Genomic DNA, 144179 nt, shown 5'->3' with positions numbered 1-144179 from the left:
AAGAAGACTAGAAAAAATTGCGCGCAAAAATATTTGCAAGTACTTTAAGTTGCTGTCGTAGTTAAAATACAACGATTACGAACAGAATAAATAGTAAATAAATAATGGAACAATTTACATTTATATTTTTGTGTGTTTCGCTTCTACTTGTTCTCTATTACGAAAGTAGAACTAAAAAAATAATGGCATTTGTTTAAACCACAATTAAAACAACAACGTGTCACCCCGTGTAAACAAATGGAAATGGACGAAATAAACTCAGAACCATTCACAGCTATGCATTGCAAGTAAATCTATTGACGCAGGGGATATTGTTTGGATACTGCTGCCCCCTTAAGGGTTTCATAACAACAATCGACGAAACCCTTTGGGTGTTTTTCGTTTTGGAAAGAAATTTAATTTCGTTACTATACGAAGTGATAAAAATGCAGCAAATTTAGTTTCATAGAAATTTAATATGAATACTTAATTTTGGGATTTCAATGGAACCACCCATAATTTTTCTGATAAATATCCTGCATTGAAAAAAATATTGTCGGGAGGCCAAAGATTTCATGTCCTTCAAATACGAATGCGAATTTTGCTTAGAACTGAAGACCCATTTTTCTGAAGTTTTGTCCTTGAAAATTTCTTTTGAAAATTTTTATGGGGAAAAAATTTTTGACATGCGAAGTTTTCATACGACTCTCTCGGGTGTATTTTCCAAGTAGCTCCACGCTTGATATCGTGGTTTCTAAGTACACCCAGAGAAGGAATATGATCACCTCAAACATGTTTTAAGAACAAAATGTTATTTTTGGGTGGTGACCATGTAGCATGGTTTTCGCAACCATGTTATTTTCTCGGAAATCATGTATCTGATTTCGGCAAGCAGGTTATATTTGACGAGAAAATAACATTTTATTGACAAACATGTTACATGGTCACCATACCAAAATAACATTTTGCTCTTGAAACGTGTTTGAGGTGTTCATATTCCTTCTCTGCGTGTAGAGATTTGTTTCCACAATTCTACATTTATTGTCACTAGCTATTCTTATTCACTAAATTTTCTCAAAAAATAAAATTAAAAAAAAAAATACAATTTAGAGAAAATTTTTTATAGACATAAAATCTTAAAAATTTTCTATAGAAATAAAATTTTGAGAAACTTTGCTATAGAAATTAAATGTTGAAAACATTTTCTATAGAAAAATAAAATTTTGAGAAAATTTTATATAGAAATAAAATTTTGACAAAAATTTCTATAGAAATAGAATTTGAAGAAAACTTTCTAGAGAAATAAAATTTTAACAAAATTTTCTATAGAAATAAAATTTTGAAAAAAAATTCTATAGAAATACATTTTTGACAAAATTTACTATAGAAATATAATTTTGAGAAAATTTGCTATAGAAATAAAATCATGAGAAAATTTTCTATAGAAATAAAAATTTTAACAAAATTCTCTATAGAAAAAAATTTTGACAAAACTTGCTATAGAAATAAAATGTTGACAAAATTTTTTATGGAAATGAAATTTTGAGAAAATTTGCTATAGAAATAAAATCTTGAGAAAATTTTCAATGGATATAAAATTATGACAAAATTTTCTATAGAAATAAAATTTTGAGAAAATTTGCTATAAAAATAAAATCTTGAGAAAATTTTCAATGGATATAAAATCTTGAGAAAATTTTCAATGGATATAAAATGATGACAAAATTTTCTATAAAAATAAAATTTTGAAAAAAATTTCTATAGAAATAAAATTTTGACAAAACTTCCTATAGAAATAAAATTTTAAAAATTTTAACAATTCTTATGCCGAATTTACTTCGGCATAAGCCGGCTATCGTGTAAACCCTTTTTTTCGGAAGGTTCAAGTGTGGTTCACTTTTGGGTTTAGTGAACTGCCTGAATTTATTCTGATAACTGGTTGATAGTTTTGCTGCAAGTAGAGGATGCTGATGAGGAATGTGGTAATTCCGAAACGTGCGTCCATCCAACCATCTTGCAGCCTATAGGGCTTTGCCCAAATAAATTTGACAAACATTATTTTCCTCTGTTGGTTAAGCTACACTTGTAGTTTAGTCAATGCATGGTTTTAAGCTGAAATCAAAAACAACAACAGAAATAAAAATTTTTGAAAATTTTATATAGAATTAAAATTTTAAGAAAATTCTCTATAGAAATAAAATTATGACAAAATTTTCTATAAAAATAAAATTTTGACAAAATTCTCTAAAGAAATAAAATTTTGAAAAAATTTTCTATAGAAATAAAATTTTAAGAAAATTCTCTATAGAAATAAAATTTTGACAAAACTTTCTATAGAAATAAAATTTTGACAAAATTTTTTATAGGAATGAAATTTTGAGAAAATTTGCTGCAGAAATAAAATCTTGAGAAAATTTTCTATGCAAATAAAAAATTTTTAAAAATTTTATATAGAATTAAAATTTTAAGAAAATTCTCTATAGAAATAAAATTTTGACAAAATTTTCTATAGAAATAAAATTTTGACAAAATTTTCTATAGAAATAAAATTTTGACAAAATTTTCTATAGATATAAAATTATGACAAAATTGTTTATAGAAATAAAATTTTGAAAAAATGTTATATAGATATAAAATGTTGGCAAATTTTTCTATAGAAATATAATTTTGAGAAAATTTGCTTAAAAATAAAATCTTATGAAAATTTTCTATAGAAATAAAAATTTGTGAAAATGTTATACAGAATTACAATTTTAAGAAAATTCTCTATAGAAATAAAATTTTGACAAAAATTTCTATAGAAATAAAATTTTGACAAAATTTTCTATAGAAATAAAATTTTGACAAAATTTTCTATAGAAATAAAATTTTGACAAAATTTTCTGTAGAAATAAAATTTTGACAAAATTTTCTTTAGAAATAAAATTTTGACAAAATTTTCTTTAGAAATAAAATTTTGACAAAATTTTCTATAGAAATAAAATTTTGACAAAATTTTCTATAGAAATAAAATTTGGACAAAATTTTCTATAGAAATAAAATTTTGAGAAAATTTTTCATGGGAATAAAATTTTGAGAATTTTTTTCATAATTGAATATCATTAAAATTTCTAATTTTCATGTTATTGCATTCTATAAAAGTCCATTGTAAGTTCTCCCTTTTTTAAAAGAAGCAATGTTCCCTTGTTGTTTCAAAGTAAAATCGTTAAAACATATCAAATTCGACACATTTACAATTCAAGGGTATTTGTCACCCAAAAAATTGTCGATAATAGGAGGGATCATTCATTCACTCGAAGAAAAAAACATATTTTTGTCATACTAACCACAATGATTTGATGAAAAAATTCAAAATAAGATTTTTTTAGTTTGCTAGATTGTGGTAAAATGTTCTTTAAATTTTGGTAGATTGCAGTAAATCTCGTTCGGATTTACCCCAACCTAATGCAACTAGAGGAACATAGTTCCGTGGTCCTGATGTCGTTCGGAGGATTTCACCGTTTTACCATTATGCCATTTTTGTTAAAATTTTACTTTTATAGATAATTTTTTTCAAAATTTCATTTCTATAGAAAATTTTGTCCAAATTTTATTTCTATAGATTTTTTTGTAATTTTATTTATATAGAAAATTTTATAAAAACTTTATTTCTATAGAAAAATTTATAAAAATTTTATTTCTATCGAAAATTTCGTCAAAATTTTATTTCTATAGAAACTTTTATCAAAATTGTGTTTCTATAGAAAATTTTGTCAAAATTTTATTGCTATAGAAAATTTTGTCAAAATTTTATTTCTATAGCAAATTTATTTACATGGTTCTGATGCCATTCAGGTTAACCTGATTTACCATTATTCTATTCTGCATAGAAGAACGTAGTCTCACGGTCCTGATTTTGTTAGGATTTCTCCATCAAATAAATCATTGTGCCACATTCGTCATTCAATGGAATGTTGTTGCCACCTTTTTTGGTGCGCTTCTTTTACATTTTTGTACCACATTTTTATCATAGTATGCTACTTTTTCCTTAATTATTTTTATGCTGTAATATTTTTTCGTAAATTCAAATCCCAATTTCCCTTATGATTACAGATGTGTTCGATACTTTAAAATTCTTTCAAAATGTCGGGCCAGAGGGAGACCCTTTCGCGGCGTGATATCATAACCCTAGTTTCACCAATTTGCGGGAAACGTAAGTATAAACTCTAAATATAATCGCTCATTGTGGCATGGCAATATAAAACTCTTTGCGGTAAAGAACAGTTTTATTAATCTTTATATTTCCCATACGTATATATACGTACGTATGCTTAAATATTTCATAAACATTTGGAAAATAAATGTGTGTAAATATTTTAAAACTTTTGTTTTGCATTTTTTTTTAGAAAGAAAGACGAATTATTTCGGTCACCTGTGGTAATAGGAAATGAAACGACAGCATTGCCCGCGTAAATACTCATCGAAAAAGTAGAAAAAAAAAAACAAATTCAAAATCAATTATTTAAACAATTGCATTATTCAGACAATAAAACTATGGCGGTGTATTTTATATGTATATATAAAATATCATAGTTTTGCTTGGGTTAACCGAGTACAAAGGGGTTGGGGGCCTGTGGTCTATACTTTGTTTAAACAATTGGCCAACTTTGGTAAATTTTCATTGAGTTTAGTTAGCTTTGGTGGTATAGGGGCGATTGCTTTGCGATATTTATGAGGAGTGAAACCAATGCGGCATTTATTGAAATATAGAAGGGTATTGATATTCAAAAATTTAGACTAACAAAAATCATAAATTTCAAATAAAAAATTTTAAGAAATTTTACAAAGAAAATAAAATTTTGCATAAAAAAACTATCCTGCTGTATTAATGGTATCCGGCACTAATAGTAAAGATTTTGTCCCTAATGAGCGTAGTATTGATTTGCCATAGAGGCTGATAAATGCGTGGGTGTTTCGATAAGTAAAAAGTCGAAAGAAGAGTACGGACGGCCGGTTATCGCTAGATTGACTCAGAATTTCACCACGATGTGTTTTAAAGTTATTATGTGTTTTAAAGTTATTGTAGAAAGTTTTGTCAAAATATTATTTCTATACACCCTCACAAAAAATCGCTTCTGTAACATATACTCCCAAACATATTTTGCTTCAAGCATATACATTTTTGGGTATTGCCCAAACATTTATATGTTTGATCTCTACCAATATATAATATGTTTGAAAGCATATTGGTCTAAACAATATATGTTTGGGTAGTCTAAGTTCCAAACATTTTGTACTTTTGCATCCAAATTCAATAATGTTGTCTTCCAAAAAACAATATGTTATTATGTGACCATATAATATTTTTGGAAGCATTTTGCACCCAAAAATATTATATGCTTAAAAAAATTCTCCCAAACAATATTGTGCTCAAAATTTTATTTATTTATTTATATATTTACAATCATAATGAATTATGAAAATAAACAGGTAATATAGGTGCTAACAACATAGGTTTTCGACCTGAATGCTCAAAATTTGGTTTCTGTCCAATTGTATATTCCCCGACATCTTTCTCACTTCCACGAGATTTTTTAGTTCTTAGCACCTTTTTCTGTAATACAAACATTGTAGAAGAAATTATTCAATTTTATGATTTTTTTTATTTTAATTTTACCTTTTGCCGGACGGGGATTCGAACAGCGGACCACACAGTTTGTAAGGATCAAAGAAGTAGCTGATCAATTGCCCAAGGAAAAATAAAATGTTAATTTTGTAATAACAAGCAACAACCACCAACTTAACTCAATATCGCTCCCTGTTAAATAGCGCTCCAAGCTACTAAACACATATATGTTTATAGGCTATTTCTAAATTAATATATGTTTGCATCCAAGCATATTATATTTACAAACATTTTATGTCCCAAACATAATATGTTCTAACATATTAACATATATGTCCCAAACATGTTATGCTAGTTTATGAACATTATATGCTTGCACTCAAAAATATTGTGTTTAAAAATTTGTGTTCCAAACATATAATGTTTATAGCCAAACATATGAAAAACAGTCTTTTTCATCCGTGTAGGATATTTTGTCACAATTTTTTTTTCTATAGAATATTTTATCACCATTTTTTTTTTCTATAGAAAATTTTGTCAAAATTTTATTTCTATAGAAAATTTTCTCTAAATTTTATTTCTATAGAAAACTTTATCACAATTTCTTTTCTACGAAAAATTTCTCAACATTTTATTTCTATAGAAAATTTTGTCAACATTTTTTTTCTATAGAAACATTTTGTCAACATTTTATTTCTATAGAAAATTTTGTCAAAATTTTATTTCTAGAGAAAATTTTGTCAAAATTTTATTTCTATAGAATTTTTTTTTTTTTAATTTTATTGCTGTAGGAAATTTGGTCAAAATTGTTATTTCTATAGAAAATTTTGCCAAAATGTTATTTCTATAGAAATTTGCCAACATTTTATTTCTATGGAAAATTTTGTCAACATTTTATTTCTATAGAATATTTGGTCAAAATGTTATTTCTATAGAAAATTTTTTTAAAATTTTATTTCTATAGAAAATTTTGTCAACATTTTATTTCTATAGAATATTTGGTCAAAATGTTATTTCTATATAAATTTTTTTCAAAATTTTATTTCTATAGAAAATTTTTTCAAAATTTTATTTCTATAGAAAATTTTGTCAACATTTTATTTCTATAGAATATTTGGTCAAAATTTTATTTCTATAGAAAATTTTTTCAAAATTTTATTTCTATAGAAAATTTTGTCAACATTTTATTTTTATAGAAAATTTTGTCAAAATTTTATTTCTATAGAAAATTTTGTCGAAATGTTATTTCTATAGAAAATTTTGTCGAAATGTTATTTCTATAGAACATTTTGTCAAAATGTTATTTCTATAGAAAATTTTGTCACAATTTTATGGCTATCGAAAATTTTGTCAAAATTTTTATTTCTATAGAAAATTTTGTCAAAATGTTATTTCTATAGCAAATTTTGTCAACATTTTATTTTTATAGAAAATTTTGTCAAAATTTTATTTCTATAGAAAATTTTGTCAAAATGTTATTTCTATAGAAAATTTTATCGAAATGTTATTTCTATAGAACATTTTTTCAAAATGTTATTTCTATAGAAATTTTTGTCAAAATTTTATGGCTATCGAAAATTTTGTCAACATTTTTATTTCTATAGAAAATTTTGTCACAATATTTTTTCTATAGAATATTTTGCCAAAATTTTTTTTCTATAGAAAATTTTGGCAACATTTTATTTCTATAGAAAGTTTTGTCAAAATATTATTTCTATAAAATATTTTTGTCAAAATGTTATTTCTATAGAACTTTTTGTCAAAATTTTATTTCTATGGAAAATTTTGTCAACATTTTAATTGTATCGAAAATTTTGTCAAAATTTTATTTCTATAGAAAATTTTGTCAAAATTTTATTTCTATAGACAAGTTTATCAAAATTTTGTTTCTATAGAAAATTTTGCTAAAATATTATTTCTATAGAAAATTTTGTCAAAATATTATTTCTATAGAAAATTTTGTCAAAATTTTATTTCTATAGAACGTTTTGTCAACAATTTATTTCTATAGAAAATTTTGTCAAAATTTTATTGCTATAGAATATTTTATCAAAATTTTATTTCTATAGAAAATTCTTTTAAAATTTTATTTCTAAAGAAAATTTTTTAAAAATTGTATTTCAAAGAAAATTTTGTCAACATTTTATGTCTAAAGAAATTTTTTTTTTTAAATTTTATTTGTACAGAAAATTTTGTCCAAATTTTATTTCTATAGAAAATTTTGTCCAAATTTTATTTCTATAGAAAATTTTGTCAAAATTTTATTTCTATATCAAAATTTGTCAAAATTTTATTTTTATAGAAAATTTTGTCAAAATTTTATTTTTATAGAAAATTTTGTCAAGATAGTATTTCTATAGAAAATTTTGTCAAAATTTTATTTCTATAGAACGTTTTGTCAACATTTTAATTTTTTTTTATGTACTTTATTAATGTGATCTATCTTACATTGATAGTTGACATTATTCGTGGTTTTTGCAAATTGTACTTCAATGGTGTCGACCCAGTGGTCAACCCATAATAAACATTATGTATGTATAAATACATATATACATGTATGTATATGCACACATATATTATATAATGACTTAAACTAGTAAATCCTGCGGGGCTTTCCTTTTAAGTCTTTTAAACGTTTCTTGACTTGACATTAATTCTATAGAACATTTTGCCAAAATTTTGTCAAAATTTTATTCCTATAGAAATTTTAATTGAAAAATTAAATAATTAGAAATATAGTAATTTTTTACGAATATTCTATATATACTTCAAGACTATCTATATATCCACCCTACTATTGAACATTATTTGGTTTTTCCATTTGAATAAATTCAGGTTAGACATGAACATTAGCCTTTTCAATTAATTATCACATATCAATAAATGGATCATACATTTAAAATGCGGAATCGATACAAGTGGTTTTGTTTACATGGTGCAAAGTGGATTGTAAATTTTACATACAAATAGTAAAAATGCGCACAGACACACAAACACACACACACACAAACAAAAGTGCACATATACTAGCAAATGCGCACCAATTGAAAATTAGTCCAAAAAATTTAATTCTTAGAAATTATGATTTGTTACTTTTTTTCCACCAAAGTCACATTTTCAAAGAAAATATATAAAAATAGTATTTAAATTTGAATGCCAACAAAATAAATTTAACAAAATAGTTTGTTATTTATTTCTTATTAAAAACTATAATAAACCTTGAAGTACTAGCTATAAAGGCTTATAATAAACTAGGCTAGACAGAAACATCTAAAATTTTAAACATCTAAAATTATCACTTTACTATTTGTGGAAAATTTAATGTAAATTAAATTTAAAGCAAATAAGTTCTATAACCAAGTATGATAGATTTGGTGGAAATCGGGTGGAATCGGGGAATCAAGCAAAGAAAAAATCATGTAAATTGGTTCATAATTGCGAATTTGCACCATTGGTTTTTTGGCTTCACTTTTCTCATTGCTGGGAATTAATTTTAATGGAATTTCCTTAAAATGTTCCTCAAACTTTATAATAAATATTAAACAATTAATTATATATAACAACACTATTCAAAAACAAAAATAGTAAACACAAATTATTTTTATTATTGTTTAAAAATGTCAAAAAACGTCGGCTCTTCCCCTCCTCCTCCACCAAAAGAAAAATATCACCCATCATCTCCTTTAACACAGACAAGGCGCACATCATTAGCCCCAATCTAAGCAAATCTACCCACAACTACCCCAAAAATTAATTATCTCTGTGTTATGATTCAAAAACTATATTTAATATTGAATTTCTAGGAAGACTTTTTATTGTTTCGCCGACTACATAGACGAGAAATATTGCCAATATAGAAAATTCACATGATTCACATTTTAGCCATTTTAACCCAACGTTCGATTTTTCGAACACTATTTTAATACCTTTTCCTCGAATTTTTTCGTATTGTTTTTGATAATATAACAAACATTAATTCACTGAAGGTTGAATTTTGATACCTCCGCTATACGAATCAATTTTTTTTTCAAGTCCAGTTGGATATTTTAACCCTTTTGGGACCGTTTTAAAAATCTTATTTTTTGTTCTTATATTGCTCGGCGGTTAATTCAATCAAAATCCACAAAATTTCAAAAATTAATGATGCAGTTTTCTTTAAAATTGTTTAAATTATTTTTAATAATCGTTAAACTGTGAAAAATATTTGATATTTACGAACAATCTATTGATATATGCGAGTGTTCGATTAATCGAACACTGAGCACTGTTTAGCATTTTGTGCTCTATGTTTTCTTTATGATTTTCGTTAGCTTTATTCCTTTTTGACGGTTGCTTCTAGATTATATTAATCAGTTTGTTTTGCTATTCTTCTATGTTAAGAATGTCAAATGTCAAATATTAACGTTTATGACAGAAAGAGATGAAATTCGTAACGGTATTATAGAAAAAGAAGTAAGTGAACAAGTGTTTTGGTTTCTATTGTGATCGTAAGAATCAACTAGCAGAAAAAGTGAAATTTAATTTAAATAAAAGTGTAATTTGTAGTGGGAAAAATGTCGAATCGAGTAATAACTGGCGATGAATTAGCAGCAATTATTTATGATTGGAGTGATGATGAAAGTGAAATTTCTACTATTTGTATTTTGCCTCCAGAAAATGTTGGCGAAGTTACGGATGAGGAAGATTTAGATGACGATATTATTATAAAACAAAAGGTTAGCACATGTAGCATATTATTTTATAGATTTAAGAAACTAATAAAATGTTTTATAAAAGACCGGTGTCGAAGTGAATTGTGATGGGTTTTACGAAGTAGAAGAATTGAACTTAGCCACCGGAGAATACGTTACAGTGGACATACCAAAGGAAGAGGAACAACAAACCATTAGCGTAGGTGCTTCCACATCTGCCGGTATCACCCATTCGTCCAAACGCAGACGTGTTGAAGTTCCTCCGAGGGCTGAAAAAGTATATAAAAAGTTGTCATCATTTGGTATGCCTAAATGGACAAGAAAAGCTAACAAAGATTGCTGCTTTGAATATGACCTTGAACCAAAATCCGAGTCTCTGAAATGTGTTCAAAAAGATTTAGTGGATAAATTGAAAAATAAATCATCATTAGAACTATTTGAACTATTTTTTGATGTTGAAATTCTGAATTTCATTGTGGAAGAAACCAATAGATACGCCCAGCAGAAAAATTCTAACTTTCGTTTAAACGAAGCTGAATTAAAACGATTTTTGGGCATATTGGTACTTTCAGGATACCATACTTTGCCATCTATACGAGACTATTGGTCAAAACATCCAACCCTTGGCGTTGATATTGTCAAACAATGTATGTCCAGAAATAGATTTATTGACATAAAACGTTACATTCATTTTAGTAATAACTACATGCTGGACAAAAATGATAAAATGGCAAAAGTATGCACAATCATTTAAAATTATACAATAACTGACAACTTCGTCTTTTCAGGTTCGCCCATTGCTTGAACGTATGAATGAAAAATTTATTCAATTTGGAGTGTTCGAGGAAAAGCTTTCTATAGACGAGCAAATGGTTAGATATTATGGGCACCATACCTGTAAAATGTATATACGTGGAAAGCCAATTCGATTTGGATACAAATTATGGTGCCTTTGCTCCTCTTCGGGATATCTTTTTAGTTGCTTTCCTTACGCAGGATCAGCAGATAAATACAACAGGCAAATTGGTCTGGGTCCGACGTTGTTCTTAGATTTGCAGAATTTTTGATGGTCCCAAATCAACTACTTTATTTTGATAACTTTTTTACATCATACTACCTCATGTGCTTGCTAACTGACAAAAATATATGCGCAACAGGCACTATACGTGCTAATAGAATTGGTGGTGCAAATTTAAAAAGTGGAAAGCATCTCCCACGTGGAAATTATGATTTCCAATTTGATGCTACAAATAAAATTTTACTCTGTCGTTGGCAAGACAATAAGGAAGTAACCATTGCGACTAATTTTGATCAAGTAGTTCCAACGACATCAGTAAAAAGGTGGAAGAAACAAACACGCGACAAAAATGGGGCGACTATAGAGCCAGGTTGATTTGTGAACTACAATCAACCCCACCTATTAAAAGAATATAATTTTGGAATGGGTGGCGTTGACCTTCACGACAACGCAGTTCAAAACTACAGCGTATCCATTATGCACAAAAAATGGTATTGGCCATTATGGATTTCGATGCTAAATTCAGCTTTAGTCAATACTTGGAAACTTTCATGTTTTATAAACCGGTATGAAAACAAACCAATTACACCACAAAAGGATGTTGAGTAGATATTGCCTACGCCCTTATGATGACGGGTGAAGTTGAAGAACAATCTGAATTTCAATACAATCTGGATGATTCTGTTAGTGGACAGCCGGAAAATCTTCCCCTAATAAAAGGGAAACATCTCATTGCGAAAATCGCAGAAAATAAAAAACGTCGGTGCAAGCACTGTCATAAACCAGCTTCTTTTTTATGTAAGCGATGTAATGTTCCACTTCATACACATTGTTTTGAAATATATCACAAATAAGATAAATAATTAGCTTATATTACATTATCTTTTTTAAATTGAGCTAAAATATAATAAAATGCAGCTAAAAATCATAATAATGTTTTTATTACATACTTGGTAAAAAAAATGCTAAATACTGCCCAGTGTTCGATTATTCGAACACCCTATATCTCAAAAACTAAAATTCTAAGAAAAAATCTGATGCCAGATTTGAAGTTTTTGGAACAAATTACCCTAGTATACGAAATTTGGTGAAAAAAATCGGAAAAAAATTCGCTTGGGCGTTAATGGGTTAAATGTTTAAAATTATCGTTTTTCCCAAAAATGATTTTCTAACAAAATTTTTAGTCTACCCATTGTTATTTTAGTTGATGTGAGAATTGTGATTTATTAATGAATATCGGGCCATTCAATATTATTTTATTGGTGTATAAAGATTATTATGATTTTTTTTTAATAGAGTCAATTAAAAAAGGAGGATAAAGGCTGGTATTATGTTCGCTTTTCCAGTGGAAATTTTCGCGGTTAATTTGTTAAATAGTTTAATTTAAAGCAGATAATTTAACTCAATTCATGCGAACTTTCTTTTTCGTCTAGATTTGATAGGTATATGTTTATTTTAATGTATAATTTTGATTATTGCTGAAAAAGTAATCGTGAAAATAAACTGATCCAACTTGAAAACCGAACATAGTATCGGCCGTTAAAAAAGCTGAACCCGTATACTGAAAAAATTTAATTTTTCAGTTAATACAGAAACCTCATGGACGCACGTTTCGGAATTACCACATTCCTCATCAGCATCCTCTACTTGCAGCAAAACTATCAACCAATTATCAGAATAAATTCAGGCAGTTCATTAAACCCAACAATGAACCACACTTGAACCTTCCGGCTTGATAGTTTTGCTGCAAGTAGACGATGCTGATGAGGAATGTGGTAATTCCGAAACGTGCGTCCATCCAACCATCTTGCAGTCTATAGGTATTTGCCCAAATAAATTTGACAAATATTCTTTTCCTCTGTTGGTTAAGCTACACTTGTAGTTTAGTCAATGCATGGTTTTAAGCTGAAATCAAAAAACAACAACATAGAAATAAAATTTTGACAAAAATTCTTTTGTATTTTGTCAAAATTTTATTTCTATAGAAAATCCTGTCAAAATTTTATTTCTATAAAAAATGTTGACAAAACTGTATTTCTATAGAAAATTTTGGTAAAATTTTATTTTTATAGAAAATTTTGCCAAAATTTTATTTCTATAGAAAATTTTGTCAAAATTTTATTTCTATAAAAAATTTTGTCAAAATTTTATTAATATATAAAAGTTTCTCACAATTTTATTTCTATAGAAAATGTTCTTAAAATTTTATTTCTATAGAAAATTGTGTCAAGATTTTATTTCTATACAAAATTTTCTCAAAATTTTAGTCCTATAGTAATGTTTGCCAAAATTTTATATATATATATATATAAAATTTTGTCAAAATTTTATTACTATAAAAAATTTTCTCAAAATTTTATTTCTATTGAAAATTTTGTCAAAATTTTATTTCTATAAAAAATTTTTGAAATTAAAAAACAACAACAATGCTTAAAGAACAAAACCAACAAAACAAAACGAATGGAAAATTTCATTTCTATAGAAAATTTTGTCAAAATTTTATTTCTATAGAAATGTTTGCCAAAATTTTATATCTAGAGAAAGTTTTGTCAAAATTTTATTTCTATAGAAAATTTTGTCAAAATTTTATTTCTATAAAAAATCTTGTCAAAATTTTATTTCTATAGAAAATTTTGTCAAAATTTTATTTCTATAAACAATTTTGTACATATTTTGAAAAATTTTTCTATAGAAATAAAGTTTGATAATTTTCTATAGATATACAATTTTGGCAAACATTTCAATAGAAATAAAATTTTGACAACATTTTCTATAGAAATAAAATTTCGACAAACTTTTCTATAGAAATAAAATTTTGATAAAAATTTCTGTAAAAAATAAAATTTTGACAAAATTTTCTATACAAATAATAATTTGACAAAATTTTCTATAGAAATAAAATATTGACAAAATTTTCTATAGAAATAAAATTTTGACAAAATTTTCTATAGAAATAAAATTTTGACAAAATTTTCTATGGAAATAAATTTTTTTCTATAGAAATAAAATTTGGACAAAATTTTTTATAAAAATAAAATTTTAACAAAATTTTCTATATAAATAAAGTTTTGACACAATTTTCTATAGAAATGAAATTTTGACTAAATTTTCGTTAGAAATAAAATTTTGACAAAATTGTCTATAGAAATAAAATTTTGACAAAATTGTCTATAGAAATACAATTTTGACAACATTTCCTATAGAAATAAAATTTTGACAAACTTTTCTATAGAAAATAACAAACAAAACGAGTGAAGATAGAGGAACCACGCTCAAAAACAAACGCAGCCAACTACATTCAAATCGATGATTTGAGTTTGGCAAAGGAAAAGAGATATGCTTGCTAATTTGTTCAGGCAGTGGCCGACTTTGATAGTCGGAAGGTTCAAGTGTAGTTCACTTTGGGTTGAGTGAATTACCCGAATTTATTCTGATAATTGGTTGATAGTTTTGCTGCAAGTAGAGGATGCTGATGAGGAATGTGATAATTCCGAAACAGCTGTACATCCAACCATCTTGCAGTCTATAGGGCTTTGCCCAAATAAATTTGACAAGCATACTTTTCCTCTGTTGCTTAAGCTACACTTGTAGTTTAGTCAATGCATGGTTTTAAGCTGAGATCAAAAACAGCAATAATGATTAAAGAGAAACCAATAATAACAAACAAAACGAATAAAATTTTGATAAAATTTTCTATAAAAATAAAATTTTGACAAAATTTTCTATAGAAATAAAATCTTGACAAAATTTTCTATAGAATTAATATTTTGACAAAATTTTCTATAGAAATAAATTAAACAAAATATAGAAATAAAATTCTGACTAAATTTTCTATAAAAATAACATTTTGACTAAATTTTCTATAGAAATAAAATGTTGACTAAATTTTCTATATAAATAAAATTTAGACTAAATTTTCTATAGAAATAAAATTTTGAAAATTAAGTGATTTCATCTTAAAATGTTTTGGTAGGTTTTGCGAAACATTCCTCGCCAATTCAATTTTCTAGAGAAATAAAATTTTGTCAAAAATTCTTTTGTATTTTGTCAAAATTTTATTTCTATAGAAAATTTTGTCAAAATTTTATTTCTATAAACAATTTTGTACATACTTTGACAAAATTTTCTATAGAAATAAATTTTGATAATTTTTATAGATATAAAATAAAAATAAAATAAAATTTTGGCAAACATTTCTATAGAAATAAAATCTTGACAACATTTTCTATAAATAAAATTTGGACAAAATTTTTGATAGAAATAAAATTTGGACAAAATTTTCTATAAATAAAATTTGGACAAAATTTTCTATAGAAATAAAATTTCGGCAAAATTTTATATAGAAATAAAATTTGGACAAAATTTTTTATGGAAATAAAATTTGAACAAAATTTTATATAGAAATAAAATGTTGACAAAATTTTCTATAAATAAAATTTGGACAAAATTTTCTATGGAAATAAAATTTCGTCAAAATTTCCTAAAGAAATAAAATTTGGACAACATTTTTTATGGAAATAAAATTTGAACAAAATTTTATATAGAAATAAAATTTTAACTAAATTTTCTATAGAAATAAAATTTGGCAAACATTTCTCTAGAAATAAAATTTTGACAACATTTTCTATAGAGATAAAATTTCGACAAAATTTTCAATAGAAATAAAATTTTGACTAAATTTTCTATCGAAATAAAATTTTTACAAAATTTTCTATAAATAAAATTTTTACAAAATTTTCTTTAAATAAAATTCGGACAAAATTTTCTATAGAAAAAAAATTTGGACAAAATTTTTTATAGAAATAAGATTTGAACAAAATTTTCTATAGAAACAAAATTTTGACACAATTTTCCATAGAAATAAAATTTTGACTAAATTTTCTATAGAAATAAAATTTTGAAAATTATTGTAGTGATTTCATCCTAAACCAAACGTTGAGTAAACTACAATAAAATAAAATTTAGACCAACAGAGGAAAAATATATCAAATTTTTCAGGGATTTTTAATGTTTGATTTGTGATAAAATTTGTGGTAGGTTAGGTTAGGTTAGGTGGCAGCCCGATATATCAGGCTCGCTTAGACTATTCAGTCCATTGTGATACCACATTGGTGAACTTCTCTCTTATCACTGAGTGCAGCCCGATTCCATGTAACGCTCAATGACAAGGGACCTCCTTCTTCAAATTCATAACAAAAATTATATTTCATCAAAGTCTCAATGTTAGAGTAGTGTTGCTCCTACAACCACCATAAAATTCCTTAAGGGTCTTTGGATCCAAGTAAACTTTTTTTTAGTGTGTGTTCGAAGCAAGCTTTCGGAAGCTTTTTTTGCCATTCTGATTGAAGTATCTCCAAAAGATACATTCTGAACGCATCAACCGCTTCTTCAGGTGACGAACAGTGGACTGCTGTTTCCGGCTCGTTCACGTAAATCCAAGATTCATGACTTGTCATAGATGTGTTATGAAGCACCGCGATCGTATTTTTAGAGTATTTTTGACCAATCGACACGAGCCTTATTTGAGAGATTGACAAATTATGTGGGATCCAAAGTGAAAACAACAATTTTGACGGTGAAATTTTCATGCAATATTGAATCTATGCCGGTAGCACTAATGTCTAAAATGTATCTCAATCTGACGATAGGTTACATGATGTTCACGATTTAATGCAACACAAATAGTGCTCGTATCTCAAAACGTTCTGAGTACGTGTAACCTCAAAAATGTTAAGCTTTACAATAGAACCGCCAATAGGCAGATTGCAACACTACACGCTCACAAAAAATCGCTTCTGTAACATATACTCCCAAACATATTTTGCTTCAAGCATATACATTTTTGGGTATTGCCCAAACATTTATATGTTTGATCTCTTCCAATATATAATATGTTTGAAAGCATATTGGTCTAAACAATATATGTTTGGGTAGTCTAAGTTCCAAACATTTTGTATTTTTGCATCCAAATTCAATAATGTTGTCTTCCAAAAAACAATATGTTATTATGTGAACATATAATATGTTTGGAAGCATTTTGCACCCAAAAATATTATATGCTTAAAAAAAATTCTCCCAAACAATATTGTGCTCAAAATTTTATTTATTTATTTATATATTTACAATCATAATGAATTATGAAAATAAACAGGTAATATAGGTGCTAACAACATAGGTTTTCGACCTGAATGCTCCAAATTTTGTTTCTGCCCAATTGTATATTCCCCCACATCTTTCTCACTTCCACGAGATTTTTTAGTTCTTAGCACCTTTTTCTGTAATACAAACAGTGTAGAAGAAATTATTCAATTGTATGATTTTTTTATTTTAATTTTACCTTTTGCCGGACGGGGATTCGAACAGCGGACCACACAGTTTGTAAGGATCAAAGAAGTAGCTGATCAATTGCCCAAGGAAAAATAAAATGTTAATTTTGTAATAACAAGCAACAACCACCAACTTAATTCAATATCGCTCCCTGTTAAATAGCGCTCCAAGCTACTAAACACATATATATTTATAGGCTATTTCTAAATTAATATATGTTTGCATCCAAGCATATTATATTTACAAACATTTTATGTCCCAAACATAATATGTTCTAACATATTAACATATATGTCCCAAACATGTTATGCTAGTTTATGAACATTATATGCTTGCACTCAAAAATATTGTGTTTAAAAATTTGTGTTCCAAACATATAATGTTTATAGCCAAACATATGAAAAGCAGTCTTTTTCATCCGTGTAGGATTGCCCAATTCCGCCAAATAAAATCCAACCTTTGTATAGATGTCTTTAGTAGAAATTTGGAATGAAATTCTAGACAAACGAAGTTAATTTTTGGCTTAGAAAAAAATCTTCAAAATTAAATAAAAAAGATTAGAGACAATCATTGAATCGGTTGTCATAAATTCGGGTTTATTTGCTCTCAAAGAAAATGCCTCATAACAAGAGGTAATATTATTGATCTAGAATTACGATCCGGTGGAAAATATTTATTCATGTGTATAATATCTTTCTTTCAAATGCAAAAATGTTTAAATAATATTCGAAAGAGAATAATAATAATAGATAAGCTAATAGGCTTTTTTTTGTTTGCCTACCGATCCCCATCCCAATGCGTATAAACATATGAGAACTCATATACACATACGCAAATACCTATAGTTGGTCTATTGTTACCTCGGTCGACACTTGAATTGCTTGATTTAAATTTAAACAGACCTAAACGAAATTGCTAGCAGGCATTTGGCGCAAATTTCTAAATGAAATAACGCATCAACAAGCAGCATAGCATTTATTTTCGAAACTCGAAATCTATTTTAATTTCGTGAAAATCTAAAATGAAATTGAAATCCTTTGTGGGGATAGATGAAGCACATCCAGTAGGGTAACAAAGAAGGTCGTAATATTTGAAGGGCCCTATGGAAATATAATAGATGCACGGAGGACAAAGTGACACTATTGCACTGTGGTCGATTAACGATTTAATTTATATAATAGGTGAGATAGTAGGCATTTCGCGAAAAATCCTGTGTGTTATTATTCTGCACGACATTGTGACCACTAGACTGCTCGATTCATTCAGGCTGTGATTCTAAGCTGATCACTATACAGGATCAATATATGTCATACACCTTTCCCATTGATCGCTTTTAATTGAACATCAGATATGAAGGCCCTTAGCAATGCTCCAGTTTCCCTTAATAACTACACCTGGCTGACTAGACACCAGGCAGACCAACATATAATCACAAAAGACATATCTTGTCGCACAGATGTGCGAGGCAAACACGTCTAAATTCCCCTCTACATTCATGTGGCCCATATGTGGAAAAGGCTAACAAAAATGTGATGGTGGAAAACGCGCGCGACTCCATGCGGGGTTATTGCGCGTGTTCTTGTTTAAAAACCAATGACTTTTGGCGGTGGCTAAATTGCTAATGTTTTTACCCAATTTTCCTGTGAATGACAATTTTTATGTACTCATGTACCTTGTTTTGCTTTTTTTTTTGTAAAGATTTATTTACCACGTGTAATAAAATGCCGCAAAATTAAATAAAACAAAAAACAAATAAATAATTGTGCAATATTATTTTGCGTATATCAGAGTGATGCAAAAACTGACCATTGCAGACACAATATTCAGTTATGATGACAGAGAAAATTCTTTAAGAAATATGGCAGGGAATGCGGAAATGCTTTAGATCATCATTATCTGTATTTTGGTAATCAAAAACGTCTCTCGCGCCATTTGTTGAATGCATTTACATTCATTTTAGCCAAATTGTACCCTTACAATTATAATGAGTCATCGGTGATCATATGTAATTGAAAATATAAAAATACAGCATAATTTTTTTTTTAATTTACCCAACCATGGTATTTAAGAGGAAATTTAAATGTTTGATTTTTAATGGTCTTAAGCCCTCAACACAAAAAAAATATTTTTTTCATTTGAAATGAAATTTTTGACCAAAATTTAATTGAAGAATTTTTCAAATTCAATTTTTAAATTTTTCTGCTTTTCAAAATTTTCGATAGAAATAAAATGTTGGCAAAATTTTCTATACAAAAAAGATTTTTGTCAAAATTTTCTATAGAAATAAAAAAATGAAAAATTTTCTATGCAAATAAAATTTTGACGAAATTTCCTATAGAAATAAAATTTTGACAAAATATTCTATAGAAATAAAATTTTGACAAAATTTTCTATGGAAATAAAATGTTGACAAAATTTTCTATAGAAATAAAATTTCGACAAAGTTTTCTAAAGAAAATAATTGGCAATATTTTCTACAAATGCAATATTTTTAAAAAGTTTATTGCTCATGTTAGGTCAAATTAACCAAAGATGTAGTAGTGTTGTAAATTTTGATTACTTTTGACTACTCGTTACTACTCGTTACTTTTGAATTGAGTACTCGTTACTACTCGTTACTTTTATAAAAAAATTAAAAAATACATTGTGGGCACTTTTTAATAATATCTTCATCTTTTTTAAATTTAAAAACAGTATAGAAAAGCAAATTACATTATCCAGTTTTATTCTAGTGTTATAAAATGTGGTGTTGTAGATATATGGGTCTCGTTAGAAAAAGATTTTCACCAATCATTAAAATTTTTAGAGCCAATTTCGTATTCACTATTTGGTATTTTTTCGTCAGGGTATATTGTGTATTACTGATGCTTGCAATTTGCAAACTTTTTAAATCCACCATTTTCCACCATTGACAGTGGATGAAAATATTAAGCGATCATTTTTATCGTGAGACCCAATGTTGAAATTTTCCAAGGGTTTTTGAATAAGCTTGGGTACCTTCTCTGAAAACAATTGGATTGAACCAGCTGAAGTCAACGACATTATTATTCATACTATTCGCATGAAACGTGATCCATGTGATGCTTTAAATTATAGCTCCCTCCTACACCCAATGCAAATTTTTTCAAATGCAAACGTTTTTAAGAAATCAGATAAATTTTTCACTTTCTTCAAAGGAAGAAGCCATATATCATTTTCGTGTTATTTTCACTGATAAAACGATTTTCGAAAACTTCAATTAATATTTTCCAAGTAGTCAAGAATTTTACTTCCAAACCGCCAACTTACTTACCGCCAGAAGAAAAAAACTGGCATTGAAGATATTGAGTACTCATTTACTAGTAACGAGTACTAAAAAAATTAGTCAGTAACGAGTACTTGTAATCAAATACTCGTTACTTTCCCAACACTAAGATGTAGGGTGATTACAATAGACAGACATGGTTATATCGTCTTAGAATTTCTCCCTGATCAAGACTATATATATATATATATATATATATATGTATATATATATATATATATATATATATATATATATATATATATATATATATATATATATATATATATATATATATATATATATATATATATATATATATATATATATATATATATATATATATATATATATATATATATATATATCTGACACATAGATGGCGTCGCTAGTATTAAATGCATATTATTTTTTATATAGTACCAACCTTCAAATGATCATATCATTCATCAATATTTGGATATGCGGAAGCTCTGTGCAAAATGGGTGCCGCGCGAGCTCACATTTGACCAAAAACAACAACGTGTTGATGATTCTGAACGGTGTTTGCAGCTGTTAACTCGTACTGCACCCGAGTTTTTCCGTCGATATGTGGCAATGGATGAAACATGGCTCCATCACTACACTCCTGAGTCCAAGCGACAGTCGGCTGAGTGGACAGCGAACGGTGAACCGTCTCCGAAGTGTGAACAGACTCAAACGTCCGCTGGCAAAGTAATGGCCTCTGTTTTTTGGGATGCGATTATCTTGAGAAGGAAAAAACCATCAACAGTGACTATTATATGGCGTTATTGGAGTGTTTGAAGGTCGACATCGCGGCAAAACGGACCCCTATGAAGAAGAAAAAAGTGTTGTTCCACCAAGACAACGCACCATGCCACAAGTCATTGAGAACGATGGCAAAAATTCATGAATTGGGCTTCGAATTGCTTCCCCACCCACCGTATTCTCCAGATCTGGCCCCCAGCGACTTTTTCTTGTTCTCAGACCTCAAAAGGATGCTCGCAGGGAAAAATTGTCTGTAATGAAGAGTTGATCGCCGAAACTGAGGCCTATTTTGAGGCAAAACCGAAGGAGTACTACCAAAATGGTATCAAAAAATTGGAAGGTCGTTATAATCGTTGTATCGCTGTTGAAGGGAATTATGTTGAAAAATAAAAACGAATTTTGACAAAAAAAAATGTGTTTTTCTTTGTTAGACAGGGGACTTATCAGCCAACCTGTTATTTCAATTTTCTATAGAAATAAATTTTTGACAAAATTTTCTATAGAAATAAAATTTGGACAATAATTTTCGGGTTTTCCTTCCTGACGCTTTAACTCCAGAATAGAGGTGTGCACGTGACACGAAATTGTAGTGACTCACGAAAATTGTCGTGACTCACAAAAATTCTCGTGACTCACGTGTGGGTGTGCATGAGTAACAAATTCCGGAAAAACACGCTCACGAAAATAATCCGGCTTACGAACATTAAATACTTACGAGTTTAATTTATTAATAATTTTAGTGACATCCTAAGTGTTAAGAGTATTATAACGGTCTCGATTTTAATCATACTCATATTTTCAGTCAGGTTCTGTAGGTAAATTACTCATAAAATTGTTCGTGAGTCAAGTGGTTTCTTGTGAGTCACGACATTTTTCGTGAGTCAAGATATTTTTCGTGAGTCACGACATTTCAAAGATTTTCGTGCGTGAGTACAATTTTTTTTTCGTGAGAGTGAGTCCTACCAAAAAATATCGTGCGTGAGTGTTCGTGAATAAGATTTCTCCGTCGTGAGTGTGCGTGAGTAAAACATTACTCACGTGCACACCTCTACTCCAGAACGCACGAACCGATTTCCACGGTTTTGCATTCGTCTTTTTCAAAATTAGGCCAAAGTTCTCCGATTTGGGTGAAATTTCCAAGGAAGGTTAGGGGTGATGTCTAGACAAAGACCCGCTACTTTATATGTCGATATGTGGTCGCGGAGGTGGACCACCCCTTTATACGATTTTTGTTTAAAGTACAGTAAAAAAAAATTCTCTGATTTACTTCAGATTTACCGAGAACACGCCGTGAGATTATGAATTTATTATGGGCTACATGATTTTTCAATATTTGTTCGGGAAGAGGGACCTCCACCTTGCCCGTCTTTTTGAAAATTGGAACAAAATTATCCGATTTGCTTGAAATTTTCAGGGAAGGTTGTAGGGGGCGTCTAAGCACAGAACAGCTACTTTTTTTTCGATATTTGGTCGAGGAGGGGTGTCTTCCCTTTGTTCGACTTTTTTTAAAGTACAGTGAAAAAAACTAAAATTTGTCGACTTACTGAAATTTTACGGAAAACTGGGGGGAGATTATGAAATTTATATGAGGTAGAGGTGTGCTCGTGAGTGAAATTTCACTCACACTCACGCATATTCACGAAGTCAAATATTTATTCACGCACGCTCACGCACGATAAGTGTGGTAGCCACTCACAGTCACGCACATTCACAAAATGAAAAGCAGTAATCATGCACAAAGTACTTTTACAGACTCACGCTCACGCACGATTCACGACAATTCACGTGACTCACGACAAATGACATTTTCCAATCGGGAATGAGCAAGGGTAACAAAATTCATATATAAAATATAGTTCGACAGCTAAATCAATTTCCGTTAACATACGAGTAAGAATTAAATCTTGATTTTTTTCGTGAGCGTGATTTTGCAGAAATTTTATTCACGCACATTCACGAACCGATTTTATTACTCACGCACGACACATTTGTTTTAGTCACATTCACGTACATTCACGAGAGTATCTTCAGATTTTATTCACGACTCACGTGATTCACGCGTGTCACGATAATTTCGTGTCACGCGCACACATCTAATATGAGGTATATGATTTTTTAATATTTGGTCGGGTAAAAATAAAAGGGCACAGGGAGACATCATTTCTTCTCAAGTACATAGGTTAGGTTAGGTTATGTGGCAGCCCGATGTATCAGGCTCACTTAGACTATTCAGTCCATTGTGATACATAGCGTGAAACAATTATTTACTTGAAATTTACAGAGGATGTGCGGTAGGTTATATTATGATAATGGATATCTGATTTTGTGATATTCGGAAGGGAAGCCTCCCCTTGCCCTGCTGTTTAAAAATTGGGCTTATAATTTGCTTGAGATTTTCTGGGACGTCTACACAATATACGCTATATCATTTTTCGATATGTTATTTGGACGGAGAGGGAGACCTCCTCTAAAACTGAAAAAAGTAGAATTCTCAAGTTTACTTGAAATTTACAAAAGCCGTAGGGGAAGGTTATGAAATCAATATGGTGTACTTGATTTTTGGGTATGTGGACGGGAACCTTCTCCTTGCCCCACACTATGAAACTTTTAGGAAAGTTTACAGATTTTCTTGGAACTTGCTGGGAAAGTGTCGTCCCTTTACAAAAAATAGAGCAAAATCTAACCTTCTCCGATTTACTTGAAATTGGGAGAAGATGATTAAATTCTACAGGATACATGATTTTTCGATGTCTGGTTGAGGAAAGGAAATAGTGAAGTTGGGTAGTTTGTGAAATGAATAAAGGATACATGAATTTACGATATCTGGTCGGGGAGGAGCGAAGAAGAGGGGCTCCCTTTTGCCCGATATTTTGAAAATAGAAAGTACAGGATTGTCGATAAATGGGAACTCGGTACAAAATTTTTTGATTTTTCCACAGGCTTCTGTCAGACTTTTTTAAGTAAAAAACTTAAATTTGATAGGCAACGCAGAGGTGCTTCATTTTCCGGAATATGTTTGGGAAAGGCGAACATGTCTAACACTTCAAAAAATGTTAATACGGTCAATTTTTAAGTACTTTTACTTTTTCCGATTTATTGGACGGTATGTTGAGGAGAAGTATACCTCCCCTTGACAAACCACGCTTCAAATTCACAGGAAATGTAGAAGATTGTCCAACGATTTGAATACCGAACAATTAAAAAACAAAAAATTGGTTGAAAGGGAACACGACGTTTGTTAAGCCGGGAACACCCCCTACCCGACGTTTGTTAAGCCAGTCCGTTTTACATCTGCATAACCACCCTATTTCTGTCCATTAAAGAAAAAGCAAGTAGTCCGATTTTTTTGAAATGTACGGGACACGTGCGTGGAAACCATGGAGTGATTAATCAGTACTTCAGTTTTTGTGCCAGATTTCCCCTGATCCAACTCTTGAAAAGTGTTGAAATATTTTCGAATTTGTTTTCAGATCGAATGATATGGTTGACTAAGTTAACGTAAATATACTTCGGGCGGCGCAGCGAAGCGGGCCGGGTTACGCTAGTTTTCTATAGAAATAAAATTTTGACAAAATTTTCTATAGAAATAAAATTTTGACAAAATTTTCTATAGAAATAAAATTCTGATCAAATTTTCTGTAGAAATAAAAATTTGATAAACTTTTCCATAGAAATAAAATTTTGACAAAATTTTCTATAGAAATAAAATTTTGACAAAATTTTCTATAGAAATAAAATTTTGACAAAACTTTCTATAGAAATAAAATTTTGACAAAATTTTCTATAGAAATAAAATTTTGACAAAATTTTCTACAGAAATAAAATTTTGATCAAATTTTCTGTAGAAATAAAATTTTGACAAAATTGTCTATAGAAATAAAATTTTGACAACATTTTCTATAGAAATAAAATTTTGATCAAATTTTCTATAGAAATGACATTTTGACAAAATTTTCTATAGAAATAAAATTTTGAACAAATTTTCTGTAGAAATAAAAATTTGATAAAATTTTCCATAGAAATAAAATGTTGACAAAATTTTCTATAGAAATAAAATTTTGACAATATTATCTATAGAAATAAAATTTTGACAAATTTTCTATAGAAATAAAATGTTGACAAAATTTTCTATAGAAATAAAATTTTGATCAAATTTTCCATAGAAATAAAAAAGAAATGACAAAATTTTCTATAGAAATAAAATTTTGACAATATTGTCTATAGAAATACAATTTTGACAAAATTTTCTATAGAAATAAAATTTTGACAAAATTTTCTATAGAGATAAAATTTTGACAAAATTTTCTATAGAGATAAAATTTTGAAAAAATTTTCTATAGAAATAAAATTTTGACAAAATTGTCTATAGAAATAAAATTTTGACAAAATTTTCTATAGAAATAAAATTTTGACAAAATTTTCTATAGAAATAAAATTCTGATCAAATTTTCTGTAGAAATAAAAATTTGATAAACTTTTCCATAGAAATAAAATTTTGACAAAATTTTCTATAGAAATAAAATTTTGACAAAACTTTCTATAGAAATAAATTTTGACAAAATTTTCTATAGAAATAAAATTTTGACAAAATTTTCTACAGAAATAAAATTTTGAAAAAATTTTCTATAGAAATAAAATTTTGATCAAATTTTCTATAGAAATAACATTTTGACAAAAATTTCTATAGAAATAAAATTTTGATCAAATTTTCTATAGAAATAAAATTTTGACAAAACTTTCTATAGAAATAAAATTTTGACAAAATTTTCGATAGAAATAAAATTTTGATCAAATTTTCTGTAGAAATAAAATTTTGACAAAATTGTCTATAGAAATAAAATTTTGACAACATTTTCTATAGAAATAAAATTTTGATCAAATTTTCTATAGAAATGACATTTTGACAAAATTTTCTATAGAAATAAAATTTTGAACAAATTTTCTGTAGAAATAAAATTTTGAAAAAATTTTCTAGAGAAATAAAATTTTGACAAAATTGTCTATAGAAATAAAATTTTGACAAAATTTTCTATAGAAATAACATTTTGATCAAATTTTCTGTAGAAATACAATTTTGATAAAATTTTGACAAAATTTTCTATAGAAATAAAATTTTGACAAAATTTTCTATAGAAATAAAATTTTGAAAAAATTGTCTATAGAAATAAAATTTTGACAAAATTGTCTATAGAAATAAAATTTTGACAAAATTTTCTATAGAAATAAAATTTTGAAAAAATGTTCTAGAGAAATAAAATTTTGACAAAATTTTTTATAGAAATAAAATTTTGACAAAATTGTCTATAGAAATAAAATTTTTACAAAATTTTCTATAGAAATAAAATTTTGAAAAAATTTTCTAGAGAAATAAAATTTTGACAAAATTTTTTATAGAAATAAAATTTTGATCAAATTTTCCATAGAAATAAAATTTTAACAAAATTTTCTATAGAAATAAAATTTTGATCAAATTTTCTGTAGAAATAAAAATTTGATAAAATTTTCCATAGAAATAAAATTTTGACAAAATTTCCTATAGCAATAAAATTTTGATCAAATATTTTTTTTGTACAAGTGGCAACCGTGATACATAGTAGCCTGTATAGAGCGTATGTTACATATAAAGCCTTGATACCTTTCAAAAAACAGCATATTTGACTCGTAACCAATACCAAAATTCTTAAAGGAAGGTTAAACAATTTCGAACCAAATAAACTTTTCTTTGAGTGTAGATAATGTGGCATCAAAACTTCTTAATGACACCTCTCCGATTCCACACCCAGAGAAGGAATATGATCACCTCAAACATGTTTTAAGAGCAAAATGTTATTTTTGAGTGGTGACCATGTAACATGGTTTTCGCAACCATGTTATTTTCTCGAAAATCATGTATCTGATTTCGGCAAGCAGGTTATATTTGACGAGAAAATAACATTTTAGTGACAAACATGTTACATGGTCACCATACAAAAATAACATTTTGCTCTTGAAACATGTTTGAGGTGATCATATTCCTTCTCTGCGTGCATGTTTATTTATCTTAATGATTAAGGATATAAAATTAATGCACTAACTATACGAAGATGGCAACTTGTTTTGAAGATGGCAACTCGATGACGAAACCCCCACTTATTCCATTTCTGATATCTCAACCTCGATAATCGTAAACTTTTCATCTTTAGTTCATTACTCTCCGTCCGTGAGACGTTTTTCCGTCATTGAATGCTCCCTTCTGAACATTTTAAATTCTCTAATGTACAGTTCTTAATTAAATTACAAATATAGCTTTGCCATATCGCTGTCTGACCTCCTCATACCAAACGAAAGTGTTAATTGATTTCATGTTGAGGTAGGTCTCATTCGTGCTACGGAAATCCTACCCCAAGTACCAATAAAAGAGAAATTTTAAATCAATACTTGTCCACAACAAGTTACCCAACACGACACGACACAACAAAACAAAGCAAAACATATCGTCATCATGGTATGTAGAAATGAAGCCACTACTATTATCCTTCTCATGGTCGTCATCATCATCGTCATCGCCACAAATATCCTGGTGTTTTTTTTCGGCATTACCCTGTCTCTATGGGCTTTGCGTATGTGTGACGTACACACACACAAACTCACGTGCACATATGATTGTCACAAAGTTTATTTTACTTACCGTACACTGAAAAAAATATTGTCGTGAGGTCAAAGATTTCATGTCTTTAAAATACGAATACAAATTTTGCTTAGCATAGAAGACGCATTTCTCTAAAATAAAGTTATTTTCCTGGTCCAAAAGTCGATAAACTTTTCAATGAAGTCGTATTGTCCTTATAATTAAGTGATTTGTCTTAAAGATGGGTATCTTAACATGAAAGAAAAAATTTATAGGCTAAGGTCAACTTGACTTTAATAATTCAGAAAAACTCTTTAAATTTAATGAAATTGTCTTTAAATTTGTTGTCTTTTTGCATCTTGACTACAAAGCAAAACATCGTTCAAATATAGGACATGTTTTTCAAAACTTTATTTTAAAGAAGTTTTTTACTTCAAACATAGCATAATTTCTACTGGAAGTCGAGTCCTAATTTGGAAAATAAAGTTGCCGTTAACTCGTTTTTAAAGGACTTTGAAAGCATATGAAGAAAAAAAGCTGAGAAAGCGAAAAATTAAAATTTGCTTCCTAGAAGCAAGTACACAAAACCTAAATTTAAAAGAGAATTGTGTCTTAAAAGTATCCTTACTTGTATTCTCTGCTTCTTTGGCTCGGAATCAATACCACATTTTTTATAGTAAATACAAAATCTTTGGAACCGAGTATGCTTTTTTTTCAGTGTAGGAAGGGTGCAGCAGCAACGCAATGTTGTTGTGGTCAGATGTCGGATGTCGTCTGGTTCTGGTTTATTTTACTGTGGGTGGTCAATGACCTCAGTATTTGCAAGAGAACCCTTTTTATAATTTGGACAACCAAAAGAGACACACACAAACAATGGCATGGGCAAAACTCCGACCCACATAGTCACACACACGCACATACATACTCACATATTTATACGCATTGTTACTAAAGAGAAGGTTTGTTCACTCACTCTCCTCTCTCCATGATGATGACTTGTTAAAGTAATCACAACAGCAAAGCAATTTTTTGGTTACGTTTATGGTATATGGAAGAGGACATTTTTGGTATGTGGTAGACAACCCCATATACATCCTAATACATCCAAGGACGAAGGACAAAGTGGTGGCTATGACTATGCCAAGCTTTTTAGATTTCAATTTAATAATTTCTTCGTAGAGAACAAAGGCATTGTGCGGGTAGCTTTTGATTTTGGATTGAGACTGTTGCTGATGTTAGTTGCCCATCGTTTTACTCTATAAAGGGAAGTCTCTTCGTGTATCTGTTATCTCGTTTTATAAGCAACCAAAAAAAGTGGATACATACATTTTGTGGGATTTGTTTTAAATGTTCTCTGTGTTTGCTTCTGAGCTCTTGTTCTTAATTTATGCAAATGTTTGGATATTTTGTATAGATTCTCCAGTAATGATGCTAAAAAAACATTACTCAAATCAGGATAGAAGCAATCAATTTATTTGCCTACGAAAAAACGTATTTTTTTTTTTGGGTTCGACCACACAAATATATATGGGAATTTGGGGAATTTTGAGGAGCTGCAACTCTATGACGGTTTAACGATGTCAGTCTGTCTGGCTGTTGTAGCTTTCAATAGTGATGCTCTCGTATTGTAATTTGGCACAAACTCGTGTTTTGTCTGCAAACAGGTCAAGATCGAAGATGACTTATATGAATTCAGGGTTTGATATAGTCGCAAATCCTTTCTGACTTTTTAAGGATGTTTTATTAGATTAACCCTTTGACTACCGATGTCCACTTAGGAGGACATTTGAAAACGACACCAAACTCTATTTCCCCAGTTGGTTTCGATTTATTGCTCGATGTTATTTTAAAGTAGGGGCTTTAATCTAAATAACCTATAAATATTTTCTATATCGGTGAGCACTAAAATGCATTTTTATGAAAAAGACGAAATTTTGAGACCATTTGTCTACTGTACATCTTTAGTAAATGGACATTCATACAAAAACTATAGCTGATACTTTTTCGGGTTAAATTTTGTATTTTTTCTCACACTTCGAAAGATATTATAGATCAAATACCGTAATTTTCGTAGGGCCATTTGGTCACAATGAAATTATCAAGTTTTCAGAACAAACTCATATAGTTAGTATAGAGGTAGGTCCCCAAAATTATAATTTTTGTTCTACATGCGGTTAGCGTAGTGAAAGGGTTAACTTGAATATAAAAATCTACAAAAAATTGCCTTTTCTTGATTTTTATCCCCTATACTACACTTTGAAACAAGGTATACATATTAGGTAGTAGAGGTGTGCACGTGAGTAGTATTTTACTCACGTTCACGCACACTCACGACGGAAAAATCTTACTCACGCACGATATTGTTTGGTAGGACTCACGCTCACGCACACTCACGAAAAGAAAGTGTGTACTCACGCACACTCACGCACGAAAATGTCGTGACTCACGAAAAATACCGTGACTCACGACAAATATCGTGACTCACGAAAAATGTCGTGACTCACGAACAATTTTTTGAGTAATTTACCCTAGCGACGTGTCTGAAAACATGAGCATTATTAAAATCGAGAGTAGAGGTGTGCGCGTTACACGAAATTCTCGTGACACGCGTGATTCACACGTGAATCACGTGAGTCGTGAACAAAATCGAAAGCAAGTCTCGTGAATGTGCGTGAATGGGACTAAAATAAATATGTCGTGCGTGAGCGTGCGTGAGAAATAAAATCGGTTCGTGAATGTGCGTGAATAAAATTTCTGCGTAGTCACGCTCACAAAAAAATCAAGATTTAATTCATACTCGTATGTTAAATTAAATTAATTTAGCTCTCGAACTATATTCTATTTTTGAAGTTTGTTACCTTTGCTGATTTCCGTTTGGAAAATGTCGTGAGGCTCGTGAATTTGTCGTGAATCACGAGAATTGTCGTGAATCGTGCGTGAACGTGAGTCCTTAAAAGTAGTTCGTGCGCGAGCGTGCGTGAGTACTGGTTTTCATTTCGTGAATGTGCGTGAGTGGGATTGGCTACATCAAGTATCGTGCGTGGGCGTGCGTGGGCGTGCGTGAATAAACATTTTGCTTCGTGAATGTGCGTGAGTGTGAGTGAAATTTCAGTCCCGCGCACACCTCTAATCGAGAGCGTTATAACACTCTTAATATCCCAGGTGTCACTAAAATTGTAAATGAATTTAAGTCTTAAGCGTTTTATGTTGGTGAGCGGGATTAATTTCGTGAGCGTAAATCTTTACTCACGAAGATAATATTTTCGTGACTCACGCTCACGCACGACATTTGGGTATGTTAATCACGCTCACGCACACTCACGCCGTTGCCACGATTCACGAAAATATTCGTGAGTCACGACAATTTCGTGTCACGTGCACACCTCTATTAGGTAGTGCAAATGTTTGCAATTCCCAGAAGGTGACGAGATAAACACATCGTGTCTTTGCCAATAACTCTCAGGGCCTAACTATGTCCGACTGTCTGAAAAAATATTGTCCAAAGATTTCATGTCCTTAAAATACGAATCTGAATTTTGTTTAGCATAGAAGACGCATTTCTCCGATATCAGGGCTGAGGAGTCGAGCCTATTTTGCTCGACTCCGGGTAATAAAGGGTGATACGGTCAAAATTTGGTCAATATAAACTTGACGTATTTCTTTCAATTTTGCATTTAAAAAAACCTGAACACCCCTCATTTTGAAGGTGTGTGTGTGTAGAATGTTGCTCCTATTTTGATTTTGGAATTCACTCTTCAGTTGTCAAAATGCCGTCCAAGCAAGAAGAGCAGCGTATCAAAATTTTGCTCGCGCATCGCGAAAATCCGAGCTACTCGCACGCAAAGCTGGCAAAATCGCTAAAAGTTGCCAAATCAACCGTTACAAATGTAATTAAAGCGTTTGGGGAACGTTTGTCGACAGCCAGGAAGTCTGGATCGGGGGGAAATCGAAAACCGGAAGCCGCTGAGACGACAAAGAAAGTTGCCGGTAGTTTCAAGCGAAACCCTAACCTCTCTCTCCGAGATGCCGCAAATAAGCTGGGTGTATCGTCTAAAACCGTGCATCGAGCCAAAAAACGAGCCGGACTATCGACTTACAAGAAGGTAGTGACTCCAAATCGCGATGATAAACAAAACACGACGGCCAAAGCGCGATCCCGGAGGCTGTACACGACGATGCTGCCGAAGTTTGACTGCGTGGTAATGGACGACGAAACTTACGTCAAAGCCGACTACAAGCTGCTTCCGGGACATGAGTTTTATACGGCAAAAGGAAGGGGAGAGGTAGCAGATATTTTCAAGCACACAAAACTGTCAAAGTTCGCAAAGAAATATCTGGTTTGGCAAGCTATCTGTACCTGAGGCTTGAAAAGCAGCACTTTCATAGCTTCCGGGACTGTCAACCAAGAAATTTACGTGAAAGAGTGTCTGAATAAACGTCTGCTGCCTTTCCTGAAGAAACACGGTTGTTCCTACTGTTTTGGCCGGATTTGGCATCTTGCCATTACGGTAAAAAGGCCATGGAGTGGTACGCCGCCAACAACGTGCAGGTGGTTCACAAGAACAAGAACCCTCCCTACACGCCAGAGCTCCGCCCAATTGAGAAATACTGGGCTATTGTCAAGCGGAACCTAAAGAAGACCAAAAAACTGCTAAGGACGAGCAGCAGTTCAAGGCAAACTGTCTTTCTGCGGCGATGAAGGTGTACAAAATCTGATGGCAGGTGTCAAGCGTGAGGCCCGGCAATTCGGATTTGGAAAAGCGAAAGCCTAACTGAATAGTTTTCCTGAATTTTATACTAATTGAACTTGAAAAAGAAATTTAATTTGATTTTTTAAATAAACGATTTCACCGATTTACACGCGTTTTCCCTTGACCAAATTTTGACCGTATCACCCTTTATAACTAAATCTCATATTAATACCACTAATTTGTAGTTCCACCGTAAATGGATTGATATAAATTATCGTATTTATTTATGTGTGCAAAAAAGATCTTAATTTCACTTTTGATGCCAATTGAACTCTATATTTCAAATTTAAAGCAATGTCGGTCCTATAAATAAATAAAATAATGATATAAATACACATCATAATAAAGGGTGATTTGTTAAGAGCTTGATAACTTTTTTTAAAAAAAAACGCATAAAATTTGCAAAATCTCATCGGTTCTTTATTTGAAACGTTAGATTGGTCCATGACATTTACTTTTTGAAGATAATTTCATTTAAATGTTGACCGCGGCTGCGTCTTAGGTGGTCCATTCGGAAAGTCCAATTTTGGGCAACTTTTTCGAGCATTTCGGCCGGAATAGCCCGAATTTCTTCGGAAATGTTGTCTTCCAAAGCTGGAATAGTTGCTGGCTTATTTCTGTAGACTTTAGACTTGACGTAGCCCCACAAAAAATAGTCTAAAGGCGTCAAATCGCATGATCTTGGTGGCCAACTTACCGGTCCATTTCTTGAGATGAATTGTTCTCCGAAGTTTTCCCTCAAAATGGCCATAGAATCGCGAGCTGTGTGGCATGTAGCGCCATCTTGTTGAAACCACATGTCAACCAAGTTCAGTTCTTCCATTTTTGGCAACAAAAAGTTTGTTAGCATCGAACGATAGCGATCGCCATTCACCGTAACGTTGCGTCCAACAGCATCTTTGAAAAAATACGGTCCAATGATTCCACCAGCGTACAAACCACACCAAACTGTGCATTTTTCGGGATGCATGGGCAGTTCTTGAACGGCTTCTGGTTGCTCTTCACTCCAAATGCGGCAATTTTGCTTATTTACGTAGCCATTCAACCAGAAATGAGCCTCATTGCTGAACAAAATTTGTCGATAAAAAAGCGGATTTTCTGCCAACTTTTCTAGGGCCCATTCACTGAAAATTCGACGTTGTGGCAGATCGTTCGGCTTCAGTTCTTGCACGAGCTGTATTTTATACGGTTTTACACCAAGATCTTTGCGTAAAATCTTCCATGTGGTCGAATAACACAAACCCAATTGCTGCGAACGGCGACGAATCGACATTTCACGGTCTTCAGCAACACTCTCAGAAACAGACGCAATATTCTCTTCTGTACGCACTGTACGCATTCGTGTGGTTGGTTTAATGTCCAATAAAGTAAACTGAGTGCGAAACTTGGTCACAATCGCATTAATTGTTTGCTCACTTGGTCGATTATGTAGACCATAAATCGGACGTAAAGCGCGAAACACATTTCGAACCGAACACTGATTTTGGTAATAAAATTCAATGATTTGCAAGCGTTGCTCGTTAGTAAGTCTATTCATGATGAAATGTCAAAGCATACTGAGCATCTTTCTCTTTGACACCATGTCTGAAATCCCACGTGATCTGTCAAATACTAATGCATGAAAATCCTAACCTCAAAAGAATCACCCTTTATGAGCAGATACCAACAGTCTTCATTATATGTATTTATATACAAGTAAAGAAAGTTAAAAGTCCGTCGGGGTTCATTGTATTATACCCTTCAACACATTGTGGACCAAAATTATTCCAAATCCTTTAAATTTGTTTCGAGCTTTATAAAGGTTTATATTTCCATAAAATCTCAAATTCTTCAAATTTTGAGAAATTTTGCTATAGAAATAAAATTTTGAGAAAATATTTTATAGAAATAAAATTTTGGGATAATTTTGGGATATTTGTTTATAGAAATAAAATTTTGACCAGAATATCTATAGAAATAAAATTTGGACAAACTTTTTTATAGAAATAAAATTTTGACAAATTTTTCTATAGCAATAAAATTTTGGCAAAATTTTCTACAGAAAGAAATTTTTGACAAACTTTTATATAGAAATAAAATTTTGACCAAAATATCTATATAAATAAAATTTGGACAAAATTTTTTATATAAATAAAATTTTGACAAAATTTCTATAGCAATAAAAATGTTGCCAACATTTTCTATGGAAATAAATTTTTGAAAAAATTATCAATAGAAAAAAACAACTTGTTTAGTTACAAAAATATGAAGTGTTCTAAAAATTTTAGTTTATCCGGGGTCGGAGTCGAGCAAAATTTTTACGACTCCGACTCCACAACCCTGTCCGATATAATGTTTTTTCCTTGTCCAAAAGTCGAAAATCTTTTCAATAACGCTTCTTTGGTTCTACTGTACAAGAAAACAAATAACTTTCCATTACTATAAACTCTTATGTGGTAAATAAAAGAACGCATTATTTTCTTTTTTGGTCAATACAATATAGGTGGTGGCAGGTAGGCAAGTTTAATAACTTGGCATTAATAACAAATTTCTGCATTGTTTACATATTTTTTTGTTTGTTTTTATTTATAATTTGAATATTATATTTCACGCAAGACAACAAAATATTTATTAAAAATCTAAGGCAGTCAAAAACCATAATGATTAAGTCACACTTTCCAAATCTTAAAAACGATTAAATCAACACTCGTACAAAATTTACCAGAACTAAACCGTTGAATTATAAATTTCAATCATTTTTTAATGTTCAGTATTTATATTTATTTACAGATATGAGATTACCAAGTTGGTAATGACCACTGTGTTAACCTCTCTACTCCTGGTACGTAAATATAATTTTCACGAATAATTCTAAAAATAAGTATATATGAAAATTGGACTGAAAGAAATAAAATATTGACAACATTTTCTATAGACATAATATATTAACAACATTTTCTATAGAAATAAAATTTTGACAAAATTGTCTATAGAAATAAAATATTGACAAAATTTTCTATAGAAATACAATTTTGACAAAATTTTCTACGGAAATAAAATTTTGACACAATTCTCTATAGTAATAAGATTTTGACAAAATTTTCTACCGAAATAAGATTTTGACAAAATTTTCTACAGAGATAAAATTTTGAACACAATTTTCTTTAGAAATAAAATGTTGAACAAAATTTTCTTTAGAAATAAAATTTTCTATAGAAATAAGATTTTGACAAAATTTGTTAATGAAAATTTTCTATAGAAATAAAATTTTTACGAAATTTTCTATAGAAATAAAATTTTAACAAAATTTTCTATAGAAATAAAATGTTGACAAAATTTTCTATAGATATACAATTTTGACAAAATTTTCTATAGAAATAAATTTTTACAAAATTTTCTATAGGAATACAATTTTGACAAAATTTACTATAGAAATAAAATTTTAACAAAATTTTCTATAGTAATAAAATTTTAACAAAATTTTCTATTTAAATAAAATGTTGACAAAATTTTCTATAGATATACAATTTTGACAAAATTTTCTATAGAAATAAAATGTTTACACAATTTTCAATAGAAATAAAATTTTGACAAAATTTTCTATGGAAATAAAATTTTGACACAATTATCTATAGAAATAAGATTTTGCACAAAATTTTCTTTAGAAATAAAGTTATCTATAGAAATAAAATTTTGACAAAATTTGTTAATGAAAATTTTCTATAGAAATAAAATGTTGACAAAATTTTCTATAGAAATAAAATTTTGACAAAATTTTCTATGGAAATAAAATTTTTACACAATTTTCTATAGAGATAAGATTTTGTACAAAATTTTCATTAGATATAAAGTTATCTATAGAAATAAAATTTTGACAAAATTTGTTAATGAAAATGTTCTATAGAAATAAAATGTTGACAAAATTTTCTATAGAAATAAAATGTTGACAAAGTTTTCTATAGATATAAATTTTTGACAAAATTTTCTATAGAAATAAAATTTTGACAAAATTATCTATAGAAATAAAATTTTGACAACATTTTCTATAGAAATAAGATTTTGACAAAATTTTCTATAGAAATAACATTTTGATAAAATTTTCTATAGGAATAAAATTTAACAAAATTTTCTATAGATATAAAATTTTGACAAAATTTTCTATAGATATAAAATTTTGACAAAATTTTCTATAAAAATAGCATTTTGATAAAATTTTCTATAGAAATAAAATGTTGACACAATTTTCTATAGAAATAAAATTTTAGAGACTTTTTTATAGAAATAAAATTTTAACAAAATTTTCTATAGAAATAAAATGTTGACAAAATTTTTTATAGATATAAAATTTTGACAAAATTTTCTATACATATAAAATTTTGACAAAATTTTCTATAGATATAAAATTTTGAAAAAATTTTCTATAGAAATAAAATTTTGACAAAATTTTCTAAAGAAATAATTTTTTATAGAAATAAGATTTTGACAAAATTTTCTACAGAAATAAAATTTTGCACAAAATTTTCTTTAGAAATAAAGTTATCTATAGAAATAAAATTTTGACAAAATTTGTTAATGAAAATTTCCTATAGAAATAAAATTTTGACAAAATTTCCTATAGAAATAAAATGTTGACAAAATTTCCTATAGAAATGAAATTTTAACAAAATGTTCTATAGAAATAAAATATTGACAAAATTATCTATAGATATAAAAATTTGACAAAATTTTCTATAGAAATAAAATTTTGACAAAATTATCTATAGAAATAAAATTTTGACAAAATTTTCTATAGAAATAAGATTTTGACAAAATTATCTATAGAAATAAAATTTTGACAAAATTTTCTATAGAAATAAGATTTTGACAAAATTTTCTACAGAAATAACATTTTGATAAAATTTTCTATAGATATAAAATTTTGACAAAATTTTCTATAGATATAAAACTTTGACAAAATTTTCTATAGAAATAAAATTTTGACAAAATTTTCTATAAAAATAACATTTTGACAAAATTTTCTATAGAAATAAAATGTTGACACAATTTTCTATAGAAATAAAATTTTAACAAAATTTTCTATAGAAATAAAAATTTAACAAAATTTTCTATAAAAATAAAATTTTGACAAAATTTTCTATAAAAATAAAATTTTTGCAAAAATTTTCTACAGAAATAAAATTTTGAACAAAATTTCTTTAGAATTAAAATTTTCTATAGAAATAAAATTTTTGACAAAATTTGTTAATAAAAAGTTTCTATAGAAATAAAATTTTTATAAAAGCTTTCTATAGAAATACAATTTTGACAAAATTTTCTTTGGAAATAAAATTAAAAAAAATCTACAGGAATAATATTTTGACAAAATTTTCTATAGAAATAACATTTTGACAAAATTTTCTATAGAAATATACATTTTGACAAAATTTTCTATAGAAATAAAATGTTGAAAAAATTTTCTATAGAAATAAAATTTTGGCAAAATTTTCTATAGAAATACAATTTTAACAAAATTTTCTATAGAAATAAAATTTTGACATAATTTTCTATAGAAATAAAATTTGGACAAAATGTTCCCGTTTTTATACCCACCACCATAGAATGGTGACGGGGTATAATAAGTTTGTCATTCCGTTTGTAACGCATCGAAATATCGATTTCCGACTATATAAAGTATATATATTCTTGATCAGGGAGAAATTCTAAGACGATATAAGCATGTCCGTCTGTCCGTCTGTCTGTCTGTCTGTCTGTCTGTCTGGCTGTCTGTTGTAATCACGCTACAGCATTCAATAATGGAGCTATCGTCCTGAAATTTGGCACAGAATCGTCGTTTGTCTGCGCGCAGGTCAAGTTCGAAGATGGGCTATATCGGGCCATGTTTTGGTATAACCCCCATATAAACCGACCTCCCGATTTGGGGTCTTTCGCTTATAGAAACCGTAGTTTTCATCCAATTTGCGCGAAATTGAAAATCTAGAGGTATTTTGGGACCTTGAAGAGGTGTGCCAAAAATGGCGAGTGTCGGTCCATGGTTTGGTATAGCCCCCATATAAACCGACCTCCCGATTTGGGGTCTTTCGCTTATAGAAACCGTAGTTTTCATCCAATTTGCGCGAAATTGAAAATCTAGAGGTATTTTATGACCATAAAGAGGTGTGCCAAAAATGGTGAGTGTCGGTCCATGTTTTGGTATAGCCCCCATATAGACCGATCTCCCGATTTTACTTCTTGGGCTTATAGAAACCGCAGTTTTTATTCAATTTACCTGAAATTGGAAATCTAGAGGTATTGTAGGACCACAAATACGTGTGCCAAAAATTGTGAGTATCCGTCCATATTTTGGTATAGCCCCCATATAGAGCGATCTCCCGATTTGGGGTCTTGGGCTTATAGAAACCGTAGTTTTTATCCAATTTGTCTGAAATTGGAAATCTAGAGGTATTTTAGGACCATAAAGAGGTGTGCCGAGAATGGTGAGTATCGGTCCATATTTTGGTGTAGCCCCCAAATAGTATCAATTACTATTTTTTAAATTAAATTGACTAAACCAGACTAAACAAAATAATAAAGGAGCTTTAGTTATTCAACTAAATCAAAAGTTCAACCACAGATTTATTTTATAAATACCAGATTAAAAACATTGCCATCGGCAACTGCTACCACAACCAAAGTAATTCGATTGTGCATGAAAATCTTTAGCGGAACTTTCTGCTGTGTATATACTTGTTTAATTTTTAGAAAAATGTAAAATCGTAAATAGGTTTTAAAATTCTGGGGGGGGCTAAAATTTTTCTGGGGGGGTCTAAGCCCCCTCCCCAGAGGCCTTCCTACGCTTATGGTCCCTATATAAAACGACCTCCCGATTTGGGGTCTTGGGTTTATAGAAACCGTAGTTTTTATCCAATTTGTCTGAAATTGGAAATCTAGAGGTATTTTGGGACCATAAAGAGGTGTGCCGAAAATGGTGAGTATCGGTCCATATTTTTGTATAGCCCCCATATAGACCGATTTCCCGATTTTACTTCTTGGGCTTCTAGAATCCGAAGTTTTTATCCTATTTGCCTGAAATTGGAAATCTATAGGTATTTTCGGGTCATAAAGAGGTGTGCCGAAAGCGGTGAGTATCGGTCCATATTTTAGTATAGCCCCCATCAGAACGATCTCCCGATTAAACTCCTTGGGTTTCTAGAAACCGTAGGTTTTATCTGATTTGCCAGAAATTGTAAATACTGATCATGAAAATTGTTTGAAACTCAATGTAAAATTTCCAGATTTTACTTCTACAGATTTAAGATTTCAAATCAAGACGTTATTTTATATTTTTCTTGCACACTTACAAGAGATGTTAATGATTCCTCTAAAACTCAAGCAAAAATGGTTCTTATAAATCCAGAATCTGATATAGTCCTCATAGGTGAAATCTTTAAATTTATCTTCGGGAAGTGTCCTCAAGTCCTCTAGCCCTCCTGAAATTTCAAAGGAAACCCTAATATCTGGTTCATGGTGGTGGGTATTTAAGATTCGGCCCGGCCGAACTTACTGCTGTATATACTTGTTTTTCTTCATTTAACTAACGTACACAGTAAAGTGGAGTCAAATTGGCTTTAGTGCCCTGGATGATTCACCCTTTTCTTGTGTGTACTTATGTCCATTCTTTATTCTAATCTATTAGTTCGCTAATTTAGCAGGATTTAAAAAATTCTGTTTTTTTCTAAACGAGTTATTTATCTCTCTATTGTTATAAAAATGTTTTAAATTTTCCACTTAGTCAAAAATCCATCCATAGGGCTCATCCAATGAAAATGCATTGTTGCCATTTGATATGGTGATAGTTACACATGAATGTCATTGTGCCGACACTACCTTTGTTGCAGTTTTTTTTTTTTGTATTTCCCCCTCCTCTGCATTAATGCATTTTGGCCTAGTAAACAGAATTTCGAAAAAAACTGCAATTCGAGCAAAATACCATCAAAGAATTGTCAACTCCCAAAAAAAAACCGCCCCCAGTACTACCATCTCCCGCACCATCACAACACTTTAGCAATTGAGGTAACAAATAAAAAAACGTTTAAATGCCAAAAATACAAATTTGCATGTCACAGTGATTTTTGCTTTTTTGTTTTGATTTGCATTTTTGTGAAATTTTAACAAAAAGCCCGCGTGAATTTCACAACTCACAATATTTAGCTGTTGGTGTTGTTTGTTTTTTTTTTTTTTTTCTTTCGAGCTTTTTTATCTTGGGGCTCATGTGGTGCAATTGCTGTAGCAGCTTTGCTGCATTGCATTTCAAAGTTCTGAGTTTTTACGTTGTTTCTCTGTCATGCCCTTGCTTTGAGTTGGATAGTTGTTGCTCTGTTGTTGTTGCCGTTGTGTTTTTGCGTTGTTTGTTTACTATCTCTTTCTAAACATCAACAAATTTGATAAACACAAAAGTAATAACAAAACACATTATTCAACCAGATTGCCTGTCAAACATGTCCATCAACAGAGTTGGATGTCAATGAAGCTGTTCATGGGGATTTTTTTTGGGAGGAGCGAATTTCTGTTAAGTTTTTATACCCTATGGACCAGCGTATTTTAAGTTGGTGTTTAGGGTTGCAAAACCCAGAAGGAGACACATGGGGTTTTTTGGCAGCAATGCCTAAGGACGGCCCCAGAGCATTGATGCCACTCGTGGTCAGTGTTGTCAGTATTTTCCGGGCTCTTGTCCCCAAAATGGAACGCTTTCATCCCCAAAAATACCCAATTTAATTTAAAATTCCCCACAAAGATCCCCAATAAATGTTTATCAAGTTTTTTGAAAAAAGTAAAGAAAGAGAAAATCCATAAAAAATTGGAAAAATATGCAATTTTTGTTATGCCAGTTTTCGAGTTACAAAAAGATGAAGATTTCAAAACACAAAACCAGGAAGCGGTGCTCACAATATCATCCGATACAAGCCCTCATCAGAGTTAAGTATTGGTATAAAGTCATCGATTTTTTTCTTACGCAAATAATCTTCTAAATTTTCGAGAAATTAAAATGGGAGTTCGGTTAACATGTATATTTATGAATCAAAACGTAGTTCTATAGTCAAGAAATCGATCAAAAGGCGTTGTTGTCCCGATAATAACTATTCTACACGTATGGGATATATTTTCCAAATCAGTGATGTGCGGAGATGAGTCCTTTCGAAATAATTTCACTGTAGTAAAAAAAGGAGGATAGTTTTTTTATATATATTTGGAAATTCTCTGTACTTCTTTAAACCTGTTTTAAGCATGTGGATGTACAGAGTTTCATATAAAGCATAATTCGTAATCTTATTTATTATACTGAACCGACTCCCCTAGTCCCCAACTCAAAAATTTTGTCCCCATCCATGAAAAAATATCCCCGATTTGGGGAAAAATCCCCAATACTGGCAACACTGCTCGTGCCAAAAAGTTTACCATATAAAATTTTATTTCTATAGAAAAAATTTTGAACATTTTTTCTATGAAAAATTTTGTCAAAATTTAATTTCTATAGAAAATTTTGTCAAAATTTAATTTCTATAGAAAATTTTGTCAAAATTTTATTTCTGGGTAATTATGGATATTAATTTATGGGTATAAAGATTCATCGAATTTTTATCTTATGTATCATGTATATGCTCGAGAAATAAAAATGGAAGTATTTAGAAACCAAAAAAAAAATACTTCAACATTTTATTTCTATAGAATATTTTGTCAAAATTTTATTTCTATAAAATTTTTTTCAAAATTTTATTTCTATACAAAATTTTGTCAACATTTCATTTCTATAGAAATTTTGTGAATATTTTATTTCTATAGAAAATTTCTATGAAAATCTTATTTCCATGGAAAATGTTATTTCTATATAAAATTTCTATGAAAATTTTATTTCCACAGAAATATTTGATCTAAATTTTATTTCTGTAGAAAATTTTGTCAAAATTGTATTTCTATAGAAAATTTTTCAAAATTTTATTTCTATACAATATTTTGTCACAATTTTATTTCTATAGAAAATCAAATCAAATCAAAATGTTATTTTTATATAAAATTTCTATGAAATTTTTATTTCCATGGAAAATGTTATTTCTATATAAAATTTCTATGAATTTTTTTTCCATAGAAAAATTTGGTCTAAATTTTATTTCTGTAGAAAATTTTGTCAAATTTTTGTGTCTATAGAAAATTTGTCATAATTTTATTTCTATAGAAAATTTTGTCAAAACTTTATTTCTATAGAAAATTTTCTCAAAATTTTATTTCTATAGAAAATGTTATCAAAATTTTATTTCTAAAGAAAATGTTATCAAAATTTCATTTCTATAGAAATTTTTTTCAAAATTTTATTTCTATAGACATTTTTTTTTAAATTTTATTTCTATAGAAAATTTTGTCAAAATTTAATTTCTATAGATTTTTTTTTTTAATTTTACTTCTATAGAAAATTTTACCAAAATTTTGTGTCTATAGAAAATTTGGTCTAAATTTTATTTCTGTAGAAAATTTAGTCAAAATTTTGTATCTATAGAAAAATTTGTCATAATTTTATTTCTATAGACAATTTTGTCAAAATTTTATTTCTATAGAAAATTTTCTCAAAGTTTTATTTCTATAGAAAATTTTATCAAAATTTTATTTCTAAAGAAAATGTTATCAAAATTTCATTTCTATAGTTTTTTTTCTCAAAATTTTATTTCTATAGCAATTTTTTTCAAAATTTTATTTCTATAGAAAATTTTGTCAAAATTTTATTTCCAAGGAAAATGTTGTCAACATTTTATTTCTATAGAAAATTTTGTCCAAATTTTATTTCTATAAAAAATTTTCTCAAAATTTTATTTATTTTTACAGAAAATTTTACTTCTATAGAAAATTTTGCCAACATTCCAAAGATTATATAATCTACCATTATCGGACTATTTTTAAAAATGCCTTCATATTAATAGATCGCATAATTTTATTTCTTGAATAAATAAATAAATTAAATTTTTTGGTTTCTAAATACTTCCATTTTTATTTATTTTGTATCCATAAATTAATATCCATAATTACCAGGCAAAAAAAAATCCAAAAAAAAAACATCGAAATTTATAGTAATAACATTTTGACAAAATTTTCTATAGAAATAACATTTTCATAGAAATTTTCTATAGAAATAAAATTTTCATAGAAATTTTCTATAGAAATAAAATTTGACAAAATTTTCTATAGAAATATAATTTTGACAAAATTCTCTATAGAAATATAATTTTGAGAAAATTTTCTATAGAAATAAAATTTTCTATAGATTTTTTTTTTTAATTTTCTATAGAAATAAAATTTTGAGAATATTTTCCATAGAAATAAAATTTTGATCAATTTTGGTAAAATTGTCTTTAAATGTTGGTAGATTATTTTTGGCACGAGTGGTAACCGTGATTGGGAAACCCTGCTGTATATGTACAAAGGTAAATACTAATTTCTTGAACGTAACAAAACAATGACATTACAAGAAAACAGATTGTAATATTCATGGGATTTTTTCTTATATAAAAAAACCAAAGCTACAAAATTCAAATAATACCGGAAAAAATGCAAAAAAACAAAAACAAATTGTAAACAAATCATTAAGCAATTTGCACATTTCCCCCCACTTAATACTCAGTGGTCACAATTACAAACGGCGCCAGCATTTGTCTTTAGAAGAGTACTACTAAACCACCACTCATTTATGGCAAAGCCTCCGCAATTGACCTAGGGTAAGTCGTAATTCACATGCACTCAATACTATTTACGTAGGCGCAAGAGGTAGGTTTGTATATTTGTGTGCTGTCTATGTTTATTCCTCTTCCCTATCTGGGGGCAGATAACGCAAATAATCAAAACATTGAAACAAAAATCATGTTTGCAAAATTTCTGTCCGCAGTAGTAGTAGTTGCGATTACTATAGAAAAGCTTTTTCCTTTAATATTTCCAACAATACTAAAAAATTTCATTAAATATTGCAATTTTTTCAAAAGAATTTCGTTAGATGGTTTTTTTCAATCAAACTTATATTAGGCCTACGTTTTAATTTCATCAGAGCACAGAAAAAGCTTTTTACCATAATACTGTAGTATATGGATTTGCTAGCTACTAATTCCAATTAGAATTGTTGGCTGCTATTGCCGGTTAGGTTACTCATTTAATATTGTGGTTTACACTCAATGTCTACTTCATGCTCTGTATTTATTCTCTTTGGAAGAGAGAGATTCTACAACATATCGTCGCACACTGTACGTTTGTTAGCAAAGCAAAGAATTTGCTTACTCTGTGAGATATACGAGCTATTAACGGTACGGGTGGTGTATATGAGTGTGTTTGTGTGAGTTGAAAAATGTAAATAAACAGAGAATATTGAGTGAGTGCATTTCTTATCGTTCTCAAATCACTTTAGTATTTGGCAGTGATGGTAAATTTTGGTACTTTTTTGTACGCAAATTACCAACAGAAACTATTACAGACGATGTGTGTAGGATTTTTATTGGTGTTAGGATAACAAACCAGCTACAGTATGTGATGGATATGAGAAGTTCTCATAAAAAAAGCAAAAAAACAAACGCATATAACAATGTTTACTTTTTACGTGTAAACATTAATTGCCATACGTAGGCAGTGTTGCCTGGATGGGGGTTTCCCCCCAAATTTAGGGGTTTTTATCACGTTTAGGGGGATTTTTAGGGGTAACATTTATTTGGGGGTAAAAAATATCGTAGACCTTATAAAGAGGAGCAATTCTTAACCAAATTCGGAACAATTCTGGCATGAATTTTGAGAAAAAAGTCAACCAAAGTTCCCAAATACAAGCAAGTATGCAGTAGCATTTTTAATATATGACACAATTTAAAACAAAATTGAGAAATCATATTTTAACTTAGCAGCTGAAAGCATTTTAAATTTTCATTAAATTATTGGTCTCATAATTCCAAGCCTAGAAATTTGGCGAATAATGTATATATTTACTGAACTTTAATTTTTGTTTCCTTTTTTATTTCTATTATTTCTACTTTATAAACAGTTTTTTTTTAATTATTTTGATTTAATAGTTTTATACATTAAACTATTTACTTTTGCCTGCTTTTTAATTTGATAGACATATTGTATTATTACACCCAAAGAAAAAAATACTTTCCTCAGGGACAAAATTTTAGACAAACGAAATTCCCTCTTATATTTTCTAAAAGAGTAAATTTTATCTTTTCTTTACTTCAAAAAAAATTTGTTTTTGGAATAATACTAATCAATATTTTTAAAAATATGTTCAACGTTATATATTTTTTTACATTTTAGAGTTCTGGTCGAAATATCAAACATAGTACCCACTTTAAGAAAAAAATGTCGAAAAGAGAAAAGTTTACTTTTATAAACTTGAATGTGTTTCTATGATGAAACTCGACTTTTTTAAATTATCAAGTCGATTTTTCAAGTTTAATAAAAGTCAAAAATTTTGCCTCTTTGATTATAATCCCTACTCCTTATTATAGCAAGCGACTTTATTTATATGGCATTTATATGGAAAATGCACGGCGCCATATTAACCCTCTAATGCCCAATCCCGCCTTTAGGCGTGCTTCATTAAATAAGGAAGCTTTTAGTACAACACACCTTAAGACAACAAAAATGAGTAAAATAAACTAAGTGTTGAATTTGTTCAAGAGACTTTGCAGCATATACTGAATTTTACCGTATAAATTTTTCTTTATTAGTTTTCTTGCTTTTGTGTCGTTAACATTGAATATTTAATCAAATGACAAAAAAAAATTGGGGCATTAGATGGTTAGGACAATACGTGGATAAGCAGTTCCAATTCTACATAGAAAAAAATATTTTCAATTTTTTCTAATTAAAAATTTAATTGATTTTTACAAAAATATTCAATTAGTCGTTTCAACAAAATTTTGAATTGAAACAAAAATCAGTCACAAAAATTACCTGTATCAAATAATTTGTTAATTGACTTTGGTGATTGAGAACATTTCAATTAAAAATTTCTAATTTAATTACTTTTTTAATTTAGACAATCAGTTATTTAATTGGACCTCACCTCCACTCTTAATTTTTTTGATTTATTCAATTAAAAACTGCATATAATTTAGTAAGTTCTGATGTTAGGTTAGGGTATAATGACTATTGTATGAGCTGTCATGATGCGGAGGAAAAGTAATCAATAAAACACCTCTTGTGTGAGGTGTTTTATTGATTATGAAAATCTTATTTCCATGGAAAATGTTATTTCTATATAAAATTTCTATGAAAATTTTATTTCCACAGAAATATTTGATCTAAATTTTATTTCTGTAGAAAATTTTGTCAAAATTGTATTTCAATAGAAAATTTTTCAAAATTTTATTTCTATACAATATTTTGTCACAATTTTATTTCTATAGAAAATCAAATCAAATCAAAATGTTATTTTTATATAAAATTTCTACGAAATTTTTATTTCCATGGAAAATGTTATTTCTATATAAAATTTCTATGAATTTTTTTTCCATAGAAAAATTTGGTCTAAATTTTATTTCTGTAGAAAATTTTGTCAAATTTTTGTGTCTATAGAAAATTTGTCATAATTTTATTTCTATAGAAAATTTTGTCAAAACTTTATTTCTATAGAAAATTTTCTCAAAATTTTATTTCTATAGAAAATGTTATCAAAATTTTATTTCTAAAGAAAATGTTATCAAAATTTCATTTCTATAGAAATTTTTTTCAAAATTTTATTTCTATAGACATTTTTTTTTAAATTTTATTTCTATAGAAAATTTTGTCAAAATTTAATTTCTATAGATTTTTTTTTTAATTTTACTTCTATAGAAAATTTTACCAAAATTTTGTGTCTATAGAAAATTTGGTCTAAATTTTATTTCTGTAGAAAATTTAGTCAAAATTTTGTATCTATAGAAAAATTTGTCATAATTTTATTTCTATAGACAATTTTGTCAAAATTTTATTTCTATAGAAAATTTTCTCAAAGTTTTATTTCTATAGAAAATTTTATCAAAATTTTATTTCTAAAGAAAATGTTATCAAAATTTCATTTCTATAGTTTTTTTTCTCAAAATTTTATTTCTATAGCAATTTTTTTCAAAATTTTATTTCTATAGAAAATTTTGTCAAAATTTTATTTCCAAGGAAAATGTTGTCAACATTTTATTTCTATAGAAAATTTTGTCCAAATTTTATTTCTATAAAAAATTTTCTCAAAATTTTATTTATTTTTACAGAAAATTTTACTTCTATAGAAAATTTTGCCAACATTCCAAAGATTATATAATCTACCATTATCGGACTATTTTTAAAAATGCCTTCATATTAATAGATCGCATAATTTTATTTCTTGAATAAATAAATAAATTAAATTTTTTGGTTTCTAAATACTTCCATTTTTATTTATTTTGTATCCATAAATTAATATCCATAATTACCAGGCAAAAAAAAATCCAAAAAAAAAACATCGAAATTTATAGTAATAACATTTTGACAAAATTTTCTATAGAAATAACATTTTCATAGAAATTTTCTATAGAAATAAAATTTTCATAGAAATTTTCTATAGAAATAAAATTTGACAAAATTTTCTATAGAAATATAATTTTGACAAAATTCTCTATAGAAATATAATTTTGAGAAAATTTTCTATAGAAATAAAATTTTCTATAGATTTTTTTTTTTAATTTTCTATAGAAATAAAATTTTGAGAATATTTTCCATAGAAATAAAATTTTGATCAATTTTGGTAAAATTGTCTTTAAATGTTGGTAGATTATTTTTGGCACGAGTGGTAACCGTGATTGGGAAACCCTGCTGTATATGTACAAAGGTAAATACTAATTTCTTGAACGTAACAAAACAATGACATTACAAGAAAACAGATTGTAATATTCATGGGATTTTTTCTTATATAAAAAAACCAAAGCTACAAAATTCAAATAATACCGGAAAAAATGCAAAAAAACAAAAACAAATTGTAAACAAATCATTAAGCAATTTGCACATTTCCCCCCACTTAATACTCAGTGGTCACAATTACAAACGGCGCCAGCATTTGTCTTTAGAAGAGTACTACTAAACCACCACTCATTTATGGCAAAGCCTCCGCAATTGACCTAGGGTAAGTCGTAATTCACATGCACTCAATACTATTTACGTAGGCGCAAGAGGTAGGTTTGTATATTTGTGTGCTGTCTATGTTTATTCCTCTTCCCTATCTGGGGGCAGATAACGCAAATAATCAAAACATTGAAACAAAAATCATGTTTGCAAAATTTCTGTCCGCAGTAGTAGTAGTTGCGATTACTATAGAAAAGCTTTTTCCTTTAATATTTCCAACAATACTAAAAAATTTCATTAAATATTGCAATTTTTTCAAAAGAATTTCGTTAGATGGTTTTTTTCAATCAAACTTATATTAGGCCTACGTTTTAATTTCATCAGAGCACAGAAAAAGCTTTTTACCATAATACTGTAGTATATGGATTTGCTAGCTACTAATTCCAATTAGAATTGTTGGCTGCTATTGCCGGTTAGGTTACTCATTTAATATTGTGGTTTACACTCAATGTCTACTTCATGCTCTGTATTTATTCTCTTTGGAAGAGAGAGATTCTACAACATATCGTCGCACACTGTACGTTTGTTAGCAAAGCAAAGAATTTGCTTACTCTGTGAGATATACGAGCTATTAACGGTACGGGTGGTGTATATGAGTGTGTTTGTGTGAGTTGAAAAATGTAAATAAACAGAGAATATTGAGTGAGTGCATTTCTTATCGTTCTCAAATCACTTTAGTATTTGGCAGTGATGGTAAATTTTGGTACTTTTTTGTACGCAAATTACCAACAGAAACTATTACAGACGATGTGTGTAGGATTTTTATTGGTGTTAGGATAACAAACCAGCTACAGTATGTGATGGATATGAGAAGTTCTCATAAAAAAAGCAAAAAAACAAACGCATATAACAATGTTTACTTTTTACGTGTAAACATTAATTGCCATACGTAGGCAGTGTTGCCTGGATGGGGGTTTCCCCCCAAATTTAGGGGTTTTTATCACGTTTAGGGGGATTTTTAGGGGTAACATTTATTTGGGGGTAAAAAATATCGTAGACCTTATAAAGAGGAGCAATTCTTAACCAAATTCGGAACAATTCTGGCATGAATTTTGAGAAAAAAGTCAACCAAAGTTCCCAAATACAAGCAAGTATGCAGTAGCATTTTTAATATATGACACAATTTAAAACAAAATTGAGAAATCATATTTTAACTTAGCAGCTGAAAGCATTTTAAATTTTCATTAAATTATTGGTCTCATAATTCCAAGCCTAGAAATTTGGCGAATAATGTATATATTTACTGAACTTTAATTTTTGTTTCCTTTTTTATTTCTATTATTTCTACTTTATAAACAGTTTTTTTTTAATTATTTTGATTTAATAGTTTTATACATTGAACTATTTACTTTTGCCTGCTTTTTAATTTGATAGACATATTGTATTATTACACCCAAAGAAAAAAATACTTTCCTCAGGGACAAAATTTTAGACAAACGAAATTCCCTCTTATATTTTCTAAAAGAGTAAATTTTATCTTTTCTTTACTTCAAAAAAAATTTGTTTTTGGAATAATACTAATCAATATTTTTAAAAATATGTTCAACGTTATATATTTTTTTACATTTTAGAGTTCTGGTCGAAATATCAAACATAGTACCCACTTTAAGAAAAAAATGTCGAAAAGAGAAAAGTTTACTTTTATAAACTTGAATGTGTTTCTATGATGAAACTCGACTTTTTTAAATTATCAAGTCGATTTTTCAAGTTTAATAAAAGTCAAAAATTTTGCCTCTTTGATTATAATCCCTACTCCTTATTATAGCAAGCGACTTTATTTATATGGCATTTATATGGAAAATGCACGGCGCCATATTAACCCTCTAATGCCCAATCCCGCCTTTAGGCGTGCTTCATTAAATAAGGAAGCTTTTAGTACAACACACCTTAAGACAACAAAAATGAGTAAAATAAACTAAGTGTTGAATTTGTTCAAGAGACTTTGCAGCATATACTGAATTTTACCGTATAAATTTTTCTTTATTAGTTTTCTTGCTTTTGTGTCGTTAACATTGAATATTTAATCAAATGACAAAAAAAAATTGGGGCATTAGATGGTTAGGACAATACGTGGATAAGCAGTTCCAATTCTACATAGAAAAAAATATTTTCAATTTTTTCTAATTAAAAATTTAATTGATTTTTACAAAAATATTCAATTAGTCGTTTCAACAAAATTTTGAATTGAAACAAAAATCAGTCACAAAAATTACCTGTATCAAATAATTTGTTAATTGACTTTGGTGATTGAGAACATTTCAATTAAAAATTTCTAATTTAATTACTTTTTTAATTTAGACAATCAGTTATTTAATTGGACCTCACCTCCACTCTTAATTTTTTTGATTTATTCAATTAAAAACTGCATATAATTTAGTAAGTTCTGATGTTAGGTTAGGGTATAATGACTATTGTATGAGCTGTCATGATGCGGAGGAAAAGTAATCAATAAAACACCTCTTGTGTGAGGTGTTTTATTGATTATGAAAATCTTATTTCCATGGAAAATGTTATTTCTATATAAAATTTCTATGAAAATTTTATTTCCACAGAAATATTTGATCTAAATTTTATTTCTGTAGAAAATTTTGTCAAAATTGTATTTCTATAGAAAATTTTTCAAAATTTTATTTCTATACAATATTTTGTCACAATTTTATTTCTATAGAAAATCAAATCAAATCAAAATGTTATTTTTATATAAAATTTCTATGAAATTTTTATTTCCATGGAAAATGTTATTTCTATATAAAATTTCTATGAATTTTTTTTCCATAGAAAAATTTGGTCTAAATTTTATTTCTGTAGAAAATTTTGTCAAATTTTTGTGTCTATAGAAAATTTGTCATAATTTTATTTCTATAGAAAATTTTGTCAAAACTTTATTTCTATAGAAAATTTTCTCAAAATTTTATTTCTATAGAAAATGTTATCAAAATTTTATTTCTAAAGAAAATGTTATCAAAATTTCATTTCTATAGAAATTTTTTTCAAAATTTTATTTCTATAGACATTTTTTTTTAAATTTTATTTCTATAGAAAATTTTGTCAAAATTTAATTTCTATAGATTTTTTTTTTAATTTTACTTCTATAGAAAATTTTACCAAAATTTTGTGTCTATAGAAAATTTGGTCTAAATTTTATTTCTGTAGAAAATTTAGTCAAAATTTTGTATCTATAGAAAAATTTGTCATAATTTTATTTCTATAGACAATTTTGTCAAAATTTTATTTCTATAGAAAATTTTCTCAAAGTTTTATTTCTATAGAAAATTTTATCAAAATTTTATTTCTAAAGAAAATGTTATCAAAATTTCATTTCTATAGTTTTTTTTCTCAAAATTTTATTTCTATAGCAATTTTTTTCAAAATTTTATTTCTATAGAAAATTTTGTCAAAATTTTATTTCCAAGGAAAATGTTGTCAACATTTTATTTCTATAGAAAATTTTGTCCAAATTTTATTTCTATAAAAAATTTTCTCAAAATTTTATTTATTTTTACAGAAAATTTTACTTCTATAGAAAATTTTGCCAACATTCCAAAGATTATATAATCTACCATTATCGGACTATTTTTAAAAATGCCTTCATATTAATAGATCGCATAATTTTATTTCTTGAATAAATAAATAAATTAAATTTTTTGGTTTCTAAATACTTCCATTTTTATTTATTTTGTATCCATAAATTAATATCCATAATTACCAGGCAAAAAAAAATCCAAAAAAAAAACATCGAAATTTATAGTAATAACATTTTGACAAAATTTTCTATAGAAATAACATTTTCATAGAAATTTTCTATAGAAATAAAATTTTCATAGAAATTTTCTATAGAAATAAAATTTGACAAAATTTTCTATAGAAATATAATTTTGACAAAATTCTCTATAGAAATATAATTTTGAGAAAATTTTCTATAGAAATAAAATTTTCTATAGATTTTTTTTTTTAATTTTCTATAGAAATAAAATTTTGAGAATATTTTCCATAGAAATAAAATTTTGATCAATTTTGGTAAAATTGTCTTTAAATGTTGGTAGATTATTTTTGGCACGAGTGGTAACCGTGATTGGGAAACCCTGCTGTATATGTACAAAGGTAAATACTAATTTCTTGAACGTAACAAAACAATGACATTACAAGAAAACAGATTGTAATATTCATGGGATTTTTTCTTATATAAAAAAACCAAAGCTACAAAATTCAAATAATACCGGAAAAAATGCAAAAAAACAAAAACAAATTGTAAACAAATCATTAAGCAATTTGCACATTTCCCCCCACTTAATACTCAGTGGTCACAATTACAAACGGCGCCAGCATTTGTCTTTAGAAGAGTACTACTAAACCACCACTCATTTATGGCAAAGCCTCCGCAATTGACCTAGGGTAAGTCGTAATTCACATGCACTCAATACTATTTACGTAGGCGCAAGAGGTAGGTTTGTATATTTGTGTGCTGTCTATGTTTATTCCTCTTCCCTATCTGGGGGCAGATAACGCAAATAATCAAAACATTGAAACAAAAATCATGTTTGCAAAATTTCTGTCCGCAGTAGTAGTAGTTGCGATTACTATAGAAAAGCTTTTTCCTTTAATATTTCCAACAATACTAAAAAATTTCATTAAATATTGCAATTTTTTCAAAAGAATTTCGTTAGATGGTTTTTTTCAATCAAACTTATATTAGGCCTACGTTTTAATTTCATCAGAGCACAGAAAAAGCTTTTTACCATAATACTGTAGTATATGGATTTGCTAGCTACTAATTCCAATTAGAATTGTTGGCTGCTATTGCCGGTTAGGTTACTCATTTAATATTGTGGTTTACACTCAATGTCTACTTCATGCTCTGTATTTATTCTCTTTGGAAGAGAGAGATTCTACAACATATCGTCGCACACTGTACGTTTGTTAGCAAAGCAAAGAATTTGCTTACTCTGTGAGATATACGAGCTATTAACCAGTGTTGCCAATTTGGTGCTTTTAGCACCAAATTTAGTGCTTTTTGATTTCTAAAAAGCACCAAATTGCCTTTTTGGTGCCTTTTCAAAAAAAGCACCAACTTGGTGCTTTCTGGCATTTTCATTTAGTGCTTTTGGTGCTTTTTTTATTTTGAACAGTATTAAGTTTAATTGATACAAAAATTTTGATTAGACTTTCAAGAGCCGAAGAAACTCAAATTTATTGCCAAATATAGAATTTGATTGTTATGAAGTTGGTATTGATTATTTTTTAATTAATATTGTTATTTAGGGTATTCTGTAGGAAAGTCCAGCGATGAGTATCGAATTTTTGAATTTGGTAAAGATGTCATTAAACAAGTTTGTATTAAATTCACAAAAGCACGCACAACTGAAATAAGCAATAGACTCCTTCCATATATTAATATTTTGAAAGTTGAAAAACATCACTGATCAAAATGAATTGGACGAAAGCATTAAAACCAATCAAAGTGTATACTTGAATAGCGGTTCATAATGGTGAGTACTAAGTTCGAGTTTTGCCGCTAAAGTGAAAACTATATCAGTAAAAAAGGCATAAAATTATGCATATTTGCTGCAAATTTTATTATAACTTGATGGGGAATAGCCAAAAGCAAATTTTCACAAAGTTTGTATTCCTTAAAATGAATTATTAAAGAAGTTGTAATTGTGAAAAAATGACTATTTTAGCAGCTAAACTCGATCTCAATACCCACCTTAACTTCTTAAAATTCAATTCACAAAAGTTCTATAAAACATCTTTGGAAGTTTTTTTTTTTTTTTTTTAGTAGAGCATTTAATTTTCGATTTTGTGGTGGAAGGTGGTATGTTAGAATTCATAATATATTTTTGGTGCTTTTTGGCCTTGGGGAGTTGGCAACACTGCTATTAACGGTACGGGTGGTGTATATGAGTGTGTTTGTGTGAGTTGAAAAATGTAAATAAACAGAGAATATTGAGTGAGTGCATTTCTTATCGTTCTCAAATCACTTTAGTATTTGGCAGTGATGGTAAATTTTGGTACTTTTTTGTACGCAAATTACCAACAGAAACTATTACAGACGATGTGTGTAGGATTTTTATTGGTGTTAGGATAACAAACCAGCTACAGTATGTGATGGATATGAGAAGTTCTCATAAAAAAAGCAAAAAAACAAACGCATATAACAATGTTTACTTTTTACGTGTAAACATTAATTGCCATACGTAGGCAGTGTTGCCTGGATGGGGGTTTCCCCCCAAATTTAGGGGTTTTTATCACGTTTAGGGGGATTTTTAGGGGTAACATTTATTTGGGGGTAAAAAATATCGTAGACCTTATAAAGAGGAGCAATTCTTAACCAAATTCGGAACAATTCTGGCATGAATTTTGAGAAAAAAGTCAACCAAAGTTCCCAAATACAAGCAAGTATGCAGTAGCATTTTTAATATATGACACAATTTAAAACAAAATTGAGAAATCATATTTTAACTTAGCAGCTGAAAGCATTTTAAATTTTCATTAAATTATTGGTCTCATAATTCCAAGCCTAGAAATTTGGCGAATAATGTATATATTTACTGAACTTTAATTTTTGTTTCCTTTTTTATTTCTATTATTTCTACTTTATAAACAGTTTTTTTTTAATTATTTTGATTTAATAGTTTTATACATTGAACTATTTACTTTTGCCTGCTTTTTAATTTGATAGACATATTGTATTATTACACCCAAAGAAAAAAATACTTTCCTCAGGGACAAAATTTTAGACAAACGAAATTCCCTCTTATATTTTCTAAAAGAGTAAATTTTATCTTTTCTTTACTTCAAAAAAAATTTGTTTTTGGAATAATACTAATCAATATTTTTAAAAATATGTTCAACGTTATATATTTTTTTACATTTTAGAGTTCTGGTCGAAATATCAAACATAGTACCCACTTTAAGAAAAAAATGTCGAAAAGAGAAAAGTTTACTTTTATAAACTTGAATGTGTTTCTATGATGAAACTCGACTTTTTTAAATTATCAAGTCGATTTTTCAAGTTTAATAAAAGTCAAAAATTTTGCCTCTTTGATTATAATCCCTACTCCTTATTATAGCAAGCGACTTTATTTATATGGCATTTATATGGAAAATGCACGGCGCCATATTAACCCTCTAATGCCCAATCCCGCCTTTAGGCGTGCTTCATTAAATAAGGAAGCTTTTAGTACAACACACCTTAAGACAACAAAAATGAGTAAAATAAACTAAGTGTTGAATTTGTTCAAGAGACTTTGCAGCATATACTGAATTTTACCGTATAAATTTTTCTTTATTAGTTTTCTTGCTTTTGTGTCGTTAACATTGAATATTTAATCAAATGACAAAAAAAAATTGGGGCATTAGATGGTTAGGACAATACGTGGATAAGCAGTTCCAATTCTACATAGAATAAAATATTTTCAATTTTTTCTAATTAAAAATTTAATTGATTTTTACAAAAATATTCAATTAGTCGTTTCAACAAAATTTTGAATTGAAACAAAAATCAGTCACAAAAATTACCTGTATCAAATAATTTGTTAATTGACTTTGGTGATTGAGAACATTTCAATTAAAAATTTCTAATTTAATTACTTTTTTAATTTAGACAATCAGTTATTTAATTGGACCTCACCTCCACTCTTAATTTTTTTGATTTATTCAATTAAAAACTGCATATAATTTAGTAAGTTCTGATGTTAGGTTAGGGTATAATGACTATTGTATGAGCTGTCATGATGCGGAGGAAAAGTAATCAATAAAACACCTCTTGTGTGAGTGTCCTGCATTTTGTGTAAGGCGTAAGCAAATTTTAGGGGCATATAGCTTCAGATTACTGGCGGACCTGGAAAACGTTAACTTAAGCAGTCTGCTAATTTTTTTGGAACAATCTGGTTGGTTCAACAGAAGAAAATAATCGAGAAGGTTCAGCGGTTAAAACAAGAAGTGCCCATGTGTAATAGGTACTTTTAGTTAATGTGGTATCACAATGGACTGAATAGTCTAAGTGAGCCTGAATCTTAATCGGGCTGCCACTTTAACCTAATCTAACCTAGGTTAGGTTAGGTGGCAGCCCGATGTATCAGGCTCACTGAGACTATTCAGTCCATTGTGGTACCACATTGGTGAACTTCTCTCTTATCACTGAGTGCTGCCCGATCCCATGTTAAGCTCAATAGCCGAGTCCGAACGGCGGTCCAAATTGCAGTTAAACCAGTTAGAGAAGCTTTTAAACCCTCAGAAATGTCACCAGCATTACTGAGGTGGGATAATCCACCGCTGAAAAACTTTTTGGTGTTCGGTCGAAGCAGGAATCGAACCCACGACCTTGTGTATGCAAGACGGGCATGCTAACAATTGCACCACGGTGGCTACAAGTTCTGATGTATTTTTCCTTGGATTTGAATAAAAATGTACTATGGACCAATGAATGTAAAACTATAAATATATAGACTAATTATTACGGAAACAAAATTTTTCAATTATATATTTTCTTAGAAAAATATTTTGTTGTTGTTTAATGTTAATTTCGATAATTTTTTTAACTGATATGATTAAATTAAAATTTATGCAGTTAATTTTTTAATTGACAAAATTTTCAGTTTCAATCAACTTTTAAATCGAAATATTTTGGTTATTTTTTGTTATGTACATTTATTAAATATTTACTAGAAATATTCAGCACAAAATGATTGATATTATGTCATGAGCAATATGCTCTACACATTAAACTCAAAATCCACCTTTTTTTCGAGATTTGAAATCGCCTTGTTCTAAGGCAAATGGCATTTGAAATCTAGTTAAAATGAAATGAAACGAGTACTGAAAAAAGTACTATGGAAAAAAACATTTCTTCACTGGTTTTGAGTGAAAATTGGAGAGCATATCAGAGTTGTAAAATTTCGTACCTTTTAAAATTTGAAAATGCTACCTTTTTAAATTTGAATTTGTTTGCAACAAAATCATCAAATAAGTTCATTGTTATAAACATTTTAATTCTATAAATTTATAAGATATTTACACTGACAACATTATGAGCATGACAATTGTTGTTTGAAATAAAGGCCCTTAGTATCTTCGTATTACCGTGTATCATTATTTTTAAGCCTAATTTTCTTAATAATTCATTAGAAAATAAAACTATCGATAATGATGTATGCACACATTTATAGGACTAAATGTAAAAACCAGAAAGACCTGATAATTTCCTTCAACAATAATCGTTTTGAAGAAAATGTTTGTTTTTTGTTTGCGTACTAGGTATGTAAAAACCACATAAACTTGTTGTTGTACAAATGCTAGGGGATTTCACGTTAATCGCCGGCAACTCTTAATATCAATATACAGGTAGCAATATTTTTCATCTGGTTTATTCAAATGTAATCAAAAAATGTTTAGGTATGTAAATTTTTTGTTACGTTAAGAAAAAAATTATAACAGATGTCTCTTCTATGAAAAAATCACAGTTGGATAATTATTTGCCGTGTATATTAATTTATAAGAAAAAAGTTGGTTATAATTCAATAACATTATCATTCAAATTTGGTCAGTAGTCAAAGTTCATACCGGTTATGTATCGGTAGCATTGAGTGTTGCAGTTGACTTTTTGTAATCTTCAAATTCTACTAATAGGTTTTTGTTATTTTAGAAAATCCTGTCAAATCGATTAATCGAATTTTTATGTTAGACAAAATTCGACTTTTGAAATAAAATCGACTATTAATGAAAAAATCGATTTGTCGACTTGGACTTTCAAATAAAGGTGGGTGGGAGCCACCATGGTGCAATGGTTAGCATGTCCGCCTTGCATATACAAGGTCGTGGGTTCGATTCCTACTTCGACCGAACACCAAAAAGTTTTTCAGCGGTGGATTATACCACCTCAGTAATGCTGGTGACATTTCTGAGGCTTTCAAAGCTTCTCTAAGTGGTTTCACTGCAATGTGGAACGCCGTTCGGACTCGGCTATAAAAAGGAGGTCCCTTGTCATTGAGCTTAACATGGAATGGGGCAGCACTCAGTGATAAGAGAGAAGTTCACCAATGTGGTATCACAATGGACTGAATAGTCTAAGTGAGCCTGATACGTCGAGCTGCCACCTAACCTAACCTAAATAAATGTGGGTATTATGTTCGAATTTAGCTGCTAAAATCTCCATTTTCTCACGATTATTTTTCTCTAATAATTCATTAAAAAGAATATAAACTTGGTGAAAAGTTGCTTTGGGATATTCCCATCAAGTTTTAATAAAATTCGCATCAAAGAAGTATAATTTTGTACTTTTTTTTACTGATTTAGTTATGATTTTAGCGGCTAAACTCGAACTTAATACCCACCTTAACGGCAATAGTTGAAAAATTACCTTTTTCCCACACTGAAAATAAAGTAAACTACATTACCGGAAAAATGAACTATCCCGTGCGAAAATTGAACAAAATTATATTCCAAATTTTGAGATTCATTAAACTAACGAAAATTTTTCGATATTTTTGGATTTTTAATTACCATTTACGAAGTGCATCTTTCTCGAAAAGAAAAAAAAAATGAACTAAAAATAAAGAAAACATCTTAAGTGATCATTCCCATTTTAACCACGCTGTAAGTTCATTCTTACTATTTTTGAGAAGTGTACGAAAGACTTCTTCTGTTTTTAGTTAGAATTGAACTAGGTTAGGTTAGGTCAGGTGGCAGCCAGATGTATCAGGCTCACTTAGACTATTCAGTCCATTGTGATACCACATTGGTGAACTTCTCTCTTGTGGTATCACAATGGACTGAATAGTCTAATTGAGCCTAATACATCGGGCTGCCAGCTGACCTAACCTAGAATTGAACTAATTTGTATGCGATTAAAATTTTACTGCCATTTAGTTCATAAAATTTTTGAGACATACTTGGAATAAAGAAAAAATCGTTGGACTGGGGAAAATTTCTTACAAACTTTAAAAAATGAACTAAAACAAAATAAAATGTTTGAAATAAATATTAGTTCATTTTAGAATCAGTTTTACAACAGACTTTTTATCTGGGCAATTGGAAGAAGTCGAAAAGTCACTTTTGTAAAACTTTTCTGTGCAATTGGAAAAAGTCGAAAGGTCACTTTTGTAAAACTTGAGTTTTTTCAAATTTTTTGATAAGTCGAAACGTTGTAATTACAGCTTATTCACATTTCAGAAAAATAGGGAAAGTGGACATTATGTTACCCATTACTTTCGAAGAAAAAATACATTTATCTAACGAAATTCCACATTGGTTTTTTTAGGGCAAAAACATACGAAATTATGACAGACAATGTAACATATTTTATTTGCTTAAAAAAATAGTTAATGTGAAAAATAAAATTGTTTGTCTAAAATTCTTTTCTCAGTGTGTAATCGCTACCCAAACATGAAAATTAACTAAACAATTGTAGTGAAATTATTAATTAATGTCATAGAAATAATGAAATTGAAGAAAAAAATTTGATGTTTGTGAAAATTCAAGATGCAAGATGGAAACTTCCCCCTAAGACCTAATAAGATCCTGTGGGGAACGACCACACTAACTTACTCTATGTATACAGCACAATTATCAAATAGAAAATATATGTTTGTATTAGGTTATTAAGCTTAATAATCTTCTACATTCATATAACTTTTCAACAATATTTGAAAAAAAATTTTAATTCATATAAAGGTTTTTATCTATTTTTGCCTTTAAAACTAGTATATATAACTAATATAATGTAGATTTTCAATAAGAGCCTCATTTGTTATAATATCTCCTGTGATAAAATCTCATTAAATTGATTATTAACTAAAATAAATAAAGAGCAGTATGAAAACTGAACTGAACTTAATTTCAATAAATAAGTAAAAACAAATTAAATCGTCTATTAAAAATAAATTGTATTGACTACCGAAAATTCATTGTTATTAAGAAGCAAATTCTCTTAAAATATTTATTCAAGGCTATTGAATAGCCATTACTAATTCTAACGATTTTTAATGTAAATTCATTCCCAAATTTTTATATTGTGCCATTATTTTTACATAGTTTATGAGTGCTGTACAAGCTCAAGGTGGATGATGTCTGGACGGCCGGCCTACTACTTAAAGCTACCAAGATCCTCAAAAACAAAATCAAAATCTTTTGAAACAAAACATAAAACAAAACACTCTAATTGAAATTCCGTTACAGTAAAGACCACACGAATAACACTCAAAACATGAGTGCTGCCACCATGAGTACTCTCTTTCTCGCTCTCTTTGACTAGTTTGCAATAGCCGGCATTAACAAACACTAATGAATTCATATACATTTCACATTTTTGTGGCACCGGGTTGAAAAGTATTACGCTATTGTTGTATGCTTAATTCAATTTGCTTCTCTCTCGCTCTCTTTCTTCTGTCGATGGTTTTTTGAGCGAGAGATGTTTTAGATTTTGTGTGTATGAGATTTGTTGTTCATCTATCTCTTTTGCGAATGGTGAATGATGACAAAACCCAGAGACTAGTCGATACTCTGGTCGCTGCGAGTGTGAGCTGTTTGTTGCTGCCCTCGTACCGTGAACCGATGTCGTATGTCTGTTGTCTACGAGGAGTTCAAGACATTTTTGGCGCGTTGATTGGAACATTTCACTTTGGGACTTTGATGCGAACGGTCGTGTGTGTTGCGTGTATTTTTCTCACACCTACCCGCCTCCCCCCAAATTGAAATAGTTGTGTACGTTTTGTGTTGTGCTCACAACCTTTAGGCACACTGAACTCAACGGGAGTAATAAGAAATTTTGCTTTCTTTTAGCATAACAAGAACAACAACATTTCTCATACGCGCGCTCAGAGCTTAAGAACTTTTAGTCTACGAAATAAGGAGACGTGGTCATCACCAACGGAATAAAAAGAAAGAACGAAGTGTGATAGTAAACTTACACCTATTGCCTATGTCTCGTCGTGAGTGTCTCAAAAACAAATTTTTTAAGAAAATATAAAAACATTTCGCCCCAAAAAAAAAAAAAGCAAAGCACCAGTGAGAACTTTTCTCGGTGTAAAATTGTAGAATCACGAGAGTGTGCCAAGAAGGAAAATATAATAAAGATATAAAAAAAAGCTGTGTGTGAAAATAACACTACACAGCATATATTTCGAAGTGAGCGTCGATATGTGACCAGGCATTTAGTGAAGAAAAAAAAAAGAGAATTGCTTGTGGAACAGCAACAAGACTACCAAAACTTAACAACAAACCGAATAAGAAATCATTTCCTTTTCAAACCCAAAAGTCACAACAACACAGTAAAAGAACGGCGGACATAACTCGAATAGCAAAACAAAACCTATTTGTAAATTAACGCAATTTTTTTAAACGGCCGCGAAAAATATTTGTAACTTTTTTTTGAAATTCAAGTGATGTGAAGAAACTTTAACAAAACAAAAGAACTTTCGTTTGAAGAAAACGTCTTTTTTTAAAGTGGAAAAAATCAGAAATTTTGCACAGCATTAAAGTAAAGGTGGTCATGACTTATTTGACACCAGCTGTAGCAACCTCATCGTTATTTGGATTTCGTATAATAAAAACAAATAATTTACAAATTTATTTGTTAACAACAACTAATTGTTTACAAACAAAAATTAACAACAACTACGGACGCCGTAGTAATTTCGTGAAAATAAAAAATTCCCCACCAAGCATTGAAACACCCATCGGGAAAAAAGGAATATTTCTTTATTAAAATAAATCCAAATTATTAAGGGAATTTAATTAAAAAAAAGGAAAACTTTTTTTTTGCCAAGCCTTAACAAGAAACGAACACACTTATGTGTTTGAGTGTTAAACAAAAGAAGAATAAACCAGAGCAAAAAGAGGCCGCTTCTTAGAGAGGTGCATGCATCACCATCAAAAGTTAGTTTGGTGAATTACAGACAAATATAACAGCAATAAGAAAAAAAAAAAATAACAAAAGCCTGAACACATATATAAAGTGTTTACAGTTAATTGAAAATCAACAACTACAACAACAAAGTGTAAACACAAACCAAAATAAATAAATCCATCAAGCAGTGCAAAAATAAAATCTCTGTTATGCACAAAAAGCAAACAAAAATTTAATAAAAGAAGAGTAGCAAACAAAAAAAAAAAGGATTGAGCGCGCCTGTAAAAGAGAAATAAATGGACAGTGTTTACGTATAGAAAACAACCACAAGCATTCAGAGAAAAAGTGTTTGAAACTAATTAAAATAATAAACAAAAAAGTGACAACTCCCAACAAAAATATATTAAATGAAAAGTTTTGACCTTTATTTATTCGTATAAAATTAAGTAAAACAAAAAAGTTACCATTACTAAAAAATCTGCTTTAACCAAATAAAAACGAAGGATTATTTTTTGTATTTCCTCGCCAATAAGCAAATCAACCCAATTAAATATAGCATCATCCCAATTAAAGCTCGACATTTGGAAAAATCAATAACAAAAATTTGGATTACATATAAAAATATTAGATACCTATTTATTTTGAATTAAACAATAAGACAACAAAAGGTAATTATTTTTTTTTATATATTTTTTTAAAACCTTTATTGTATATAAAAATTTAGTGAGTTTTGAATTATGTTTGAAGAAGTACTTTGGGAAAATTAAAGGAAACGAAAACAATAAACAAATTAGCTATTGTCTATTTTCTAAATTATATTTTTTAAAATAAAATGACACCATATTTTATAAGCAAGTATAAAGGGGAATAAAAAAGCGTTTAATTCTTAGTGAACTACTATTTAATACGAAAACAAAATTTATAAAAAAAAAATAGTTTTTGTATATTTTTTTTAAAAATAAAAAGAAAAACATATTACAAAGTAAGTTTTATAAATTTTTTAAACTCGTTTTTGTAGTTATTGATTAATTAGCAATATTTTTTTTAATTAATTTTTTTTAATAAAACGAGAACAAAATTTATAAAACAAATATATTGGGAAAATTAAAAAAACATTTTGTTCTTAGTAAATTACTATTTAAAATGAAAACAACATTTATAAATAAATTAGCTTTGATATATGTTTTTTTAATTGTATTATATTATATAAAACGAAAAAAAATTGCTTACTTTTTTTAAAATTCAAATTGCGTTAGGTGTACATTTTTTCCATTCGTTTTTTAGTTATTGATGTATTGGATATATTTTTTATTTTATTTTATTTTATTTTATTTAATAAAACGAAGACAAATTTTATAAAAAACTATATTGGGAAAATTAAAAAAAGGCGTTTATATGTTGTGAATTACTATATAAAACGAAAACAAAATTTACAAACAATTTAGGGTTTGTATATTGTTTTTGAAATTATATATTTTTTTTAATAAAGTGAAACAATTAAAAAAGGCGTTTAGATTTAGTGAATTACTATATAAAAAAAAAACAAATTATAAACAATTTAGGGTTTGTATATTGTTTTTGAAATTAGATTTTTTAAATAAAGTGAAACAATTCAAAAAAAAATTATCCTTTTTTTTAATTTAAATTGCATTTGGTGTACATTTTTTCTTTCGTTTTTTTAGTTATTGATTAATTGGAAATTAAAAAAAATATATATATTGAGAAAATATAAAAGCGTTTATAATCTAATAAAATAAATGAGCTAAATTAACGTACCAAGTGTTTTTTACTATATTGTTTTAATAAAACGGAAACAAAATTTTTTTAAATTAAAATTGTGTTAGGTTTAAATTTTTTCTTTCAATTTTTCTTCTTCTTGATTAAATGGAAATATTTTTTTAAATTAAAGTTCGGAGCTGAATTACTAAAATGTAGTGTGAAAAAATACATCTTCTTAAAAAATAAAGCTAAATATAATGTCAGTGAAGTGTTAGCTGGTCTTATAGTGCACAGTAGAAAAAATCATAGTGAACTTTTTTTCTAAAAAAATATATTTCAAAAGGATAAATTGCACTGAAAAAACAGTGAAGCCACCAGGAAGAAAACTTTCGGTTGATTTTTAGAAAATTTTGAATATTTGTAGAAAATTTTAACTAAGCAGTATTACAAACGTTGGCATCACGCCGATGTCATAAAAATAAGTAAATATTTTTCGACAAATTCAAGAAAATTTATTAGACATAACTAAGTTTTTTCACTCGTTAAAGAAAATTTTGTAGTTTGAAGGAAAAACTTGGAGTTCAAAATTGCAAGAATGTTTTTAGTGACATACGAAGTTCATGATGGACGCATTTTTGGTAAAATTTACAAATTTAAAGAAATTCTGAAATATTTTGTGGAAGACACGAATTTTGTTCATCTTTATGCTTCATTTGAGTATATTTTTTTCCTCGGTTTTAGTTAATTTAACTAACGTAAACAAAAAATTGTTAGAGTAAAGGAAACTTTCTCCAAACATAATAATTTCATGAACTAAAATAAAGTTAAATTGACTTTAGTAAAATAGAGAGTTCACTTTTATTTAATAATAAATATATTATTTAATAATAAAATACCTACACTTTTTCATAATTTTTACACAAGAAACGAAAAATATTATTGAGAATTTTTAAGCCAATCGAAATTATAAATGCGCCCTATTTCGTATGTATCCATTACAATAGGAAATTACAAAGAATTATACCATAATTTTATTCCATAATAAATATATAGTTCTATTGCATTATCAGACGATATATTTTTTAAAAGTAATTTTTGTAACATTTCCAACTGAAAACACAGTGCATTCCATAATAACAAAAATTCCTAAGCCACAAACAAATAGAAATGTAAAAATAGCAAAATTCTAACGGTTCTAAAATTCTTTTACAACGACAAATCTGCAATGTCGTGCCATGATCGATGCATCTCCTTTTCTCTCTGTTCGTTCCCCACGCACATCCAAATAACAAAAAAAGTAGCCAACATCAAACAAAACCAACACATATATTTGTAGGCCGGTAAAATAATGTTCGAACGAACCTCATTCCCCAAACCCACCAACAACAAAAGGAAAACAAAAAAGTCACCACACAACATTACATTCGGTCATACTTGGAAGGAACCTGCTGCTACGGATCGTCGTTATGACGCTACAACAATGCATACTTGCATTGACTATCACATCGTGTTTGCCGACTGAGCACACTTGCAAAAAAATGTTTGTTGTTGTTTGATTTTCTCAGCGTGGCTGGCATGCTTAGGGGGTAGAATTTTTTGTTTATTTGCTACAATTTGTTTTGATTGATATAAACATTTTGAATAGGCGGTGTGTTGTTTTTTTGTTGGTGTAAACTGCATTGATCGAATGTATTTGTTTTTTTTTATAGAATATTCTTAGTATTGAATATGTATTATTGTATAAAAGAGGTCTTGCTATAATTGCGACAAAATAAAAAAAACATTTTCGATAAAAGAAAAATAGAATACAAACACAATGGTATTTTTAAATATTAAAAATTTTTTTTACAATTGATTTTCATCACTTTAATTATTTTCTAAAAAACATTCGTACACACAAACCTCCTTCCTCATCGGAATTTTTGACGAAAAAGATAAAATTTACTCGCCTTAAGGACAAACGATTGTATTGTTCGTCTCTAATCTGTCTTATTTGCATTTAAAGAAAACTGTCTGAAATTTCTAAAAGACCAAATTTTCCTTCAGTGTGCAAAATTTTTATAAAATTTAATATATATTTTTAAATCTAACGACTTTGTTAATTACTTAACAAAAACAAATCTTAGATTACAACAAATAAAAACCATTAGTTTTTCCACCAAATAACATTTTTTTCCTATCTTAAATAAACATATCACGTTTATTTACAATTAATAACATTTTCAATTCCAAGTATATATTAAAAAATTTTCTCGAAAACATTGTATCATTCTAACTGCAAATATTTTCGCCTAATCTGAGCTAAGAAAATATTGGTTTTATTGAAAAATATTTACAAAATTATCAATATTGATTTTATTTTATAGTTTTCCTGCTAATTGCAACAAAAAAAAAAAAAAAACACACAAAATCCCTTGCAATGTTTTTCTCCTACTAGTCGCCATAGTTGCCGTCATTATTATCACATTTGTTCTTGTAATTAGGCGTCATGATGTGTTTCCTACCCATTTTCCCCCTTACTATATAGAGGTAAACTAATATTGTTCCGTGTATATATACGATCGTCTATTTAGCTAGGCGCCAAATACTCTTTGTAGAGAGAAAACATTCGTGTTAAAACGGAACGTAAATCGTTTGAGAAAAACAAAATGAAATTACAGTTATTTTAAGCAAAATACCACTAAACTCCCACAAAATATCGCACTTATACTATTGGGTGGGTAGGGACACAGAATGGGTGACAGATATGTCTGTTAAAGAAGGCTGCGGGTAGTACAGTGGTTCTCAACTGTATGCATTTTGAATGCAAAAAGTACTTAAATTTTTTTGGCATTATAATTTCTAGAAAGGCTAATAAAGCCTTAGGCATATTTCTGAAATTTATAAATTAAATTATGAATTAAAAAATTAACCAAAAAATAAATAAGCATGAAAAATAGTTGTACAAAATTACAAATTCCAAACGAATATATTTATTTGCTTCATATTTTTAAATATAGTAAACCAATTGATTTTATGTATTATTAATAAAGTTTTTATTTCGATCTAATACAGTTTAATTTTAGTATATTAATATATGCTAAATTATATTTCAAGTTATTTATTTTATTTTAATTTATAACGATTTAATCTAATTTATTGAAGTAAGCTTAATACAGTACCCTTAATAAAATCAAACCTAAAAAAATTAAAATAAATCGAAAAAATATTTTTAATTAACTTAAATTTAATTTAAAGGTTTACCCTTTTCATTTCTATAAAATTTAAATTGGACAAAACATTTTATGAATTTGTACAGTTACCAAGTGGTTTTATCTATCAATAATATTTTTGTTTTATTTTTCTTGCCTTATACAATGTGAAATAATGACAACAATTATATACACATAAACAATCGACTTCATCGGTATTTGCTTTTCGATATGCACAACCACTGTGCCGGTATTATGAAAAACAAAATCGAAGAAAAACAATCGCCAAGACTATATACATATGTATGCATATATATTTATAGGAAGCCATGAGAGTGATTGTATGGTATCATAAAGCATCGCAACAACAACTTGATTTACAGGCATAGCAATCAACGTAATATACTCATATTCCATTCCTCTTCCGTGGGGAATACGTCTCGCCAAAATCTCCGCCAACTGCGTTAGCAACATTTCTAACATATGGCATTTTGTCTTCTATTTGCTTTTTTTTGCCAATGATACACATTTTTAGAATAGAATGTGTGTATGCTTTGCTACTAATGCTGTGCACCCACACAATATTTATTTTTTACACCGTTTTTTTAAGCTTTCTCTTGGCATTCTTTCATGGCCTGCCTCACTACTACTTAGATTTTTTGTAAATACTTTTGACGCCACCATGAAATATATTGGAAATGCATCAATGCAAAAAATAATTCACAATAATAAGACTTTTGCGTTTCTTAGTAACCCATCTCTCTTCGCAGGCCATCATCTCTCCTCTCTGTTGTTCATTATTTTCAAAGAATATGTGAAAATACACTTGTTCTTTTGCATACTTCAATCACCTCAATTTAATTCACCTTTCCCCACCAAAGCAAATGTTATCCATATGATATTTAGTAGTGTTCTTTATATGAGAAGCCCTTGTTCCTAGCTTCATTACAACAATTGCTTGATATAATGACGAATGAAAGTTGTCTCGTCATAATGCAACAACAACTAACGACGACAATTGATACCTCCTTTTTTATAGCTGACAACAGCTATCTGTGTGTGTATGCATCTCATATAGATGGCTTTTACATTTACATGTTATCTCACATTTTAGTTTAGAAATTGTCATATGATAAAGAAATGAAAGAGAGAGAGAGGGAATATTGTGAGGGAACTCATCTTAAAGGAAGAGAATTTATATTTTCTTTAATAATGCATTTGTTGTTAGTGGATCATTTATCGTGTAAAATTGGTAATAATGTGCAGCATAGGACTTTTATGTAGAAAAAATCAAGCGATTTTTTTTTAATAAATACATATCAGGATGATTTGAGAATAAATTTACATATATTGGTATTTAAGTATAGATACTGAAAAAGTTTAATGTAACTTCAAAGACTTATTTTTAAATCTTGTCATAGAGAGATTTGTTAAATCACAAATATAAATTTTATATTTCAATAATATAAGTTTTCTACCTCTGAGAAAGCGACCCACCTTATACTACAAAGCTATGTAGATACCTATTGTACTGGTTTATGTTGTTTAATTATGGTTTAAGTGCTGTAGACTATGCTAATTTTTTTATTTAACGCTTTAATACAGCTACGCAAACTCAAGCATACGAGTTTTTTCGTGTGTGGACTATTGCAAAAATTAATTAGAATTAGAACAATTAAATAAAAAAATAATAAGGCATACTTAATTCGGAAAAAGTGTTGCCATATGGGAATGCAGGAATAAAGCAAAATAATTATACAAATAAAACAAATGCTAATTGAAACTTTCAAAATTTAGAAATGGCAAAAACATTAAAAATAAAATATTTGATTAAGAAAAATGTAAAAAACTCCCCATTAGCTTAATTTTTAAGACAGTAACTTGGAGTCATTGCTATGTCTTAAATTAAAGGGAAATATTATATAAAGTATATTTAAAAAAAAATGTTTTATAAATTTTACCACATTGCCGAAATTCAAAATATCCTTTAGAATTAGTATAGGAACCCGTCCTTAGTAATCTGGTTATTCCTTACTTGACCTATACGACCTAGAAATTACTTTTCAATACTAATACTGTTTATTGATATTGTCTTACTACCCTACAACAAATATTAATTTTTTATCTTCACCATATTAACCCGTTATTTTTGTATATTCTTTTTATTTTCAGTTTATTGATTAAACTACAGAGGATCTGGTATCTTCTTATGAAATAAAACAAAACAAAAGAAAAACATAAAACAATTACAACGAAATATAATTTATTTACAAAACAAACCATTACATACCCCCCTCAAAAGGCATAGTTATAAAAACGAAAACAAAACCTCACAACAATTGAACCTCTTCCCAAGAACGCAAACATTTTATTTAATTGTGATACATCATCATTGGATCTAAAAATTGAAACAATGGCGAAAATATGTGCTCCCTATGGGTGTTCACCCCCCGATACATCATCCCTAATTAGCGATTGCTTTGCCGATGAGTTCTATATTAGCCCGGACTCCTTTGAATTACTTGGGGACATGCCCACCATATGTGGTGATATACAAAAAATGGAATCAGATATGGACAATGATTGCTATTCATATGGCGATTGTGGACTTATGCAATTTGATGATATTGACATTAAACCCGAACTACGTAACACAGATTTGATGTGGTGGTCAAAGCCAGTTGCATTAAGTACATCTGCTTCTTCAATAAGCAGTGATATCACAACGGCAGCCCCATTATCGGCGGTCATGGGAAATCAACCGATAAAAATCGAAAAGACTTTGTCACAACTGCAGCAACAACAAGAACAGCAAAAGCCACAGCCCACTGTGGTTACAGCTCGTAAATTCAATCAAATAGGTGATGTTATTATCAAAAAGGAACATGATTTAGAAGAGCAATTGAATCAACATAGTATACCCAACTTGAAAATGGTACAACAACAACAACAGCAGCAGACATCGTCCTCGATACAACCAACAATGCAGAATTTACCAGCTGGTACTTCTTTGTTGCGTAAATCCGCAAATCAACAACAAAAGAAACTACAACAGAGCCGTTGCAGCAATTCTATTCCCAAACGCATGGATCAATTATTACCTAGCCCCACTTATCTTATTTCTGCCCCATTCAATGATACATCGTCATCGTCCCTTAATACCAGCAATTGCAGTAGTAATATTTCAGCATACATGCGGCCGGATACCCCACATAGTTTAGATGATGACAGCTCTACACCGGAATTCAGACACAATGTCGATTTGAGAGCATGTGTTATGGGCAGCAATAACATCTCGCTGACAGCCGATCCCACAAATTTCATTAATCATGTGAGTCAAGAACTACAGGATACCTCCAAGAAAGAAATCGGCACACGGCTAAATAGTGGTTGCACCCTAAATGATGTCTTGGATGTTATCAATTCTGGTGTCTCAGAGTCTACAACGACGTCACAAATGTCGGTAACAACGAGTACGACGCCGGGTGGTGGTAACTACAGCCATTGCCTAAAAGTCAATACATCCGGTTCCTTACGTTCCTCCGACTTTGATTCCGACGATGAATCAACAGCAGGCTCAAGTACCTCATCGTTTATGGATCATGAGCACACCTATGGGGCGGGTGGTGTATCACCGGTATCGAGTCAATCGTCAAATATCAGCAGCAGTACCCATAATTATATGCAACACAGTGATCATAGTTACACACGATGCAAGGATGGCATGGATGATATTAGCACAAATTTTGATACACCCTCGGATTCCGGTGAGTTGGTCAAGTCAATTTTTATATGTATACGTTTATTATTACTATATACAAAGGAACATTTTTTGTGGGTTAATGAATTTCTTTATGGAAAATAATTAAAAATATCATTATAAATATAATGAAACTTTTCATTTGTTTGCTTTAATAATTGAGAAATTTTCAAGAACGAAAGGATTAGGTTCCTTTCAATGGGTTTTCTGTTTTGTAAATATTTTTCCCTTATAATATTCCGTATAACTGGAAAAATTATGTGGCAACCATCTCCTTTTTGCTTGTTATATCTATTGTAATTATCTTCTCTCCCATGCAAACCTTCAACGATTTCAAAATATTGTGAAATTATCAAAGTCATTTTAGCGCCAACGTAATTTTAGCACATTTGCTTTTTTTTCTAGAATAGCATTTCTCACATTAATGCCAAAGACCACAGACCCGTGTACATATATAAGGGTGGGCATACAGAAACACCCAATAAGTTCCTCTAATACGTATAGTGTGTATAGTATGAGGAAAATGACAAAAGTTCAAAAGTCCATATTATCCACTAACAAAGATCTAAACTCAATAGCATTGTAGTAGTTGTCGGACAACGTCATTTAAAACTAGAAAAAAAAAAATAATGCAAAATGAAAATACATTGTCGGTCTCTTTGATGAGAATATATGGTATATTGCAATCAAAAAGTTTAAAGAAAATTGAAAAATCGTGAGTACAAAACAGATGACTACTTGAAGATTATATTCAATATTTCCCTGGTTGTGTAAAATGTCTTTGTATACATTTGATCGATTTTGGCGCCTTTTTCTTGACGCCACACTCATAATGGCTTCATCATGCATGATGATATTAGGCGTTCAAAGAAATGTATAGCATATTTTTAGGCGTTTTCGCTTAAGCCTTCGTATCTAACTACAACAACAGTAATGTATTACGTTGCATGCACTGGATTTCTGGCAATTTCGCAAGTATTCTCAGTAGTTGTGCGCAAGTCCATAAAAAAACTACAATGTTGGTTTACAACGCCTTAAAGTATGCTATTGTTTAATGAAATGTCAAGTCAAGAGAGACGGAGAGAGAGAGTGTGTGATACAGAGAGAATGCTTATAACAATGCACCTTCTTTGATGACAGATGCCGGCTACACCCAATCCTTTGTGTATCTTAGATTTTTTATTGCCAAAAAAACTATGTGTTTTTCATGTTTGAAAGAAATTTAAAATATATCCCAATGGCATTTTCATTGCCTTGGGAAAATAAAGTCTACTTTAAGGAGTTTAAAAAGTTAAGAACAGGGTGTGTGCTGTGTGGGTGTTTTCAATTTAATTTCCAAAAAAGTATATCTACGTATATATTCGAAATCATTGTTTTAGTAAGTCATTTAGTAAATTTTTTAGGGATAAAATTTAATACAAATTAAGGAATTAATTTGAAAAGTTTTTATATGGTGTTTGCAATATTCCATCTTTTTTTTTCTTATATTACTCAAACCATTTTTTTTAAATCTGGTGGAAACGATACAAATTTGACTCTTCTTTCTTAAAAAAAAGTTTTGGGGAATATTACAAATTTTTAACCAATTAAAGTAATTATTGATTTTTTTTTGTGGTAATTTTATTTTTTTTTTTTAATTTTATGGTCATTTAATTTTTTTTATCATTTTATATCATTTAAAAACAAGAGTTTTTATTTTTTGTTTTCAATACTTTTTTTTAATTTCATATTTTACGTTTATTATTTTTATTCATAGTAAGTAGCATACTTTTGATGGAAATTTTTATAATTTTACAACACAACATTTCCCCAAAGTATCAAATGCTTGGGATTACACGTGTCACTTGCCGGTCGAATCAAATCTCTCTTCAGATTCTTCTCTCATCCTCACTAGGTGGTAAAGAAGCTTTACTCATCACATCTAACTAACGGTTTATAGTAGTTTTTTAATAACTACGTCGTTTTATCGTCGTAATCGTTGGTTTTGCTTCTGCTGCTGCTGCCTACGTCTGGGGATGCACTCACACACAAAATAGTCTTTATCATCATCTTCGTCTAGCCAGACATGCGCTTTTTTGCTATTCACTAAGGCGTGGGTTATAACTCAGTCAAGCCCCTCACCACCCCCACTGGCCCTCTTCTCTTCAATATACTTTTCCATGTGGGGGAGTATGCAATAGGAAGAATATGAAGAGCATTGTTTATAGTGTAGACTCTATTTTCTTTGCCATAGTACACCCACTGTCTGTACATTGTATGTACAACAGCAACAACACCTAATACTACTACTACGATTTGCAATCGCATAGCATAGCCAGTGGCAAAAAAAATCGTAACATTTCCCCACCATGAATTGAGTATGTCATGATGACGATGATGATGAGTATTGTGAGAGAGTGCTATTCTGAAGTTTTTGGCGCGAAAAGTACAATTGCACTATATCCATCGAATTGTATAAATATCATTGCAAATTCTGATATACCAACGTACTCACATCTCTCAGTCTACGATAACACTATTGCTCAAGCGTGTGTGTGTGCATGTTAACATATGAGGTACAAGATACAAAGCTCTGAGATACAATACCGGCTACATCGTATTGCACTCACACCACAGTGCAACGTCATTCATTGTTTTGATTTTTTTTGCGCATTCTTCTTGATTACTATGTCGTGCTACGATATACGGCGTGTGCCTGTGTATGTCTTCTAGTATCTACCGATCATACAGTTTTTGGCGAGGGGGTTTTTCGGGTACACATAGCCCCATCCACTTTAGCTTTGGCCGTAGTAGTTGTTACCGTAGTATTTGTCTATTTTTTGTTGTTGCTGCAGCTGCTAGATGGTGGAGGCCGTTCAAATCTCTTATCTATGAATATTTTGTATCGTTTTTTTTTTGAAGCCACGTTGTATTTTCTTATTCTAAGTTGATTTTATTTTGCTAATTTTTTTTAACGTTTCTTTTTGTGAATTGAAACTATGCATATTGTGTTGGACTTGGGTGCATAACAGGGGTCTGAGTAATGCCGAGAGAAGTGGTTTTATTTTTATTTAATTTTAAATTGATTATTTTTTGCGTTCCTCTGGTTTGTTTTTTTTTGGTTTCTTTAGAATTGCTGTGGTTTTTAATTTAGCTTTTGTATTTTGGGTGTTGGTTTTACAAAGATTTTATTCTAAACACTTTTGATCTAATTGGTTTGTGCCGGCCGGTCATTTATTCAAGTTGTTTTTGTTGCTAGGCGCTCTCAATTCTATGCAAATGTGTTGTTTTTTTTTGTGGGGGAAAAAGTTATGATTTTTATTAGAGCTTGTTTTAATAATATTCTCTTAAATTTCAAGGAAAGAAATAATCGTTATTTTTTGTATATAACAATTTCATGATATAAAATTTGAAAAAAAACGACTTATAATAAAACGTCTATTTATAAAGCATAGTTCGCAAATTTCATTAATTTTTTTTTAAATATCAGGAAAAAATATTTCAAGGCATAAAGATTAAAAATTTTAACAAAATTTGTGTTAAATCTCATGAATTTTTCAAAATTTAGGAAAATTTTAGGTTAAAACAAAACTTACATTTTAATAATTAAATTTATAATTTTTAAATTTCAAGAAAAAATATTTCAAGGCATTAAAAATAATAAAAAAATTTGTGTAAATAGTTAAAATCTCATGAATTTTTCAAAATTTAGGAAAATTTTAGGTTAAAACAAAACTTACATTTTTCACACAACTTAATATTCACAAAACTTAATATTTCAAAGGGGAAAAGATATAAAAATACAAAAATTAAAAAACTATATAACAAAATGTTTGCTTACATAATAGTTAAATTGGATTTTTCAAATTTCATAAATCTTTCGAAATTTCAGGAAAATTTTAAGAAATTTTTCATTTAAATAATAATGTTTTTTATTATTATTGATATAAAAATGTATTATAAAAATGAAAATACAGTTGTTTGTAAATTATATTGAATATTTTTTCCTATTTTTCTTGAATTATTCTTTTAAGGTGAGTACTTTGTTCGGGTTTTTCACCAAAACACTAAACTAAAAGTACAAAAATATGTATGAAGACGATTATATTTTGATCAAGTCTTACCAAAAAATGGAAGGAAAAAAACCCAAGGAATTGATTTCACATAGTTTTATATTTATATATTAATTAATTAAAAAAAGTAACCGTGAAAACAAGCTGGTTTTCAGCTAGAAAACTGAACATAGTACTCAGCTTTAAAGAAAATTTTTTTTGAGAATCTCTTCCATAAATATTTCCCACGATTTTTTTGGGTAAGTGGTCACTGCAAATTTAAACGATTTTAAATAAACAAATAATTTTCTTCATTAAGTTTTAAACTTTGATGAATATTACATTTTCGTCTTGGCTACCTAGATATTCTTTAGATTATGTCATAAATTCACAAGTTTCTTATAGACATCATGGCATATATGTAGTTGTTTTGTATAAACAAATAAAAGCGTTAATTTTTTTACGGCATTTTTTTGCGTTTTAATGTGCGAAAATATGTAGTTTAAGTTGTTTAGTTTTTTTTTCAACACTTATCATAGTCATACCTTCTCACTTCACTCGCAAGCGCTCTCATCGTAAAATGTGTGGAAAAAATGAACTTGTTCTTTAAAAAAATATGGCTATAATAATTGCCTTTATTTTTTTGCTACGCAAAAAACTGAATATATTCAAATCGTATATTTCTTAATGGTATTTACTATTTGTGGCTACAGAAAAAACCAAAACGCAAATTACTTCAAGAAGTAATGTGGAATATACAGTAAATTGATAAATACATTTTGGGAATTAGTTTAATGATCGATTTTTTTTTTAATTATTTTTTTTTTACAAAGCAAAATATTTGGAGTAGTTAACAAGTATATAAAATTGTATACTCCCATCTTCCGATATTCGATATTGCAAATCGCAAGAATTTAGTTTACTTTTAACCAAAAAATTGACTTAAATTTATGCTTAATTTTAATTTCTAATTAAAGAATACGATTCTCTTTAATTAGAAATTAAAATTTTAAGTTTATATATTTTATGATTGAGAAAATATCGCCAATATCTACACAAAGAAACTTTCATTCAAATTCGGCCAACGAAAAATTTTCATTGAAAATATTCGTTAATAGTATGAAACGGTACGTTGATTAACAGAAAATTCGTTTTAATAATGAAAGAAAATGGGGGGATTGTCATTTACAAAATGCACATATAAAAAAAAAACAATTTTTTTTGTTTGAGTTTTTTCAATAATCAATGGATTTTTATTATTAGTTTGATCATTATGATATATTTTAATTTAATATTTTTTTAACTCATTTACGACACCATATTAAATATATTGCCTACATTTAGGAGCTCATGTATCGAAATTATTTCAATCACCTCTAGTCTCCATTAATCGAGAATAGTCTTTATGGCTACCTTTACTCAAACTCCCAATTGGCGCCAAAAATTTATGTGTCTACATATCTGCGTTGGAACACAACACACACACACGCATACACACATATTTTGCTCTTAGTTCTTGGTACTCCAATTTCTGTTCTCCCTCAATAATATATACATGGAAATAGCCAGCATCTCACAACCTTCCCCAAATTGGATATTTTTATTGAGCTCTTCGAGTACGAAATACAAACATACTTACAAGTACCCGAAAAAGACCATTCCACAACAGAATATCCCACTTATATTCCTGCATTCCTTTCGCATCACCCCCCCCCCCCCCCCCCCCCCTTGCCTATCACGTTAAATTTTATATTAGCGTCTATGGTTTTAAAACTTGGCAGCAGCGACCGGCATTCTCTTTACGCTCTTCCCAAACCATCAATGTCTGAAGGATTTCAGGGCATTGTTCCCTTCTTTGTTGGTGTTATTGACTCTAGCGCTCTAGTCTCCAACCATATGTCTAGCTTGCAATACATAGTACATCGATATAAAATCTACGCTTAATCTATGTTACCATTTGCACGTGTAAGCTATAAAGCTTAATGAAAAATACTCAAGGTCGTAGCGTGCAAAGCTTTGGACATTTAAAAAGAGGATGTCAAGCCGGGTCAGAAGGGATTTCAGAGCATTGAGCGCGTGTCCTGTTTAGTTTACTACATAGGCAGTGATGAATTGTATACTCTGAGATGAGAAGAGTAACTACTTGTTTTGAGAGAGCTTTTCTTAATGTTAAAGAGAAAGCTTTTCTCTCTCTTTGTCATTATTAATTCTCTTTTTGTTATTTGTATGAATTCACTCTTTGGCAAATTTGTTGGTTTTAATGAAATTAATTAAAATTTCCTGTAATTTTTCTTTTATACATTGCTATGCGAATGTCTGCCTTACATTACATACATTTGTTTTTTTTTTTTTTTGTAAAATATTTGGGTCCATACCACTTTAGCGTCTTTTAGAAGAGTCATGAGAAGAGAAAGGACGGCCATATGAATTCTTCCGAGACACACCCAAACAATTGCATAGAGTAGATTTGTTACTGCGGTCTTTGCCATTGCTATTATTATTATTATTTGCAATTGTATGCAACAGTAAAAAAACACACACACACAGATTTTATTATTATTTTCTTTCTTCAGTTGCTGCGTCAGTCAGTAGTCATTCATTCTACGGCCTGCCTTTTGTTGTACCCAACGTTCTGTGATATTTCCGCTCAAATTTCCGTTAAATGTTCTACAATAATAGTACGAAGGCGCTGGTGGTTGGTAGAGTGACGGCGTCGCCGCTGCCAATGCTTGGATGCCACAAAACATCTCTGCTGCGCTCTACTGATTGTCATCATGGTGTGTATGATGGTCTCTTGAATCAAATCTACACTTCCGCCTTTCATTTCCATTACCATAATTCCGTTTTACATTGTCTGTACATATTGCATTTTGCAATGTATGCTTATTCGTTTGTGTTTTTTTTTTCAACTATACATACTTTACTCTTTACTACAAGCCAGCCCGTATGTGGGTATAGGATAGTTCCCTTGGAGTTTGTTTTTGTCGTTGTAATTTCTTGTGGGGGGAGGAGAAATTTCGATGTCGGCTGGTGGGTGTATTCTCAAGGGATTCAAACAATTTTAGCCTTCTCTAGGGTGATGGGAAATAAACAAAGTAGAAAATTGTTGCATATTTGTAGGCGTCATAGGGAAAAATGTAAACCAAACTGAAAATTACTTGTAGGAAGATTTTTTTTAATGTATTGTGTAAATTGTAAATAAAATTTTATAGAAAATATTTTATTACAAAGAAAAGAAAAAAATCAAATAAAAATCCATTGCATACTTTTAGGTTAAATAACATTAAAAAATCATTGCCTAATTTTGCGGAGTTTTGAATTACAAAAAATTGCCTATTTTCAGGCTAATATTTTAATATTATTTTTTTCATATATAATTAAATTTTATATGCATTTCAGACCACGTTTCTTCACTGTTTGCCCATGTTCTTCATTGAAACATTGACATACCTTAAGGATGTGAGATATTTACACTACAAAAACATGATGTTGACATTAGCTTGTTCATTTTGCTTTATGGTTGCCAAAAACAAACACTCCAGTTTGTTTTTTTCATTTCTTTGTAATAAAATATTTTCTTGCAGAACATTTAAAAGAAGACAATGGCAAATGTTCATTGTATGCGTAAAGGCTTGATGTGTTTTTTTGGTTGTAGTAGGGCTTTGTTATTTACTAAAGTCTCCTCCTAAAAAAAAAACCAGAAACTGGAGGTATTATACATTTTAATATACTCATCATTGTTGTCCTTATCACATTCAATCATATATCCTTGCCCTAGCCAAAGCAACAGTTTCATACTTTTTTTTTTAATGCGGTTTCTATTGTATGCTTCTGTTAAGGCTGCAAGACAACGCCTATTCTCTGGTACAACTGCTTAACGATTTAACTGCCGTTTTATCCACTCACTCCAAAGATGACACTTGAATTTTGTTTGTTCTGGCTCCGGTCGGCTTAAGGCCTTAAGCTGTAATGGTATTTTTTTCCTTCCTTTTTGCTTTATATATTTGCTTATACTCTGCATTCATATTGCGATTTTTTTCTTTATTTCTTATGCAGACATTAGTCTTGTTTCCCTTAAATTTGAAAGAAAATATGTAGACAATATTGTTGCTCATTTTATTATAGTCCTTTTGTGGGGGGAGTGTTATGCCGCCAAACTCATTCAGAAGTTTCGAAACTCGATTATGACAAAGATGCTAGGGCAGGAGTTTATTTTTTTTCTTTAAAATTCTTACTCAGCTTCCTTCTCTCAAACCTCTTTAGATTCCCGGTGCACACGTATAACTGACATTTATCATTATTATTGTTTATTTGCCTTTTGGTTTCTTTAGGGTCTCCAGGCAAAATGATATTTTGAGGACGACACATCCATATAATTACTGCGTCAACAACGTATGTTTTACGACAGTTATACCACCAGTAATATAATGTCAATTTCCATTTCTTTTGACCATATACAACACAAAGTTATTCGTAGGGCTGCAATCGTCAGGAGCCTTTTCTTCTTCATTGCTAATGGCTTTATGCCTCATAAAAAATGTAAATTTGCTGTAAGTTTTTCTTTTCCCCCCCTACATAAAAATCGTAGAAGTAAGCGCAACATTGTTGCAGAGAGACATTAGATGATGCGCCAATGTTCACGGTATATTTGCTCTAGGATTTATTGACTGTTTTTCAATTGGAAGTATGAGGGCAATAGTACATCGTGCCTGTGTGTGTTGATTTCTTACGTTTCTACTGATAATGGTCCTTGGGTTGTTCCTTTTTGTTGCTTTTTTTTTGGGTTGCCAAGCCATTAAATATTAATTCGCTTTGATGCTGGTGGGTCCTCGTTTACCCCATTTTAAGTAGGATAGTGATTGCTTTTTGAAGATTCTAACATAAATTGTTTAAACCCCTACTCCTTTGGCTGGTCATCGCAAAGGCATTGAAAGGACCTTTCTTTCTTCTCTTACAAGAAAATAATGTGAAAACATTCGTGTGCGTGCGTGTATTTTTGATATAAATTTACATTGTTTAGATTTGACTTTTGTGATATTGCCTTTGGGTACTATATCTATTAAATATTAATTTTTATATTAGTCCTTTGGGATGTGAGTAAATTTTTTTTAAGTTTTATGATTTGTTAAGTATTTTCTTATATTTTTATAATTTTAAATTATGGATTATTGGATTAAAATATAACTCAAATTTTTGGTCCTTCGAGCTAGGCTTCCATACCGAAAGATATTTATAAATAAGGAGTAATTTAATTTATGAATATACAATTAAAATTTAATTTAAAATTATTTAGTAATATTTGTTCTATGAAGAATTGCAAATACATATTAAAATTTTAAATTATTATATGGAACTATTCGATTTTATTGGTCCTTCGATACCATGTGACATGAAAGACTACGAATATTATTTATGAACCAAACTATCTAATCATTTTTAGTTTGTTATAAAATAGCCCTTCGAACTGAATTTACAAGGTTTTTTATAAGAAAAAAAAGTTTTCAAATATTGGATATATTATCTGGACATGGGCATGCTATATAAAAAAATAGTCCTTAGACTTACATTAGAAGTACTACACACAAAAAAAATTTTCTGATTCAATCACGAAATTAATTGATCCAATTAATTTTTAATTGAAATGTCTTCAATCACAGAAATGATAGTATCAATTAAAAAATTAATTGAAGGTCAATTAAAAAGTTAATTGATCCAATTAAAAAATTAATTGATACTATTATTTTTATGATTGATTTTTGTTTCAATTAAAAAATTTGTTGAATCAATTAAAATTTTAATTGAATATTTTTTAAAACTCTATTAAAATTGGAAAAATTTTCGTGAATTTTTTTTTTTGTGTGTATATAAATTATGGAAAAAAACAAAAATGGAGTGATCTAAAAGTTTAAGCAAACTTCTTTGTTTACGTGCTTATTAAAAATTTGATCCTATATTATTATAATTTTAAATTATGTCCACCAGTATCATAGATTATTGAATTAAAATATAACTCAAATTTTTGGTCCTTCGATGTGGGCTTTCATACCCAAATATATTTATAAATAAAGAAATATTTCATATTTCAATTGAATATACAATTAGATTATTGGATTAAAATATAACTAAAAATGTTGGTCTTTCGATGTGGGCTTTCATACCCAAATATATTTATAAATAAAGAAATATTTCATATTTCAATTGAATATACAATTAAAATTTCATTTGAAATTGTTTAGTAATATTTGTTCTGTGTTATTGCAAATGCAAATTAAAATTATGTGTGTGAAGATAAATTTTAAAATTTAACTTTAACAGAGCAATTTTAACAGGTTAACAGAGCTATGTTAACGGTTAACAGAGCTCTTTTATGTAAAAAAATTGGAAATTTGAATTTAATTTTAGATTAAAACTTAAAAAATGGCGTTGTATGTGCATTAAAATTAAAAAAACAACTCAATAATAATAGAAAACACAATGAGTACTAACTAACTTAAAGGAATATTAGGAGTATATATCTCAGAACTGTTAAAGAATGGCTGGTTGCAAAAATAAGTGGTAATAAATTGATTTGTTTAAAGTATGAAATTGGAGATAGATAGGTTGATAAAACTGGTACCACATATAGCTCTCGTCGAGTGCTATCAGAAAGTACAAGAGTTATATTCCAAATTCATTTCAGATGCGAGAAATTTTGAAATTTTAGAAATCTGGAATGACCCACTGTGCTGGAATGGAAAAAGATAGGTTAATGAAACTGGTACCACATATAGCCCTCGTCGAGAGCTATCAGAATATATACGTGTTGTATTCCGAATCCATTTCAGATTCGAGCAATTTTGAATGTAAAGTTAAATGATAAAAATCTAAAGTGGCCCACTGTGCTGGATTACAAATAGATAGGTAAATGAAACTGGTACCACATATAGGCCTTTTTGGGCGCTATTAGAATCTACAAGAGTTATATTCCGAATCCATTTCAGATTCGAGAAATTTTGACTCTAAAATTAAATTTTAAAAATCTAAAATGGCCCACTGTACTGGAATGGAAAAAGATAGGTCAATGAAACTGGTACCACATATAGCCCTCGTCGAGAGCTATCAGAATATATAAGCATTATAATTCAAGTCCATTTCAGATTCGAGAAATTTTGATTCAAAAGAAAAATTTTATAAATATGAATTGGCCCACTGTGCTGGAATGGAGAATGATAGGCCACTGAAACTGGTTTCACATATAGCCCTCGTCGAGAGCTATTAGAATGTATAATCACTACATTCCAAATTCATTTCAAATTCAAGAAATTTTGAAATTAAAGTTAAATTTAAATTTGAAAAATATAAACTGGCCCACTGTGCTGGACACGAAAAAGATAGGTCAACCAAACTTCTACCACAAATAGCCCTTGTCGAGTGCTATAAGAATCTATAGGCATTATATTCCGAATCCATTTCAGATTCGAGAAATTTTGAAATTAAAGTTAAATTTTAAAAGTCTGAAATGACCCACTGTGCTGTGGAATGGGGGAAAGATAGGTCAATGAAACTGGTACCACATATAGCCTTCGTCGAGAGGTATCAGAATATATAATTGCTATATTCTAAATTTATTTCGAAATATTGTCAAAATTAGAAATAAATTACGACATATTTTCCTTTTGAAATTTACCTCTGTACCTGTGTAGCAAAATGTGTTAAACCTCGCTGTTATTAATATGACATAACATACTTTACTCTGAGAGTCGCTCTCTTCATTCGACTCTCAACAGATGTTGTGAAAATAACATAGCAGTGTCTCACCATTACCTCATGTATTTTTGAAGTTAAATTTTAAAATAGAAAAATTCAATTTTTTCAAAATCGTTAAAAGATAAGCAAATGAAATTAACGTCAATAATAGCTCTTATCTAGATCTATCAGAATATGTGAGCAGTATATTCCGAATCCATTTCAGATTCGAGAAATTTTGAATGTAAAGTAAAATTGTAAAAATCTCAAATGACCCACTGTGGTGGACACGAAAAAGATAGGTTAATGAAACTAGTACCATATATAACCCTCGTCGAGAGCTATTAAAATATATAAGCATTATATTCCAAATCCATTTCAGATTCGAGAAATTTTGAAATTAAAGTTAAATTTTAAAAATCTCAAATGGCCCACTGTGCTGGAATGGGGAAATATAGGTTAATGAAACTGGTACCACATATACCCCTCGTCAAGAGCTATTGGAATATATAAGCATTATATTCCAAATCCATTTCAGATTCGAGAAAATTTGACTCTAAAATTAAATTTTAAAAAACTCAAATGGCCCACTGTGCTGGAATGGGGAAAGATAGGTTAATGGAACTGGTAGTACATATAGCCCTCGCCGAGAGCTATCAGAATTTATAAGCACTATATTCCAAATCAATTTCAGATTCGAGAAATTTTGAAATTAAAGTTAAATTTTAAAAATCAAAAATGGCACACTGTGCTGGAATGGGGAAAGATAGGTCAATGAAACTGGTACCACATATAGTCCTCATCGAGAGCTATTAGAGTATATAAGCGTTATATTCCAAATCCATTTCAGATTCGAGAAAATTTGAAATTAAAGTTAAATTTTAAAAGTCTCAAAGGGCCCACTGTGCTGGAATGGGGAAAGATAGGTTACTGAAACTGGTAGTACATATAGCCCTCGTCGAGAGCTATCAGAATTTATAAGAATTATATTCCAAATCCATTTGAGATTCGAAAAATTTTGAAACTAAAGTTAAATTTTAAAAATATGGTATGGCCCATTGTGCTGAAATGGAGAAAGATAGGACAATAAAACTGCTTCCACATATAGCCCTCGTCGAGAGCTATCAGAATATATAAGCGTTATATTCCGAATCCATTTCGGATTCGAGAAATTGTGACTCTAAAATTAAATTTTAAAAATAAAAAATGGCCCACTGTGCTGGAATGGGAAAAGATAGGTTAATGAAACTGGTAGTACATATAGCCCTCGCCGAGAGCTATCAGAATTTATAAGCACTATATTCCAAATCAATTTCAGATTCGAGAAATTTTGAAATTAAAGTTAAATTTTAAAAATCAAAAATGGCCCACTGTGCTGGAATGGGGAAAGATAGGTTAATGAAACTGGTAGTACATATAGCCCTCGTCGAGAGCTATTAGAGTATATAGGCGTTATATTCCAAATCAATTTCAGATTCGAGAAAATTTGAAATTAAAGTTAAATTTTAAAAATATGAAATGGCCCACTGTGCTGGAATGGAGAAAGATAGGTCAATGAAACTGGTACCACATATAGCCCTCGTCGAGAGCTATCAGAATATATAATTGCTATATTCTAAATTTATTTCGAAATATTGTCAAAATTAGAAATAAATTACGAAATATTTTCCTTTTGAAATTTAACTCTGTAACTGTGTAGCAAAATGTGTTAAACCTCGCTGTTATTAATATAACATAACATACTTTACTCTGAGAGTCGCTCTCTTGATTCGACTCTCAACAGATGTTGTGAAAATAACATAGCAGTGTCTCACCATTACCTCATGTATTTTTGAAGTTAAATTTTAAAATAGAAAAATTCAATTTTTTCAAAATCGTAAAAAGATAGGCGAATGAAATTAACGTCAATAATAGCTCTTATCTAGATCTATCAGAATATGTGAGCAGTATATTCCGAATCCATTTCAGATTCGAGAAATTTTGAATGTAAAGTAAAATTGTAAAAATCTCAAATGACCCACTGTGGTGGACACGAAAAAGATAGGTTAATGAAACTAGTACCATATATAACTCTCGTCGAGAGCTATTAAAATATATAAGCATTATATTCCAAATCCATTTCAGATTCGAGAAATTTTGAAATTAAAGTTAAATTTTAAAAATCTCAAATGGCCCACTGTGCTGGAATGGGGAAAGATAGGTTAATGAAACTGGTACCACATATACCCCTCGTCAAGAGCTATTGGAATATATAAGCATTATATTCCAAATCCATTTCAGATTCGAGAAAATTTGACTCTAAAATTAAATTTTAAAAAACTCAAATGGCCCACTGTGCTGGAATGGGGAAAGATAGGTTAATGGAACTGGTACCACATATAGCCCTCGTCGAGAGCTATTAGAGTATATAAGCGTTATATTCCAAATCCATTTCAGATTCGAGAAAATTTGAAATTAAAGTTAAATTTTAAAAGTCTCAAAGGGCCCACTGTGCTGGAATGGGGAAAGATAGGTTAATGGAACTGGTACCACATATAGCCCTCGTCGAGAGCTATTAGAGTATATAAGCGTTATATTCCAAATCCATTTCAGATTCGAGAAAATTTGAAATTAAAGTTAAATTTTAAAAGTCTCAAAGGGCCCACTGTGCTGGAATGGGGAAAGATAGATTAATGAAACTGGTACCACATATAGCCCTCGTCGAGAGCTATTAGAGTATATAGGCGTTATATTCCAAATCAATTTCAGATTCGAGAAATTTTGAAATTAAAGTTAAATTTTAAAAATATGAAATGGCCCACTGTGCTGGAATGGAGAAAGATAGGTCAATGAAACTGGTACCACATATAGCCCTCGTTGAGAGCTATCAGAATATATATTTGCTATATTCTAAATTTATTTCGAAATATTGTCAAAATTAGAAATAAAGTACGACATATTTTCCTTTTGAAATTTACCTCTGTAACTGTGTAGCAAAATGTGTTAAACCTCGCTGTTATTAATATAACATAACATACTTTACTCTGAGAGTCGCTCTCTTGATTCGACTCTCAACAGATGTTGTGAAAATAACATAGCAGTGTCTCACCATTACCTCATGTATTTTTGAAGTTAAATTTTAAAATAGAAAAATTCAATTTTTTCAAAATCGTAAAAAGATAGGCGAATGAAATTAACGTCAATAATAGTTCTTATCTAGATCTATCAGAATATGTAAGCAGTATATTCCGAATCCATTTCAGATTTGAGAAATTTTGACTCTAAAATTAAATTTTAAAAATCTAAAATGGCCCACCGTGCTGGAATGGGAAAAGATAGGTTAATGAAACTGGTAGTACAAATAGCCCTTGTCGAGAGCTATCAGAATTTATAAGCATTATATTCCAAATCCATTTCAGATTCGAGAAATTTTGAAATTAAATTTAAATTTTAAAAATCTCAAATGGCCCACTGTGCTGGAATGGAGAAAGATAGGTCAATTAAACTGGTAGTACATATAGCCCTCGCCGAGAGCTATCTTAATTTATAAGCATTATATTCCAAATCAATTTCAGATTCGAGAAATTTTGAAATTAAAGTTAAATTTTAAAAATAAAAAATGGCCCACGGTGCTGGAATGGGGAAAGATAGGTTAATGAAACTAGTACCACATATAACCCTCGTCGAGAGCTATCGGAATATGTAAGCATTATATTCCGAATCCATTTGAGATTGGAGAAATTGTGAATATAAAGTTAAATTTTAAAAATCTAAAATGGCCCACTGTGCTGGAATGGGAAACGATAGGTTAATGAAACTGGTAGTACAAATAGCCCTCGTCGAGAGCTATCAGAATTTATAAGAATTATATTCCAAATCCATTTGAGATTCGAGAAATTTTGAAATTAAAGTTAAATTTTAAAAATCCAAAATGGCCCACTGTGCTGGAATGGGGAAAGATAGGTTAATGAAACTTGTAGCACATATAGCCCTCATCGAGAGCTATCAGAATCTATAAGCATTATATTCCAAATCAATTTCAGATTCAACAAATTTTGAAATTAAAGTTATATTAATACTTTAAGTACTTACTTTGTATTTATGCTAATTTAATTAAACTGACTTATATATAAAAATTGGCATTGCATAGTATTGTTTATTAAGTATTCAATTTTTGATGTTATATATAGACAATATCATTGGCAATAAGTTTTTTAATGTAAAAAAATATCATATAAAAAATTAATGAGATTGAGATATATTGTATATGAATATATTATATATATATAATATATTATATATATATATAATGCTTACATATTCAGATAGCTCTCGACGAGGGTTATATATGGTACTAGTTTCATTAACCTATCTTTTTCGTGTCCACCACAGTGGGCCATTTGAGATTTTTAAAATTTAATTTTAGAGTCAAAATTTCTCGAATCTGAAATGGATTCGGAATATAATGCTTATAAATTCTGATAGCACTCAACGAGTGCTATATGTGGTACCAGTTTCATTAACCTATCTTTCCCCATTCCAGCACAGTGGGCCATTTTGGATTTTTAAAATTTAACTTTAATTTCAAAATTTCTCGAATCTGAAATGGATTTGGAATATAATGCTTATATATTCTAATAGCTCTCGACGAGGGTTATATATGGTACTAGTTTCATTAACCTATCTTTTTCGTGTCCACCACAGTGGGTCATTTGAGATTTTTAAAATTTAACTTTATATTCAAAATTTCTCCAATCTGAAATGGATTCGGAATATACTGCTTACATATTCTGATAGATCTAGATAAGAACTATTATTGACGTTAATTTCATTCGCCTATCTTTTTACGATTTTGAAAAAATTGAATTTTTCTATTTTAAAATTTAACTTCAAAAATACATGAGGTAATGGTGAGACACTGCTATGTTATTTTCACAACATCTGTTGAGAGTCGAATCTGTAAACAAAACAAGAGAGCGAGTCTCATAGTAAAGTATGTTATGTTATTTTAATAATAGCGACGGTTAACATATTTTGCTAAACAGTCACAGAGGTTTATTTTAAAAGGAAAATATGTCTATTTTTTTTTTATTAATTTTCGCAATATTTCGAAATAAATTTAGAATATTACAATTATACATTTTGATAGTACTCAACGAGGACTATATGTGGTACCAGTTTCATTGACCTATCTATTTGCAGTCCGGCCAGTGGGCCACTTTAAATTGTTATCATATAATTTTACATTCAAAATTTCTCAAATCTGAAATGGATTCGGAATATAATGCTTACATATTATGATAGCTCCCGACGAGGGCTATAAGTGGTACCAGTTTTATGAACCTATCTTTTTCGTGTCCAGCACAGTGGGCCATTTAAATTTTTAAAATTTAACTTTAATTTCACGCTTTCTCCAATCTGAAATTTATTCGGAATATAATGCTTATATATTCTAATAGCTCTCGACGAGGGCTATATGTGGGACCAGTCTTATTGACCTATCTTTCTCCATTTCAGCACAATGGGCCATACCATATTTTTAAAATTTAACTTTAATTTCTCGAATCTGAAATTGATTTGGAATATAATGCTTTTAAATTCTGATAGCTCTCGACGAGGGCTATATGTGCTACCAGTTTCATTAACCTATCTTTCCCCATTCCAGCACAGTGGGCCATTTGAGATTTTTAAAATTTAACTTTAATTTCAAAATTTCTCGAATCTGAAATGGATTTGGAATATAATGCTTATATATTTTAATAGCTCTCGACGAGGGTTATATATGGTACTAGTTTCATTAACCTATCTTTTTCGTGTCCACCACAGTGGGTCATTTGAGATTTTTACAATTTTACTTTACATTCAAAATTTCTCGAATCTGAAATGGATTCGGAATATACTGCTCACATATTCTGATAGATCTAGATAAGAGCTATTATTGACGTTAATTTCATTCGCCTATCTTTTTACGATTTTGAAAAAATTGAATTTTTCTATTTTAAAATTTAACTTCAAAAATACATGAGGTAATGGTGAGACACTGCTATGTTATTTTCACAACATCTGTTGAGAGTCGAATCAAGAGAGCGACTCTCAGAGTAAAGTATGTTATGTTATATTAATAACAGCGAGGTTTAACACATTTTGCTACACAGTTACAGAGGTAAATTTCAAAAGGAAAATATGTCGTACTTTATTTCTAATTTTGACAATATTTCGAAATAAATTTAGAATATAGCAAATATATATTCTGATAGCTCTCGACGAGGGCTATATGTGGAAGCAGTTTTATTGTCCTATCTTTCTCCATTTCAGCACAATGGGCCATACCATATTTTTAAAATTTAACTTTAGTTTCAAAATTTTTCGAATCTCAAATGGATTTGGAATATAATTCTTATAAATTCTGATAGCTCTCGACGAGGGCTATATGTACTACCAGTTTCAGTAACCTATCTTTCCCCATTCCAGCACAGTGGGCCCTTTGAGACTTTTAAAATTTAACTTTAATTTCAAATTTTCTCGAATCTGAAATGGATTTGGAATATAACGCTTATATACTCTAATAGCTCTCGACGAGGGCTATATGTGGTACCAGTTCCATTAACCTATCTTTCCCCATTCCAGCACAGTGGGCCATTTGAGTTTTTTAAAATTTAATTTTAGAGTCAAATTTTCTCGAATCTGAAATGGATTTGGAATATAATGCTTATATATTCCAATAGCTCTTGACGAGGGGTATATGTGGTACCAGTTTCATTAACCTATCTTTCCCCATTCCAGCACAGTGGGCCATTTGAGATTTTTAAAATTTAACTTTAATTTCAAAATTTCTCGAATCTGAAATGGATTTGGAATATAATGCTTATATATTTTAATAGCTCTCGACGAGGGTTATATATGGTACTAGTTTCATTAACCTATCTTTTTCGTGTCCACCACAGTGGGTCATTTGAGATTTTTACAATTTTACTTTACATTCAAAATTTCTCGAATCTGAAATGGATTCGGAATATACTGCTCACATATTCTGATAGATCTAGATAAGAGCTATTATTGACGTTAATTTCATTCGCCTATCTTTTTACGATTTTGAAAAAATTGAATTTTTCTATTTTAAAATTTAACTTCAAAAATACATGAGGTAATGGTGAGACACTGCTATGTTATTTTCACAACATCTGTTGAGAGTCGAATCAAGAGAGCGACTCTCAGAGTAAAGTATGTTATGTTATATTAATAACAGCGAGGTTTAACACATTTTGCTACACAGTTACAGAGTTAAATTTCAAAAGGAAAATATTTCGTAATTTATTTCTAATTTTGACAATATTTCGAAATAAATTTAGAATATAGCAATTATATATTCTGATAGCTCTCGACGAGGGCTATATGTGGTACCAGTTTCATTGACCTATCTTTCTCCATTCCAGCACAGTGGGCCATTTCATATTTTTAAAATTTAACTTTAATTTCAAATTTTCTCGAATCTGAAATTGATTTGGAATATAACGCCTATATACTCTAATAGCTCTCGACGAGGGCTATATGTGGTACCAGTTCCATTAACCTATCTTTCCCCATTCCAGCACAGTGGGCCCTTTGAGACTTTTAAAATTTAACTTTAATTTCAAATTTTCTCGAATCTGAAATGGATTTGGAATATAACGCTTATATACTCTAATAGCTCTCGACGAGGGCTATATGTGGTACCAGTTCCATTAACCTATCTTTCCCCATTCCAGCACAGTGGGCCATTTGAGTTTTTTAAAATTTAATTTTAGAGTCAAATTTTCTCGAATCTGAAATGGATTTGGAATATAATGCTTATATATTCCAATAGCTCTTGACGAGGGCTATATGTGGTACCAGTTTCATTAACCTATCTTTCCCCATTCCAGCACAGTGGGCCATTTGAGATTTTTAAAATTTAACTTTAATTTCAAAATTTCTCGAATCTGAAATGGATTTGGAATATAATGCTTATATATTTTAATAGCTCTCGACGAGGGTTATATATGGTACTAGTTTCATTAACCTATCTTTTTCGTGTCCACCACAGTGGGTCATTTGAGATTTTTACAATTTTACTTTACATTCAAAATTTCTCGAATCTGAAATGGATTCGGAATATACTGCTCACATATTCTGATAGATCTAGATAAGAGCTATTATTGACGTTAATTTCATTCGCCTATCTTTTTACGATTTTGAAAAAATTGAATTTTTCTATTTTAAAATTTAACTTCAAAAATACATGAGGTAATGGTGAGACACTGCTATGTTATTTTCACAACATCTGTTGAGAGTCGAATCAAGAGAGCGACTCTCAGAGTAAAGTATGTTATGTTATATTAATAACAGCGAGGTTTAACACATTTTGCTACACAGTTACAGAGGTAAATTTCAAAAGGAAAATATGTCGTACTTTATTTCTAATTTTGACAATATTTCGAAATAAATTTAGAATATAGCAAATATATATTCTGATAGCTCTCAACGAGGGCTATATGTGGTACCAGTTTCATTGACCTATCTTTCTCCATTCCAGCACAGTGGGCCATTTCATATTTTTAAAATTGAACTTTAATTTCAAAATTTCTCGAATCTGAAATGGATTTGGAATATAACGCTTATATACTCTAATAGCTCTCGATGAGGACTATATGTGGTACCAGTTTCATTGACCTATCTTTCCCCATTCCAGCACAGTGTGCCATTTTTGATTTTTAAAATTTAACTTTAATTTCAAAATTTCTCGAATCTGAAATTGATTTGGAATATAGTGCTTATAAATTCTGATAGCTCTCGGCGAGGGCTATATGTACTACCAGTTTCATTAACCTATCTTTTCCCATTCCAGCACAGTGGGCCATTTTTTATTTTTAAAATTTAATTTTAGAGTCACAATTTCTCGAATCCGAAATGGATTCGGAATATAACGCTTATATATTCTGATAGCTCTCGACGAGGGCTATATGTGGAAGCAGTTTTATTGTCCTATCTTTCTCCATTTCAGCACAATGGGCCATACCATATTTTTAAAATTTAACTTTAGTTTCAAAATTTTTCGAATCTCAAATGGATTTGGAATATAATTCTTATAAATTCTGATAGCTCTCGACGAGGGCTATATGTACTACCAGTTTCAGTAACCTATCTTTCCCCATTCCAGCACAGTGGGCCCTTTGAGACTTTTAAAATTTAACTTTAATTTCAAATTTTCTCGAATCTGAAATGGATTTGGAATATAACGCTTATATACTCTAATAGCTCTCGACGAGGGCTATATGTGGTACCAGTTCCATTAACCTATCTTTCCCCATTCCAGCACAGTGGGCCATTTGAGTTTTTTAAAATTTAATTTTAGAGTCAAATTTTCTCGAATCTGAAATGGATTTGGAATATAATGCTTATATATTCCAATAGCTCTTGACGAGGGGTATATGTGGTACCAGTTTCATTAACCTATATTTCCCCATTCCAGCACAGTGGGCCATTTGAGATTTTTAAAATTTAACTTTAATTTCAAAATTTCTCGAATCTGAAATGGATTTGGAATATAATGCTTATATATTTTAATAGCTCTCGACGAGGGTTATATATGGTACTAGTTTCATTAACCTATCTTTTTCGTGTCCACCACAGTGGGTCATTTGAGATTTTTACAATTTTACTTTACATTCAAAATTTCTCGAATCTGAAATGGATTCGGAATATACTGCTCACATATTCTGATAGATCTAGATAAGAGCTATTATTGACGTTAATTTCATTTGCTTATCTTTTAACGATTTTGAAAAAATTGAATTTTTCTATTTTAAAATTTAACTTCAAAAATACATGAGGTAATGGTGAGACACTGCTATGTTATTTTCACAACATCTGTTGAGAGTCGAATGAAGAGAGCGACTCTCAGAGTAAAGTATGTTATGTCATATTAATAACAGCGAGGTTTAACACATTTTGCTACACAGGTACAGAGGTAAATTTCAAAAGGAAAATATGTCGTAATTTATTTCTAATTTTGACAATATTTCGAAATAAATTTAGAATATAGCAATTATATATTCTGATACCTCTCGACGAAGGCTATATGTGGTACCAGTTTCATTGACCTATCTTTCCCCCATTCCACAGCACAGTGGGTCATTTCAGACTTTTAAAATTTAACTTTAATTTCAAAATTTCTCGAATCTGAAATGGATTCGGAATATAATGCCTATAGATTCTTATAGCACTCGACAAGGGCTATTTGTGGTAGAAGTTTGGTTGACCTATCTTTTTCGTGTCCAGCACAGTGGGCCAGTTTATATTTTTCAAATTTAAATTTAACTTTAATTTCAAAATTTCTTGAATTTGAAATGAATTTGGAATGTAGTGATTATACATTCTAATAGCTCTCGACGAGGGCTATATGTGAAACCAGTTTCAGTGGCCTATCATTCTCCATTCCAGCACAGTGGGCCAATTCATATTTATAAAATTTTTCTTTTGAATCAAAATTTCTCGAATCTGAAATGGACTTGAATTATAATGCTTATATATTCTGATAGCTCTCGACGAGGGCTATATGTGGTACCAGTTTCATTGACCTATCTTTTTCCATTCCAGTACAGTGGGCCATTTTAGATTTTTAAAATTTAATTTTAGAGTCAAAATTTCTCGAATCTGAAATGGATTCGGAATATAACTCTTGTAGATTCTAATAGCGCCCAAAAAGGCCTATATGTGGTACCAGTTTCATTTACCTATCTATTTGTAATCCAGCACAGTGGGCCACTTTAGATTTTTATCATTTAACTTTACATTCAAAATTGCTCGAATCTGAAATGGATTCGGAATACAACACGTATATATTCTGATAGCTCTCGACGAGGGCTATATGTGGTACCAGTTTCATTAACCTATCTTTTTCCATTCCAGCACAGTGGGTCATTCCAGATTTCTAAAATTTCAAAATTTCTCGCATCTGAAATGAATTTGGAATATAACTCTTGTACTTTCTGATAGCACTCGACGAGAGCTATATGTGGTACCAGTTTTATCAACCTATCTATCTCCAATTTCATACTTTAAACAAATCAATTTATTACCACTTATTTTTGCAACCAGCCATTCTTTAACAGTTCTGAGATATATACTCCTAATATTCCTTTAAGTTAGTTAGTACTCATTGTGTTTTCTATTATTATTGAGTTGGTTTTTTAATTTTAATGCACATACAACGCCATTTTTTAAGTTTTAATCTAAAATTAAATTCAAATTTCCAATTTTTTTACATAAAAGAGCTCTGTTAACCGTTAACATAGCTCTGTTAACCTGTTAAAATTGCTCTGTTAAAGTTAAATTTTAAAATTTATCTTCACACACATATTAAAATTTTAACTTATTTGGAACTACAGTGAAATTTCTCAAAAAAAAAAATGGTCCTTCAAGCTGACCTTACAGTTTTGAAAAAAATGGTCCTTCGATTAGAAGTACTTTCTAGATTATGGTAAAAAAACATAAATGGAGTCATCTAAATAACCAAATTTCTATGATTATGTGCTTGTTAAAAACAAGGGTCCTTCGATCTTTGTTTTCGCGATATATTTAAACGTTATTCTAATCAATAAATAAGGAAATATTTCATGTTTCAATTGAATATACAATTAAAATTTCATTTGAAATTGTTTAGTAATATTTGTTCTGTGTTATTGCAAATGTGCAAATTAAAATTTTAACTTATTTGGAACTACAGAGAAATTTCTCAAAAAAAAAATGGTCCTTCAAGCTGACCTTACAGTTTTCAAAAAAAAAATGGTCCTTCGACCTTTATTAGAAGTACTTTCTAGATTATGGAAAAAAAAACATAAATGGAGTCATCTAAATAACAAAATTTCTATGATTATGTGCTTGTTAAAAACAAGGGTCCTTCGATCTTTGTTTTCGCGATATATTTAAACGTTATTCTAATCAATCAATCATTAGGAGCTTCTGGTAAATTGCTATGAGTAATCATTTCTCATCCATCGATTTCCAAAACATTCAAATTTCATTCTTCTAACCTTTCTCTTTATTTGGAATTCCTAGTATTATTACTCATCATTCGAGTGGGGGCATTCATTCATTAATATATATATTTTTTTTGTTTTATAGTTTATATCAATTTAAAACATCACCAACAACAATATTCATATGAAATCATCTCAAATAGAAAGAATTATTTTGCTTATGTCTTTTTGTTTTTTTTTTTGCATTGTCTGAACTAAGAGAAAAAAAACAACAAAAACATCCGAGAAGAAAATGATGTAATACTCAATACAATATGAATTACTCAGACTTGATAGCCAGACGCTTGGTTAACCAGCGGATAAAGTGTTGTGTAGTAGTATGTTCGACAAGAAAAGAACAACAAGAAGCGAAAAAAAAGTAAATGAATCTTTGAAATAAATCGCAAAAATTATTTTCCCACACTCATGAAGTGTATGGTGGTGCGTGTGGTGTCTGTATATACTGCCGCCGCTTGTTGGTTGGTTGATGAAGCGTTCCCAAAACCACAGAACATGTTAAGTGTTGGAAAATGTGAATTTTATGCCACTTGTTTTTTTTTGTGTGCGTATATTCGCCAGCCCCAGTCCCCCAGTCATATTCTTGTAATGACCAGAATTTCGCTTTCAAGAAATTCTCCCACAGCAGCTTCTGATTCATTTTCATCTCCATCATGATGGTCTCGATGTCGCCTTTTTTCCTGAGATTATGTGGCGTTGCATTATCAGCGATATCATCATCGTCATCATCGCCATCATCTTAAGGGGCTGGATCTTCTTTCGTTCCAACAGTTTTACACATGATGGTTTAAAAGGTTAATTCTGTTTTACACATGCGAAAATTCTGTCATTGAAGTCTGCAAGCAATGTGATCTCTTGGCTCTCTATTTGCAATAAAAAAAACCTTCCTCTTACGCATGATGAATGAAATGAACTTTAAACTCATGGCCCCTTTGAATAAGGTAACAATTACTGAAATAATAACCTTACTGTGGTTAAATGATGATATGGGCAAAGATGTGTAGGAAAAAACCACAATAGTCCTTTTTCTCTAGGGGCACAACCTAAGCTCCATTTGAACTTTTTCCCTTTTTTAGTTTTCATAGAATTTCATTAAATTTGTTTGGTGTGGTCTTTGTGGTTGCTTATGATTTTTGGAGTCATACATCCCCCCCACATTTCACTTTCATTTTCCTTCATTTTTACCTTCATCCATTGGAAAATATTTAATTTCCTTTCCTTTCAAATCACTTTTTTCCTGTTATTATATTTCTCGTTTTCAAAACAATTTTTTCCCGTTTTTTTTCTTCTTGTCGTGTGAATTGAAATTTTACAATATTCACAACATGTGTAAATATTTAATATTTCCTTTGCCTGGTTTCTTGGAATTTTTCCACCATACGCAAAATAGGAAAAACAGCGATTCAATTTCACCATATGTTCATGACCACATGAGAAAGAAACGAGAAACGAATTGATGATAAGAATTTTCAAAAATACATATAATAAACAATTTTTTTTTTTGGAAATTTCAAAATAATTGGCATAATCTTGAATATATTTGCTTTGTATGAACAATTTTTGTGAAATTATAACTTTGAAGGCAACGAATACATAGGATGATATGGTTTTTACTATTATCTACAAATTAACTGTAAATGAAATGAATCTTAATATTTCGTTGTTGTTAGTTTGTAATGTCATATCATTACAAATAGGCTTGAGGTAAGGTGTTTTTTTTTCTATGATGTGAAAATACTATATTTAAAAATTCTAATTTGCCATATTCAAAAAGATGTGTTTTTTTATTAATAAACACATAACATTACTTGTGTGTAAGGACTTGTATTTACATGTATGTGGTCTAGTAAGGACTTGTACTTACATGTATATGGTCTAGTAAGGACTTTTATTTTCTATGTTAAGGTGGGTACTAAGTTCGAGTTTAGCCGCTAAAATCGCTAAAGTGAAAACTAAATCAGTAAGAAAAAGGCATAAAATTAGACATATTTGTTGCAAATTTTTTTATAACTTGATGGGGAAAAGCCCAAAGCAAATTTTCACAAAGTTTTTATTCCGTAAAATGGATTATTAAAGAAAAGTAATCATGAAGAAATGACGATTTTAGCGGCTAAACTCGTACTTAATACCCACCTTTAGCAAAAAATATTCAGAATGAAAAAAGAAAAACATGAATTTTGAAAAATTTCGCCAAATAAATTTCAACTTATGTGGTAAGGACTTTTTTTCTTAAAATTAAGTTTTTTTTTTTTTGGAAATTAGCAAACCACATGCTTTAAAAGGTCTTTGACTTGTTTACTATTCCTAAAAAAAATAATTCCCAAAATAATAAAGTTATTTATATACCTCTCAAATTTTTGTTTCCTCTAAACGAAATAATTACTTGCTAATATCTTTGTCCTCTAGTTTATCTATGAACCTTTCCATATGTATGTATGTGCTGATCTATTGGTTATAAAACTATTTCTATGGAATTTTATAATACAGTATATTGCCAATTATTTACCCATGAAAGCTGCCAAACACCATTTCTTTTTGCCAGCAGATAAACAAACAAAAAAATCCCCTCTTTGTTAAAATTGTGTACATGAGACTCTCAAACCAAAAAAATGTCGCTATTCCCCCTTCAGAAAATTTGCATAATTCCTATGAAGACAAAAAAAAGGCACAGAATGTATGTAAGTCAGGAGTATGTGAGAAGAATTTTTCATGATTTGTTGAAGCAACATAAATATGCAGTACACGCAAAAATACGACCAAGAATTTCATGAAAGACGAGAGACGACAAGAAAATGAACCGAAACCGAAAGAGTAGCATAAGACATCCTCAGAGAAATTGAGATTGTATGGGGAATTTAAATATCTATATAAGGAAAATTATCACCAGATACCGATTAAATACCGAATTCCAAGTCGAATATATTACAATAAAAACGTAATATTAATAATAGTGATTGGTTGCGGCAACTGAAATTCAGTTGTGGTAAATATTGAAATATATTTGTTTATACGCTTAAGTCCGTTAAAATATTTTTAATTGCACTTAGCTTAATGTCAACTATTGTTAATAATAAATGTGATTTAACTACCACATATATTTGTTTGGGATAACTATAGAATTGTTTGTCTCAAATAACAATAATTTTGTGATAAATCTCATATAGGAAAATTGATACTGAATACCGATAAATCCAAATTCCAAGTGGAATATTTGCAAACGGAATAAATTTTTTCTTAATAAAAGAGGTTTGCGACAACTGAAATTCAATTGTGGTAAATATTGAAATTTTATTTTCTTATAAGGTTTCCATTAAATAGTTTTAATTGCACACACAGATATTGCCAACAAACAAAAATGTGGTTCAACCTAACATATATTTGTTTGGGATAACCATACAATTGGTTGTTTCAAATACCAATTCTCACATATATGTATGTCAGATATTTATGCAAGAATATTTTGCAAAATCTCATATGGGAAAATTGATACTGAATACGGATAAAACCGAATTTCAAGTGGAATATTAATAATACTGCTTTGCCACAACTGAAATTCAGTTGTGGTAAATATTGAAATATTTTTGCTTATAAGGTTTAGTTTGTTAAAATATTTTTTATGGTAGACAAATGAATGTCAACCATTGCCAACAAAAAAAAATGTGGTCCAACCTACCATATATGTGTTTGGGATAAACATACATTTGGTTGTCTCAAATAACAATTGGCAGATATAATATTTTCCAAAATCACAACTCAGTTTCTATTCATTCATTGGCCTTTGATAGTTCATTGCATCATATAGCGTTGACATATTTTTTTTTGTTGATATGTGAATCATGATAATGTCTTATTACCTCCAACAATATCTCATTACCAGTAAGTACTGGTATGGCAGATGGGTGTAGAAGTACATATCATCAGTTTGTTATTATTGCCATGATCCGTTCTAGGTGTTGACGACGATGACTTTGCCTTCTTCCTCTTGCTCTAGTTGTAGGGAGAGGGGGGGGGGGGGGGGGGGGGGCGTTGTTGTCTGGTGAATGACGATGGTGGAGAATTTTGCTGTGGTCATGATGACGCGATGACTTGGTGGAAATACATGGTATTGTTGGCTATAGGCACAATAATTTTTTTAAGATTTATTGTAAAACAAAACAAAAAACTAAAAGTAAATAAACTTGTATACAATGGAACAACATTGCCTTGCAAGAAGGAGATATAAAACTAGTTTCTTTTATTGTATTGAAACGAAGGCGACGACGAACGTATATCATCTGAATGAGCTTTGGTCTTGCTGATGTTAAAATTATTTTATTTTTTTCGCTCAGTCACATTTTGTTGCCAAGTCCAAGATTTTTTTGTTTTTAGACATACGAACGATGCAACAAAAAATAAAAAAAAAAATTAAGCCAAGATCAATAGCAACACTAAACCACCGCCAACTGGGCTTGAATTATATGTGTAACATTGTTGCTGGTGTTGGATAATGTTTGGCAAATAAAAGGAGTCAGCTCGAAAATATGCGCATGCGCGATATTGTTCCTTACCCCCGCTCTACAGGCCTGTTACAGAGCTCTGCGTAGGCAATATACTTACTATCTAAATAATGTTGAAATAAGAGTGAATTATGTGATGACAAAAGAGGCAGTGGTAGGGGGCATGGTTACAAAAAAAAAAAATAATTTTGTGGGAAAAAATTAGTGTAAAAAAAGTATATATCTATATAAAAAAAAATAATAAATTAAAAAAAGATATATAAAAATATAATTTTTTATGTTATTGTTTTTTCTTTTGTTGGAAAAAGTAAATGTCAAAAAGTTGAAATCAATTAAACACAAATAAAATAATATAAATAAATATAAAAAATAATATAATATAATATAAAAAAAGAGTAAAATAAAATAGTATAAGAAATAAGTACATAAAATAAAATAAGAAATATGTTATATTTTTTTCTTTTGTTGGAAAAAATTAATAGCAAAAAGTTGAAATCAATTAAACACAAATAAAATAATATAAATAAATATAAAAAATATTATAAATAAATATAAAAAATAATATAATATAATATAAAATACGAGTAAAATAAAATAATATAAAAAATAAGCACATAAAATAAAAAATATATAAAAAGTAATAAATTAAAAAAAAGATATATAAAAATATAGTTTTTTATGTTTTCTTTTGTTGGAAAAAATTAATGTCAAAAAGTTGAAATCAATTAAACACAAATATAATAATATAAATAAATATAAAAAATAAAATAACATAATAAAAAAATTAGTAAAATAAAATAATATAAAAAATAAGTACATGAAATAAAATAAAATAAAAATTTCGTTTTTTATATGTTATCTTTTTTAAACCAGTTTTTTTTTTTTTTTAATTTCATTTGTCAAAGATGTGATTTTTTATTTTTTTTATTCGATTTCTTATTTTTTATAAAACAATAAACTACACAAGTCATTACTTTGAATAAAGTAATGGTTAAAATATATCTATATATAAAAAACACATATAAATATATCCCTCAAAATAGTGAAAATAATTTGTGCTAATTTTTTGCCCTCGACTGTATATATTTAGTTTTATTATTATGCGATTCATTTTTTTTTTGTTTATTGTCCATGCGATTGTAAATTTGTGAATCGAGCCGGTGTATTTTGTTTTTATCTTGTTTTGTGTTTTTTTGCTTTTGGTTTGCCGGTATTTTGCGATACGTCTGCCAGTCTACTGGTGCGCACGCTGATTTGGTTGTATACGAAGACGACCAAGATCAACATCGAACGCATGCATAGCAGCACATTGGTTTGTTTATGGTGAGAAAGTATGAAAAGCATGCACTTTAGATTCACATTGTTAAATGTTGAAAGCAAAATACAGGACAAAAAAAAAATACATAAAAAACAACAAACACATTGACATTGATAAACCGGTTAAATCTCAGCCAAACTTTAACTTTTGTTTGCCTTAAGAATGTGTCCCCGGCATTGGTAATAAATTAAAATTTAATTTTAATTGAATTTTTCAATACGACAGAATACATTCCAACGATCAAAAAAGATCATTACATTAAAAAAAAAAATATATATTTTTTTTTTGAATGGAAGGGAAGAAAAAAAAATCTCAAAAAAAAAAAAAAACAAAACAAAAAAACAATATCTTAAGCAACAGGTTTTGTTTATCATGACATTACATTCCAAGATTTTGATAATAAGGATACGCGAAGGCGTACGAAAAAAAAACACAACCGAAGATACATCATTCAAGAATAAGATGTAACATTTTGAGGAGGTGCATAGTAATATGCGTCATCTTAAATATATAATTTTTTTATGGCTGCAGGGATGGAGAGAGGCAACTCTAACATGAGTGTCGATATCAGGCGGCTGTATCAAAAAACGTATCGGGTGACTTGTCTTGTGCCTTTCTAGTCATTATTTTCTATTAATTTTTTCACCAAGTTGAAGGTACACAGAAAAAAATATCATCAAAATAATATAAAAAAAATTATATAAAATTTTATATTAAAAAATAAACTGATGTCATTAACATTTTGATTAAAATGAAAACTAAAGTCAGTTAAGAAGAGGATTGAAAATTTCAACGTTTTTAATTAAAATATTAATTATTTCACTTAAGATTTTAATTAAATAAAAAATATATTTGCAATTAGAAATAATATGGGATCAAACCCAAAAAAAAAAAAACAATAAACAAAAACAATTAATATTAGAATAAAATATATAAACAATAATTTAAAACATAAAAAAGTAATTAATTAAAAAAAAACAAATTTTATGTGTTGTTTATTTGTTTTTTTTTTTTTAATTTCTCTTTTATTTTATTTTACGTTATTTTATATTAATTTTTCAATCCTGTATAGTATTTTCTATTGTAATCTTAAGTATAAATACATTTAATCTACGAAAACAAAAGAATAAAAAAGTAATCAAATTAAAAAAATAAATAAATAAATAAAAACAAATAAAAAAATAATTATAAATAGAATAAAAATAAATAAAAGCAATAATTTAAAAAATCAAAAAATTAGTTAAAACCAAAAAAAAAGAAATTGAAAACAAATAAAAAAATTCAAATGTAATAAAAAATAAATAAAACCCATAATTTAAAAACTCAAAAAAAAAAAATAATAATTAATATTAGAATGAAATATATAAACAATAATTTAAAACATAAAAAGAGTAATTAATTAAAAAAAGATTTTGTTTGTTGTTGTTTTTTTAATTTCTCTTTTATTTTACGTTATTTTATATTAATTTTTTAATCCTGTATAGTATTTTCTATTGTAATCTTAAGTTTAAATACATTTAATTTCTACGACAAAAAAAGAATAAAAAAGAAATCAAATTAAAACAAAAAAAAAAAATAAATAAATAAAAAAATAATAATACAGTAATTAATTTTAAAAAAAATATTTTTTGTTTATTGTTTATTGTTTTTTTTTTTTTTAATTTAATTTGTTGTTTATTTTATTTCATGTTTTTTAAATTATTTTTTTATGCTTTTTTATTTTTTTTTATTATAACTTACCAAGACCTCTTAAGTTTAAATACATTTAATTTAATTTTTAGGAAACAAAATTATTACCTTCTTATATAATATTTTTTAATAATATTTTATGTAAAAAAGAATTAAAAAATCAAATGAAAACAATAAAACAAATAAATAAATGTATAAAAACAAATGAAAAAATGTTATATAATAAAAAATAAATAAAATCAATAATTTAAAAAATAATTAAAGTAATTAATTAAAACAAAAAGAAAAGTAAAACAAATAAAAAAAAATAAAAATAGAATAAAAACTAAATAAAACCAATAATATGAAAACAAAAAACGTAATTAGTTAAAAAAACACAATTTTTTTATTTTTATTTTTATTTTTTTTTTTGTATTTTTTTTGTTTTAGTTTGTTTTTTTTTATTTAATTTGTTTTTATTTTATTTCATGTTTTTTTAAATTATTTTTTAATCCTTTTTAGTGCTTTTTTATTATAACTTACTAAGACTTCTTAAGTTTAAATACATCTAATATAATTTTTACGAAACAAAAATTATTACTTTTAGAATATTTTATGTAAGAAAAGAATAAAAAAATCATATTAAAACAATAAAACAAATAAATAAATATATAAAAACAAATAAAAAAATTATATATAATAAAAAATAAATAAAATCAATAATTTAAAAAATAATTGAAGTAATTAATTAAAACAAAAAGAAAAGTAAAACAAATAAAAAAAAATAGAATTAAAACTAAATAAAACCAATAATTTGAAAACAAAAAACGTAATTAGTTAAAAAAACAATTTTTTATTTTTATTTTTTTAAAAACAACTAAAAAAAATTATATATAATAAAAAATAAATGAAATCAATAATTTAAAAAATAATTAAAGTAATTCATTAAAACAAAAAGAAAAGTAAAACAAATAAAAAAATAGAATACAAACTAAATAAAACCAATAATTTGAAACAAAAAAACGTAATTAGTAAAAAAAACAATTTTATTTTTTTTTGTCTTTTTTTATTTAATTTGGTTTTTATTTTATTTCATGTTTTTTAAAATATTTTTTTTAATCCTGTTTAGTGTTTTTTTATTATAACTTACTAAGTTTAAATACATCTAATATAATTTTTACGAAACAAAAATTATTACCTTCTTTTATAAAATTTTTCAATAATATTTTTAAAATATTTTAAAATAATAAGTTTATGATAATAAATTTATAATAATAAATTTAAAAAATTAAAGTAATTAATTAAAACAAAAAGAAAAGTAAAACAAATAAAAAAATTAAAAATAGAATAAAAACTAAATAAAACCAATAATTTTGAAAACATAAAAGGTAATTAGTAAAAAAAAAACAATTTTATTTTTTTTGTTTATTATTTTTGTTTTTTTATTTAATTTGTTTTTTATTTTATTTCATGTTTTTTTTTTTAAATTATTTTTTAAAATCCTTTTTAGTGTTTTTTTTTATTATGACTTAAGTTTAAATACATCTAATATAATTTTTACGACACAAAAATTATTACCTTTTTATATAATATTTTTCAATAGTAATTTTAAATATGTGAATTCTTTACATGATTTAATTTTTTGTTTTGTTATATTGGTAATCGTAACCTTCTGTTTTCAAAGGCTAAATAGCAACAAGTTGCTTCTGGGCTCTGTCCTTATTTTTGTTTTCAGTTTTTTTTTGTGACGCACATAGATGTATTCCATGCATCTCATTTAATTTCGTAGAAACTCCTGTATTTTATCCTCCAACTTGTTCCACATAATAATAAGACCAGACCTTATAATCCTCTGGCCTTCTACTGCTCTGCAGTACATGGTTCCATTTACTTGGCTATGAATGACGCAGAAAACATCATCAACCAAGTTAATCTAAACAAGTTTAGGTTTTCCCCGACGTGTGGGTGTATGGAGGTTATATATATATTTTTTTTGTGCTTTTTCCAATGAATGAAATGTAAATCCTCTATAAGCAAGTTAGGATGAATACCAAAGTGTGAAAGTGGGAGGTTCCTCTGGTGTCGATTGTAACCAAATAATTGTATTTGATACTTGGGCATATGTTTCTTTACATGTGTATGGTCTTAAAGTATCTGCAAATACAAAATTTACTAGGAACATTAGGGAATTTCGACCAAAATAAATTATGAAATAATCAAAAAATTTCCTGTATAACATTTAATAATTTTTCTTTCTAACGAAATTATAAAATATATAGAAATCCAAATGATCATAATATTGTTTATACACATTTATATATTTTTTTTAATATTTATATATATTTTTTTATATTTTTTTTAATAATTTTATGTTTCGTTTTTGAAATATTTAAAGAATTTCTATTTCATTTATTTGTAATGTTATATGATTTTGCTTTTTACATAACCAACACTTAGTAGTAGGGGGTAGGTCCATAATTGACTAATATTCCACAATCAAGAAAGCGCAAGCAATATACACCTACACATTTTACGTCATTGGTTTTTTTTTTGTTAACGCGAATTTATTCATCATATGACATTCTTATTCCACATTCTCTCTTGATAATGTAATAAAATGCTTTAATATAATAAACATTATTCCTTTGCTATATACCGTTGTATGGAAATTTTTACGTCGTTATACGTAGGAGCAAACGTAATGCGAAAAATCTGATATTCTATATGATGACATATGCTCCAAAAGAAAAAAAGAGTAAAATTTTTGCTGACAAATATGATATACAATGTTTTCGACGAAAATATCCATGATGACATAAGTTTAGTTACTATATTATGCATATTTCAATAATGAATAATTTAGAGAAAATTAATTGATTACCATGGGTTACCTTAAGCATTACTTAATTGTTGATATGTATTGCGTAGGTAATGAGGCGTTTAGGAGGAGGTAATTTATTTCAAAATTGATAAGCAATTACTATTGTGTTCAGTGGAAATTTTGTTTACGTTTGCAAGGCTATGTCCTCTGAGGAAATTATTTTTCTGCAGCTTTACCAAGAACTAAATTGTAAGCGTTGACGAGATATTACCAAATAATGTCGGCTGTCAAAAAAAAACACAAATATTCATGAAAATCTGACTTGTGGTAAGCAGTGATGGTAAGGCATTATTCCCAAGCCTACGGTATTGCTATGTGCACTTACTCAACTACTTACCCAAATTTTTTTTCATATAACTGAGCCAAGAAAATTTTTCATTGGCTTAATGAAATTACCCCTTAATATTAAGAAGTATTTCGCTATAAAATCAAAAAAATCATTACAATACGAAAAAAAAGATCATAGTATTTTTGATATTTCTTAGATGGCCTTATTTGTATGATAAATTTCGTTAATATTACGAAGCTTTTTCTATCAGTGTACTTAATTTGTGATAGGCATTACCAAACTGATACCTATATTTATTTTTTTTTTAAAATTCAAATGCAATTTTCCCTTAAAAATATCCAACTTTCATTACTTTTACCTATTACCAAAGTCCTTACGTCACCCATGAAAGTCATTACCTAACTAATATCTATGAAAATATTTTTTTTTTAAATAATTTAATAGGTATTGGTATTTAATCTCTTTCTATTGCAATTCCTTTTCCTTATTTATTTCTGCTAACTTTCATTACTTTTACCTATTACCAAAGTCCTTACGTAACCCATGAAAGTCATTACCTAAGTAATGATTTATTTCTATCAATCGATTCTTTTTAGTATTTTATTTATTTAATATTGGTATTTAATCTCTTTGCAATATAATTCCTTCTAAATAAATGGCAAACTATCATTACTTTTACCTATTACGAAAGTCCTTACGTTACTCATGAAAGTTATTATCTATGTAATGATTAATTTCTATCAATGGATTCTTGTTATTATTTTTTTGACATTGATATTTAATCTCTTTCTATAAAAATTCCATTTGGTTTGTAATATGTTCTTATTTATTTCTGCTAACTTTCATTACTTTTACCTATTACCAAAGTCCTTACGTAATCCATGAAAGTCATTACCTAAGTAATGATTTATTTTTATCAATCGATTCTTTTTAGTATTTTTTTGTGATTACAATATTAACTTAACCTAGTATTTTAAATGCTAAATACTCAAATAGTGCAAGTCTTTAAATAACTCATCAAGAAAATTCCCCCTTGAAACAAAGCCGCCGTGACCATAGGTGCCTATAACTTATTACATTGTAATTACTTTGCATTATTGGAAAATACTACAAAGCATTTCGAAAAGATTGAGGAGCTAGAAAATTGTGGAAAAATACTAACAAACGTCAACAAAAACAAAAAAAAGAAAAAAACATGTCGTCGCTTGCAATTAATCACTTTTCCAACCATTATTTACACAAAACTGAAATGAAATGCTTTCGAGTTATGGATGCCGTTTTGTGGCTGTTGTTTTTCTAAATACATTTCTCATCTAGAAAAAAAACAAGCTGCAATTACTTTATGTCTCGTTGGTTTTTATGACAAAGCTGATACAAAGATTCAAAAATCCTTTCTCTTCGGAAATTTTTCAAATATTTTAACCCATGGCTTTCAGCTAGATGTGTTTATCTACTGTTTTCGCCCCGATGTTGATCTCCTCATCTTCATGGTAGCATCAGCATGTACAACACCAGTTGCCAGTCAATCATAATGTATTGCTACTTCTGGTACGTTCATTGGTTGCTCTCTACTCCTCCTCGACCGCATCCTCCTCGTCCTCCTTCTCGGTATAATACCACACAACACCTTTATCACTAGCATGATGATGACTGGTTGGGGAGATAATGATGATGATGATGATGAGCCACGACTATCATTGGTGGCAGTCATCGAAATTCCATTGCCGGGGATGTGATGGTGTGTGCTAGTCAAGTTGTCGCTTCCTTCTCATGTTGCTTCTGACGTCGGAGAGCAAAAAACAAACAAAAAAAGAAATGCACAAAAATGCATTTGTAAAATAAAACTTGTTCTACACTTGAATCGAGTTTGAAGTTACAAAGGCATTCACTAATGCAGTCCATATACACATTCAGCCCCATCAAGAATGCAACATGAAATGACAAACTCCTTGTTGGTTGAAGTTGGAACTTCTCAGTTCCCAGTCTGTGTATTGTTTTCCAATTTTTTTGCTGTGGTTACCATAAGCTCGTGTTGGCATCGTTTTTTTTTTCTTCTTTGAAATTATTTTGACCGTTCTCATAGAAGACCACGTTTTATTTGAATCTGCTACGGTTGCTCCTTTTCTGTTGGTTTGGTTACAGCGTATTTTGGTGTTTGCATTGCACGCCACAGCCGTGTCAGTCAGGCCAAATAGCATTCTCAAACGACTAACCAGACCGGCTGTCTAGTCTCGTCATAATGTCTATATGGATTTTATGGCATTTTTATGATACTATTAAATTTTTGTCATTGCTACGCCTGTTTCTAACTTCTAAGGAGGTGACCATATTGGGTTTAAATATTTGTCATCTGGTGGGTATATAGACCCAGAAATGCAGCTGTTGGTAGGTGGCAAAAATTCCTATTATTTTTTTTAATTAAATTAAATTAAATTAAATTAAATTAAATTAAATTAAATTAAATTAAATTAAATTAAATTAAATTAAATTAAATTAAATTAAATTAAATTAAATTAAATTAAATTAAATTAAATTAAATTAAATTAAATTAAATTAAATTAAATTAAATTAAATTAAATTAAATTAAATTAAATTAAATTAAATTAAATTAAATTAAATTAAATTAAATTAAATTAAATTAAATTAAATTAAATTAAATTAAATTAAATTAAATTAAATTAAATTAAATTAAATTAAATTAAATTAAATTAAATTAAATTAAATTAAATTAAATTAAATTAAATTAAATTAAATTAAATTAAATTAAATTAAATTAAATTAAATTAAATTAAATTAAATTAAATTAAATTAAATTAAATTAAATTAAATTAAATTAAATTAAATTAAATTAAATTAAATTAAATTAAATTAAATTAAATTAAATTAAATTAAATTAAATTAAATTAAATTAAATTAAATTAAATTAAATTAAATTAAATTAAATTAAATTAAATTAAATTAAATTAAATTAAATTAAATTAAATTAAATTAAATTAAATTAAATTAAATTAAATTAAATTAAATTAAATTAAATTAAATTAAATTAAATTAAATTAAATTAGATTAAATTAATTGAAATTAAATTAGATTAAATTAATTGAAATTAAATTAGATTAAATTAATTGAAATTAAATTAATTGAAATTAAATTAATTGAAATTAAATTAATTGAAATTAAATTAATTGAAATTAAATTAAATTAAATTAAATTAAATTAAATTAAATTAAATTAAATTAAATTAAATTAAATTAAATTAAATTAAATTAAATTAAATTAAATTAAATTAAATTAAATTAAATTAAATTAAATTAAATTAAATTAAATTAAATTAAATTAAATTAAATTAAATTAAATTAAATTAAATTAAATTAAATTCAATTCAATTAAATTAAATTAAATTAAATTAAATTAAATTAAATTAAATTAAATTAAATTAAATTAAATTAAATTAAATTAAATTAAATTAAATTAAATTAAATTAAATTAAATTAAATTAAATTAAATTAAATTAAATTAAATTAAATTAAATTAAATTAAATTAAATTAAATTAAATTAAATTAAATTAAATTAAATTAAATTAAATTAAATTAAATTAAATTAAATTAAATTAAATTAAATTAAATTAAATTAAATTAAATTAAATTAAATTAAATTAAATTAAATTAAATTAAATTAAATTAAATTAAATTAAATTAAATTAAATTAAATTAAATTAAATTAAATTAAATTAAATTAAATTAAATTAAATTAAATTAAATTAAATTAAATTAAATTAAATTAAATTAAATTAAATTAAATTAAATTAAATTAAATTAAATTAAATTAAATTAAATTAAATTAAATTAAATTAAATTAAATTAAATTAAATTAAATTAAATTAAATTAAATTAAATTAAATTAAATTAAATTAAATTAAATTAAATTAAATTAAATTAAATTAAATTAAATTAAATTAAATTAAATTAAATTAAATTAAATTAAATTAAATTAAATTAAATTAAATTAAATTAAATTAAATTAAATTAAATTAAATTAAATTAAATTAAATTAAATTAAATTAAATTAAATTAAATTAAATTAAATTAAATTAAATTAAATTAAATTAAATTAAATTAAATTAAATTAAATTAAATTAAATTAAATTAAATTAAATTAAATTAAATTAAATTAAATTAAATTAAATTAAATTAAATTAAATTAAATTAAATTAAATTAAATTAAATTAAATTAAATTAAATTAAATTAAATTAAATTAAATTAAATTAAATTAAATTAAATTAAATTAAATTAAATTAAATTAAATTAAATTAAATTAAATTAAATTAAATTAAATTAAATTAAATTAAATTAAATTAAATTAAATTAAATTAAATTAAATTAAATTAAATTAAATTAAATTAAATTAAATTAAATTAAATTAAATTAAATTAAATTAAATTAAATTAAATTAAATTAAATTAAATTAAATTAAATTAAATTAAATTAAATTAAATTAAATTAAATTAAATTAAATTAAATTAAATTAAATTAAATTAAATTAAATTAAATTAAATTAAATTAAATTAAATTAAATTAAATTAAATTAAATTAAATTAAATTAAATTAAATTAAATTAAATTAAATTAAATTAAATTAAATTAAATTAAATTAAATTAAATTAAATTAAATTAAATTAAATTAAATTAAATTAAATTAAATTAAATTAAATTAAATTAAATTAAATTAAATTAAATTAAATTAAATTAAATTAAATTAAATTAAATTAAATTAAATTAAATTAAATTAAATTAAATTAAATTAAATTAAATTAAATTAAATTAAATTAAATTAAATTAAATTAAATTAAATTAAATTAAATTAAATTAAATTAAATTAAATTAAATTAAATTAAATTAAATTAAATTAAATTAAATTAAATTAAATTAAATTAAATTAAATTAAATTAAATTAAATTAAATTAAATTAAATTAAATTAAATTAAATTAAATTAAATTAAATTAAATTAAATTAAATTAAATTAAATTAAATTAAATTAAATTAAATTAAATTAAATTAAATTAAATTAAATTAAATTAAATTAAATTAAATTAAATTAAATTAAATTAAATTAAATTAAATTAAATTAAATTAAATTAAATTAAATTAAATTAAATTAAATTAAATTAAATTAAATTAAATTAAATTAAATTAAATTAAATTAAATTAAATTAAATTAAATTAAATTAAATTAAATTAAATTAAATTAAATTAAATTAAATTAAATTAAATTAAATTAAATTAAATTAAATTAAATTAAATTAAATTAAATTAAATTAAATTAAATTAAATTAAATTAAATTAAATTAAATTAAATTACATTAAATTAAATTAAATTAAATTAAATCGAAATAAACAAAATAGACTAAACTAAAATAAATTCTAAATAATAAACAATTTCAATTCATTTTCATAAACTTTTTTCAATTTAATTTTCTATATTTTAATGCATTTTTGTTATGTGTGCAGCTATTTCTACTTGGGATTACTTTATTTCTTTCCCTTACGCTCTAGATGTCTGCCTTGAAATAAAAATCAAACTGTCAGAGCTTGTCAAGAGTGTCCCTCCTTTTGTCTAACTGTCGCGTTTTTTTTCCTACATGTCCGTCTAAGCTCCTATCAAATTCCGGTTTCCCAGTACTCTATGAAAACCATACAAAGACAAAAAAAAAAAAACAAATGTGCAACTTCGAACGTTCACTCTTTATGCCACAAACCTACAATGCTTCTATCCAGGCCCCTGGCACCCCGAAGCAACACAAAAAAATGCAGTCCAAACACGTGAAACTTTAAAGTGAATGGCTTGTCTAACTGGCTATAATGCAGTTTTGGATTGAGGATAAATGGATTTTGTATAGTCTTATTCCTCCTCCCCCCTCACCCAGGTGTTGCCATACAGCATCTCTCAGCGTCATTCAAGCACTTTAGTTAGTACAAGAAAAAAAACTTACCAACACAAAACAAGTCCATTCATCCATCCTCACCGCATACCTTTAGAGGTCATTTGAAAATGGAAAATGGAAATTCAAATATTCATGGTGAATAATGAAGTTTTCCCAAGTGGGCCAAAACCAATGAAGAGGGAGGGGTGGGGGGATGCATAGAAAAACATTTTAAGTCGGTTATCATTTGCATGAATGGTTAGTGACAAACATTTTTCGTTTTTTCATCGGAATTGGTTATTCAGATTTTATTTTGATATTTAAAATTTTTATGATTGCCTTTGTTGCCATTGTTGACATTCCCTACCGGATAGTTGTTTGTCTCTACATTGTTGGGATAAAAACTGTCATTTTCTTTCCCACTATATTTCTGTTAGAAAAAGAATCACTTGTATTTAAAGAAATATGAGAGATCAGGTTTTATTATTAACCTGATCTCCCATCATTCGCTTTGTTGTGACTTTTTATTATTTTGTATTTATATGCATTTTATATTGCATTTGTTCTACATTATTTCAACACTTGGTCAATTAAAATGGTTGCCAAGACAAGTTTCAGCTTCAATTCTCAGCTATCTTTAGAAAGCAAGTGTAAACAAATCTCCAAAGATCACAGTAATCAGTGTTTGACCTTTCTGAGACGATTTATTCGCTTTTATGCTTTTAATTTCCAATTCATACAATTTCATTTTTTGAATAGTAGATATTTCTTTGTTTTCTCTCTATCTTGCTTGCCTGACTACTACACAAGACAACAGTTTTTATTTGAATTCTTATGCCTGAGTTTATACATCCGAAGATTATGTGAATTTTTTTTTGTTCTATAAATGGGATTCCAATGTATATATTTATATTGGAATTTTTCTTTCAAGCATTTCATTCATTAAAAAATATAAAAAATAATTGTATTTTATTTGTGGTTATTAATAGAATCGATATTTTTTATAATATAAACATATATATTAGTTATAGATCCAGCATTGAATGAATACTCATTTAAATTAAACCAAACCAAATAATAAATAATTTAAAAAAAATTAACGAAAAACAAATTAAACAAAATTAATTTAAATTATATTAAATAAATATAGGTAAAGTTCAATCAAACTACAACTGAAAATTAAACTAGGATAAATTAAAGTAAAATAAAACTAATAAATAAATATTAAATCAACGTATATAATTTATTCAAATAAAATGTATTAATTTATATTATATGCATTAAATTAAATTATTTTAATGTAAAATACATTGAATTAAATTAAAGTAGTTTTAATTACAGTTCATTTATATTAATGTAATTTTTATAAAGCAATTTAAAATAATTTAGTCTTTGAAATAAGGAAATAATATTTATTAAATTTGCTTATATTAAATTATTTTCAATTAGATTTAATTTTATTTTTACCTTATATCTATATTTAATAAAAATGAAATAGAAATTAATTATAGTTAATTTATGCTAACTTATTTTATATTAAATTAATTTAATTCAAATGAAAATGTGTTTAAATTAATTTACGTATCATTACAATTCATACAAAAATATCAAATTTACTTAATTACATTTAATTTATACTAACTTAATTTACCTGTTATTCATGTTTTATAAAATTAAATATAAATTACACGTAATTTAAACACTAAACAATAAAATAATCCAAAGTAATTTAATTTTATTATTTATTTGTTTTAATTCATTAAATGTAATTATGTTAAATTAAATTATATTAATTTTAAGTTATATTAAATTAACAAAAATTGAATTGATTTGCAGTGACTTGATTGGCCATATTTGAATTCATTCCAATTAATATAGAAAAATATTATATTTAATTTATATTAAATTAATTTATTTTAAATTCATTTAATTTCAATTAAAATTAGTTTAAATTTTTATTTATTTATCTTTTATAATATATTAAAAAAAATCGATTAATTTAGTTTGTTTTAGCTCGTATTCTTAGGTTTGTTGTTTTTTTTATAAAATAAAAATTGGCATCATATTGTCATTGCTTAGTCATCAACAACCTTACAATGCCTTCGAGTCTTTTTGGATAATCCCTAATGGGCTCTGGGTAGTTGTAATAAAGTCGTTACAATTTTGCATTTGCATTCAAATTTGTTACCAACAATGTTTTTTTTTTTGTATCGTGTCGCCGTTCACAACGTTTATAAACAAAAGTCAACTTCCGCTTTGACTGCTCACCTACTCTTTGCAAAAAAACAAAATTCTATTCCAGTCAAATACTTCCTGTATGACAACGGCGGTTTCCTCCTAGGTGGGTGTTTTTGCCATTTATTTATATTTACTTAACCCACCAACTTAACTTAAGTTTTTCTTTGGCTATCAGCGTTGCCAGAATTGTTTCACAAAAAACCGCTAGATTTGTCCAAAAAACTAGCCAAAAAAAGCTAAAAAATTTTAAAAAATAGCTAGAAAAAAAGCTAAAATTTTTTGTATCAAAAGTCACATTTTTGGTTGAAATTTAACAAACTTAAAGGCTTTATTTCACTTAAAATGCATATTATTTTAATTGTATTCATTTTAATTCAATTTCTGTGAGACTGTAAGAAAATTTAAGTCATATTAGCTCTGTTTGCGTACTCGATACATTTTGATTACTATCACAAGTTTTTACTGGAAGTCCTTCGTTTATATTTCCTAGTAAAAACATTTTTCCCAGTAAACTTGCAATTGCCAGCTGGTTAATCATCAACAAGTCCAATGTGCGATATATTGCATAATGTCACATAGAACTGCATTAGAAAATATCAATATATTTCGTTTTAACTGAATTAATGATAAATTCGTGAACGTGTACACTTCTCCTAATTTTACCCAAGAGAATAAAACCCATTCTAACTGTCTTGCAAGTTTATATTGAATAACTTTTATTCGAAAAATTCCCATACAAACCTATTGTTGTCCAATTTTCGTAAATGTAAATCCATTCCATTAATATATAGCAGATTTGTTTTGATCCTATCACTACGAATTTTTTCATTGCATTTTTTGATGTTAAAAAAAATAATACCACATTCAAAACTTTATTTCCTTAATTATTTCTATGTTCGGTTCCAAAGATTTTGTACACTAATGATTTTGGTATTGATTCCGAGTCAAATTTGAATTTAAATATTCGTTTTTTCAGCTTTTTCTTCATGAGCTATCACAGTGCTTTAAAAACGTGCTAACGACAACTTAAATTTCCAAATTCAGACTCGACTTTAAGTAGAAATTATTCTATGTATACGTTTTTAAAATAAAATGTTGAAAAACCTCTTCTATTTTTGAACGCTATTTTGGTTTGTGGTCAAGATACAAAAATTCCACAAATTTAAAGACTATTTCATTAATTTTAAGAATTTTTTAGAATTGACCCTAGCCTTCTTTCATGAAAAGATACCCATTTTTAAGTTGAATCACTTAACTATAAGGACAAAAAGAATTTATCGGCTATTGGACAAGGAAAACAGTTTATATAAGAGAAATTCACAAATGCTATTATAACCAAAATTCGCGTTCGTATTTTAAGGAAATGAAATCTTTGGCCTCACCACAATATTTTTTCAATGTACACGCTCACAAAAAATCGCTTCTGTAACATATACTCCTAAACATATTTTGCTTCAAGCATATACATTTTTGGGTATTGCCCAAACATTTATATGTTTGATCTCTTCCAATATATAATATGTTTGAAAGCATATTGGTCTAAACAATATATGTTTGGGTAGTCTAAGTTCCAAACATTTTGTATTTTTGCATCCAAATTCAATAATGTTGTCTTCCAAAAAACAATATGTTATTATGTGAACATATAATATGTTTGGAAGCATTTTACACCCAAAAATATTATATGCTTAAAAAAATTCTCCAAAACAATATTGTGCTCAAAATTTTATTTATTTATTTATATATTTACAATCATAATGAATTATGAAAATAAACATATAGGTGCTAACAACACAGGTTTTCGACCTGAATGCTCAAAATTTTGTTTCTGCCCAATTGTATATTCCCCGACATCTTTCTCACTTCCACGAGATTTTTTAGTTCTTAGCACCTTTTTCTGTAATACAAACATTGTAGAAGAAATTATTCAATTTTATGATTTTTTTATTTTAATTTTACCTTTTGCCGGACGGGGACTCGAACAGCGGACCACACAGTTTGTAAGGATCAAAGAAGTAGCTGATCAATTGCCCAAGGAAAAATAAAATGTTAATTTTGTAATAACAAGCAACAACCACCAACTTAATTCAATATCGCTCCCTGTTAAATAGCGCTCCAAGCTACTAAACACATATATGTTAATAGGCTATTTCTAAATTAATATATGTTTAAAAATTTGTGTTCCAAACATATAATGTTTATAGCCAAACATATGAAAAACAGTCTTTTTCAACCGTGTACACAGCAATTCACAGCTACTATTTTAATTTAGTAATATCATAATAAGTGTAGAATATTATAATAACATAAAAAGGATAAACGAGTCAAATGCTAATATTCCTAATAATTTACTGACAGTTTAATAAGGAATTGAAATATGTGGAAAACCTTATTCTGGCAGCAAGGCTTAGATAAAAACGAAGTTTTATCCATATTTCAATAGGAACATGTCGAAAATAAAAAAAGCCAAAAATAGCTAAAAGTGTCATGAAAAAAAGCCAGAAAAAAAGCTAAAAGCTAAATGCATTTTTTTCCCGCTAAACGTCTTCAAAAAAAGCCAAATCTAGCGGGAAAAAAGCTAAATTGGCAACGCTGTTGGCTATAGAACACATTTCAACACACTTGGATAATATTTACTTAACTTCTCACGATGACTTGTATGTGCATGTAGTTGGCTAGAGTAGTAGCAGCAAAGTTAGCAACTTCCAAAACAAATAAAACAAAAAAAGTGGGCTGGGCGGGCTATCACCAACGCCTATAAACTACACCACATGCTGAGTGTAGCGTGTCATATGTAATTGTTACAGGCTGTCAGTTATAATTAGATTGTTTCTCGATGTCGAGTCTGTATGAAATCACTTTTATTTCTTCAAGGGTGAGGGTGGTAAGAGGGAGGGGTGCCAACACCCAAAAAAATCTAGAAGAAAGATGGTTGGTTGACCTATAATTAATTAGTGAAATGAGTTGGAAATTAAAACTTCGTGTATGCATTTGTTAATAACAGTTAGTATAACATTTTAATAGGTAACAAAATTTGCCTTTGAAAACTGTATTACCAAGCCTTTCTAACGTGGATAGTTAAAAGCACATTTTATATATCGCTCAGTTGTTAAATCTTTTTTTTTATTATTTTATCTAGATCTTGTCAAAGAGATCTTAGTGACAGGCAACCACAAATAAAATTTGTTTGTTTTTTTTTTTTTAATGTACCTAAACTAGAGTGAATTGAAGCAGTTTTACGCACGTGCCAAAACATTTGCCACTCCTCATTATTTTCTTATGAGAATTTTTGCTTGGCAACATATGGACACTCAAAACAAAAATAAAAAAAAATGCATTCAAATAATTTGAAATGAAGAGAACCTGTTCATATGTTTAATTTTTATTATTATTATTATTACTGTTTTTTTTTTTGCTATTTTATTTAAATATACATTCGACTAGGTAATGGATATGGATATATCAAAATTTTGCTATGAATGTTTGGAGCTAGATAGATTTTTGATATTTTATTAATAATTATTTTTTTTTTATAATTAAAAAAAAAATAAATTCTAATTTGGCTTGATATTCAAGTTCTTAATGTTCTCTGATAAATTTTTCTTATTTTATTTTTTTAATTTAATATAATTCTGTCATGTTCCTTGACACCATCAGGTTATAAAATAGGAGGGGTCCATGCAATCACTCTAAGGCTTATATGGTATAGTGTTTTTTTTTTCTATTGCATTCGTAGCTGACATTATGTGTAATTAAATTAATTATGTTTTTATCCCTCTTTTTGGTTTAAAATGCCTTCTTCTCTTCCATAGGCAGATTTGCCACAAAAAAAAAAAAAAAATAATAAAAATAAAACAAGCAAATATGGTTGGTTAGATATGGTAAAAATTTTAATTCCCCAATGAGAGAGTGTCTAGGGTTGTTTTATGTAATTAACTTCTCCCAACTGGTTTTTGGCTTGCATTTATCTGCTGAATTTATGGTATAGCCTTTTAAGCCATAATAGAAGCTGCTAGAGATAGGAGTGAAACAAAAGACAGCTTCTGTAGTTTTGGCCATAGTTATTTTTTTTTGTGTGTTTGCTTGATAACATAATAGCGGACATGTGCACAAATTTGCACATGTTATTAAATGTAATTATGGCCATAGTACAAACTCTCAAAAAAATTATTTACTTAAATAAAAAAAAAAAAACATATGAAAATGCCATGCCGTTAAAAAAAATCATTTCTTATGAGAAGAATTTTAACTCTTTTTAACAAATATTTTTGTAATTTCCAGTATATGAATTTTAATTAAAAATAATCTTGGTCTAATCTTTTGCAATTTTAATGGAGAGATTATGATGGGAAAAAAGATTTTTTTTAATTGAAAAAAAATCTAAAAACAAATGTACAATAAAATAAAATGAAAGCAAGGATATTTACTACAGATTTTATAATATTTCAATATTTGTGGTGAAATATATTTTCATAAAATAATTTAAGAAAATAAATTAAATAAAACTAAAAGGAAATGTAGAATGCAATGAAGGCTATTTACTACCAATTTTTTAATTTTTCAATCTTTGTCGTGAAATATATTTTCATAAAATAATTACAAACAATACTAAACAAATAGAGAAATAAATGTATCATGTAATCAAAGGAAGGATATATACTATACAGAAAAAAATTTCACCAAAACTTTTCCAATTAAAATTTTAATTGAGTTTTAAAAAATATTCAATTAAAAATTTTATTGATTCAACAAATTTTTTAATTAATACAAAAATCAATCACCAAAATTAATAGTATCAATTAATTTTTTAATTGGATCAATTAATTTTGTAATTGATACAGTAATCCCTCGATTTACGTCGTCTCGGTTTACGTTGTTTCGATTTACGTCGTCAAATTTTTTGTTCCATCAAACTTCAATTTACGTCTTCGATTTTTTTCCCACTTTATCAGAAACGCCTTCCATAAGTAAAATAAGTATCAACGATGATGACATCGAAACATTTTTTTTTCTGAAATTCTTACCGAAATTACTAAATTACTTTTATTTTTGAAGTTTTTTATTATGTACACGCACATACATACATAAATGGACTTAGGAGTAAGTATGAGCAATTTTTAATTCGGTTTACGTCGTTTCGATTAACGTCGTCAAATTCCGGAACCAATCACGACGTAAATCGAGGGATTACTGTACTATCATTTCTGTGATTGAAGACATTTCAATTAAAAAATTAATTGGATCAATTAATTTCGTGATTGAATAAGAAATTTTTTTTTGTGTACTATTACTATTTTATAATTTTGTCTTGAAATATAATTTCATAAAATATTAAAAAAAAAAAATTAAATAAAACTACAAAGATATGTACCATGCATGAAAGGAAGGATGCTTACTACTATTACTATTTTATATTTTTTCATTTATTTTGCAATCTTTGTCGTGAAATATAGTTTCATAAACTATTATTTTTTACAAAAAAAAAATTAGCAAAAAAAAAAAAAAACAAAACAAAAATAAATAAATAAATAAAAATAAACAAATAAAACTAAAAAGAAATGTGCCATGCAATTAAAGGAAGGCTATTTACCGATGTATAATTTTTCAATCTTTGTCGGGAAATATATTTTCTTAGACTTGCTTTTTTTCTTGGCAAAAATATGTAACGTTAACGAAAAAATTTATTTTCACTAAAAAAATATAAAATAAAAATTCTATAAAAATATAAAATAAAAATTCTATAAAAATATGTAACGTTCTCGAAAATTTTATATTTTCACTATAAACATATAGTTTTGCCAATAAAAATACATCTAGTGGTAATGTTAGCTTCTGAGTTTTATAGTTTTTGAAATTTTTGTTTTATTGAATATCTTTCAAAATTTTCTATTCATTTATTTATTGTTTTGTTTATTGTATATTTCTGTAGCTAAACAAAAAAAACAATATTTATCATAATGATATTATATACAAATTCTTACAAAATCTTCTAGCCATATAAGAACGTTTTAGTTCTGATAGTTTATTCTAACACACAAAGGTCTAAAACTAATTGGCCAATATATCAAATGGCAAAGTAGTCAGCCCCAACTACATTTTTAGTTTTTTTTTTGTTTTTGTTCTATACAATTAATTCAAACTGTGACTTTGATTGTTGATAGGTGTGAAAGTTAATGTGGAATGAAACTTTTAATAAAATTATAATTTATATGATTAGAGAATTTATTTAGCTTTCAATTTTACCTCTCACTCCCTCTGATGGCTTCATCCTCCCCACAGTAGTATATCTGATGAAATAGTAGGTGATTGGCGGCGTTTGGTATTTAATTAAAACGCATTAAAAATTTATGTATATATACATAGGTATATAAAATTTCTATTGTTTTTATCCCAACACCATCGCAACAACAACAACACCAACAAAAAATAATATACTACTAAAGAATAGATTTTTGTTTTTTTTTTCATTAGTTTAAAATTAAAATGTTTGATTTGCCTGCCAACATCAGGCCACCAAAAATCCAACAGCACCACCACCACTAACTACTACCATAAAAAGGTGCTGTGGGAGAAAAGACCTGAGATATATTAGTTTTAGCCCCGTGTGGGAGGGGAGGGTAGAGGAAGAAAATAGAGGACGACAGGTTGCTATAGAGCCAATTTCATACTCAAAATACGCACAACGCAAAAAACGCCCCAAATTATCGCCAGTCTCTGATGATAACACTTTCGTAACTATACATATGCTGCTGCGCCATCTAGTATGCTTATCGTTGTGGTATGTGTAGACTTGTATTTATATTTATTCTTAACACAAAAAAAACGCGAATAAATCGTTTGGTAGGTGGTCTTTATGTTGCCAAAGAGAAGGTTTTCAAATCAGCGGGTGAAGGGAGTAGAATTTTAGGCCCAACGATAAAGGTTTCTGTTGGCTATTCCTGCGGGGCTCACAAATTGACGTACGGGCGGGCACTGTAGCGTTATCAATTGCGTATATGTGCGTTTTTTTTTTGTCGGATCTAAGGCACTCGTAATAAATGCGTATGTTATCTTTTGGCAGATTATTATATAAACATATATTATATATAATTTTTTTTTTTGCAATAGTCTTAAATATGTGCGTATTGTAAAATGATGATAGCATTTCTAATAGGGGAACAGTATTTTGGTATTGAAAATTAAATTAAATTTAAAACAGGAAATTAGCTAAGTTTATGGTAGCAAATTTAAATTAATTTCTTTTTTTTTTACTAAATTATGTAGTACTGATTTTATTTCATTTCATTTATAAAAAGAGTTGCATGTTAACTAGGTTTTAGAGGCAACCTTTTTCATAGGTGATTATCTGTTTTCACATAGTGCGAAAAGTATGTAAAAAGTATAAAAAAAACTATTCAAAATTTAATTTTTTTTAAATTAAAACAAAATTACATTTTTTAATTAAAAATTTTAATTTTTTAATTAAAACATAAATCTATAACAAAACTTATTTCCATCATTTTGTTTTTAATTGATTCATTTAATTTTTTTTAATTGGATCAAATAATTGATCAATTGGATCAATGCATTTTTTAATTGGATCAATTAATGTTTTAATTGATTTAATTAATTTAATTTGGATTTTTAATTAACAATTAATAGATCATTTTTTTAATTTGACCTATTAATTTTTTTTATTGAATCAATTAATTTTTGTAATTGGATCAATTAATCTTTTAATTAATTTAATTTGGTTTTTTTTGATTAAAAATTAATAGATCATTTTTCTAATTTGATCTATTAATTTTTTTAATTGAAGCAATTATTTTTTTTAATTGGATCAAATAATTGTTCAATTGGATCATTTAATCTTTTAATTGATTTAATTAATTTGGTTTGGATTTTTAATTAAAAATTAATAGGTAATTTTTTTAATTCGATCTATTAATTTTTTGTTTGCTTATGTTACACAAACATTTCCGGCATTTAGAATACTTTGCTTACATCTCACATTATTCTACCAACCTTACAAAAGAGTTTTCCTTAAAAACAAAAAAAAATACTGACAGCAAAATGTTCAGTTACACAATAAATTATTTGCTAACATAGATGTAAAGACAAAATACAGTGCTAGCTTACATATTAATACAGATGTTATAAAAATTGTTGTTACAGGCAAAACTGTTGTTGTTGTTTACAGTTATAAACATTAATAATATTAATTAGATCTCTTAAATTATTTTTTTCTATTATAGCAATGCCCATAGATCATGTTTACCATTATTCTTTTTGTCTATTAAGAGATTTTGTTGATTCGTTACGCATTCATTTATCTTTGGGCTTTCTATGTGGTGTCTACTGTTGTGGACATAGTGTTTTGCAACTTCTAATGTTTTTTTAGTGTGTATCATATCACTTTCATTGTAGGCTCCCGCTTTTTGTCTTTCTGAGGTGGTTATATAGACCTGTCTACTTACAGTGAGCGTTAGAATAAAGTAAACACAGAAAATAGTTCTTATATCTACCATTTTATTTATTTAACCTATAGTGCATTTTAAGTGTCTACTTAAACTTCAAAAAATCAAGAAAACTCAACATTACAAAACTCTTTATTAAAACAAACCCTTTGTACACTTTATTTCGACGTTCACTGTACCTATATATGCACACATATATGTTTATATGTGATCTTTCTTTACTTCGACATATGATTTCAGTTGTCGCCTATACATCCAGTCCATTCATCCAATAATACCTCTCCCTCTCTCTGTGTTTTAGAGGTGCTGGCGCACGGTCACTTTGCTAGACGCCTATCGTCTATTTGATTTGGTTTAAATTCATAGGCTTTCTTTATTAAATAACTGCTAATGTTGTTGTTGTTGTTGCTATTTCGATTTTTTTCTTGGGGGATTTTTCGGCTATTTTTATTAACGTAACATATATACATACACGTGTGTGTGTGTGTAACAATTTGCGTCAAAAAATTTATAGGCTCTATTTAAACACATACGTTTGCCTATTATGTCCGTCCTATTGGCTGGCCAATCGACCTACCACCACCACCACTTGTCTTCTCTTCTACCTTAGAGTGAATTTGTTATTGTTTTTTTTTTTTTTTGTGTGCAGAAGATCTTTGCAGCCTATCAGCTGCTTATGCTTGCGATTATTTAGTTTAGCTAGCTTTCTTTAGACTTTGATATTTTTGCTGGCGATTGTTGTTGTAGTGAAATATGTTTTAGTTTTCTTAGTTGTATTTGTGTATTCAGTTGTTGTTTTTGTTGTTGGTTTTACGTGATTTTTGTTGTTTATTTTGCTCTTTTAGCACTCTTGTTGTTTTTGTTGCTATGCGGAAGTTTTAAGTATGTCGCGAGCTTTTAACGCTGACGCCGCATTGTTGTCGCCGTCGTCCTCGGCATCGAAAGCCGTTAGCATAAATATAAACACTTGATATTTGCTACATACACATATATACATACATAGCTATCGGTATATATTTACATGTATATGTATAACTTTACTATGTCATCGTGGACTTTTCCTTCTTAACTTTCTTGAACTTTGCCAGTGTAAAAGGTTTTTGGCTAGGTGGAGGAAACGGGGGGAAGATAAATGCTAAGTGGGTGGTATTCACTCACTCACTGACTCACTCATTCCCATCTTTCTCTATTATGATGACCCTTAAGCCTGATTTTTGTTTTTGTGGTTTTTTGTGTTACCTTTAGTTTAGTTGAACACGTCGATAGCTTAATAGTTCTTCATAATGCAATTTTTATTCTAACAACAATAAAGTGGAGAATTAAATCAGGCTATAGAGGCAATAAAACTTGTAATTATTACTTTGTATGGAGAGAAAAAAAAAGAGTTCTGTTTACTTTAGGAGAGTAGTATGTTATTCATAGTATGAAGATGATGAGAGTAAGAGAGACAGAGAGAGTGAGAGGACATAAAATGTTTATAGCATAATCAATCAAAATTATGGATTTTATATTGCCATTGTGTTGGATATTTTATTTAGGACATTCAGTGTAAAAGCAATCCAAATAATTTCCCTAATTAGAATTCAGGACTATATTTGCTTATATGCCATTAAATTTTGTATGTTAACAAATAAACATAGTAACATAACATAGCCACCAAACTAAATGTAGACTAACATCAAAATGTTTTTCTAGATAGAAAATGCTAAATGTTTGCTCCTATAACAAAGTATTAACATATATTTGCTAACATAGGAAGTTAGATGGGCAAATATAAAGGGGGTATTTATTAGTGAGCGGTATTGGGTATGAGGAAGGGATAATAAAATTAAAAAATATAATAAAATAACACAAAAATTGTAAACAGTAAAAAATTCAATAAAATTAAGTAAAAAAATGTAAAGCAAAACATTAATTTGAATAAACCAAGAATTTAAATGAAATTCTATGCAAATATGATATTAAATGTATGATTTGAGTTTCCATGGTGTTTGTTATATTCACAATTAAACATATAATTAAAAGAAAATAATTAAAATTTTTTTAAATATTAAAATTTTTGCATAAAAGTAAAACAAAATATTCATTTTAATAATATACAATTAAAAAATAAATAAAATAACATATTAAAATTATTAAATAAACCACAACACAATGAAATATGATATTATGATAAGGATAATAAAAGTAAAACAAAACAAATTCAAATAATATAATACATAAATATAAAAACAAATAATATACTTAAAACTTTCAAATACAAGTAAAACTAAATATATACTTTTAATAAATTATTAAATTTTAATTTTAATTAAGCAAAAATTTAACTAACATCAAATATGTTATCAAGAGATAAAGGTAAAAAAACTTCCATTTTTATAAACCAAAATTTTTAATGAAATACAAATTTAATAAAAAATATATATTAAAATTATTAAATAATTAATTTTAATAAAAAAAAATAAATACAATGAAAAACAGTAAATATGATTATTGATATTGTTTAATATCGAAATGTTTTATACAAAATTATTTTTTTATTATTAATAAAATACAATACGATAATATTGAAAAATAATTTAAAAAGAAATAATAATACCCTAAATTAAATTTGTATATAAAACTAAAATTAATGATAATACAATATAAACATTCAAATTATAACATTAGTTAAACCGTTAATATAAATTGTTAATATAGCAAAGTAAAATATAGCCTCCTATTAAATGACAAATTTCTTACCGTAAACTAAAAACTAATAACCAAAAGTCAATGCCTCAATTCTTCGTGATATAGTATGGCACAATATATAAAAGCAGATGAAATATGCCAAACCACATATTTCCTATACATAAATGTATGTAAAAACTATACGGAGGAAACTTTTATAGTAAGCCTTATCAGTAGAACAAATACAAAAAGAAAGAATGAACTATGCCAAGTGGTGAAGAAGTATAAAGCATATTATGTCATAGTACTTTCCATTGCCTACAATACAATTGTTTCAAGCCACCCAAAGACAATAGAAGTAATAGTAATACTGTGGATGAATGTGGTTGTTCGTTAGTTTCCTTCTTCATGATCTGAAAAATCAGTACAACGGCAACACCGCCTGACTCTTCCAGGTGGCAAACCATAATGGTAAAGAATAGAATTTCCTTATATTATTAAGGGCTTAGGAATAGGTATCGTTTGCAATATGCAGCACATATTCTAATCCCCGATACTGTAGTACAACTACAAGGCATGGTAAAATTTCATTGAGAATAGGCTCTCTCGTTAACCAATTATTCATTCATAAAGAGGATACACCCTCATATGAGGGCGTATTGTTACTACTGACATGGACTGCATTTTTATTTATTTATTTTTTTTTTTGCAAAACTCTTGAGTATTGCGATATGGCAAAAAAAAAAAAAAATGTGGCCGGAAAATATGTTATACCTCATGGGGAAAAATGCAATGACTTTTAAAGCCGATTATAATAGGCCTGAGCAAGTAGGGAACCTAAACATCGAAACAACTTTTAGATGAGAAAACAATATTTTCTCTGGCAATCGAATAGGTGTTGTCTCTAACAATGATAGCTTCATTTATGACAATATAATGTCATAGAGCAGCTATTCTAACCCTTAAGAGCATAGCTAACTAGTATACAATAAAAAATAAAACTATTGTTTGGTTAATAAACTGTTTTCTCCCCTTGCCAAAAATCGCTAACCCTCTTTCGTCCTCCCACATTAAAAAATAAAGAAGGCTTTGTGACGACAACACCCAGCAGAGTACTTAACTCAAAAACCAAGTCATTGACCTTTTCTGGTAACAATCACCAAATAACCTCTCTCGCTCTCTATCTCTCTCTCTCCCTCGTTCACTCTTCTCCACCATAGTCAAACGAATAGATATGACAAATCATGTCTGTGACTAAAAGTACCGTAAAGAAGTAAGAAGAGAAAAACGAACTCTGAAAATTGCTGCTAGATTTTTGGCGCCATTTAGCCATTTATTTTAGGGCATACAATAAAATCATTTTGAGGTCATAAATCCTGGGCTAAATAAGCAAAATAAGGCAATAAAAATAGTTTTTTTCCGGTTTTATGGCTCAAAAAAAAGCTTAGGAGTAAATGGTGGCCCTATGATGGCATGTTTGCAATTAAGCCCTGAAAGCAAAATTTTATGGAATTTAGTAACAATGTAAGGAAAATTATGGTAAATGATAAAAACACTAACAGTTTTAATGAAGTAATAGGTAAATAAGAGTTATTAAATCATAAATACCCTAAAAAGTGGGGGCAAAAAATGAGTTCAAGCTTAAGGGCTAATAAAAATCGTTGAAGGCAATTGTGGGAATACTAAAGAGAATTTGCGATGGCATTGTTTTAAGGGGGGAAACGTATTTAAATTTGTATTATTATTATTTATTACCATTTTCAAGCATATTCACTAAATTCCCTCTTTTTGTTTTCTCTAATTGCAGAAGAAGAAATCGATGTGGTATCCATCAATGACAAAAAGCTTCCTACAAATCCCTCAGACAAGGATCGTCGTGTTCTGCAAACAAAAGTTGCCCATAAATTCAATGCTCGCATTGTTAAAACACCGAATGGTATACGCACTATACCACCACGTCGTCGCGGCTCCTATGAACTGCCCTATACACCGGCCAGCAATAGTCCTGTAAAATCGGTCAACAATTCAAGATTTCCATCGCCAGCCGGTACACCCTATCAAAATCAATATACCAGCAAATATGTGCAACAACAACAGCAACAAATGATGTCTGTTGTTGTGACAGATGGTAACACAGGTACACCTCTGAATATTCTAACAACATCGGCGTCAGATAAATCGCGCAAACGTTTGCTTGCGAATGCTGCCCTAACCCCGGGTGGTACAACTATCATCAATGGTGAACTTATCACAAATGCTGCGGGCGCTGTTCTGCCACCGAATAAGAAGCATCGTGGTAAGAAAACCAAACATATTGTCACAGCCATACAATTACAACCGGCCGGTACAATAAATCGTAGTGTTAGCCTTGACGAAACTGCTGACACGATTGAGAAACGTAATTTGCACAATGATATGGAACGTCAACGTCGCATTGGCTTGAAAAATCTCTTTGAAGCTTTGAAAAAGCAAATACCCAGCATTAAAGATAAGGAGAGAGCACCGAAGGTGAATATCTTGAGAGAGGCAGCTAAATTGTGTGAGGCTCTAACGCGAGAGGATGCACAGTTGTGTGAGCAAAAGGCTAAGCTTAAAGAGGAATTGAGAAGAAAACAAGAACTTTTAAATCAATTAAGACAAAGAGATTGATAAAAGGTATCGTTGTTGAAATTGTACGAAGAAGAGCTCATTTACTACAAAGTAAAAGAACGTCGATAGCATAGAAGCTGTTATAGAAAGAGTTTACAAAAACCTAGAAAACGAGTGAGCTATGTAAAAAAAAAAAACAACGCGAACGCTATTAAATATCGTCAGGTACGATACGAACGTTTTTAAATGTTTTTTCTTGTCTTCTATTTTTCACTTAAATGAAGAATATCGGAAAAAAATCTCTTGCGAGAGAAGAGAATATTGACATTTCTTTGAGTTGTGTTTGAGTATGCGAAAACTAAGCCAGCTTTCTATAAGCTAGTTTTTTTAAGCTTTTGAGTTTTTTTTTTATTCATTGGAAAATCATACGTTTTGTTATGTTTTAAGTTTGATATTTTTTTTAATCTTAAAACCAAAAGTTTTGAATTAAAAATTTATTGAGTTTTTTCTATAATTTTATTATATACATAAAAATATTTTTCTGCTTAGTTTTTAAGACAATTTGATTGAACGAAAAACAAAAAACAAAAACTTTTTATACGAACGTAATTTGTTAGATTTTTTAGAGTTTTCGTTTATTTTCGCCTAAAAACGAAATCAGATTTTTTTTTTAAATGAAAATTCTTTAACCAACATTGACATTTTTCTTCTTTATTAAAAACAAAAAAAAAAAAAATACAAATTGTTTTGTAAATTTATAAACTGTATATTAAAAACAAAAAATTAACGTTTAATACACACTACCCTTTTTCCTATTTTTTTGATAAACCTTAGTTTTATATTATACTGTTTTTTCTATAAAATTTTTATTTTGTGATAAAGAAAACCATAGGCTAACTAAATGTACCCTTTGCATCGATAAAGGAAAAATCACCTAATCACATTTAGAAGAAGGAAAAGGTAAAGAGAAACCCCCAGAAAATACTTGAAATAAAGCATATTATTATTTAATATTAAAACTGGAATGCAGCATGAATCTATCTCTCGATAAAAAATGAGAAGTTAGTTGCATTGAAGAAATCAGCTGTGAAATGGATTTGTTAAAGAAAAAATATTAAATTCTCCATTACTACTGGAGCAGGCAGTAAAAGATTTTAACAAAAAAAAAAAACATTTTTTTTAGAGGAACAATTGAACCATAAGCTTAAATAAGGTTTTTGTTTTAAATTTTTGGCCAATAATTTCAACTATCTTTTAGAAAAAAGCTTTTGGCATATTAAAAATTGGATTAAAGCAAATGGAATGGAATTCGAAAAATATTTAACAGGGAAGCTTTATAAAAGGTTTAATTCAATAATAAAACAAACTATAAAGAACACTATCTTCACCAGCTTTTGAAGTAAAAATTCAACAATAAATGCATTGATGAGAAACCTTTTATGAAATTCAATCATGGTCCAAAAAGAAAGCTTTGGTAATTTACTAATAAAAAATAAATAAAAAACATATAAGCTAAAGTAAAATAAGTTTGAATGAAAAAATACAACATAACAGTTACAATTAAAATAAACCAAACATAACGCGGCTTAAAATAAAATAAAATAAAGAAAAAAATAAAATTAAATTAAATTAAATTAAATTAAATTAAATTAAATTAAATTAAATTAAATTAAATTAAATTAAATTAAATTAAATTAAATTAAATTAAATTAAATTAAATTAAATTAAATTAAATTAAATTAAATTAAATTAAATTAAATTAAATTAAATTAAATTAAATTAAATTAAATTAAATTAAATTAAATTAAATTAAATTAAATTAAATTAAATTAAATTAAATTAAATTAAATTAAATTAAATTAAATTAAATTAAATTAAATTAAATTAAATAAAAATAGAATTGTAATTAAATTAAAACAAAAGCATAAAATACTATCGATAAAAAAATAAACATGTACCAACAATAAAATCAATTTAAATAAAATAAAGTAAAAAATACAACAAAATTAAATTAAATAAAAATAAAATAAAATAGAACAAAATAAATTGTAATTAAATTAATACAAAAGCATAATTAAAAAAATAAACATGTACCAACAATTACAAAAATTATATTTTAAAATCGGTAAAATTTAATATGACAAGCTTTCATAATAACAAATAAATTTAGCAATAAAAAATAATAAAAATAAATTAAAATAATCTATAATTAAATTAAAATAAAATAATCTATAATAAAATTAAAATAAAAAAATAATATAGATAAATTTAAAATTGATAACTCTAAACAAATTTAAATATAAATACTAAGCTTTCATAAAAGATTTCCCTATTCAAATTATCGAAATTTTATATTTTTGAAAAAAAAAAATCGTTATATACCTTTTAAAGAAGGAGGGTTCTGCTAAAAATTCAAAAATATATAACGATCTATTACACTGTCTGCCTAATATGTGAAACTTTTGGTCTTTGAGTAAACAAAGAGCGTTGAAAAAAAAAGATCATTGGTCAGTTTATAGTTTTTCTAAAATTTACTCTAAAAAGTTTATAATGAAATTTATTGATTTCAAATAAAAATATAAAAAAACACCTAATTTTATATAAATTATTTTGTTCATCTTGGAAATCGAAAACTAACCTTAAAGCTTCCTATAATTATAAATTAAAATATGTTTATTTTAATGAAAAGTGTTTATTGTTAAAAAAAAAAGAAACGTTACGTTTTAATTTTATTTATATATACAAAAGAAAAAAATTTTCGAAATTATTCTTTTTATTTAGAAAAAAAGCACAGTGATTTTTTTTCTAATTTACAAAAAATTTAATTAGTTTTCTAAAGAAATAATCCTTGATTGTGTTTTGTTTTTACAAAAAAAAGCTTTATATTTTCTGCTATAGAAAGAGAACATTTGCCTAGCATTAAAACCCTTAGAAAAAGAGAAATCATCCTAACATATACATAAAAAAAACAACAAATACAAACTCACTTGAGGGGTTTTCCTCAGGTAAATATTAATTTTTTCATAAAACCAAAAAATGAATGTGAGAAAAATATGTTTCATATAAATTTTTCCATAAAAGAGATTTTAAAAATTTACAAAGGAAAAATTTATAGAAAAACGATTTTATTAAAAAAAAAAAAAAACAAAACAATAACAACAAGCTTTTAGAAGAAAAAGCAATTATCTGAATTTTGAGTTTTCCTGTAATATTTTCTTTTTTTTTAAATATTAAAAATATATTATTTTTTATTCATTACACGATATTTAATAAATGTATATTTAATGCTATATATAAACATATTTGTTTTAACAAGAAAATATATAAAGTTTTTTCTCTGTGAATTATAATCAATCTAGTAAAAAAATATTATTTTTTTTTCTTGAAAACAAAACAAAACCAAGAACTCTACTTTACCAAAAAACCCAAACAACAATGGAAAAGAACAAAGCTTTCCGATACATACATACATACATAATTTGAAATAAACCATAAACAAGAAATATTACAAATATTTAAGTCTCAAATACATACATGAAACACGATAAAGAAAAAGAATGAAAAACCCCCCAAAAAAACACAAAAAGAAAAAAAAACAGAAACATAAACATAGAACGAAATGGAAGTTATTTTTACTTTTCCTAACGCCAAAATACCTGAATTTTTTTTACAATTTACTACATAAATACTACAGCAACAAAATGCAAACCTACTTTTTTGTACAAATAATTTCTAACTTTTTTTTTGTTCATTTTAAGCTTTGTTACATTGGTAAAGTTTCCTCGCCCTAAGATTTATTCTATGAAATGTATCAAATTTCTTAGCTATATTATAACATATTTTTTTTTACCACATAATTGTTTTTAACTCTTGATATATATACATTATATATTATATTACATAATGATATACAACTATATACATATATATATAAAAATATTTACAATAATAATTAACGAAATGAAAATGTAAAAAAAGAAGGAAAAAATTAACCATTAAGGAAAACAAAAACGAGGTTGAAGAAGTTCTTAAGGGTCTCCTCCCTGTCATTTGCGGACAGATTTCTAAAGGTGGCTTAAATGTGGGAATGCTTAAACCCCAATGAACTCTCAACTGATTAACTGTCGATGTTTTTTGCTATTAAGGTTATGTTTAAACAAAACTATTTTTATTATAATTTTTTTTTTTTGATTTTTTTTTGTCAAAGCTTATTAATACAGTTTATAAATATATACCTTTGTAAGAGATAAAAAAATAATTTAATTAGTTTTAAATAAACAACAAAACACAAAACTACTATTGAAAGGATAAACAAAAAATACACTAGTTTTTAATATAAACCCAGCTTGAACTCACCATTCATATATGTGAACATATATAAATACAGAGAGTAAAAATGTAAAAGAATGTTATGAGAAAATCCTCCCATCCCCATCCCCACTTTTTTTCCTAACCGTTTTATAATATCCTCGATCCTTCCTTCTTATAAAAAAAAAAAAAACAAAATTAAGTTGTATAACTAATTTTCTATTATACAAAACACAGAAGTACCCCCAAGAAATTTAAAAGAAGTACGTAAAAACACCTCTATATTGTTGAACTGGAATTACACTGAAGAAAATTGAATTATTCGTTTTTTTTTATAAAAAAATTTGATTTGAATATGTTTTACTACTTTTTCTTCTTATAAAAAAACTGTAAATAATATATAATTAGCATTTATTTTTTATATATATAAAAAAAACTATATATTCAATATATACCTAAACTATATATATACATTAATTATCTTAAACAAAAAAAACACTGCAATTTTTTTTGAATTATATTTACATATAATTTTAAGTTAAAATGCAACTTTAACAAAGATAATAAATACAACTATTTTTATTTTGATGATTAATTTCTTTTGAAAGAAAAATACATACAGTTATATATGATAATAAAAGTGAATTTTGAAATTTAAAAAACCAAAAAAAAACAAATAAATGTTCTTATTTCTCGGTATACTTGGAGGGGGGGGTGTATAGTCAAATTGTCATATAGAATGGAAATGTAACATAAAGGGTAAGTATGGTTTAGGGTTGCCATGTTCACATTTTGTGTCCTATAAAGCACTTTGTGTTTAAACGAGATGCTTTCCATGACTTGATGAACGGAATAGCTGGCACATACAACTGTCAAAATTTTATTTCCATAGAAAATTTTTTCAAAAATTTTATTCAAAATTTTATTTCTATAGAAAATGTTGTTAAATTTTTTAATATATAGTAAATTTTGTTAAAATTTTATTTTTATAGAAAATTATGTCAAAATTTTTATAGAAAATTTTTGCACAATTTTAATTCCATAGAAAAATTTGTCAAAATTTTATTTCTATAGAAAATTTTGTCAAAATTTTATTTCTATAGAAAATTTTGTCAAAATTTTATTTCTATAGGAAATTTTGTCAAAATTTTATTTTTATAGAAAATTTTGTCAAAATTTTATTTCTATAGAAAATTTTGTCAAAATTTTATTTCTATAGAAAATTTTGTCAAAATTTTATTTCTACAGAAAATTTTGTCAACATTTTATTTCTCAAAATTTTATTTTTATAGAAAATTTTTGCAAAATTTTATTTCTATAGAAAATTTTTGCAAAATTTTATTTTTATATAAAATTTTGTTAAAATTTTTTTATAGAAAATTATGTCAAAATGTTTATAGAAAATTTTTGCACAATTTTATTTCTATAGAAAAATTTGTCAAAATTTTATTTCTACAGAAAATTTTTGCAAAATCTTATTTCTATAGAAAATATTGTCAAAATTTTATTTCTATAGAAAATTTGGTCAAAATTTTATTTCTGTAGAAAATTTTGTCAGCATTTTATTTTTATAGAAAATTTTGTCAAAATTTTATTTCTATAGAAAATTTTGTCAAAATTTTATTTCTATAGAAATTTTTGTAAACATTTTATTTTTATAGAAAATTTTTGCAAAATTTTATTTCTATAGAAAATTTTCTCAAAATTTTATTTGTACAGAAATTTTTGCAAAATTTTATTTCTATAGAAAATTTTGTCAAAATTTTATTTCTATAGAAAATTTTGTCAAATTTTTATTTCTATAGAAAATTTTGTCAAAATTTTATTTCTACAGAAAAATTTTGCAAAATTTTATTTCTCTAGAAAATTTTGTCAAAATTTTATTTCTACAGAAAATGTTGTCAAAATTTTATTTCTATAGAATATTTTATCAAAATTTTATTTCTACAGAAATTTTTGCAAAATTTTATTTCTATCGAAAATTTTCTCAAAATTTTAATTCTACAGAAAATTTTTGCAAAATTTTAATTCTACAGAAAATTTTTGCAAAATTTTATTTCTATAGAAAATTTTGTCAAAATTTTATTTCCATAAAAAATTTTTCAAAAATTTTATTTCTATAGAAAATTTTGTCAACATTTTATTTCTATAGAAAATTTTATTTCTATAGAACTTTTTATCAAAATTTTATTTCCTTGTGAAAATCATTTCTATAGAAAGTTTTGTAAAAATTTTATTTCTATAGAAGTTTTTAACAAAATTGTATTTCTATAGAAAATTTTTACAAAATTTTATTTCTATAGAAAATTTTTACAAAATTTTATTTCTATAGAAATTTTTATCAAAATTTTATTTCTATAGAAAGGGAGCCACCGTGGTGCAATGGTTAGCATGCATGCCGTGCATACACAAGGTCGTGGTTTCGATTCCTGCTTCGACCGAACACCAAAAAGTTTTTCAACGGTGGATTATCCCACCTCAGTAATACTGTTGACATTTCTGAGGGTTTGAAAGCTTCTCTAAGTAGTTTCAGTGCAATTTGGAACGCCGTTCGGACGCGGCTATAAAAAGGAGGTCCCTTGTCATTGAGATGAACATGGAATCGGGCAGTACTCTGTGATAAGAGAGAAGTTCACCAATGTGGAATCACAATGGACTGAATAGTCTATGTGGGCCTGATACATCGGGCTGCCACCTAACCTAACCTTCTATAGAAATTTTTGTAAACATTTTATTTTTATAGAAAATTTTTGCAAAATTTTATTTCTATAGAAAATTTTGTCAAAGTTTTATTTCTTTAGAAAATTTTGTCAAAATTTTATTTCTATAGAAAGTTTTGTAAAAATTTTATTTCTATAGAAAATTTTATCAAAATTTTATTTCTACAGAAAATTTTTGCAAAATTTTCTTTCTATAGAAAATTTTGTAAAAATTTTATTTCTATAGAAAATTTTGTCAAAATTTTATTTCTATAGAAAATTTTATTTCTATAGAAAATTTTGTCAAAATTTTATTTCTATAGACAATTTTGTAAAAAATGTATTTTCATAGAATAATTTGTCATTTTTTTTTTCAAAATTTTATTTCTATAAAACATTTTATCAAAACTTTATTTCTACAGAAAATTTTGTCAAAAATTTATTTTTATACAAAATTATCTCAACATTTTATTTTTATAGAAAATTTTGTCAAATCATAGGAAAAGAGATATGTTTGTTTTGAATTTATTTCGGCATAAGCCGGCTATCATACAAAACCTTTTTTCGGGAGGTTCAAGTGTGGTTCATTGTTGGGTTTAATGAACTGCCTGAATTTATTCTGATAATTGGTTGATAGTTTTGCTGCAAGTAGAGGATGCTGATGAGGAATGTGGTAATTCCGAAACGTGCGTCCATCCAACCATCTTGCATCTATAGGGCTTTGCCCAAATATATTTGACAAACATTCTTTTCCTCTGTTGGTTAAGCTACACTTGTAGTTTAGTATAGAAAATTTTGCCAAAATTTTATTTCTATAGAAAATATTGTCAAAATTGTATTTCTATAGAAAATTTTCTCAAAATTTTATTTCTACAGAAAATTTTTGCAAAATCTTATTTCTATAGAAAATATAGTCAAAATTTTATTTCTATAGAAAATTTTCACAAAATTTTATTTCTACAGAAAATTTTTGCAAAATTTTATTTCTATAGAAAAATTTGTCAAAATTTTATTTCTGTAGAAAATTTTGTCAAAATTTTATTTCTATAGAAAAATTTGTCAAAATTTTATTTCTATAGAGAATTTTGTCAAAATTTTGTTTCTATAGAAAATTTTGTCAAAATTTTATTTCTATAGAAAATTTTGTCAAAATTTTATATACCTCTAAGTACCTGTTAGTTGGAAGGGAATATTTTGCAAAATCTACTAAAACATCAACATTTTCACAAAATTTTATTTCTACAGAAAATTTTTGCAAAATTTTATTTCTATAGAAAAATTTGTCAAAATTTTATTTCTGTAGAAAATTTTGTCAAAATTTTATTTCTATAGAAAATTTTGTCAAAATTTTATTTCTATAGAGAATTTTGTCAAAATTTTGTTTCTATAGAAAATTTTGTCAAAATTTTATTTCTATAGAAAATTTTGTCAAAATTTTATATACCTCTAAGTACCTGTTAGTTGGAAGGGAATATTTTGCAAAATCTACTAAAACATCAAACAGTTAAAAATTTACCAAACAGTTAAAAATCTACCATTTGTCGTAGAATTCTACCAACTGTGGCAACAGTGACCGTATTTGTTTCATATGTATTAACAGTCGCCTTAGTACATTGTACCGCCATAAGAACGTCTAACGAATATTTGAAAAATGAAAGCCGTTCATGAAATCATGAAGGAAACCGTAAACATTCCATTTTTACTATTCGTAAACGTTTCCGTTTCAGTTTGTTACCATCCGTTCACAATTTGGCAACGTATGTCAAATCTTTCAAATTTGGTTATTCGTTTTTTCAGTGTATATGGGGAAATATTGAAAACTTTTTGTATTTTTCATTGAATACTATGCTATAATTTCAAAGCCATAAGATTCGCTCAATAGAAATCATAGTATGCCTCTCACTTTAGTCTGTATTCATACCACTAGCGCTAGTTTAGCGAAATGGAAGATTTTTATTGCGTGTATGTCAATGAATCGATTAACTCAGTAACAATATTTTGTTTATTGCAAAACATAATTTTTATTTTTATGTTATTCGTTTCTAGTGATTTTCATGTTTATTATTTTTTGTTTTGTTTTTATTTTGTTTATGCAAATCTATGCATAGATATGTTTTTATGGCTTATTTAAGGTAGAACACGCGCTATTGCCATAAAGCTATTCCCGGAATGAATATGCGTAGTGTCAAAACCATCTCCAGGTTTTCATAGCTCTGCAAAGAGACAATAGGAGATATGTGTGCTTTACTTAACATACAATTCAGCTCAAATATTTAATAATATTAGAAATATATTTGATTTGATGTGAGTGTGTGTTTGTGTGTATGGTACTTCTTATGTAGCAGCAGATGGGTTTTGGTAGTAAATCCATTAAACTTCAATATTCGTAACACGCACTTGTTTCTGGATACCAACAGCTTCGTCTTGGCTTGTGTCATTAACCCATGAGTAGAGCCAAAAAATACGGCTTGGTGCTGTCTTTTGGTATATTGATAGATTTGCATAAGTTAAGGGAGAAAAGGAATTGAATTTCATAATTTTCTTTTGTTTGGCGAAAATACTTTGAGGAAAGAAATTCCTTCCGAGAAGCCATAGCCAAAGCGGGAGAACAAATATGTTACTGTTCCCCGTCCAAATATAATATTTTGCTCTTGAAAATGTTTGGGTTGATCATATTCCTTCTCTTCGTGAACAGTGTGAACTTAGAGAGAATGGAAGAGTGAATTCAATTGAAAATGAATTGAAAATATTTTCACACATTTCCGCAGGATTTTACGCGATTAATAAAATCTCACACTCGTCTTTTGACTCATGCGAATTTTTGGCTTCCTCATAAGAACGAAAATGCTGATCAGCCAGGGAAAGTTACTTCTTCGTTAAAAACTTACTCACAAATGGACCTACACGAAAATTCAAAAGATATTGAATAAAGGGTGATACGGTCAAAATTTGGTCAAGGGAAAACGCGTGTAAATCGGTGAAATCGTTTATTTAAAAAATCAAATTAAATTTCTTTTTCAAGTTCAATTAGTATAAAATTCAGGAAAAATATTCAGTTAGGCTTTCGCTTTTCCAAATCCGAATTGCCGGGCCTCACGCTTGACACCTGCCATCAGATTTTGTACAGCCACCTTGTCCACCTTCTTCGCCGCAGAAAGCCAGTTTGCCTTGAACTGCTGCTCGTCCTTAGCAGTTTTTTTGGTCTTCTTTAGGTTCCGCTTGACAATAGCCCAGTATTTCTTAATTGGGCGGAGCTCTGGCGTGTTGGGAGGGTTCTTGTCCTTGGGAACCACCTGCACGTTGTTGGCGCGTACCACTCCATGGCCTTTTTACCGTAATGGCAAGATGCCAAATCCGGCCTAAACAGTACGGAACAACCGTGTTTCTTCAGGAAAGGCAGCAGACGTTTATTCAAACACTCTTTCACGTAAATTTCTTGGTTGACAGTCCCGGAAGCTATGAAAATGCTGCTTTTGAAGCCACAAGCCATACAAAATTTGTCAAAATTTTATATTTATACAAAATTTTGTCAAAATTTTATATTTCTAAAAAATATTGTCAACATTTTATTTCTAAAGAAAATTTTGTCAAAATTTTTTTGATATAGAAAATTTTGTCAAAATTTTATTCCTATAGACAGTTTTATCAAAATTTTATTGCTATAGACAATTTTGTCAAAATTTAATTTCTATTTGTTGTTTCATCTTAAAAACAATAAATATAATTGAAGTACAAACCAACAATAACAAAACAAAAAAATTTTATTTCTTCAGAAAATTTTGTTTAAATTTTATTTATATAAACAATTTTGTTAAAAATTTATTTCTATAGAAAATTTTGTCAAAATTTTATTTCTATAGAAAATTTTGTCAAAATTTTATTTCTATAGAAAATTTTGTCAAAATTTTATTTCTATAGAAAATTTTGTGATAATTTTATTTCTATAGAAAATTATGTCAAAATTTTATATACCTCTAAAGTACCTCTTAGTTGGAAGGGAATATTTTGCAAAATCTACCAAAACATCAAACAGTTAAAAATTTACCAAACAGTTAAAAGTCTACCATTTTTCGTAGAATTCTACCAACTGCGGCAACCGTGACTGTGTTTGTTTCATAGGTATTAACAGTCGTCTTAATACATTGTACCGCCATAAGAACGTCTAACGAATATTTGAAGACTTTGCATGGCCAAAGAAAAATGAAAATTTTATTTCTATAGAACATTTTATCAAAATTTTATTTCTATAGAAAATTTTGTCAAAATTTTATTTCTATAGAAAATTTTGTCAAAATTTTATTTCTATAGAAAATTTTGTCAAAATTTTATTTCCATAGAAAATTTTGTCAAAATTTTATTTCTATAGAAAATTTTGTTAAAATGCTATTTTTATAGAAAATTATGTCAAAATTTTATTTTTATAGAAAATTTTTGCACAATTTTATTTCTATAGAAGATTTTGTCAAAATTTTATTTCTACAGAAAATTTTTACAAAATTTTATTTCTTTGATTTCAGCTTAAAACCATACTAAACTACAAGTATAGCTTAACCAACAGAGGAAACGAATGTTTGTCAAATTTATTTGGGCAAAGCCCAAAAATACACTGCAAGATGGTTGGATGGACGCACGTTTCGGAATTACCACATTCCTCATCAGCATCCTCTACTTGCAGCAAAACTATCAACCAATTATCAGAACAAATTCTGGTATTTCACCAAACCCAAAGAGAACCGCACTTGAACCTTCAGAAAAAAGGTTTATGATAGCCGACCTTTGCCGAAATAAATTTGTACAAAAAAAAAATATTTCTATAGAAAATTTTGTCAAAATTTTATTTCTATAGAAAATTTTTTTCAAAATTTTATTTCTATAGAAAATTTTGTCAAAATTTGCTTTCTATAGAAAATTTTGTCAAAATTATTCTTTCTATAGGAAGTTTTATAATAATTTTATTTCTATAGAAAATTTAATCAAAAATTTTGTTTCTATAGAAAATTTTGTTAAAATTTTATTCCTATAGAAAGTTTTATAAAAATGTTATTTCTACAGAGGGTTTTATAAAACCTTATTTCTATAGAAAATTTTGTCAACATTTTATTTCTATAGAAAATTTTGTCAACATTTTATTTCTATAGAAAATTTTGTCAAAATTTTTATTTCTATAGAAAATTTTGTTGAAACTTCACTTGAACCTTCCGAAAAGAGGTTTATGATAGTCGGCCTTTGCCGAAATAAATCTTTGTACAACTATTTCTCTTTTCCTTCCTCAGTTGTTTAAGCTACCCTTGTATTGTTTAGTCAACATAATGGTTTTTAAGCTGAGATCAAAACAACAAATATGATTGAAGTACAAACCAAAAATAACAAAACAAAAAATATTATTTCTTTAGAAAATTTTGTAAAAATTTTATTTATATAGACAATTGTGCGAAAATTCATTTCTCTCGAGACATCTCCGATGCTCGTCTTCAGGGAAATTAATTTAAATTAAACAGTGAACTTGTTCAGAAGAAAGTATATTACAACTGATACATATAGTCTCTTCTGTTCACTGTTTTTTTAATTTAAATTAATTTCCCTGAAGACGAGCATCGGAGATGTCTCGAAATATTGGATATTTTCAAATAAAAATTACAACTCAAGCCAAACTAAACAAATATAATTAAAAATTCATTTCTATAGAAAATTTTGTCATAATTTTTTTTCTACAGAAAATTATGTCAAAATTTTATTTCTATAGAAAATTTTGTCATAATTTCATTTCTATAGAAATCTTTGTCAAAATTTTATTTCTATAGAAAATTTTGTCAAAATTTTATTTCAATAGATATTTTTTTCAAAATTTTATTTCCATAGAAAATTTTGTCAAAATTTTATTTCTATAGAAAATTTTGTCAAAATGTTATTTCTATAGAAAATTTTGTTATGATTTCATTTCTATAGAAAATTTGGTCAAAATGTTATTTCTATAGATTTTTTTATATATTTTATTGCTACAGAAAATTTTATGAACATTTAATTGCTATTTTGTCAAAATTTTATTTCTATAGACAATTTTGTAAAATTGTTATTTGTAAAGAAAATTTTATTTCTATAGGCAACGGGCGATGAATATGACCATCGGTCATTACGGCGGCCCGCATAATTACTATCGGCGGCGCTTAAGTCCTTCGGGTCAATCGCAGGTGTACATGTTTAGCTGACCGCTTTGGAAAGTAGACCCGATCAGATTGTGTGTTCAAACTCAACATAAACTTGAACATTCTCGTAATTTGCGAAAACCTTCCATTGCTATGAAAGTGAAAAAGTCCGGTTGGTCTAGGTTCAAAATCCAATGGGGGTAAAATTTAAATTTTTATTTTCGTTGTTTTTTTTTATTACTTTTTATACCCTGCTCCACACTGTGGAACAAGGTATTATAAGTTAGTGCATATGTTTGCAACACCCAGAAGGAGACTTTGGCAAAAATGCTCAGGGTGGGCTCCTGAGTCGATATAGCCATGTCCGTCTGTCCGTGAACACATTTTTGTAATCAAAGTCTAGGTCGCAGTTTTAGTCCAATCGACTTCAAATTTGGCACAAGTATGTGTTTTGGCTCAGAATAGATCCCTATTGATTTTGGAAGAAATCGGTTCAGATTTAGATATAGCTCCCATATATATATTTCGCCCGATATGTGCTTATATGGCCCCAGAAGCCAGAGTTTTACCCTAATTTGCTTAAAATTTTGCACAAGAAGAAAAATTAATACTATAGTCAAGTGTGCCAAATTTTATTGAAATCGGTTCAGATTTAGATATAGCTCCCATATATATCTTTCGCCCGATATGGACTAATACGGCCCCAGAAGCCAGAGTTTTACCCCAATTTGGTTGAAATTTTGCACAGGGAGTAGAATTAGCATTGTTGCTATGCGTGCCAAATTTGGTTGAAATCGGTTCAGATTTAGATATAGCTCCCATATATAGCTTTCGCCCGATTTACACTCATATGAGCACAGAGGCCAATTTTTTGCTCCGATTTAGTTGAAATTTTGCACAGGGAGTAGAATTAGCATTGTAGCTATGCGTGCCAAATTTGGTTGAAATCGGTTCAGATTTAGATATATCTCCCATATATAGCTTTCGCCCGATTTACACTCATATGACCACAGAGGCCAATTTTAACTCCGATTTAGTTGAAATTTTGCACAGGGAGTTGAATTAGCATTGTTGCTATGTGTGCCAAATTTGGTTGAAATCGCTTCAGATTTAGATATAGCTCCCATATATATGTTTTTCTGATTTCGACAAAAATGGTCAAAATACCAAAATTTTCCTTGTAAAATCGCCACTGCTTAGTCGAAAAGTTGTAAAAATGACTCTAATTTTCCTAAACTTCTAATACATATATATCGAGCGATAAATAATAAATAAACTTTTTCGAAATTTCCTTAAAATTGCTTCAGATTTAAACGTTTCCCATATTTTTTACTAACATTGTGTTCCACCCTAGTGCATTAGCCGACTTAAATCTTGAGTCTATAGATTTTGTAGAAGTCTATCAAATTCTGTCCAGATCGAATGATATTTAAATGTATGTATTTGGGACAAACCTTTATATAGAGCCCCCAACACATTTAACGGATGGGATATGGTATCGAACATTTAGATCTACAAAGTGGTGCAGGGTATAATATAGTCGGCCCCGCCCGACTTTAGACTTTCCTTACTTGTTTTTTATTGATTTACTATAAACACAAAGAATATTGAGGCAACGAAACTTTTTCATTGATATAACGAAACATATTCAGTACTAATATTTGCAATGAAAACATTCGTTAATAGTACGAAATTTTACGTTGATTAACAGAAAATTCTTTATAAATTGCGTTGTATTAACGAATTTGTTTCATTGATTTTACTGTTAATGACATTTTTCGTTCATATTAGTGCACTTTTCTGTAACAATGGCCAAATAGCCAAATAGACTGTTCCAAAAAGCCTTCATCAGAAGTCGAAAAAAACAGCATCTTTGTTTCAGAATAAACTCCGAAATTCTTTAATAAAGGTCAAAAACATTTTTCTCAGTATATTTTCTATTTAATTTTTCAATGTAATGATAGCGAATTTGTTAAATTTTTTGCGAGTGCATGAGTATTCCTTTTTGCTCCCTGACTATATGAGTTGTAATTGTTTGAGTAAATGAGTGAGAAGAAAAGAAAAAGAGTATGTGCAAGAGAGAGGGAGTGTACACATTAATATTGTGTTGTTGTTGGTTCAATAACCGCCAAAAATTTTGAAGGCCAATATAATACGAGATTTGTTGTTGTTATTGTTGTTGCTGTTAGGCAAGCACTTACATAAACACACTCTCACATACATCTTTAAATATTTTTGCGTTTTATTTGGAGCTTTGGAGGCATATTGGTGTTAAACGATCGAGCATCAGGATGGCAAGTGAAGGCATTATGTGTTTGAGAGGCAAAGAGGATAATGCAGAATTAATGTCCAGTGCACACACACACACGCTTAAGTCGATGAGGAGAGGTTAGGTTCATTCGAAAGACGATAATAAAAGAAATAAATTAAAAAGAAAAGAAGAAAAACAACTGAACTCTAACCTGATATTGGCGCATGTAAGTATTATTCTGATTGATAGAGTCTGGAAGCAAATAATCATTATGAACTTAGAGTCCTATTAAATTGAAATGCAGTACATATTACAAAGGCGGGCAGTCAGGATCCTGTGTTAAAATTGTTTCGACATATGTAATCTAATATGATAAGATTTTTATTGAGTATCGTAGGCCAGATATTCTAAAAATATTTATAAAATTGTAGCCAAAATGAAATGTCTTTTGTTTTATATACAGAAAATAATTATAAAACAATTGTAGTTTCACTTTTTTTTGCTGGGATGTTTGTCCCAGCAAAAAAGCGTCGCCAAAAAGTAATGAAAATTTTCTTTTTGGATCCGGCAGTGGTGCAAGAATTGTCGCAGAAGCGATGAATTTAATATGGGCTTGTCATAGGACGGAAGTCCTCCATTTCAACAGCCGTTGCAACAATTCTTTAGGTGTGATCCGAATACAATGTTTTGGATGTAAATTAAAAAATTCTGTGATATTTTGTCAAATAATTTATAATTTTTAATGGATTCTCTAGCGCTTGCCGGAAACGTTTGACCTCAAATATTTTCAAAAATTCACAATTTTTTTCAGATTGGATTT

At 27.9% G+C, this 144179-nt stretch overlaps 1 protein-coding gene across 2 annotated transcripts; it reads left to right on the top strand.

Moving 5' to 3' along the window:
- Nucleotides 1-35798: 35798 nt before the first annotated feature.
- Nucleotides 35799-129087, top strand: Myc (bHLH transcription factor Myc). 2 transcript variants are annotated; one of them, XM_075302485.1, is made up of 3 exons: nt 35799-35850; nt 70059-71653; nt 127177-129087. In XM_075302485.1, exons 2-3 carry the CDS (start codon nt 70300-70302, stop codon nt 128016-128018), a joined length of 2196 nt encoding a protein of 731 aa, XP_075158600.1. In that variant the 5' UTR covers nt 35799-35850; nt 70059-70299; the 3' UTR covers nt 128019-129087. The 2 variants fall into 2 exon arrangements, with proteins under 2 accessions (XP_075158600.1, XP_075158599.1); XM_075302484.1 differs by lacking the exon at nt 35799-35850 and adding an exon at nt 61701-63644.
- Nucleotides 129088-144179: the final 15092 nt, after the last annotated feature.

This window comes from Haematobia irritans, chromosome 3, assembly GCF_050003625.1.
Source record: "Haematobia irritans isolate KBUSLIRL chromosome 3, ASM5000362v1, whole genome shotgun sequence".
Taxonomy (NCBI): domain Eukaryota; kingdom Metazoa; phylum Arthropoda; class Insecta; order Diptera; family Muscidae; genus Haematobia; species Haematobia irritans.
This window is presented reverse-complemented; position numbering and strand designations above follow the sequence as displayed.

What these genes read in the sequence shown, in the direction of transcription:
- Myc (XM_075302485.1), top strand. Translation starts at nt 70,300, where the DNA reads ATGGCGAAAATATGTGCTCCCTATGGGTGTTCACCCCCCGATACATCA. An exon ending in TGATACACCCTCGGATTCCG is followed by an intron (nt 71,654 to 127,176) that starts GTGAGTTGGTCA and finishes CTCTAATTGCAG; the next exon opens with AAGAAGAAATCGATGTGGTA.